The 119545-nt window shown below is 44.9% G+C and overlaps 1 protein-coding gene across 2 annotated transcripts; it reads left to right on the forward strand.

Annotated features, from left to right (window-relative positions):
* Positions 1-68920: 68920 nt before the first annotated feature.
* Positions 68921-116686, forward strand: LOC127584953 (adhesion G protein-coupled receptor E5-like). 2 transcript variants are annotated; one of them, XM_052042002.1, is made up of 15 exons: positions 68921-69016; positions 74131-74190; positions 77847-77963; positions 79384-79442; positions 83987-84112; positions 85316-85487; positions 92001-92120; positions 96204-96391; positions 99106-99276; positions 102144-102335; positions 105348-105568; positions 107864-107930; positions 109494-109585; positions 113481-113649; positions 114886-116686. In XM_052042002.1, exons 1-15 carry the CDS (start codon positions 68992-68994, stop codon positions 115015-115017), a joined length of 1911 nt encoding a protein of 636 aa, XP_051897962.1. In that variant the 5' UTR covers positions 68921-68991; the 3' UTR covers positions 115018-116686. The 2 variants fall into 2 exon arrangements, with proteins under 2 accessions (XP_051897962.1, XP_051897963.1); XM_052042003.1 differs by lacking the exons at positions 68921-69016; positions 74131-74190 and adding an exon at positions 80909-81057 and having other exon boundaries at positions 77898-77963.
* The last annotated feature ends 2859 nt before the right edge of the window (positions 116687-119545 follow it).

Here is a 119545-nt window from a genome sequence, read left to right on the forward strand (position 1 = left end):
ATGGACTGATTAGGGACAGCCAGCATGGCTTTGTGAAGGGAAGATCTTGCCTCACAAGCCTGATAGAGTTCTTTGAGGAGGTGACCAGGAAGATTGATGAGGGCAGTGTGGTGGATGTGGTTTACATGGATTTTAGTAAGGCGTTTGATAAGGTTCCTCATGGTAGGCTTCTTCAGAATGTCAGAGGCCGAGGGATCCAAGGAAGCTTGGCTGTGTGGATTAGGAATTGGCTTGCATGTAGAAAGCAGAGGGTTGTGGTGGAGGGAGTGCCCTCGGATTGGAAGGCAGTGACTAGTGGTGTCCTGCAGGGATCGGTTCTGGGACCTCTACTTTTTGTGATATTTATAGATGACTTAGATGAGGGGGTGGAGGGGCTGGGTTAGTAAGTTTGCAGACGACACTAAGATAGCGGTGTTGTGGATAGTGTGGAGGGCCGTCGGAGCTTACAGAGGGATATTGATAGGATGCAGAGCTGGGCTGACAAGTGGCAGATGGAGTTCAATCCGGAGAAGTGTGAGGTGGTACACTTTGGAAGGACAAACTCCAGGGCAGATACCGGTAAACGGCAAGGTACTTGGCAGTGTGGAGGAGCAGAGGGATTCTGGGGGTTCATATTCACAGTTCGTTGAAAGTTGCCTCACAGGTGAAAGAGCAGTTAAGAAGGCCAATGGGATTGTTGGCTTTCATAAGTCGCGGGAATTGAGTTTAAGAGCCGCGAGGTTATGATGCGGCTTTACAAAACTCTAGTTAGGCCACACTTAGAGTACTGTGTTCAGTTCTGGTCGCCTCATTATAGGAAGGATGTGGAGGCGTTGGAGAGAGTGCAGAGGAGATTTACCAGGATGCTGCCTGGAGTGGAGAGTATTGAATATGAGGAGAGGCTTAAGGTGCTAGGGCTTTATTCACTGGAAAGGAGGAGGATGAGAGGAGACATGATAGAGGTATATAAAATATTGAGAGGAATAGATAGAGTAGACAGTCAGCGCCTCCTTCCCAGGGCACCAATGCTCAAGACGAGAGGTCATGGCTTTGAGGTTATGGGTGGGAGGTTCAGGGGAGATGTCAGAGGGAGGTTTTTCACCCAAGAGTGGTTGGTGCATGGAATGCACTGCCTGGGGTGGTGGTGGAGGCAGATACATTGAACAGGTTCAAGAGCTTGTTGGATAGGCATATGGAGGAACGTGAGATAGAGGGATATGCGGGAGGAAGGGGTTAGGTAGTGTGAGGGTGGTCTGATGGATGGCACGACACGGTGGGCCGAAGGGCCTGTTTTGTGCTGTATGGTTCTATGGTTCTATGGTTCCTTTGGTCTTTTCTCCCTTGTATGTCCAACTAATTTCCTTTAAATACATCTGTGCTATGTGTGTGGATTGAGCACCTTGTTCTCACCACTCACTGGGTGGAGTTACTTCTCCGGAATTTAATTGTGAATTTATTAGTGACCTTCTTAAATGGTCTTCACATGGGAACATTCTAACAGGGTATGGTCAAGGAGAACGGGAATGCCCTCACTTGAGGCTAGAACCTTTACTAACAGACATTCAACCTGTAAAACAGAATACAATATTACCAGAGGAGTTCTCGCCTTTAATGGCATCCCACTTTAGCTCAGTCTTCGTGGTTTCTGTTGATATTTTTGCTGTTGTATTTGGTAAATTGTCAATGCTTACTGCTTGAATAACGATTTCTAAAAATTAAAATCAAATAGAGTTAGTGGACTTTTGGTCAGAAACACACGGTGAGACAGCTGGGCTGCAAAACCCGTTCTATCAACAACATCAATTGCCCTTTCTCAGTCTATCCCCAAATACACTCACTAAATTAGTGTTCATAAATTCCATCTGTCTCTGTACTGAGTACACTTGTCGACTGAGCATTTTCTGGGATACAGAAGTGTACAAAATTTATTCCTCTTGGTGAAATATCCTTCATATTCCTATATTCTTGGGGCCTAGAATCCCAAAGCCCAACTATGAAGCAGGTGATGTGGCACCAACCATTCTTTCATTTACTGTCTGGCGGAAATAGTCTTCATTATATTTATCTGGTCTGTTACCATATTTCTTCAAATCATTTTCTTTAACCTACTTCGCTAATCTAATCCTGATTGTTAACATGGTTTATGTCTCAACCACTTATTCTGGAAGTCCATTCTACCAGTGCATATGGTGTCCCAGTTCTGCAGGGTCTGGAAGTAGGTGTAGATAGGCAAGGGCAGGATCCTTGAAGCTGAAAATAACTCTAAGGAGGACTCGAGCCTTGAAAATAACTTGAGAAAGCTGATGCTGCAGGACACTACAGTGCTAGGGTCAGGAAACATGTAATCCTCTGGCAAGATATGAATGCTAAAGACACAGTAGAAATCATGATGAAATGCCTGGAATGTGATCTTGTCATAACCAATGTTCTTTTTTGCCAGAGGTAGGCACATAATCTCATTGCAATACAACATGTCGTGGCACTGGCACCTGGTAAATTATGTCATTGTGTGTGCAAGAGACAGCTCAAGTCCCTGCATCACCCACACCAGGATAGGCCTGTTCGACAAACCTCCAACTAATCTGCTCTGTGATCAGTTTGGCTCCAAAGCATCAGGGTCAACTGAAACATTGCAGCAAGAAGATCACAGTCAAAAGACCCAACCTAATGACTCTAACCATCAGGATCCACAGTGACAGGGCTGTCCTGAAGTCCACCTGTGGAGATACTCTTGGCATGTCCGCCAGAAAACACCACAACTGGTTTGATGAGAATGACCAGGGACCCAGGGAGATTATTAAGCATATGCGCAAAGAGTTGCTGGATCAGAGACTCCATCTCATGGGAAAAGAAGCAGCCATACAACTGTCTGAAGTCAGATCCAAAAGAAAGCATGTGACCTAAAGAACAAACAGCAGGTGGAAAGAGAAACTCATTGATAACTAAAACACATATTAATTCTTCAGTCCCGTCAAGGTCATTTCCAGTCCGAACACCCAAGGGCCTATCCCACCAACAACCAAGAATGGAGGACAGAGGGTTAGTCTGGAAGGAACACTTTCAAGCATCCTAAACTGTGACCTTGTCCTTGATCTGTCTACATCTCACAGCAACCTATTGAGTGAAGCTTCATGGCCACTCGTCATTGACAAGACATTAAAAGAGGCCATACTCCAAACAAAAGTGACAAAGCCTTGGGAGCAGATAGATTCCCAGATGAAGTTCTAAAATCTGGCAGAAAGAAACTCCAGTCACTAATTCACAAACTCAGCTTGCACATCTGGCAAGAAGAGAATACAAAAATAGAAACATAGAAAACCTAGAGCACAATTCAGGCCCTTCAGCCCACAAAGCTGTGTCAAGCGTGTCCCTACCTTAGAAATTACTAGGCTTACCTATAGCCCTCTATTTTCCTAAGCTTCATGTACCTATCCAAAAGTCTCTTAGAAGACCATATCGTATCCGCCTCCACCACCATTGCCGGCAGCACATTCCACGCACTCACCACTCTCTGAGTAAAAAACTTACCCCTAACATCTCCTCAATACCTACTCCCCAACACCCTAAACTTGTGTCCTCTTGTGGCAACCATTTCAGCCCTGGAAAAAAGCCTCTGACTATCCACACGATCAATGCCTCTCATCATCTTATACGCCTCTATCAGGTCACCCCTCATCCTCCATCGCTCCAAGGAGAAAAGGCAGAGTTCACTCAACCTGTTCTCATAAAGCATGCTCCCCAAACCAGGCAACATCCTTATAAATCTCCTCTGCACCCTTTCTATGGCTTCCACATCTTTCTTATAGTGAGGTGACCAGAACTGAGCACAGTACTCCAAGTGGGGTCTGACCAGGGTCCTATACAGATGCAACATTACCTCTTGGCTCCTAAATTCAAATCCACAATTGATGAAGGACAATGCACCGTATGCCTTCTTAACCACAGAGTCAACTTGTGCAGCTGCTTTGAGTGTCCTATGGACTCGGACCCCAAAATCCCTGTGATCCTCCACACTGCCAAGAGTCTTACCATTAATACTATACTCTGCCATTATATTTGACCTACCAAAATGAATCACTTCACACTTATCTGGGTTGAACTGCATCTGCCACTTCTCAGACCTGGTTTTGCATCCTATCTATGTCCCGCTGTAACCTCTGACAGCCCTCCACACTATCCACAACACCACCAACCCTTGTGACATCCGCAAACTTACTAACCCATCCCTCCACTTCCTCATCCAGGTCATTAGTAAAGATCACAAAGAGTAAGGGTCCCAGAACAGATCCCTGAGGTACACTAATGGTCACCGACCTCTATGCAGAATATGATCCGTCAACAACTACACTTTGCCTTCTGTGGGCCAGCCAGTTCTGGATCCACACTGTAATGTCCCCTTGGATCCCATGCCTCCTTACTTTCTCAATAAGCCTTTCATGGGGTACCTTATCAAATGCCTTGCTGAAATCCATATACACTACGTCTACTGCTCTTCCTTCAATGTGTTTAGTCACATCCTCAAAAAAATTCAATCAGGCTCGTAAGGCAGGACCTGCCCTTGACCAAGCCATGCTGACTATTCCTAATCATATTACACTGTACCTCTCCAACTGTTCATAAATCCTGCCTCTCAGGATCTTCTCCATCAGTGTACCAACCACTGAAGTAAGACTCACTGGTCTATACTTTCCTGGGCTATCTCTACTCCCTTTCTTGAATAAGGGAACAACATCTGCAACCTTCCAATCCTCCAGAACCTCTCCCGTCCCCATTGATGATGCAAAGATCATCACCAGAGGCTCCGCAATCTCTTCCCTCACCTGCCATAATAGCCTGGGGTACACCTCATCTGGTCCCGGCAACTTATCCAACTTAATGCTTTCCAAAAGCTCCAGCACATCCTCTTCCTTAATATCTACATGCTCAAGATTTTCAACCTGCTGCAAGTCTTCACTACAATCACCAAGATCTTTTTGCATCTTAATGCAAAGTATTCATTAAGTACCTCCGCTATTTCTTCTGGATCCATACACACTTTCCCACTGTTACACTTGATAGATCCTATTCTTTCGCATCTTATCCTCTTGCTCTTCACATACTTGTAGAATGCCTGGGGTTTTCCTTAATCCTGCCCACCAAGGCCTTCTCATGTCCCATTCTGGCTCTCCTAATTTCCTTCCTAAGCTCCTTCCTGTTAGGCTTATACTCTTCCAGATCTCTAACATTACCTAGCTCCCTGAACCTTTTGTGAACTTTTCTTTTTTTTTTGACTAGATTTATTACAGCCTTTGTACACCACGGTTCCTGTATCCTATCGTAACATCCCTGTTTCATTGGAACATACCTATGCAGAACTCCACACAAATATCCCCTGAACATTTGCCACATTTCTTCTGTACTTTTCCCTGAGAACATCTGTTCCCAATTTAACCCTCCAATTTCCTGCCTGAGAGCCTCATAATTCTCCTTACTCCAATTAAGTGCCTTTCTAATCAGTCTGTCCCTATCCCTCTCCAATGATATAGTAAAGGAAATAGAATTATGATCATTATCTCCAAAATGCTCTCCACTGAGGGATCTGACACCTGACCAGGTTCATTTCCCAATACCAAATCAGCACAGTCTCTCCTCTGTAGGCTTATCTACATATTGTGTCAAGAAACCTTCCTGAACACACTTAAACTCCACCCCATCTAAACCCCTTGCTGTATGGAGATGCCAATTGATATTTGGGAAATTAAAATCTCCCATCATGACTATTCTGTTATTATTACACCCTTCCAGGATCTGTTTCCTTACTTGCTCCTCGATATCCCTATTGCTATTGGGGGGGGGCTATAAAAAACACCCAGTAAAGTTATTGACCCCTTTCTGTTCCTAACCTCCACCCACAGAGACTCCGTAGATAATCCCTCCATGCCGTTCACCTTTTCTGCAGCCATGACACTATCTCTGATCTACAGTGCCACTCCCCCACCTCTTTTGCTTCCCTCCATGTCGTCCACCTTTTCTGCAGCCGTGACCCTAGCTCTGATCAACAGTGCCACTCCCCCATCTCTTTTGCATCCCTCCCTGTCCTTTCTGAAACATCTAAAACCCGGCACTTGAAGTAACCATTCCAGTCCCTGAGCCATCCAAGTCTCTGTAACGGCTACCACATATTAGCTCCAAGTATTGATCCAAGCTCTAAGCTCATCTGCCTTGTTCACAATACTCCTTGTGTTAAAATAGACACATTTCAACCCGTCGGTCTGAGCACGCCCCTTCTCTATCACCTGCCTGTCCTCCCTCTTGCACTGTCTACAAGCTTTCTCTATCTGAGAGCCAACCGCCTCTTCCCCAGTCTCTGCAGTTCGGTTCCCATCCTCCAACAATTCTAGTTTAAACTATCTCCAGTAGCCTATAGGATCTGCAAGGAACCTCAGAGACTGTAACCAACTTCAAGAAAGGAGACAAATCTGAATGCAGTAACTACAGAGGGGTCTCACTGCTGTCTCTCACAAGGAGAGTCGTCACCTGTGTTCTCCTCAAATCGCTTTGTCCCAGTGGCCGAAGATGTGAACCCTGAATAACGACGTGGACGCCATTCATCCAAAGACACAATGGACATGATCTCTGCATGTCAACTCCAAGAGAAATGCAGGGAGCAGCTTCAACCACTATAGGTGACCTTCAGAGTCATAGATAGAATCATAGAGATATACAGCACAGAACAGGCCTGATGGCCCAACTCATCCATCCTGACCAAGTTGCCTACTTGAGCTAGTCCCTCTTATCAACTACACTAGAGCCTTTCCCTCCATCAGTCAAGAGCGACTGTGGAGAAATGTACTCAAATTTGGCTCCTTGCAAAAAATCTGTCTCCATCTTACATTTGTTTCATGATGGAAAGTAAGCCATGATCCTAACTACTGGATCTTAATCTCAGTTCTACTGAAATCTTTGACCTGAAAAATAACTCAGTCTCTGTTTCCACAGATGCTGCCTGACCTGCTGAGTGCTTCTGCATTTTCTGTTTTATTTTAGATTTCAGCATCTACATTTTTGTAGAATTTCCAATCTCAAAGCAGACCAGTGCCAAACAAAACTTCATTACCCTGACATTTCTCTCAATCTTTGTCACCAAAATGCTGTACCTCACCCCCAACAAGGCTCCTAAAGGACAAATGGGAATCTTTTCAAACTATATTATCTCTACTCCAGAACTGAGTTCATTTGAAATTCAGTCATTAGGTTACAGTATGCAGATGATGCTGTGTGTCCACATGTTTGGAAGCCAAGCTCCAGGATATCTTCAACTCATTCACTGAAGTATTCGAGGGAATGGACATTACAGTTAACATCCACAAGGTAGGTGTCTTCTACCAACATGCTGCTAATGGACAACACAGTCCTTGACAAAAACCTGCACGATGAGACCCTGGAAACCTGAATTAATTCCCATATTCCATCTCTCCATGAAGGAAGACATAATGACGAAATTCACCATCACCTTTGATGCCAGCAAAGCCTAAGGCTGTTGAAGGAAAATAGTGTTTGTTGATCAAGACCTGTATTCCGAGCACTTAAGAAGTATCTAGACATGCACTTAAATTGTCAAGGCATGGAAGGCTTTGGGCCAAGTGCTGTAAGAGGGGGTTTATATGGATGGGTGCCCACTGGCCACAGATATGGTGGGATGAATGGCCTGTTTCTATGCTGTATGACTCTGTGATATGGACAACCTACGCAGGCACCTAAAAGCACGGATCCTCAAAATTCACTGACAGAAGAGGCAAACTAACGTCAGCATCCTCTCCCTGGCCAACACCCCCAGCACTGAGGCTCTTATTACACTCAGTCAGGTCTACTGCATGGACCACATTGTTTGCATGTGCTACACCAGACTCCTGAAATGCACACTTGATTCCAAGGTTTACAGAACAGACAGAGGAAATATTACCAGTATCTTCTTAAAGCCTCTTTGACAGAGTGTAACATCCCCAGCTGCTCATGGAACCCCAGCCCAAGACTGTTCAAAATTGAGAAGGAGAATTTGGGATGGGGTTGAGTCTGGATTCCATTCACTGAAAACACAGAAAAGCCCAGTGTAGATGGCACCGGCTCACAAACCACTCACCCATCTGCCTGGTCAGGCACCTCCCAGGCCACCTGTGGCAGAGTCTGGAGCAACAGACAACCTGCTGGAGTAACTCAACGGGTTGAGCAGCATCTTGGGGGGGTGGGGGGAAGGAGTTGTTGACATTTCGGGTTGAAACCCTACATCAGCCACCTCAGAACCCACATAGCTGCAGTGGAAGCAAGTCATCCTCAACCCAGATGCCCTGCTTGAGAAAGATACCTTACATGAATCTCGTTCTCCACCACATACTTCATCTCAACCTCTTAGCCTAGTTTGCTAGCCTCTCCTCTCATATTCTTTTCTAATCATTTTTTTGAAGCATTCAGTTGCCTTAATAATTATCTATGGCATCACATTCCATATGCTTTCTGTTCTTTTTTTAAATATTCACTCAAGGGATGTGGGCTTTGCAGGTTACCCAGCATTTAATTGCCCATCCCTATTTGCCCTTGAGAAGGTGGTGGCAAGCTGCCTTATTGAATTGCTGCAGTTCTTGAGGTGTGGGTACACCCACAATACTGTCAGGGAGGGAGTTCCAGGATTTGATCCAGTAACGGTGAAGGAACGGTGATATATTTCTAAGTCAGGATGGTGTGTGGCTTGGAGGGCAACTTCCAGGTGACAGTGTTCCCCGTGCTTTTGCTGCCCTGGTTCTTCTAGCTGGGAGAGGTGGTGGGTTTGGAAGGTGCTGCCTGAGGAGCCTTGGTGAGTTGCTGCAGTGCATCCTGTAGATGTACAAACTGCTGTTACTGTGCATCAGTGGTGGCATGAGTGAGTGGTTGTGGATGGGGTGCCCGTCAAGGGGTCTGCTATGACCTGTGTGGTGTTGAGCTCCTTGAGTGTTGTTGAAGCTGTGCTCACCCAGGCAAGTGGAGAGTGTTCTGTCACGCTCCTGACTTGAGCCGTGTAGATGGTGGACGGGCTCTGGGGAGTTAGGAGGTGTGTTACTCACCACAGGATTCCTAGCCTTTGACTGCACATTGTGTACATGGCTGCTCCAGTTCAGTTTCTAGTCAATGGTAACCGCCCAGGAAATTGATAATGAGGGATTCTGTGATGGTAATGGTAATGTGATATCTGGATTTTCTCATGTTGGGTGTTATCAATCCCTGGCACTTGTGTGGCATGAATGTTACTTGTCACCTATCACCCCCAGCCTGGATATGTCCAGGTGTTGCTGTGTTTGGATGCGGACTGCTTCATTATCTGAGGAGTTGCAAATGGTGCTGAACGTCACGTAATCATCAGCGAACATCCATACTTCTGACCGTATGACAAGCAAGGTCATTGATGAAGCAGCTAAAGATGGTTGTACCTGTGGCACTACCCTGAGGAACTCCTGCAGAGATGTCCTGTGGCTGAGATGATTGACCTCCAACCACAACTATCTTCGTTTGTGCTAGGTCTGATTCCAACCAACAGAGGGTTTTCCCCCAATTCCCACTGACCCCAGTTTAGCCAGGGCTCCTGATGCCAGACTCAATCAAATGCTGCCTTAACATCAAGAGCAGTTACTTTCACTTCACCTATGGAGTTCAGCTCTTTTGTCCATTCCTGGACTATGGCTGTAATGAAGTCAAGGCAATACATACACCTTCAGGAGGTTCACCTTATTTGTCTAATAGATCTATTAGAAAATGCCTTATATTTGTGGGTCCGACTTCAATCTCAGGCTCCCACTATCAACCCAGTACTGAAGAAAAGCAAGGTAACGTGCCTCAATGACTATCAACCAGTGGCTCTGACATCCACCATCATGAAGTGCTTTGAGAGGTTGGTCAGAGTTTGCATCAACTCCAGCCTACCAGACAATCTCGACCCACTGCAATTCGTCTATCACCGAAACAGGTCCACAGTGGACGCCACCTCACTGGCCCTACACTCAGCCAGCTCTGGAGCATCTGGACAGTAAAGGCACCTACATTAGACTATTGCTTATTGACTACAGCTCTGCCTTCAATACTATAACACCAAACAGACATGTCACCAAACTCCGAGACCTAGCACTCAATACCTCCCTCTGTAACTGGATCCTTGACTTTCTAATCAACAGACCACAATCAGTGAGGATAGGCAGCAATACCTCTGGCACGATTATTCTCAACACTGGTGCCCCACAAGGCTGCGTCCTCAGCCCTCTACTCTACTCCCTATACACTCATGACTGTATGGCCAGATTCTGCTCTAACTCCACCTACAAGTTTGCAGATGATACCACCATTGTAGGCCGTATCTCAAATAGCGATGAGTCGGAGCACGGGAAGGAGATAGAGAGCTTAGTGGCATGGTGACATGACAACAACCTTTCCCTCAATGTCAACAAAACAAAAGTCATTGACTTCAGAACAGGGGGTGGTGTACATGCACCTGTCTACATCAACAGTGCTGAGGTTGAGAGGATTGAGAGCTTCAAGTTCCTGAGAGTGAACTTCACCAATAGCCTGTCCTGGTCAAATTACATAGATGCCACGGCCAAGAAAGCTCACCAGCACTTCTACTTCCTCAGGAGGCTATTCGGTGTGTCCCCATTGACCCTAACCAACTTTTATTGATGCACCATAGAAAGCATCCTATCTGGATGCATCACGGCTTGGTATGGCAACTGCTCTGCTTAGGACTGCAAGAAACTTCAGAGAGTTGTGGACACAGCCCAGCGCGTCACGGAAACCAGCCTCCCCTCCTTGGACTCTGTCTTTACCTCCCGATGCCTTGGCAAAGCAGCCAGCATAATCAAAGACCCCACCCACCCAGGTCATTCTCTCTTCTCTCCTCTTCCATCAGGTGGAAGATACAGGAGCCTGAGGGCATGTACCACCAGACTTAAGGACAGCTTCTACCCCATTGTGATAAGACTATTGAACAGTTCCCTTATACAATGAGATGGACTCTGACCTCACGATCTACCTTGTTGTGACCTTGCACCTTATTGCACTGCACTTTCTCTGTAGTTGTGACACTTTACTCTGTACTGTTATTGTTTTTACCTGTACTACATCAATACACTCTGTACTAAGTCAATGTAACTGCATTATGTAATGAATTGACCTGTACGATCAGTATGCAAGGCAAGTTTTTCACTGTACCTCATTTACAAGTGACAATAATAAGCCAATACTTTTGAATTTCCCACGTGCTGCCTGCCCAGGACTCACACTGCAATTGGTTGGTAGAGGCAGAAACTCTGACTGTAGTTAGTAATTCTTTAATAGGACTTTAAAGAACCGTAGCAAACAAGGCTTCACAGATATTAGGCTTTTTATGGCTATCTGGGCATGATGGGCCAATGGCCTCCTTCTGTGCCATAAATTCTCACAGTTCTCCATAGTTTCTTAATGGTGTCTGTCATTCATGACATTTAGAAATATTTAAAAGCAACTAAATGAAACTGCTCAAAGTTTTAGGAATTAAAAATATTTTTTAAAATATTTTAAAAAACAGGGTCAGCTAAAAATACATAAAAACTTTGAAAATAATTATGTTCTGATGGGTCTGTCACCAATGCATTTTAATGTATTCTTCTTTCCACCCTGCTGCAAGATCTCTATTCAAACCTACATCCAATCCAATAGCCATCAGACCATTCAGCAGTGTGAATGCCGGGGAGTTCCACAAGCTCCTGCATCACTATCAGACTCAATATTGGCCAAGTGATAGAGCGCAGCCAGGAAACCACTGACAGAGCCTGACCACTGAGCTGAGACTTCCTATTTGTGCAGGAGAACCAGATTTGCTGGGACTGATGAGGTGCTGAGTGGGTGCACGATGGAGCAAGAATGTCCTGTGCTTCCACAACTGACAATCTGTCTTTGCCGTCACCATTGCCTAAGTTATAAAATACCTTCATTGGTTTTGAAGTGCTTTGGGAGAACTGTGGGTATAAAAAGCAACATAAGAATAAAAGACTTCTTTATGGCTTTCCTCATAACCTTTAACAATTTAAAGCCAACCCTGGCACAATCTGTCAAGATTACCTAGTGAGCCAGACGTTAACTTTACTTCTCCATGCTTAGCAACATCAGCTGCCGTCTTCTGTATGTCGTCTTCAATTTTCTTCAATTTACTCTGTTGTGCATCATTGTTTGTTTTATGAAATGCTTTCATAGTTTCAGCAACTTTCTGTGAAAAGAAGAGATTTTGCAGTGAAACGCACAAGTTTGTTTCTTGTGTTGGATCTATCGGACCCATCCATTAAGAGGCTGACGCTCCTCACCACCCACTCTCATATCCCACAGGTCGCTGTTTACAGAAGGCTTCGAGAATGAATATCCACCTTGCAGGGTGTGTCAGCTATTCTGTGGGCTATTGGCTCATCTCTGGCTGAAACTCTCCTTTATGCTTTGGCACATTTTTCAATAAGAAATTAATAAGCTGAAAATAAACAAAAACTGCAGACGCTGGACATCCGAAATAAAAGCAGAAAATGCTGAAAACATTCAGCAGGTCAGGCAATAAGGTGTTTCAGCTCTTGTGCTCAAATGTTGCTTTCCTGATTGACAATAGAACATCCTAAACCTGAACCATTTACTGTTTCTCTTCCCACAGAAGCTGCCTCACCTGCTGAGTTTTTCTGGAATTTTCTGTTAATTAATAATTTTGTAGTTAAGGAGCCTTCAGGGAAGAGTGGCCATTATATTACCAAATTTAATACAAAGATTGGAAGTGATTTCCAACAATGGAAAACCAGGGTCTTAAACCTAAACAAAGCAAACTATGAAAGCATTATCCTCGCTGCTTCACACTAAATGAGCCCCATTCTCAGTGTGTTCTTCATTGTGTGTGGCTTTTCATCAGTTTCCAAATCTCTGTCAGAACTACAGTGAAACAATGACCCAACTGAAATCTGAGAGATCTTTCATCAGGATTGGGAAAAGTTCGAAATAAAACCAATTTCAATTGAAAAGAAAGATAGGAGGGAGGAGAAAACAAACCAGAATATCCCTGATAGGGTAGAGACTGGATGAGATCACAGCTCCAGCTCTGAGCCGTGAATTGATTATGGGGTCAGTATTAAAGTTAAAACCCAACAGGAAAAGTGGTCCAACTGCAGCTAACAAGAGAAGCAAAAGTTAAGGTAAGATCACAGTATGATGGTGCGACAGTTAGTGCTGCCGATGCAGTCATGAGCCACAAGCATGGCTGAAGTAATTTCTTGGTTAGATATGCATAAAGTGACATTGTTGCTTGGGAACCTTCTTTTTGGCACAGTGGAACAGTGCACCACCTTCCGAACTACCCCACCCACCTGTCCATTGGGCACCTCCTGCCCCATCTGTGAAAGAGTCTAGGGTTGGTCCCACTGGTCACTTCAGAACCTATAGAACTGAAGCAAGTCATCCTCAATCCTCAAGGGATTGACTGAGAAGAATAAAGATTGTCATTTATTTAAATACCAGAGAACATCTGTTAATTTAAACCAATAAGTGCTTAATGACATGTAAACATAAAGGCCACCTGGCACTATGAACCTGTTCCATCATTCATCAAGATCTAATCTTCTACCGTTTTCCTCAGTGACTGAGTTCCACAGCTCTCCACAGTAAAGAACTCCAACGATCTGTGAGAAAAAATTTCCATTCCTCACTCCTAACTGGTCTACCTCTTATTCTGAGACTGTATCTGCTTAGTTCTAGTCTCCTAGGCCAGGAGGAATATCTTCCTAGCATCCAGCTTGTCAAGCCTTAAGAATTTTGTAAGTTTCAGTGAAATCACTTTTCATTTTCTAAACTCCAGGGCATACAGTCCCGTTCTACTCAATTTCTTTTTGTGTGGCAAACCTGCCATCTCTGGAACCAGTCTGCTGAACCTTTGCTGCACTCTATCAACAGCAAGTACATCCCTTTTCATTTAAGGAGAGCAAAAGTGTACTCAAATCCTCTTGTAGTACAGGCCAATGTAATATTGGCCTTGCTAATTCCTTGCACTACCTGACAGGCTTCACTGAGCTGTGTATAACTACATCTAGATCCCCTTTAAACATCAATGTAACCCAATCTCTCATCATTTAAAAACATTCTACTTTTCTGTTTTGTGTACGAAAGTGGATGACCTCACATTTTTTTCACATTATATTCCACCTGCCATGTTGTCACCTACACTAGGAATCCATATCATTCTTTCTGTTGGTTGTTCTGTGGTTACATCATTCATTATAGATTCTAGTACGTTCCCTACCACTAAACTTAAGCTAACAATTTGTTAAGTTCCTGCGTCCCTCTCCCTCTTTTCTTAAGTAATTCGATTGCATGTGTTATTCTCCAATTCACATGAATCATTCCAGAACCTTTAGAATTTTGAAAGTTGACACCAATACGTCCATTATCTCTACAACTGTCTAAACTCTGGGATGTAGATTATGAAGGCATGGCATGTTGGTGATACCTCTCCAGTCAAAAGTTTGCAGCAGGTTATCTCTTTTTCAGCTGGTGTGTAATATGTCTGCATCTGTCACAGTTCTGCTTAGGTGTGCTACAAGCTGACCTCCTGCTGGTTTGCTGTTCCAAGACTGCTTTCTGAGACATTGCATCTGACATCAGTACCTTCTTATCATCAAAATAAATCACAACACAGGCTCCCCTGTCACTGTCTCCTTAACTGGATTGGCTGCTAAGCATAAACCTGATATCGTTCCTCATCCTTGGTGACTTGCACATCTCACTCTGTAGAGCAGGAAATTGCCCAGGTAATTGTTGAATCTCAGAAAGCATTGCTACTTCTGGAGCATCCACCAGGATTGGCATCTCCTTCACTGCCTTGCCTTTTGCTGGATCTGGCATCTCCATGGTCAAATAACCCATGGAGGAGGCTTCCTTCAGTTTGAACATCAATGTTTGTTCTTCAGGGTTCTCAGCTTCCAGCCACAGTCTAACATTGGTCTTGCCCCATTTTTCCTTCTCCAATCACAATATAGCAGATGTCATCTTTACCCCACAGAGATCTTTAAGTGCAGGATTCATTGATGAGATTCCTCTGGCATTGTGGCGATTCTAATTGGTTTTCTTCTTCAACAGTTTCTACTGAATGATGTGCTAAAACGGGTTAAATATGGGCTCTCTCCATCAAGCTCTACATGCTAGAGCCTATTTTTTGCATACAGCAGACTGAAAATTTTCAAGCCTGGCTAAACATCTTGTTGTTTTCATGGAGTAGTGGATCCCCTTCAGAGATCTATTAACGTGCCTTTGCCCAGACAAATTCTGCACTTGCTGCTTGACTTCTCCATACACACCAAGGAGGGTGGGTGCCGACTGCCTCTGGCTCAGGTATTTTCTCCAACTAACTATGTTCTCCTTGAGAGCCACTGGAACACACTTGGTGCTGTACAACTCTATGACTATAGTGCCCAAAATACTGGCTACTTCCTCTGATTCAGGACTAGATGGTGTTTGCCTTCTGGTGGCCCTGACCCATGAAAACTGTAGGAATTTGTACATACAAGTTATGTAGCTGATGTGATCACTTGCATTGAAGCCATTTCCATGATGTTCCTTAAGGAGTATTGTGGGTATACCCACACCTGAAGGACTGCAGCAGTTCAAAAAGGCAGCTCACCACCACCTTCTGAAGGGCAATTAAAGATGGGCAATTAAATGCTTGCTCAGCCTGTGAAGTCCACATTCCTTGAATGAATTTTTAAAAAAATCAGTCCTAAATGATATCTTTCTGATCTATGATAAAATCCCCATCATAGCTCTCGATTCCTAGAAGTCACCACCACCAGAGAGCATCCAGCTATCTTCAGTGTAATGTTATTATACATATAGCTTATTGATTTCAACTGTACAGTGCTGAGACTGATGGCTTGCTTCCAGAAGGCATTATACATTCTCTCTGACTGGAATTGAAATGCCTCTGGTTGTTGAGATGTCCGAGGTGAAGTTATTCACCTTATTTGGCACCAGATACATTGTTTTCAACTGGTATCACGAATCTGACCCTGCACAACTCATTTCATTGCTCCATGGACTTACGATGTCCTGTTCCTCATACCCCATATGTAGAAACAATTTTCTAATCCACAGCAGGCGTGTATTTTCCTGGATTAAGGCATTTCTTTCTCAGCCACTCAAGTTTCCTATCCACCAGTAAATTCATAGATTCATAGAGTTATACAGCATGAAAACAGGCCATTCAGCCTAACCTATCCATGCTGACCAAAATGGCTATCTGTACTGATCTTATCTGTCTGGCCCACTACTATCCCTGTACCTGTCCAAATGTCTTTAAAGTGTTGGAATTGTACCCATCTCTACCACTTCCTCTGGCTGCTCATTCCATTAAGCCACCACCCTCTGTGTGAAAAACTTGCCCGTTAGGTCCCCTTTTAATATTTCCCCTCTCATCTTAAACCTGTGCCCTCTAGCTTTAGACCCCCCCCCCCCACTACCCTGGGAAAAAGACTGTGACCATCCACCTTATCTGTCCCCCTCATGACTTTATAAACCTCTATAATGTCACCCCTCAGCTTCCTTCGCTCCTGAGAAAACAGTCCCAGCCTGTCCAGTCTCTCCTTATAACTCAAGCCCTCCAGTCCCAGCAACATTCCTGTGAGTCTTTCCTGCATCCTCTCCAGTGCAACCATATCCTTCCTGTAGTGCGGTGACCAGAACAGCACACAGTTCTCCAAGTGCGACCTAACCAACAATTTGTTCCATGCTGTTGGCCATCAGTATTTATCGGCTGCCCTGTGATAGCTCCATAGATTTGCACATCTGCATACACTTTTTTAGTTAACAGGCTCCAGATGTTCCCTCATGCTGGAGTCCTGAATTCCACAAGTATTCCAGTCTCTGACAAGTGGGTCATGCAAATTGTTGAAACTGCAATTATCTGCTAACAGCCTTGGCTCCATTAAACAAGCATCAAAGTTCCAAATAATGAATGGTTAATGGCCAGCTCTTTCACATCCATTTGAGCTGCAATCTACATGTAATGCATCTAACTCTTCCTCTGGGATTTCATTTGAGGGCAATACAACTGGAACAATTATCTCACCTATGAATGCAATAAAATCATGGCTTTCATCTGTCTGATTTACCTGCTGCAGCCAGCTCAACACAAAGTGTAAAATCTGCACTCTCTTGTTCTTTAGTCAGATTACTTGCCTGGAAATCTCCTGCCTTGGACAGCTTTATCTGCTCCATGGTGTGCCTTGCTGTCTCTCAGCACATTCCTTTAGGTAGGAATTCAGATCATGCCTGGGAGCTGACAACGCAAGTCAGACATGGTATTCAAATTTCCTAGTTTCATTAACCAGCAAATTTGACACCAGGTCAGAGTACTTCCTGTTATTAATTCTCTAAGGTACTCAAGCCCACAAAACTTTTTTATGCTTCAAAGAGACCACCTAGACAGTATAGGCCCAAGTCTACTAATCCCTTCTCAAACAAACCACCATCCCAGGAACCAATGTGGTGAACCTGGTGCATTTCTATTCCTTAGGTAGAGAGACCAGACTGGACACAGTATCCCTGGTGCAGTCCTACCAGGGTCCTATGTAATTGCAATGAGACACCTTTACCCATGCACTCAAATCCTCATACAATAAAGAATACATACAACTTGCTTTCCTAATTAGTTGCTTTACATGCATGCAGGTTCCAATGATCACCAATACCTTTCAACCTCTCACAATTAAAAAAATTCTCCACTTTTCTGATTTTTTTCTACCAAAGTTATATTCCACATTATATTCCACATTATATTCCACCTCTCATGTCTATATCCTCCTAAAGCCTCTACATCTTCCCACAATTCGCACTACCATTCAGCTTTTCAGGATTGCATCATCAGCAAAGAATTGGTTAAATATTTGAAAAGGTAAGAAAATGTTGCAGATGAATGGGATAAGAATGAGGGAGTGGGGTTAATTATATGAACATAGGTGTACTAAAGCTCCTTCATTCATTTCTAATTTGAAAAACAGATTACATTCCAGTGTCATGAATAAACTCTGGCACTCAATCACAAGTGAAATTGACAGTACCTCAACTGAATGGATTCTCTGCAGTACAATGAATGTGGACAATTGATTGTAGCGGCAGCTAATGGATCTGTTTTCGACGGAATGCACAGAACTGTTATTTGATGACCACACAGCAGTACAATTTTCTATGACCAAGTGGGCACAAACAACATCTTCTTTCTTCAGTTCCTGTCCAAAATAGAAATAGTTGTAAAATAAGAAAATGCTTTTGTTGACTACTTTTGATGTGAGAATTGCAGGCAAAGGCACCGGACAGTAAAACAAGACATTTAGGTGAAGTTTACTTCTGCCAAATGGAGGATAATGTGGGGAGATGTGAAATTGTGTTCATTATGGCAGGAAAAATAAAATACACATATAATCTAAATGGTGAAAGATGGATCAGATGGATCAGGTGTTCTTGTGAATAATTCATAAAAGGCTAGCATGCAAGATAGCAGGTCATAATGAAAACCAAAATAATATTATTATTGATTGCCAAGACAATTGAATACAGAAGTATACATTAAGAGAGTTTCAGAAAAAAGTTCACTAAACGAGCACTTGGGGTAGGGTTGGCTTATGATGAAAGGGTAGATTGATTGGGCTTCTATTTACTGGAATTTAGAAGAGTGATAGGTGACATGATTAAAACATACAAGATTCTGAGAGTCTTCACAGGGTGGATGTTGAGAGAATGTTCCTCTTGAGGGAGAATCTAGAACCAGAGCTTACTGTTTAAAATAAGGGCATTTATGATGGAGATAAGATAATTATTTTTTCCTCAGCGAGGGTCCCAAGCCTTTGGATCTCTCTTCTTGAGAAAACAGTAGAAGCAGAATCATACAGTCACACAGCACAAGAAAGGCCCTTCGGCCCAACTGGTTCATGCCGACCAAGATGCCCATGCAAATTAGTCCTATTTGCACGTGTTTGGCCCAAAACCTTCCAAACCTTTCTTATCCACATCCCTGTCCAACTGTCTTTTTAAAGTCCTAGAGGGACACAGCTCAGAAATAGGCCCATCTGCTGATTGTCTGCACCAGCCATCAACCACATATTTTAGACCAATCCTACATGAATCACATTTTTTAAAATTCTCCCCATATTCTGGTCAACACCTCCCCCCCACCACCACCACCAGATTATACCCCTCACCAACACACTAGGGACAACTTACAGCTGCCAATTAACTTACTGACCTGCATGTCTTTGGGATGTGGGAGGAAACTGGAGCACCTAGGGGATACCCACAAGGTCACAGAGAAATGTGTAAACTCCACACAGGCAGCGCCCGAGGTCAGGCTTGAACCTGGATTTCTGGTGCTGAGAGTCAGCAGATCTATTTGCCACACCGTTGTCCACCTGAGTATTTTGAAGGCAGCGGTAGATGGTAAGCGAGTGGTGAAAGGCCACCATGAGTAGTTGGGAATAATGAGTTCGGCTACAAAAAGATCAGCTGGGACCTTATAAAGTGGGAACAGGCTGGAGGGGCCGAGTGGCCTACCCCTGCTCTTAATTCATATGTTTTTGTACATCCCATAACAGCCCCTGGCCTCTCCCCTGTTCTGGTTAGAACAGGCAGATGAAGAGTGGTTGACCCTGGAAGTCTTGGCCCTCATGCCCCTGCCAGCTGTGGATTTGCACAGCTGCTCAGTTTGAGGGCACTTGGCAATCTTACATTGTGTGCACCAAGGGGATCTCGGTCACGGGCAGAGTAATGGAGAGAGGTCACAGATGACTTTGCTGAATGCCGCAAATCATTTTCTAGACTTATTTATTCATTTTTCAGGATGTGAGTGTCGCTGACAAGGCCAACATTTATTGCACCTCCCTAACTGCCTTGCACTGAAACAACCTGTGGCTTCTCATGATCAACCAGTAACATTTCCTTTGTATTCAACAAAAAAAGTTCACCAACCTTGTTGCTTTTGAAAGTTATGTTGATTGGTTGAGTAACAATATTTCCCAATTCACCGGTGTTTATGACCGATACCACATTAGTGGCCATTGGGAGGGTGTAGGCGCTTCCATTAGTGCTGAAGAGTATGTGACTTTTGTTCTTCCATTCACCCCAGTCGAAGAAAATAACACTAGCATTCCCTGCACAGAAGGGGTTTGCAAATATCATTAACAGGCACTTGTTCTTCCAGCACACTTTAATGGATGGACTTGTATCATGCTTTGGGTCACTGAGGGAAAGTGCTATACACATCTTCAGGATGGTTAAGTATCCAATGGCTACTTATAGCCATCTCTTGAAATGTAACATCACAAGAATAACTAACATCTAGCCCCAAGGATGATCGAAACTGAAGGAGCTGTCAAGGGTCCTGACATTAACTGTATACTTTCCCCTTACACTTCACCTTACAAAGCGCAACACCTCACACATGCCCGGATTAAACTCCGTCTGCCATTTAACCACCCATAACTGTAACTGATCTGTATCCTGCTGTATCCTTTGACGACTTTCTTTGTCATCACAAATCTACTAATTTTTCTGTCATCTGCAAACTTGCTAACCCGCCCACCTACATTTTCATCCAAGTCATTTATATCTATCACAAACAACAGAGGTCCCAGCACTGATCCCTGCAGAACACCACTGGTTATGGACTTCCAGCCGGAATAACACCCTTCCACCACTATCCCCTCTCTTCTATGGGCATGCCAACTTTGAATCCAAATTATCAAGTCACCGTGGATCCCAAGCATCTTATTCTTTCAGATCAACTTACCATGAGGGACCTTGTCAAGTGTCTTAATAAAGTACATGTAGACCACATCCATTGCCCTACCCTCGTCAGTCACCTTTGTCACTTCCCCAAATAACTCAACCAAGTTTGTAAGACATGACCTGCCCTGCACAAAGTCACATTGACTGTTCTTCCAAATGCAAGTAAATCCTATCCTTAAGAATCCCCTCCAATAGCTTCCCTACCACTGATGTAAGGCTCACCGGCCAATAATTTCCTGCATTATTTCGATTTCTCTTCTTAAACAAAGGGACAACATTGTCTACTCTCCAATCAACCGGGACATCAGCTGTGGCTACAGAGGATACAAACACCTTCATCAAGGCCCCAGCAATCCCCTCTCTTGCCTTTCTCAATTAACTGGGATAGATCCCATCAGGCATTGGGGATTTATCCACCTTCATACCCAACACCATCTCCTTCTTGATGTCAAAATGGCCCAGCATACTAGAGTACCCCACATCTCAATGTCCTTCTCCACAGTGAATAGAACATAGAAGATTACAGCACAATACAGGCCCTTCGGCCCACAATGTTGTGCTGACATTTTATCCTGCTCTAATATCTAGCTATCCCTTCCCTCCCACATAGCCTTCCATTTCTCTATCATTCATGTGTCTAAGACTCTCTTAAATGTCCCTAATGGATCTGCCCCTACCACCTCTGCCAGCACCCACCAGTCTCTGTGTAAAAAAACTTAACCCTGATATTCCCCTTATATCTTCCTCCAATCACCTTAAAATTATGTCCCCTTGTGTTAGCCATTGTCGCCCTGGGAAAAAGTCTCTAACTGTCCACTCGATCTATGCCTCTTATCATCTTGTACACCTCTATCAAGTCACCTCCATCTATCCAGGTGATTAGGAAACTAAAGGTAAAGGAGCCATTAGGAAGTAGTGATCATAATATGATTGAGTTCAGTTTCAAATTTGGAAAGGAGAAGCTGATATCAGATGTATCAATATTTCAGTGGAACAAATTACAGTGGCATGAGAGAAGAACTAGCTCAAACTGATTGGAAAAGAAAGCTAGTGGAGGGATGGCAGAGCAGAAATGGATGAAATTTCTACAAGAAATAAGTGCAGGATAGATACATTTCAAGAAAGAAGAAGGTTATGAATGGAAACGGTGCAAATGTGGCTAACGAGAGACATTAAGGCTAAGATAAAAGCAAAATGGAGGGCGTACAAGGAAGCAAAAATTAGTGGGAAAGCAGAAGACTGGGAAACTTTTTAAAACTTACAGAAAGAAACTAAGAAGGTTATTAGGAAAGAAAAGATGAAATATGAAAGGAAGTTGGCAGATAATATACAAAAGGATACTAACAGTTTTTTTAAATATATGAAGAGTAAAAGAGAGACACGGGTAGATATAGGACCAATTGAAAACAGTGCAGGAGAGATTATAATGGATAACAAAGAGATGGTAGAGGAACTAAATGAGTACTTTGCATCAATCTTCACTGTGGAAGACATCAGCAATACTGTATGCCTGATAGTCAGGGGCCTCAGGGGATAGAACTGAGTTCAGTCAAGATTACTAGAGAGAAGGTGCTCAGAAAGCTAAATGGACTAAGGACAGATAAGTCTCCTGGACCGGATGAAGTGCACCCTCGGGTTCTAGAGATTGTGGAGGCATTGGAGATAATTTTCCAGGCATCAATAGACTCTGGCATGGTTAGGGAGGACTGGAAGATCAGAAATGTAGTTCTGTTGCATAAAAAAGGTGGGAGGTAGCATAAGGGAAATTACAGACCTATTAGTCTGACATCGATGGCTGGAAAGTTTTTGGAGTCGATCCTCAAGGATGAGGTTATGGAATACCTAGAGGTGCATGATGAGGTATGTCCAAACCTGCATGGTTTCATGAAGGGAAGATCCTGCCTGACCAACCTATTGGAGTTTTTTGAGGAAATCTCAGGTAGGATGGATAAGGGAGAGGCTGTGGATGTTGTGTATTTAGATTTTCAAAAGGCCTTCGACAAGGTGCCGCACAAGAGGCTGCTTAATAAGATGAGAGCCCATGGAATTACAGGAAGGATATCAGAATGGGTGGAGCATTGGCTGATAGGCAGAAAGCAAAGGGTGGGAATAAAAGGATCCTGTTCTGGTTGGCTCCGGTTACCACTGGTGTTCTGCAAGGGTTGGTGTTAGGGCTGCTTCTTTTAACACTGTATATCGATGATTTGGATTATGGAATAAATGGTTTTGTGGCTAAGTTTTCAGATGACACCAAGATAGGGGGAGGAGTAGGAAGTATTGAAGAAACAGGAAGGTTGCAGTTTAGACAGTTTAGGAGCATGAGCAAAGAAATGGCAGATGAGATTCAATGTTGAGAAATGTGCGGTTGTACACTATGGAAGAAGAAATAAATGGGCAGATTATTATCTAGAAGGAGAGAAAGTTCAAAATACAGAAGTGCAAAGGGACTTGGGGGTCCTCGTGCAAGATACCCTAAAGGTTAACCATCAGGTTGGATCAGTGGTAAGAAAAACGAATACTATGTTGGCATTTATTTTGAGAAGTATAACATATAAAAGTAAGGATGTGTTGATGAGGCTCTATGGGGCACTGATGAGACCTCATTTGGAATACTATGTGCAGTTTTGGGCCTCTTATCTTAGGAAGGATGTACTGATGTTGGAGAGGGTTCAGAGAAGAATTACGAGGATGATACCCGGCATGATAGGGCTTACATACTATGAGCGATTATCAGCTCTTGGACTGTATTCATTGGAGTACAGAAGAATGAGAGGGGACCTCATAGAAACATTTCGAATGTTGAAAGGACTAGACAGGGTAGATGTGGCCAAGTTGTTTTCCTTGGTGGGTGAGTCTAGGACTAGAGGGCAGAGTCTTAGAATTAGAGGGTACCCATTTAGAACAGAAATGAGGAGAAATTTCTTTAGCCAGAGGGTCATGGATTTATGGAATTCATTGCCACATACAACTGTGGAGGCCCAATCATTGGGGGTGTTTAAGGAGGAGATTGATCGGTATCTAATTAGTCAAGATATCAAGGGATATGGAAAAAAGGCCGGGAATTGGGGCTAGATGGGAGAATAGTTTAGCCAATGGTGAGGCAGCAGAGCAGACTCGATGGGCTGAGTGGGCTACTTCTGCTCCTTTGTCTTGTGATCTTGTGACCTCACATCCTCCTTCTCTCCAAAGAGAAAAGCCCTATCTCACTCAACCTATCCTCATAAGACATGGTCTCCAATCCAGGCAACATCCTGGCAAATCTCCTCTGCACCCTCTCGAAAGCTTCCACATCCTTCCTATCATGAGGCAACCAGAACTGAACCCAATACTCCAAGTGCGGTCTAACCAGAGTTCTATAGAGCTGCAACACTACCTCGCAGCTCTTGAACTCAATACCTTGACTAATGAAGGCCAACACACCATACACCTTCTTAACAACCCTATTGACCTGCGCAGCAACCTTGAGGGATCTATGGATGTAGACCCCAAGATCCCTGTTCCTCCACACTGCTAAGAGTCCTGCCATTAACCTTATATTCTGCCTTCAAATTTGGTCTCCCGAAGTGTAACACTTCACACTTATCCAGGTTGAACTCTATCTGCCACTTCTCAGCCCAGCTCTGCACTCTATCAATATCCTGTTGCAACCTACAGCAACCTTCAATACTATCCACAACACCACCAACCTTTGTATCATCAGCAAACTTACTAACCCCCCCCTTCCACATCCTCACCCAAGTCATTTATAAAAATCACAAAGAGCAGGGGTCCCAGAACAGATCCCTGCGGAATACCACTGGTCGCCGACCTCCAGGCAGAATATGTTCCATCTACCACCACCTTCTGTCTTCTGTGAGCGAGCCAATTCTGAATCCACACAGCCAAGTTTCCCTGTATCCCATGCCTTCTGACTTTATGAATGAACCTTCTATGAGGAACCTTATCAAACGCCTTACTGAAATCCACATACACCACATCCACTGCTTGACCTTCATCAATGTGCTTTGTCACATCCTCAAAGAATTCAATCAGGCTCTTGAGGCACGACCTACCCCTCACAAAGCCATGCTGACTGTCCCTAATTAGCCTATGCTTCTCCAAATGCCCATAAATCCTGTCTAAGAATCTTTTCCAGTAATTTGCTCACCACTGAAGGAAGACGCACTGGTCTGTAATTCCTAGGGCTATTCCTACTCCCTTTCTTAAACAAAGGAACAACATTTGTCATTCTCCATTTATCTGGCACTACTCCTGTGGCCAGTAAAGACACAAAGTTCATCACCAAAGGCACAGCAATCTCTTCCCTCACTTCCCATAATGAGCTTGAATATATCCTGTCCAGCCATGGTGACTGATTGATCCTAATGTTTTTCAAAAGTTCCAGCACTTCCACTTTCCTCACGTCGACATGCCCTACCGTATCAGCCTGTCGTACGCCATCCTCACAAATGGCAAGGTCTCTCTCTCTCTGGTGAATACCAAAGTAAAGTATTCATTAAGGACCTCCCCTACTTCTTCTGACTCCAGGCACGTTTCTTCTTTTATCCCTGATCGGTCCTACCCTCACTCTAGTCATCCTCCTATTCTTCACATACTTGTAAAATGCCTTGGGGTTTTCCTTGATCCTACTTGCCAAGGACTTCTCATGCCCCCTTCTAGTTCTCCAAAGTCCATTCTTAAGATCCCTCCTGGCTACCTTGTAACTGTCCAGAGCCCTGTCTGATCAATGCTTTCTAAACCTCAGGTAAGCTTCTTTCATTCTCTTGACAAGATATTCTACATCTCATGTCGACCACGGTTCCTTCACTCTACCATCCTTACCCTGCCTCAATGGGATAAACATCCAGAAACCCATGCAAGTGTTCCTTAAACAACCTCCACATTTCCGCTGTGCACTTCCCCAAGAACATCTGTTCCCAATTTATGCTCTCAATTTCCTGCCTAATAGCATCATAATTCCCCCTCCTCCAGTTAAATACTTTCCCATATCATCTGCTCCCATCCCTCTCCAAGGCTATGGTGAAGGTCAAGGAGTTATGATCACTATCTCCAAAATGCTCTCCCACCAAGAGATCTGATGCCTGATCAGGCCCATTGCCAAGTACCAGGTCCAGAATGGCCTCTCCTCAAGTTGGCCTGTCCACATACCATCAGGAGTCCTGCGTGTACACACTGAACAAACTCCGCCCCATCTATCCCCTTTACACTAAGGAGGTGCCAATCAATATTAAGGAAGTTGAAATCACCCATGACAACATTCCTGTTATTTTTGAACCTCCCCAAAATCTGCCTCCCAATCTGCTTCTCAGTGTCTCTGCTGCTGTTGGGGGGGTCTGTAGAATACTCCCAATAGAGTGATCACTCCCTTCCTGTTTCTGACTTCCACCCACACTGACTCAGTAGACGATCCCTCCAGGACATCCTCCCTTTCTACAGCTGTTTCACTGTCCCTGATCAGCAAAGCCACTCCCCCACCTCTTACCTCTGCCCCTGTCCCTTTTGAAACATCTAAACTCTGGAATATCCAGCAGCCATTCCTGCCCTTGTGACAGCCAAGTCTCTGTAATGGCCACCACATCATAGTTCCACATACTTACCCAAGCTCTAAGTTCATCACCCCTGTTCCTGATACTTCTCACATTGAAGTAGACACACTTCAGCCCATCCAACTGACCGCAATTTTGCCCTTTCAACTGCCTATCCTTCCTCACAGTCTTTCTACACTCTGCATCTACTTGTACACTAAATGCACCAACCTCTGACCTATCAGTCTGGTTCCCATCCCCCTGCCAAACTAGTTTAAACCCTCCCCAACAGTTCTAACAAACCTTCCCGCAAGAACATTGGTCCCCCTCCAGTTCAGGTGTAACCCATCTCTTTTGTACAGGTTGTACCTTCCCCAGAAGAGATCCCAATGATCAAGAAATCTGAAACCCTGCCCCCGCACCAGTTCCTCAGCCATGCATTCATCTGCCAAATCATCCTATTCTTACCCTCACTGGCACATGGCACAGGCAGCAATCCAGAGATTACTACCCTTGAGGTCCTGCTTTTCAGCTTCCTACCTAGCTCCCAATATTCCCTCTTCAGGACCTCATCTCTTTTCCTACTCATGTCATTGGTACCAATATGTACCACAACCTGTCTGTTCACCCTCCCCCTTCAGAATGCTGTGGACCCAATCCAAGACGTCCCAGATTCTGGCACCCAGGAGGCAACATACCATCTGGGAGTCTCTTTCATGTCCACAGAGTCTCCTGTCTGCTCCCATTACTATGGAATCTCCTATCACTACCGCCCTCCTCTTCTCCCCACTTCCCTTCTGCACCAGATAATCAGGCTCAGTGCCAGAGACCTGGTCACTGCAGCTTTCCTCTAGTAGGTCCCTCCCCCGCCCCCCCCAACAGTATCCAAAGCAGTATACCTGTTATTGAGGGGAACAGCCACAGGTGTACTCTGCACTACCTGCCTATTCTCCATCCTTCTTATGACAGTCACCCAGTTACCTGCCTCCTGCAGCTTAGGAGTGACTACCTCCCTGTAGCTCTTATCTATGTACTCCTCATTATCCCCAAGGAGCCGAAGGTCATCTAACTGCAGCTCCAGTTCCCTAACACGGTCTGTAAGGAGCTGCAGCTGGATGCACCTCATGCAGATGTAGTTATCAGGGAGACTGAATGTCTCCCAGAACTCCCACATCTCACAACTCCCACACAGCACTGACCCTGGAGCCACTCTCACTACTCTGGCCTGGTACTAAAGGAAACACCAAAGCAAAGAAAGAAAGGAATTTACCAGAGACTTACCTTTGCCTCTTCTCACCAAAGCCTCAGATCCCCACTCTAACGCTGACCACTCACACAATGGCCACTCTGCTTATACCTGCCTTCCCTTTATTTGCTGCTGTTAATAAGCCAAACAACTGGTAACAATTTGCAAATGTGCCTTGTTTAGACTCTTGCAAGGTGAAACTCACAAGCACAGGCACAGAGACTCACCTCTTTTCAAAGGTCCCGCTCCAAATCTCGCTCCAACTCCCGACTCTACAAGGTTAAACTCACAAGCACAGGCCATCATGAATACCATTGCAAAGTACTTGTTTGGCACTTTACTGATATCCTCTGACTCTGTGCATAAATTCCCTCCTTTATCCTTGAGTGGTCCTACCCTCTCCCTATTTACCCTCTCATTTTTAATGTACATAAAAAATGCCTCAGCAAGTAGGATTAAAGAGAATGCTAAGTATATTTCATGTCCCCTTTTGGCTCTCCCAATTCTTTGCTTGAGTTCTTCCCGGCTTTCTTTATATTCCTTAAACGCTCTGTCTGACTTCAGCTTCCTAAACCTGATAAATGCTTCCTTTTTCTTTCTGATTAAATTTGCAACCTCTGTCGTCATCCAAGGTTCCCTTCCCTTACCATCTTTGTCCTTCCTCCTCACAGGAACATGCCAGTCCTGAACTCTGGTCAGCTGGTCTTTAAATGACTCCCATGTCAGCTGTGGGCTAACCTAATAACAGCTGCTCCCAAATTACACTCCAAAGCTCCTGCTTAATAATGCTGTAACTTGCCCTGCTCCAACTTAATACTCTCCCCCTAGGTCCAGATTTATCATAGAACACAGAACAGGAACAGGCCCTCCAGCTCACAATGTCATGCCTAAACTAAACCCTTCTGCTTAAACAATGTCTATATCCCTCCACGTGCTGCACATCCATGTGCCTATCTGAGAGCCTCTTGAACGCCTCTATCGTATCTGCCTCCACCACCACCCCAGGCAGCACATTCCTGGCACCCACCACTCTCTGTGTAAAAAGATTTGCCCGCAAATCTGCTTTGAACTTGCCCCCTTTCACCTTAAGTGTGTGCCCTCTGATATTAGACATCTCAACCCTGGGAAAAAGATACCAGCTGTCCACTCTATCTACGCCTCTCATAGTCTTATAAACCTCTATCAGGTCTTCCTTCAGCCTCTGCCACTCCAGAGAAAACAACCCAAGTTTGTCCAACTTATAGCACATGCCCTCTAATCCAGAGAAATTTCTGGTAAACCTCTTTGCACCCTCTCCAAAGCCTCCACATCCTTCCTACAATGGGGTGACCAGAACTGTATGCAATACTCCAGATGTGGGCTACCTAGAGTTTTATAAAGCTGAAACTTATTCATAGCTATCTTTGAGCTTAAGGAGTATAATCATGGTTTCCAATATGCTCTCCCACTGAAATATCAGTCACCAGGTCAGGCTCATTTCCCAACACAAGGTCCAGTGTGGCCCCTCCTCTAATTGGACTATTCACATACTGATTTCAGGAAACCCTCTTGGATGCACCTAACAAATTCTGCACAATCGAAGCCTCTTGTACTAAGAGAGTCCCAGTCAAAGTCAAAGTCTATCCCTGCCCCTCATGATGTTACATACCTCTATCAGGTTGCCCGTCAGCCTCCTACACTCCAGGGAAAACAGTCCAGCTTATCCCCATAACTCAAACCCTCCAGTCCCAGGAACATCCTTTGGAATTTTTTCTGCACCCTTTCCACCATTGTGCAATGCCAGGTTATGGGTGCACTCATAAACTAAATCCTTCAGAAGCGTCTGATCAAGGTCAGCATGTTCTGCCTGATGCAGGAACTTGACCTGAAACATTGACCATCCTTTGTCTCCACAGATGCTGCTTGACCAGTGAGTTTCTCTAGCAGTTTCTTTTTTGTTCAAGATCCAACTACAACTTGTACATCAGTAACATAACTACCAATCCTTCTACTCTGGTCTCCAAGATGGAAAAGCTAACAGTCCATCAGCTACTGCTGCAGAAGCTAAATACAGGAACAATTTTGGATTACAGCATTTCCCCAGAGATGGTTGCATCTCTCCACATGGGTTTCCTTGCCTATACAAACACGATCAACGACCTGTACTGGAGTACAAACATGTCCTCCTGTCTTCAGCATCTGGAACTGAAGACAGGACACACCAGCTTATACCCACCTGCATGTTGAGAAGTTAAACCAGACCAGGACATACACAGTGAATGGTCGGGCCCTGGGGATTGATGTTGAACAGCGAGACCTTGGAGTACATGTACCTAGTTCCCTGAAATTGGCAACACTGAGAGAATGAGAAGGCGGCATGTGGTATGTTTGTCTTCTTCAGCCAAGGAATTGTCTATGGGAGTTGGGACGTCATGTTACCACTGTACAAATCATTGGTTAGACCACACTTGGAGTATTGTGTGCAGTTCTGCTCATCATACTATAGGAAGAATAAGAATTAACTAGAGAGTGTGCAGAAAAGATTCACAGGACTGTTGTCTGGACTGGAGGGCTTGAGTTAGAAGGAGAGACTGGATAAACTGGAACTATTCTTGCTGGAGTGAAGAAGGCTGAGGAATGATCTTATAGAGGTTTATAAACTTATGAGGGGTGTAGTGGTAAATCGGTTTATTATTGTCACGTGTACCGAGGTCCAGTGAAAAACTTTGTATTGCCTGCCATCCGTACAGTGTATTGAGGTAATACAATGGCAAACAATATCAGAATGCAGAATAAAGGGTCACAGCTACAGAGAAAGTGTAGTGTAGGCAGATAATGAGGTGCAAGGTCATAACAAGGTAGATTGTGAGGTCAAGGGTCCACCTCATTTACTAGGGGACCATTCAATAGTCTTATAACAGTAGGACAAAAGTTGTCCTCGAGCCTGGTGGTACGTGCTTTCAGGCTTTTGTATCTTCTGCCAATAGGAGGGGGGAGAAGAGGGAATGTCTGGGGTGGGTGGGGTCTTTGATTATGTTGGCTGCTTTATCGAGGCAGCGAGAAGTGTGGACAGAGTCCATGGAGGGGAGGATGGTTTCCATGATGTGCTGAGCCGTGTCCATGACTGTTTCTTGCGGTCCCGGGCAGAGCGGTTGCCATACCAAGCTGTCATGCATCCGGATAGGATGGTTTCTATGGTGCACCGATAAAAAATGCTGAGGGTCAAAGGGGACGTGCCGAATTTCTTTAACCTCCTGACGCACTGGTGCGTTTTCTTAAGCATAGCGTCTACATGCTTGGACCAGGACAGGTTATTGGTGATGTTCGCTCCTGGGAACTTGAAGCTTTGAACCCTCTCAACCTCAGCACCATTGATGTAATCAGGAGCATGTGCACCATACCCCACCCCCCACACTTCCTGAAGTCAATGACCAGCTCTTTTGTTTTGCTGACATTGAGGGAAAGGTTGTTGTCACAACACCATGTCACTACGGTCTCTATCAATATGCTCTCTAGGAGCGGATTGTGTGTAGTTCTGGTCACCCCATTGTTTGGAGGATGTGGAGGTTTAGGAAAGGATGCAGAAGAGGTTCAGCAGTATTCTGCCTGGGTTAGAGGGTATGAGCTATAAGGAGAGGTTGGACAAACTTGGATTGTTTTTTCTGGAGCATTGGAGGCTGAGGGGGGACCTGATAGAGTTTTATAAAATTAAGAGAAGCATAGATAGGGTAGACAGTCAGAATTTTTTTCCCAGGGTAGAAATGTCAAATACTAGAAGACATGCATTCAAGGTGAGAGGGGGAAAGTTTAAAGGAGATGTGTGGGGCAGTTTTTTTTTACAGAGAGTGGTGGGTACCTGGAATAAGCTGCCAGGAGTGGTGGTGGAAACGAATATGATAGTGGCATTTAAGAGGCTGTTAGACAGACTCATGAATATGTAGGGAATGGATCACGTACAGGCAGAAGAGATTTAGTTTAATTCAGCATCGAACTCGGCACAGACATCATGGGCTGAAGGGCCTGTTTCTATGTTGTACCAGTCTTTGTTCTATGTTCATAGATAAGATCATGGAATTAAACAACACAGAAACCGGCCCTTCGGCCCAGCTCGTCCATGCTGACAATGAATGGGATGGAACAATAACATGGAAGACAAATCTAGAAGCAGGAGCAAAAAAATATTTAACTATTTCTTAACAAGAGAAAACTCCATGGCGGTATGTCCTATTCCTGCTTATCATATTCCAGCACTTGCTATAGAGCATGATGTGAAGGCAGAACACAGGAAGCTCTGCTCCACTCAACATGATGCCTGAAAGGGAGACATCCCAAATTTGCTGCGTAATAAGAATCAGTCATCCCAATGTGGCTCAAGTTTCCCTTCAGAACATCCAGGCCTGGAACTAATTTGCTCTTGAAATTCTGGCCATACCTCAATATTTTATGCACTACTCAATCTAATTTTATTGGAAATCCAATCACATTCATGACGTATGTGTACAGCTTGCTCTAAGAATGTTTGTGTGGTCCCACACACACATGATAAGTATACATTGCAAAGCATCGATCTACATAATATGACCGGCATCATGCACCATCTTTACTTTAGATATGCAACTTGTGTATAGCATGGACCATCAACACTGCAGCACGTCTTGAGTTTCTTAAAGGGCCTGACCACAGCTGGGGGAGTAGGGTATTCTCACAGGAAAGTTAGCTTTAAGTTCTTATTTTCCATTCTCATTCTGATTGTCCTGCAACATCCTCTTCTGTGTTCCACACCCTCCTCCACTGATTTCCTAGCCTTCCCCAAAATTATTCCTCCATTCACATCATCTTTTCCCCACTCCTCTGATCAAATCATAATCATCTGTTGTGAAAACAAAGAATTTCTAGTGCAAAACAATTGAAAATGTCAATGAAGAAGTTTAGTGCCATGTGTATAAAGCACTCTTACCGTTATTAGATTGATTGAGATTCAGCCTCATTTCCAAGGTGCTACTGTTCAGCGACAGCTTCACTGTTCTATTTGCTCTGACAGTTATGTCAGTGAAATTGAAAGAATGAACTGAAATACAATTGTCACCATATGATCATTACATGAGGCCATTAGTAATATGCATACATACATACACCACAGATATAAACCACCCCTTACAGATACACAAATCCCCCAAAGATTACACTTACACACACACACACACACACACACACACACACACACACACACACACACACACAAAATAGGTATACATATATAGACACACACCACAGACACATCACACACACCCTCTCTTTCTTTACTCCAGTGAATACAGACTCGCTCGGCTCTGTCTTGCTTTCCCCATAAAACAGCCTTTCATACCAGCAGCCAATGTCACATCTGATTAAACCCCAGTGTTTTTCAGACAGAGAAGTATCAAGATCAGGAGTTAACTGCTAAGTGTTAAATGTAACCATGGCTACTAGTACATAATAACAAATAAAATAAGATTACAATGGACATATAGCCAGAATCAGACCATCTCGATCCTGTTGATGTTTATGTTCCTCTTGCCTCCTCCAATCTTTCCTATCTAAGCCCTACCAACAAGACCATCTACTCCTCCTTTTTAACACGTTTGTCCAGCTTCCTCTTAAATGCATCAATGTTATTCTCTTCCATCTCTCCACACTTGTGTCACTTTTTGCTAAAGAAGTTTCTTAATTCCCTGTTTGATTTCTTGGTTAGTGGATGATCTTTAGTCATGTTCTTCCCAACAAGTAGGAACTTTACTTTCCTACCCTTATTTCACAAACCTTTCATGATGTTAAAAACCTTTATTCATTCACTCCTCAGTTTTCCTTTCTCAAATGAGAAGTGATGCAGTCCGTTCCAGATATACGGACCTGCACATTTCTGATCTCCTCCGTCACTGCACCCTTTATAAGATCTAGGCGAAAATTAGGCTATTCGACCCATGGAATCTACTCCGCCACTAACTCATGGCTGAATGTTTCCAACCCTATTTTCCTGTCCTCTCTCCATAACCTTTGACCCCCTTATCAATCAAGAATCTGTCAATCTCTGACTTAAAAACATCCAATGACTTTGTCTCCACAGAATTCCACAGATTTGCCACCCTCTGGCTGAAGAAATGCCTCCTCATCTCAGTCTTAAAGGGATGTCCCTTTATTCTGAGACCATGCCCTTGGATTCCAGACTCCTACTGATGGAAACATCCTCTCCATGTCCACTCTATGCAGGCCTTTCAGTATTTGGTAGGTTTCACTGAGATTCCCCCCTCATCCTTCTGACCTCCATTGAATACAGGCCCAGAGACATCAAATACTCCTCATACGTTAAGCCTTTCATTCCTGGGATCATTCTTGTGAACCTCCTCTGGACCATCTCCAATGCTAGCACATCCTTCCACAGATATGGAGCCCAAAATTGCTCGCAATATTCCAAACGCAGTCTGACCAACACCTTATAAAGCTTCAGCAGTACATCCTTGCTTTTAACTTGGGAATTTGTCCTGTGAAGCCATATGGGTAGAATTTAGAAACAAGGGGAGGGTTACTCTATCGGGGGTGTATTATAAACCCACAATAGTCAGGGGAACTTGAGGAGCAGGTGTACAGAGAAACTGCTCATAGTTGTAAGAATTGAAAGATCGAAAGAGGCTGCAGAGAGTTGTAAACTCAGCCAGCTCCATCATGGGCACAACGCTCCCCGCCATCAAGGACATCTTCAATAGGCGGTACCTCAAAAAAGCAGCATCCATCATTAATGACCCTCACCACCCTGGACGTCCCCTGGTCAAATTACTACCAGAAGGGAGGAGGTCCAGGAGCCTGATGACCCAAACTCAACATTTCAGGAACAGCTTCTTCCCCTCTGCCATCAGATTTCTGAACGGTCCATGAACTCATGAACACTACCTCGTTATACCTCTTTTGCACTATTTATTTACTTTTGTAACTTATAGTAATTTTTATGTCTTTACGTCTTGCACTGTACTGAACATAGAACTTAACAGCACAGTACAGGCCCTTCAGCCTACGATATTGTGCTGACATTTTATCCTGTTCTAAGATCTATCTGACCCTTCCCTCCCACATAGCCCTCCATTTCTGTATCATTCATGTGACTATCTGTACTGCTGTACTACAAACTGTACTGCACTATACCACTGCTGCAAAACAACAAATTTCATGACATATGTCAGTGATAATAAACCTGATTCTGATTCGGAATAATAGGTATTGACTGGGTCACCCAGGACCTGGACGGGGTGGAATTTGTGAAATGTGTCCAAGAAAGTTTCTTGAGTCAATATTTTGAGGGCCCTACTCGGCAGGGTGCAATACTGGACCTCCTCTTAGAGAATGAGGAAGGGCAGGTAGCTGAAGTGGCAGTCAGGGACCACTTTGGCTCTCATGACCATAACTCTATGACTGATGGAAAGGAATAGGACAGGTCCACAGGTTAGGGTCCTAAACAGGAACAGGACTAATTTTGGGGGAAGTAGGCAGGATCTAGCAGAGGTCGATTGGGAGAGCCCATTTGAAGGGAAAGGAAAGAATAGCAAGTGGGAGGCTTTTAAGAGTGTGAACTCAGGAGTCCAGGGGACAATGTTCCTGTTGGGGTTAAGGGTAAACCTAGCAAGTTTAAGGAACCTTGGCTGACGAGAAACATTGAGGCTCTGGTCAAGAAAAAGAAGGAAGCATACATTGGGTTTAGGAGGTAAGGGTCAAGCAACTCCCTTGATGACTATAAATAGATTAAGAATACCCTTAAGGGGGAAATCAAGAGAGCAAAGAGAGGGTACGAGATGGATCTGGCAGGTAAGGTTAAGGAAAGTCCCAGGAGGTTCTATAGATATATTAAGATTAAAAGTGTGAGAGAGAGTAGGTCCCCTTAGAGATCAGCAAATAATTACTTCTCATCTGTATCTACCATGGAAAAGGTCACGGAAGCTATGGAATTCAAGAAAGACAACAGTGATGTCCTGAAACATAATGACATCATGAAAAAAAACGGAGCTCATGGTCTTAAGCAATACACAAAAAATGCTGGTCAGGCAGCATCTACTGAGGGAGATAAACAGTCAATGTTTCAGGCTAAGACCCTTCATCAGGACTGGAAAGAAAGAGGGCAGGAGCCAGAATAAAAGGGTGGGGAGAGGGGGAGAAGCACGAACTGGCAGGTGATAGGTGAGTCCAGATGAGGGGAGAAGATAGGTTGATGGGGGGGGGGGGGGGGGCGCCGGGAGTGAGAATGATAGGTAGAAGAGGAAAAGGCTGAAGAAGATATAATCTGATAGGAGAGGACAGTGGACCATGGAATAAAGGGAAGGAGGTGGGGAACCAGAGAGAGGGAAGGTGTGGGTGATGGGCAGGTTGTGAGGGCAGGGAAGGGGAAAGAGAAGGGGTAATGGGGCCCTCACGGCCTCCACCTTCCTCCCTCTGGTTCCCCACCTCATTCCTTTTATTCCATGGTCCACTGTCCTCTCCTGTCAGATGCTGTATGTCTATAACATCAGAAGAATTGTACTTCATTGAACTAGATATTGAGTTATTGATTTGATCTTCAATCAAATATACATTTATGTAGAAGATTATGGGTAGAGGTTTTTTCATTGCAGGGCTTAAATGAAAGGGTTTGCATTGGTCATGCATTATATTCAATCTACTGAAACAAATGAATTGAATGTTGAGAAGATGTGATCATATGGTTATCACTGATAGGCACCAGATGCATTTCTGTTTATTAGATAAGTGTCAACAGTACACCATTGGTAATAAGGATTTGTGAAGTTTTACCTGAATTGTTGGCAGAAGTTGTAAATAACATAACCTGCTAAGACAAAAATACATCAATTAAACTAGATTTGAAAGCAATCTGTAGGTTCAGTTAAAAGCTGCCAGCTATTCTCACACTCTTATTCTTTGTATTGGTGCTCATGATGGCACACACACAGACTGCTTGACACATTAGTGACAGCACACACACAGACTACCTGACATATTAGTGACAGCACATACACAGACTATAAAGGATATAGATAAGTGGGTGATCTGGGAAATGGAATGTATTGCAGGAAAACATGGAAATCCATTTTGGCAGAAAAACATGAAAAGGCAACATATTATTTAAGTAATGAGAGGTTGTCGAATTCTGAGGTGCAGTGTGATGTGGGTGACCTAGTGCATGCAGGTATTGCAAATAATCGGAAAGATGAACAGAATATTGTCTGGGGAACTGAATACAAAAGTAGGGAGGTTTTGCTCCAGTTATAATGGATTTGGTCAACCACAACTGGAGTACTGTGCACAGTACTGGGCTCCTGGTGTCATTGAGACTTTGACTGCATTCTTGAATCATTTCCCCCGTTGACCAGTAATCTACTTTCCCTCTTTGGAATAAAATGTCTACTTCAGGTGTCCGGTACCATGCACATGAATGACGTGGCCTATCCATTGGAGCTGACTGATGACAATTTGACCCTCAGCACTGGGTATGTTGGCCTGGAAGAAGATACTGATGTTGATTCTCTTATTCCTCCGATGGGTTTGCAGCATATTGCAGAGATACCTTTGACAGCATCTCTCCGTTGCCTTGTGATGTCTACCTAGGAGGGCAGGGATCACTGATGTCCAGTAGATCATGAGTTTTATGCCAGGTTTGAGGTTTGGATCTTCAAACATTCTTTTCCTGTGTTGGCCAGAGTTTGTGCCGGTGCATTGAAGATGATGGTAAACGTCAGCAATGCCTGCCTTTGCACAGAAGTGACTCCTGAGACAAGAGATGAGGTTCACATTTTCTAGGATCTCATCACAGGCCATTTTTGTCAGATGGTGAAGATGCACAGTGATGCATTGAGCTGCAAGATGCAGATGACGCTAATGTTTACACACTTTCAGAAGCCAATCTCCAAGTTAGGTGATTCACTCACTGAAACATGCCATAGAATGGGCCTCACACTTCATGTCTGCAAAACAAAGATCATCTATCAACCTGCACTGAAGGTCCAAGCCACCCTCTGACACTTTACCTACCATTTGTAAGAAATGACCCTGGTGCCAACCAGAAAATGTTCATCCACTGCACAAGCCAGCAGTGTGTTCCAGAACAGCAGTGTGTTCTAGCACTCTGTCACCCGATGGAAAAGAATCACTCTCTGTCTCTACAGCAAAAAACAAATTGCTGGAGGAACACAGGGGTTAAGCAGTATCTGTGGAAGCAAAAGAATACTCCATGTCTCAGATCGAGAATCAGGACTCTCTGTATTGAACCTAGATCCATTCTTACAGGGCAAAATTATGGGTTCAGGCTAATTCTTGCCAACTGAGTTCCAACAGGGAAGGGATATTGGGAGCTCCTCTGTGGTTCTGGATTCCAAACTTGGGACCTGTGGCTAATAGGAGATTTGAGCTAAGGAGGCATCTTCAGGTGTAGGGTCACCTCTAGGCCAGACTGGGTAAGAGCAGACTTGCTTCAGAGGCCTTCAGTAAACGAAAAGCACACAACTGATTATTCCTACCTCAATTCATGTGTGAGAAAGAACTACCGGGGGGTAGGGTGGGGTGGGTATCAAGGTTTCCTGCTGAATTCCTAGAACGACGTGATTTGGGGCTTGCTGCCTGTATCTGAATGGTGACCAATATTTTACTGGAGATCCTGAAGCTGAGCCTCTGCTGTAGTTATACTGCATCTTTAACACAGTAAAACCTCCCTGAGGCTTCACAGAAGTGTTACAAGACAAAAGTGGACCCTGATCAAAATAAGATTATCAGCAGTTTGATTCCACTCAACAGATGCTTGGGAGAAGGTGGGGGTGATGGCACAGAATGTGGATTCCACCTTCCCAATACTTAATGGCCTATCTGCCACGTGGCACTAGTGTTGGTGAAGGACCCTCAGGCAGGTATTGGATCCTCTATTTTGCTCCTGCAACAGGGTTGCTGGCAAAACCATCTTCCATACAAACAGGGAGCAGGTCAAAATCTGGGCTGGAAAAGCAGCCAAAAGGAGAACGATTACAGTCAACCACAATAAGTGGGATGGGTAGAGACACAGGCCAGGCCTGCTACTTTTACTTACAGTTGATTTGTAAATTCTTCTCAACTGTTCCTCAGCTTGAAGGGAAATAAAATTGAGATCAGATCATCAGTTACAGCGTCCACTGACCACCCACCCCACAACTCACTGACCACAGCCTCCACTGACCTCTCCCCCAACTCACTGACCACAGCACCCACTGACCACCCACCCCCAACTCACTGACCACAGGATCCACTGACCACCCACACCACAACTCACTGACCACAGCCTCCACTGACCTCTCCCCCAACTCACTGACCACAGGATCCACTGATCACCCACCCCCAACTCACTGACCACAGCACCCACTGACCACCCACCCCCAACTCACTGACCACAGCACCCACTGACCACCCACCCCCAACTCACTGACCACAGGATCCACAGACCTCTCCCCCTCACTGACCACAGCCTCAACTAACCTCTCCTGCAACTCACAGACCACAGCCTCCACTGACCTCTCCCCAACTCACTGACCACAGTCTCCACTGACCTCTCCCACAACTCACTAACCACAGCACTTACTGACCACCCACCCAACTCACTGACCACAGCACCCACTGACCTCTCACCCCACTCACTGACCACAGCACCTACAGACCACCTACCCCTCAACTCACTGACCACAGCCTCAACTAAACTCTCCCACAGCTCACTGACCACAGCCTCTACAGTCCTCTTCCCCCAACTCAGTGACCACGGTCTCCACTGATCTCCCCCCTACTCAATGACCACAGCACCCACTGGCCTCTCCCACAGCTCACTGACCACAACACCCACTACCACCCACCGCCAGCTCACTGACAAGAGCACCCACTGACCTCTTGCCAACTCACTGACGACAGCCACTGCTGACCTCTCCCCCAACTCACTGACCACAACACCCACTGACCACCCACCCCCAACTCACTGACCACAACACCCACTGACCACCCAGCCCCAACTCACTGACCACAGCCTCCACTGACCTCCCCAACTCACTGACCACAGCCTCCATTGACCTCTCCCCAACTCACTGACCACAGCACCCACTGACCACCCACTCCCCATCTCACTGACCACAGCACCCACTGACCTCTCCCTGTTGCTGACCACAGCACCCACTGACCCTTCCCCAACTCACTGACCACAGCACCCACTGACCCCTCCCCCAACTCACTGACCATAGCCTCCACTGACCTCTCCCCAACTCACTGACCACAGCACCCACTGACCTCTCGCCGTCTCACTGACCACAGCCTCCACTGACCATTCACCATTCGCATCCTTCCCTAATCTCCCAAACTCACCAATCACAGACTCCAACATTTGTGTCTCAATCAGCTGACCAGCAAATAGAACCTCCTCACCCTCACCAGACTGGGCCTCTGTCCCTTTGAAGCTCTAGGCCTGCCCTAAAGTGAATGGATTCCCTGTGAGTGCTCTGTCCTGACAGGTCTGTGCCCTGCTGTCTGCCCTGTACCCCAGCCCAGAATAGCCCACCTTAACCTGACATGGTCTGCCACAGCACAGCTGTCCCTGGCCCAGAGCCCCCAGCAGATCTGATAGCCTCTGTGGAGAGATGTTCTGTCTTCTTCCTGTTTCTCACCTTACAGAAACCTCTTTATCCACAAAGGATTTTCCAGCATGTTCTGTGTTTAAGTTCAGATTTCCAGCACATTTAGAATCATTATTTCATAGGGTTGTTGGAGCACAGAAGACCATTTGGCTCATTGAGTCGGTCCTGGCACCTTGGAGAGTGATGTATTCAGCTTATTGCTACACTGTTGTCTGGTAACTCTGTTAATTAGTTTCTCCCTGGCACCCATGTTATTCCCCTATGAAGGGTCTGCTTGGCTGATCCAGCACCCCACACAGGTTCCAGACCCAAACTACACTCTGCTAAAGGACATTATTCCTCAATTCTCCTTTGTAAAGAGTTAATTCTGTCTCCCTGACCCTCAAAACACATGCTGGTGCCAACAGCTTCACTCTGTTTTCCTTTACTGAATCTGTCCTTTGGGTCCACTTCAATCAAATCTCAACCTTTGCTCCAAGAACGTTCTCCAGTCTAACCCCAGGGCTAAAATCCCTCACCCCTAGGACTGTTCCAGTAAAATTCAATTTCTATTGGAAGGATGTTATTTAACTGGAAAAAGTGCAGAAAAGGTTTACAAGGATGTTGTCAGAACTTGAAGGAGTTACTGGGAGAGGTTGGACAGGCTGGGACTTTTTTCCTTGGAGCATAGGAGACGGAGGAGTGATCTTTATAAAGGTGTATAAAATCATGAGGGGCATAGATAGGGTGAAAGCACACATCCTTTTCTCCAAGGATTGGGGAACCAAGAACTAGAGGGCAGAGGTTTGAGGTGATAGGGGAGAAGTTTAATAAGAACTTGAGTGTCAACTTTTTTAATTTTACACAGAGGGTGGTGCATGTATGGAACAGGCTCCTGGGGAAGGTGGTTGGGGCGGGTATAATGGCAACTTTTAAAAGACACCCAGACAGGTATATAGATAGGAAAAGTTATTAGAGGGATATAGACCAAACATGGGCAAATGGGATTAGCTTAGATGGGCATCTTGGTTGGCATGGACCAGTTGGGCCGAAGGGTCTGTTTCCATGCTGTATGATTCTATAATTTGCATACAAATAAATAGAGCCTCTATTACAAATTGTGGCTTACCTCTGTTTGTTGCATTTGGATTGAAAATGCTGCAACAAATTAGACCTGAAACAAAAGCAATGCAGAGTTAGCTCACAAAGCAAACCTGTGCACATGTCATCAGTGTGGAAATAAGATTCACTAACTCAGGAGAAAGCATAATCTAAATGGCATGAAATAGAAACTAACATCATCATGTGAGATTTTAAAGTTTCCCATACATTGGAGAGGGGTAATATTCCAAGCACAAAGAGAGGGAATTCTTTAGTAATAAGACTGCAAGAGAAAAGACATCGTAAAGCAGGCACACAGTGTGTCAACAGGATGCACACAATGAGGATTAGCTACAACATAATGGAGTGCAAAACTTTAATATCATCTCTGTTTTCCAGCTCCACCTTCGAGCTTCTGAAGTAGGGCTGGTGAAGGTTGAACAATTTCTCACTAATCCCGCAGTTTTGTTCATCTCCAGCAGGAGACTTGTTGGAGGGGCAATTCAACATTGCTGTGAGAAAGACAGGAAAAAGCATTGGGATGATGACACAATCTTAGTTGGTTTCAGTCTGTGCTGAGATTGGGTCTGCTGAGGACCATTGGTTAGAATCACAGCTTGTATCCCTTCATGAAGCAAACAAAGGCCCTCTACCAACCTTCACCTGACATACAACACTTCTGTCCAACAATAAGGATCCATGGCAAGACACAAGAAGATATAGACCACTTTCCATGTCTTGGGAACATCCTCTCAACAAAAACTTATCAGTGATGCAATTCGCCAATGCCTTTGGCTATCTGAGGAAAATAGCCTGGCACAGAATTTATTTTCAACTGCACAGTGGTGATCCTTGGTTACCAGTAAAAACCAGACAGTATGAATAAATGGGTCCTTTTCCGGGTGGCAGGCATGGGCCCTAGCTACTCACAATACATATTATTGATTTGATATGATAAGATATCTTTATTAGTCACATGTACATTGAAACACACAGTGAAATGCATCTTTTGCACAGGAGCATTTTGCAAGTGTTGCCGCACTTCCGGCACTAACACAGCATGGATTATTATCGGAATAGATTTGGAAAATAGAAGGCGCTTGAGACTGCGTGTTCACCAGTGACTGGAAACAGGTGTTGATGCAGCAAACAGTTAGAAAAGTATTGTAGAATTAGAAAGGCATAGAATAGAAAGGAATATTACAGAATTATATAGTTAGAAAGGCATAATATAGAAATGCTCGACCCACTGAGTTCCTCCAGCAGATTGTAAACTCTGGAACTCACCTTTCATCCTACTTGCCTCCACATCCAGCACATCATTCTTCGACACTTCTGCCAGCTGCAACCTGATCCTACCACCAGTCACATATTCCCCTTACCACCCCTTCCACAAGGACCACTCCCTCTGTGACATCCCTCCCCACCCACCTCTCCCTGACACCTGGCACTTTCCCTAACAACTACAGGAGGTACAACATCTGCCCCCACACGCCCCCCCTCACCACCATCCGGGTGAGGCAAAGATTCACCTGTACCTCCTCCAACCTCATCTACTGCATTCAGTGCTCCTGCTGTGACCTCCTCTACATCAGTGAGACTATAAGTGCAGAAAAGGCAACCACTTTGCCAAGCACCTGCTCTCTGTTATGGCCATCCCAAGTTCCCAGTTGCACATCATTTCAATTCCTTTTCCCACTCCCACACCAACCTGTCCATTCTTGGCCTCCTCCACTGCCAGGGTGAGGCTGAATGCAAACGAGAGGAACAAAACCTCATGTTCCTCTGGGGTGGTCAAAAATCCAATGGTATGAACATTGAATTTTCCAATTTCAGGTAACACTTACCTCTGGTCTGTTCACCCTCCCCCTCTCTCTCCTTATGACCCTCCTCTGGTCCCCCTATTTTTGTCCCCTTTCCCATACCTCCTCCAGCCCCCATCGCCCATTTTTGTTCCCGTTCGCCTCCTGGTTCCATCTAGCCACTACATACATGTTTCACCCACCGGCTGTCTCCTCCCCCCCCACCACATTTAGTTCTGTTGCCATTTGCCCTTCACCTCCCCCAATCGTTCCCATTATCACCTTCCTTACTTATCAGAGTCCAGCACTAATAACCTTTGTGTTCCTGCTTATCTCCCTCCAACCTTCATCCTTTCCTCTCCCGCCTGTCTTCATCTATCATCCACCTACCCCTGTGTCCCAACTCCACCCCTCCCTTCTGTCTATCTGGTGTGATCTGTCTGTCACCCTTCACCACCCTCCCGCCAGTCCACCAATCACCTCTGGTCTCACCCTCTCTCTCTCCTCTTTGTACTGGCGATCTGTACTACAGGTACAATAACAACATTTAAAAGACAGTTGGACAGGTACATGGATTGGAAAGGTTTAGAAGGTTATGGGCCAAATGCTGGCAAAAGGGTCTAGCTTGCATGGGGCATCTTGGTCAGCATGGACTAGTCGGGCTGAAGGGCCTGTTTCTGTGCTGTATAACTCTTTATGAATTCTGTGATCTCTCCTCTCCACCCCTAGTCCTGATGCAGGGTTTTAATCTGAAATGTCGACAATTCCTTTCCCCCAACAGATGCTGCTCGCCCCACCGAGTTCCTCCAGCAGATTGTTTGTTGCTGCGGTTAGAAAGGTATGTTGGCCTTCTTTGCAAGGATGTCTTACTGCAGTTGTACAAAGCCTTGGCATGACCCTGTCTGGAGATTTTCATGCAGAAGCAGGCCCTTTGGCTCATGATATCTGTGCCGACCATGATACCAATTTAAACTAATCCCGTCTGCCTACACATGGACCGTATCCCTCCACTCCCTGTCTGTTTGTGTGTCTGTCTCAATGCACTTAAACATTGTTATTATATCTTCTTTCACCACCTTCACTTGTGGTGTGGTCCAGGCACCCACTACTTTCTGTGTAAAAAAATTTGCCTCGCAAATCTCCTTTAACTTTCCCCATTTCATTTTAAACCTTTGCCCCCCCAAGTATTTACCATTTCCACCATGGGAAATTTACTAAACTAATTCCTGGATGGAAATACTGATATATGAGGAAAGATTTCATTGATTAGTCCAATATCCACTAGAATTTAGAAAAATGAAAGATAATCTCATATTAACCTGTAACAGGACTAGATACATTGAATCCAGGGGGATATTCCTGATGCTTGGAATGTTCAGAACCAGTGGTCACAGCCATAGGTCCTGGGGTGGGCAGTATAGAACCCCAGCAGAAATGTCTTCAACAGAGGGTGGTAAACCATGGAACTCCCTACTACAGAAGGAAGTGGAAGTCATCAAATGTACTCAGTAAGGAAGTAGATATATTTCTGAATACTAATGGGGTTGAGCTGGATCAGGGTCCTGAAGTGGATGACAATCTGTGATCATATGGAACGGTGGATGGAACCCCAAGCAGCAAATGGCCTACTCCTGCTCATATTTTCTCTGTTTCTTGTCCTCTTGTATGCTTCTGAAACACGGCCTACCTACAGTGGGTGGCTCAAGGCAATGGAAAGGTACCAGTGCACAGACAGGATAAGAAACAGGAGCCTGAACTACAGGAGCACATGGAAGGCAACCAGCTGAATGGCACACAACTTCCCAAAAATCCCACTCACCCCCCTGTCAAACTCCACACCCCACTTGAGGCAGAGTTTGTGGATCCCACCTCAGAACTGAAGAGGAAGCAAGTCATCACAGATCCACGAGTTATACAGCAATAGAAACAGGACCTTCAGCCCAATTCGTCCATGCCAACCGTAATGCCTGTCTAAGCCAGTCTCATTTGCTTGCATTTGACTTGTATCTCTCTAAAACCTTACAATCCTCGTATCGGTCCAAATGCCATTTAAATGTTGTACCTATCTCTATCATTTCCTCTGGCAGCTCATTCCAGATACCCACTACCCTGTATTAAAAACTCAGATCCCTTTAAAATCTTTCCCTCTCATCTTAAAACTATGCCCTCCCATTTTAGACTCCCCTACCGTGGGAAAAAAACAGTGACCATTTACACTATCTATGCCTCTCATGATTTTATAAACCTCTACAACTTCACCCCTTTGCCTCCTATGCTACAGGGAAACAGTTCCAGCCTATCCAGTCTCTTCCTTATAAGCCCTTCAGTCCAGCCAACATTCCTGTGAATCTTTTCTGCACCTTCTCTAGATTAATCACATCCTTCCCATAGCATGGTGACCAGAACTGCACACAATGCTCCAAATATGGTCTAACCGACACTGTACAACTGCAACACAATGTCCCAACTCAATGCCCTGATCAATGAAGGCAAGCATGTCATATGCCTTCTTCACCTCCTTGTCTACATGTGTTACCACTTTCAGAGAGCTATGTACTTGTACCCCAGGTCTCGCTGTTCAACAACAGGGCCCCGCCTTTCACTGTGTCTGTGCTGCCTTGGTTTCACTTCTCAGCACTTCCTCACCCTTGACCATGACGTACTGCCAAAGAGGTTTCTAAACTTGTAATAGGATTGCAAAAGATACAGCAATATCCTGCAATATTTCCACAGAAGATTGACATTAGATAATTTATCATTTGTAATTTAATAATGGTACTAGTAGTACCATTGAATATAACAAAATCTTATACTGTTAAAGTTGGTGACTTTGAATGTAGTGCAGAAACTGAGAATTCTTCAGGAGAATTGGAATATTTGCCATTAGACTGGGAAAATGCCTGCAGAATCTCAACATTGTTTTTTGTTCATTCTGAGTGAATAAACATCGTAAAAGTTCTACAGGGTTCAATAATTTTAAAACTGTATAAATTGCCAGACCTGAATAACATAGGATGTTAAATGAAGGAAGGGAGGATGTTGAAGAGACTCTAGCTACAACTTTTCAATCCTCCACAGCTACAGAGCTGAAAGAGGATTGCTTAAATACAGAGGTGGTATTAACCAAATAATTATGGGTCAGTTACTTTAACCAGTGGTGGACAAATCATTGGAGTTCAATCTAACAGACTGTATAAACCTTCACTTAGCAGGGCACAGATCAATCAGGGACAGCCGGCATGGATCTGTTAAGGGAAAGTTGTGTCTAACAAACTGAATGGTAAATGGATCAAAGGATATGGAGAAAAGTTGCTAACAGGATTGAATTGAATTCTTTGAGGAGGTAATGAGGAGGATTAGTAAGGTAAGTATTTGATGTAATTTACCTGGATTTTAGCAAAGCTTTTGACGAAGTCCCACATCAAGTCAAGACAAATATATTGTCAAGTGTACAAGTACGGTGAGGTACAGGTATGATGGAAACATTGCTTGCAGCAGCATCACAGACATGTAGATACTGACAACACACAGAATATAAATTATACAGGACAGTGAAAAGAGAGAGAGAGAGAGAGAGAGAGAGAGAGAGAGCAAAAAAAAAGACACAATCAGAGACAAGTCTATGGTAGTGCAAGAGGTGGTCCATTGCTGAGGTAGAGTTAGGGTTGTGCAGGTCAGTTCAAGAACCTGATGGTTGCAGGTTGATCACAAGAATGAAAGCTCATGGCTTTCAAAGCAAAGCTGCAAATGACTTAGCAGGAAGAAGCAGAGCATTTGTTGTGAGTGGAAGGCTGTTTCCATTCAGATTCTGCAGGGCTCAGAACTCAATCCTTTGCATTTTATAATATATTAGGTCTGAACAGAGGAAGCTCAGTAAAAAGGTTGGAAGAAGTTTGTGTGGTTGACACTGAGGATGACAGCTTTAGACTTAAGAAAGATAAATGATGGTCTGGACAATTGGGAGAAGAGTAGAATTGGATCCAGAGAAGTGTGGGGAGGTGCAACAAGAGAAGGGAAAAAGATTCCGCAGAGAAGGTCCCGCTCGGGGGGGGGGGGGGGGGGGGGGGGCGGGGTTGCAATACTGGACCTCCTCTTAAGGAACGAGGCAGGCAAATAACTGAGGTGGCAGTCAGGGAGCACTTTGGCTCTAGTGACCATAATTCTATTAGTTTTAAGATATTGATGGGAAAGGATTGGACAGGTCCACACATTATTGTCCTAAACTGGAGCAGGGCTAATTTTGGGGGAATTAGACAAGATCTAGCAGGTCAATTGGGTGTCTTTTTGAAGGGAAAGGAATGAATGGCAAGTGGCAGGCTGTTAAGAATGTGATATCAGGTGTCCAGGAGCAGCATGTTCCTGTTAGGGTGAAGGGTAAATCTGGCAAGTTTAGGGAACCCTGGCTGATGAGAGATATTGAGGCTCTGGCCAAAAAAAAGAAGAAAGCATACAATGGGTTTCAGAGGTCGGGGACAAGTGAATCCCTTGATGATGATAAAAAGATTAAGAATACACTTATGAGGGAAATTAGGAGGGCAAAGGGAGGGTATGAGATGGATCTGGCAGGTAAGGTTAAGGAAAATCCCAAGAGGTTCTATAGATATATTAAGAATAAAAGGGTGGCCAGGGAGAGAGCAGGTCCCCTATATCTTGAGGCACAGAAGATGAGTGGGATTTTTAAATGAATATTTCTCCTTGGTGTTTACTAAGGAAAAAAATCATGCTTGTTCAAGAGATGAGGGAAACAAGTGGAGATGCTTTGGATAACATTCATATTACCAAGGAGCCTTACAGTGCAATAAGGTGGATAAATCCCCAGGACCTGTTTGAGAACATCCTCGGACTTTGTGGGAGGCTAGAGAAGAACTTGCAGTGGCCCTTGCGGAGATGTTTGCTTCATCGTTAGTCACTGGTAAAGTTCCCGAAGACTGGAAAGTGGCCAAAGTTGTTCTGTTGTTTAAGAAGGGTAGCAGGGACAAGCCAGGGAACTACAGGCCGGTCAGCCTGATCTCAGTAGTGGGGAAGTTACTGGAGGGAATTCTGAGAGACAGGATCTACCAGCATTTGGATAGACAGAATCTGGTTAGGAGGAGTCAGCATGGCTTTGTGCATGGGAAGTTCTGCTTGACGAAGCTTTTAGAGTTTTTTGTAGAGGTAACCATGAAGATAGATGAGGGTAGTGTAGTGGATGTTTTCTATTTGTACTTTAGCAAGGCCTTCAACAAGGTCCCACATGGCAGGCTGGTCTGGAAGGTTAGATCCCATGGAATCCTGGGAGAGCTAGTTAGGTGGATTCAAAACTGGCTCAGAGGTAGGAAGCAGAGGGTGGTGGTTGAAGGTTGTTTCTCAGAATTGAGGCCAGTGACTAGTGGTGTGCCACAGGGGTCAGTGTTGGGACCCTTGTTATTTGTTATTTATATAAATAATTTAGATGCAAATGCACAAGGCTTGATCGGTAAGTCTGCGGATGACACAAAATAAGGAGACTTTGTTGATAGTGAAGAAGGTTATCGTAGATTACAGGGGGATCTTGATCAGTTAGGGAAGTGGGCAGAGGAGTGGCAAATGGATTTCAATACAAATGAGTCTGAGGAAGTCCATTTTGGAAAGTCAAACCAGCGTAGGACATACTATGAATGGCAGGGCACTATGGAGTGTAATGGAACAGAGGGCCCAAGGAGTACAAGCGCATAGTTTGCTGAAAATGGCATCACAGGTGGACAGGGTGGTGAAAAAGGCATTTAGCACGCTGGCCTTCATCAGTCAGGGCAATGAGTATTGGAGTTGGCACATTGTGCTGCAGTTGTATAAGTCGATGGTGAGGCTGCACTTGGAGTACTGTGTACAGTTTTGGTCATCCTGTTATAGGGAAGCTGTGATTAAAGAGTGCAGAAAATATTTACGAGGATGTTGCCAGGACTCGAGGGCCTGAGTTATAGGAAGAGGTTGGCCAAGCTAGGTCTTCATTCCTTGGAACATAGGAGAATGAGGGGCCACCTTATAGAAGTGCTTAAAATTATGAGGGGCATAGATAAGGTGGATGGTAACAGTCTTTTCCTCAGGGTAGGGGAGTCCAAACCATTGGCCTGGGGTGAGAGGGGAAAGATTTAAAAGGGACCTGAGTGGCAACTTTTTCATGCAGAGGGTGATGATTATATGGAATGAGCTGCCAGAGGAAGTGGTTGAGGCAGGTCCAATACTATTATTTAAGAAGCACTTGGGTAGCTACATGGAGGGGCAGGGCTTGGAACACAGGAAACTGAGAAGAGCTAGGTGGACAATGTGGTCAGCATGGACTGGTTGGGCCGAAGGGCCTGTATCCATGCTGTATTGCTCTATGACTCAATGAGTCAATGGATCCAGGGTTGGGATACTGTGGAGCAAATCAGAAAAATAAACCACTGGATGGCAAATAGATCTTGCAAATTCATATATTTGGGGAAACAGTGTGTGCCATTATTAACCTCAACACGTTAACCTCAGGACAGTGTATTCATTCAAACAGCTGAAATAAGGAACTAATTCAAACTCTGGATGTAAAGCAGTCGCTATCAGCCAGGTGATCAGGCATCTGTGATTAGCAATGCAAAGAAGATCGGTCTCCACATAATAAGCATTGTATCATAAGCAAATCTCTGGCGTGACAGGGCAATAAGCCAGGTGCACTTCCATCCACCTTTTATCATTACTTTTCACACAAATTGTGGGCAATCTTCTCAAATTCAGCACCTGAATGGGCTCCATACCTGGGACAGCAGAGGATGGAAGGCAGATCCTGGGGATTAGCCAGGGGATGTCACAGGTTCCCAGAGGGGAGGGCAGGGGAAGAGAGTGGGAGGGGTTTCCGTGGTTTCCCAGTGAGTTGGCAGAGAGTTCAGCCAGGTTGGTTCAGTCAGGCTGCCTGGAGCAGGACCAAAGGCAGAGAGAGGGACAGACGTGTGTCAGGAGTTTGAAAGCATTAACGCCACTGTTGAAAGGAGCATTGTCCTTCCACACTGCTTCCCAGAGCAGAGCATTGCCCTTTGAAGTGTAGCCACTGTTATGATGCAATAAACTCATCAGCTCCCAGCTTTTACAGACCATCATACAAACAATCACAAAGCAACAACGAGGTAATCTGTCCTAAGAATGTTTGTTGACAGAACATAGCACAGTACACCACAGAAACAGGCCCTTTGGCCCACAAACTACTTAAGCTAATGACACCTAATTAAACTAATCCCTTGTGCCTACACAATGTCCATATCCCCCCATTCTCTGCACATTCATGTACCTGCTAAGAGTCTCTTGAATGCCTCTATCGTATCTGCCTCCACCACCGCCCCTGGCAGCGCATTCCAGGCATCCACAACTCTCTGTGTAAAAAAACTTGCCCCACACATCTCCTTTGAACTTCCCCCGCCCACCCACCCACTCCACCTTAAATGCATGGCCTTTAGAAGTTGACATTCCTTCCCTGGGAAAAAGATTCTGACTCTCTGCCCTCTTTATGTCTCTCATTATTTTATAAACTTTTATCAGGTCTCCCCTCAGCCTCCACTACACAAGAGAAAACAACTCAAGTTTATCCAGACTCTCCTTAAAGCATAAGCTCTCTAATCCAGGCAGCATCCTGGTAAACCTCTTCTGCACCCTCTCCAGAGCCTCCACATCCTTCCTATACTGGGGTGATCAGAATTGAATGCAATACTCCAGATGTCGCCTAACCAGGGTTTTATAAATCTGCAGCAAACCTTCCTGACCCTTGGGCTCAATGCCTTGACTAATGAAGGAAATATAATGTGAATAATTATTGCTAAAGTACACCAGGGAAATCTACTGTGTTCTCTTGTTATTTTTATGGGAACTGTTAACTTGAGAAGGAAAATGGAAATTCAGTTAATTATGAAGAGGCAGCCTCTGACAGACTGCACTCCAGCCTGTGCTATACTCACTGGATAACTTGTTCAAGGCAAGAACTCAAGCCCACATGCTCCTGAATCAAATGTGAGAATGTTCCCAACTGAGTCAAAGTACTATAAAAGAACACATCTCAGAAACTCAGGAAAAATACAACAGAAAGGAATCTGGAAATATTTCTGAATAAACCAAAGTTCATGTTTCAGTTGGTACAGAAGCCTGAAGTCCCACGCCACCTGGTTCAAAACAGCTACTTCCCTTCAACTATTTGGTTCTTGAACCAGCCAGCACAACCTTAATCACTAGAGTTTAGCAACACTATGATCACATGTCCTTGTGCATATGACAATAAATTTGACATTGACTTTGACTTCAGATACTTAAAGTGCCAATACTTTACCTTGTATCTGTCCACAGCAGCTTCCTGACCCGCTAAATGCTTTGTGACTGGATTTTTCAAGGAATATGTTCCAGCTATTCCAAAGTATTTCTACTGCCTCACCATACCTCAAATATCTGTATCAATCCAGAACCATTCCCACTGCCCTTCTGCACACCAAGTATTCACCCCTTTCTCCCTAATCCCCCCATCACCAAACCATTGAAGAAAAGTCAGTGAAGACAAAAGTGGACAGAGATATAAAATGGCAGTTGTTGGCTAGCTCCAATTTTTATACAACTGTACAAAACCAAGACCAATTATACAGAGCAACAGACATCTTCCCAAATACTTTGCTCAGTCTAGGATCCTTCAGTGTTCATTTTATTTCGATTCTTCATTACTCACCATCTGTGCAAGGAGTTTTCCTGATTAGTTCAATTATAACCTACCATTAGAAATAACCCTGCCACCTTCCCTTCTACTTATTCATAGGACATGAACATTGCACGCAATGTCAACACTCATTCTTCATCTCCAGTTGCCCCTGAACTGGAGGCAGTTCAGAGTCAACCACATTGGTGTGTCTGGAGACACATAAAGACCAGCTATGGGAAGACTTCCGTTGCTACCAGATGGACGTTTTCTTCAATAATCCAGTAATGCTAAAGAGATCATTGCTGTGTCCAACCTCTTTACTCAATTCCAGATTTATTTAATCATTTGAATTTAAATTCCCGTCATCATGGGGAGATTTGAACACAGAACCTCGAACGGTACAGCACAGGAACAGACCTTTCAGCCCACCGTGTCTGTGCCGACCTTGATGCCAATTTAAATTAATCCCATCTGCCTGCACATGGTCTATATCCCTCCAACCCCTGCCTGTGCATCTGCTTGTCTAAATGCCTCTTAAATGTTGCAAAGTGAACCACTACAGAAAGCATTTCCTCCTCACTAAACTAGTCAAAATGATTGAAGTATTTCAAGACCTTTCTCAGTTTTCTATCTTGTTTCTCTATGGTTTTAGATTTTTGTTCATTCATCAAACTAACAACAGAACATGTGAACAGTCAAACTTACCCAGAGTGAAGTAAACAGGGTGATATGTCATGGTTTCTTTCTGCTGCTCTGTACGACACTTCCAGCAATGACAAAGTTCCTCTTTAAACACAGCTAAATCTTTCCCAGGTACAATAGCTGAAGGAAGAGGAATACAAATATGTAGGTTTGAGATTCTTCTGATAGATTGTGATTATAATCAACAGGTGGATCAGGTGACACTGCTCTATTGTTGCACACAATATTAGTTCAGAATTATATCAACCAGCAAAGGGGATAGAGGGTTGTCAGTATCACAGGGTTTATAAAGTTACATGCAAAATGTTTTGTGGTAAATTTTGCCTCCTCCTGAACTGCTGTGCAGGGCTGAGCATCACCCTTACTCACTTAGATTCAGAGCATCAGGTAAACAATCTTTCTTTGTAGTAAGCTGCTTATTTCAGAGAACTGCTCAGAGTTAACCATGTTGTTGCTGGTTTGGAGTCACGTTGACACCATCCTGGGTAAGGATGGCAGATTTCTCCACTGAGGTGCATTGCTGAACCAAACCAGTTTTTGTGACAATCATTGTCATCCATACTAAAACTAGAACATAGAACAGTACAGCACAGGAACAGGCCCTTCGGCCCACCATGTCTGCACCGAACATGACGCCAAATTAAACTAAATTTCTTCTGCCTGTACATGATAAATCTCCCTCCATTCCCTGCACATTCATGTGTCCATCTCTCTTAAATACCACTATCGTATCTGCCTCCACCACCACTCTTGGCAGCCAGTTCCAGGCACCCACCACTCTCTGTGTAAAAAAAAACCTGCCCTGCACATCTCCTTTAAACTTGCTCCCTCTCACCATAAATGCATGTCCTCTAGTACTTGACATTTCTACCTTGGGAAAAAGATTCTGTCTACCCTATCCATGCCTCTCGTAATTTTATTAACTTCTATCGGGCCTCCCATCAGCCTCCAATGCTCCAGAGAAAACAAACCAAGTTTGTCCAACCTCTCCTCTAATGCCCTCTAATCCAGGCAGCATCCTGGTGAACCTCTTCTGCACCTTTTCCAAAGCCTTGCTGCAATGGGGCGACCAGAACTGCACACAATGCTCCAAGTGCAGTCTAGCCAAAGTTTGACACAGCAGCAACATGACTTCTTGACTCTTATACTCAATGCCCTGACCGATGAAGGCAAGCATGCCATATGCCTTCTGCACCATCCTATCCACTTTCAGGGAGCTATGGACTTGGAGCCCAGGATCCCTCTGCACATCAAGGCTGTTAATGATCCTACCATCAACTGTATATTTTCCCCTTACATTTGACCTCCCAAAGTGCAACACCTCATACTTGCTCACATTAAACTCCATCTGCCATTTCTCCGCCCATATCTATAATTGATCTATATCCCACTGTATCCTTTGGCAATCTTGTACACTGTCCACAATGCCACTAATCTTTGTATCGTCTGCAAATGTACCAATCCACCCATCTACATTTTCATCCAGGTCATTACATGCTGTATATCACAAACAGCAGAGGTCTCAGCGCTGATACCTGTGTAACACCACTAATCACAGACCTCCAGCCAGAATAACACCCTTAAATAAACACTATATTTTTAAATTTAGATTTTTAACTAAATCCAAGTTCCACAACTATCAGGATGGATACCTCTGGATTTTTAGTCCAGATCTAAACTTAACAAGTGTGGTAATTTAACCATTACACCTCCATTGTATTGTGTAAATGACTTAGATGAAAAGATGAAATATATTGTAACCAGATTTTTTGACAGTACAAAGATAGGTGGGAAAGTCTGGAAAGAGATGGAAAGGTTAATGCATTGGAAGGAAGGAGGCAGGTGGAGTGTAATATGGACCATGTAAAGTTTTCTACATTGGTACGTAGAACAGTACAGCACAGGAACAGGCCCTTCAGCCCACCATGTTGTGCCAAACTAATTAAACTAATAATGAAATGCCTAACTAAATAATCCCTTCTGCCTACACAGTGTCCATATCCCTCCATTCTCTGCACATTCATGTGCTTATCTATGAGCCTTTTAAATGCCTCTATCGTATCTGCCTCCACCACCACCCCTGACAGCACATTCCAGGCACCCACCTCTCCGCGTGTAAAAAAAAACTTGCCCCACACATCTCCTTTGAACTTACTCCATTTCGCCTTAAGTGCATAAAACATCTGTAAATTGCATCTAAGATATCTTTATTAGTCACATGTAAATCAAAACACACAGTTAAATGCAACTTCTGCATAGAGTGTTCTGGGGGCAACCCTCAAGTGTCGCCACACTTCCGGCACCAACATAACATGCCCCCAACTTCCTAACCCGTACATCTTTGGAATGTGGGAGGAAACTGGAGCACCTGGAAGAAACCCACGAAGACAGGGAGAACGTACAAGCTTCTTACAGACAGCAGCAGGAATCAAACACGGGTTGCTGACGCTGTAATAGCATTACGCTAACTGCTACACTGTCGCGCCTGCCCTCTAGTACTAGACATTTCAACCATGGGAAAAAGATAAGGGCTGTCAACTCTATCCATGCCTCTCATAATCTTATAAACTTCTGTCAGATCTCCACCCCACCTCCGCTGCTCCAGAGAAAACAACCCAAGTTTGTCCAACCTCTCCATATAGTACATGCCCTCTAATCCAGGTAGCATCCTGATGAAGCCCTTCTGCACCCTCTCCAAAGCCTCCACAGCCTTTCTATAAAAGGAGTGACCAGAACAGAATTGAATACAATACTCCAGATTCGGCCTAACCAGAGTTCTATAAAGCTGCAACATAACTTCCCAATTCTTGAACTCAGTGCCTCGACTAATAAAGGCAACCATACCATATACCTTCCTTACCACCCTATCAACCTGTAGAAGGAAGAGAATGCAGAATATAATGTAAACATATAAGTTCAAAAAATGCAGGTGCTGGGAGTGTCCTGCACAAGAGAGATCCTTCTGGTGAAAGGTCATTGCCCTGAAAAATTAACTGTTTCTCCTCCACAGATGCTGCCTGATCTGTAGAATATTTTCAACATTATCTGTTCTCATCTCAAACTTCCAACACCTATAGTTTTCTGCTTTTTCAAAGAAATTTAGAATTCAGGCAAAGTAAGTAATTAGAAATGCAAATGGAATATTGGCCTTTTTTGGCAGGAGGGATGGAGGTCAAATCTTACACCAGCTGCCTAGGGTTTGATGAAAGCAAAGCTGCAGGACAGCATGCTGCTTTGGTTTCCATCAGTAAGGAAGGATATACTTGCCTTGGAGGAAGTGCAGAGAACATACACTAGACTGATTCCTGGAAGAAGAGGTTGTTTTAGAAGAACATAGAAAATAGGAGCAGGAGCAGGACACTAAGCCCCACCATTCAATATAATCATGACTGATTTGCTTTAGGCCTCATTTCTTCTCTGCCAGTTCTCCATAGGCCTCAAATTCCCTGATCTTTCAAAAAAATTATCTATTTTGTCTTTAAAGACCCCAAATGATCCAGCTTCCACAACCCACTGGAGTAGACAATTCACCACCCTCTGCAAGAAGTTGTTCCTACACACTTCAGTTTTAAATGACCACCCCCTAATCTTGTAACTGTGTCCCCTCATTCGGGTTTCTCACCTACCATGCCGCCAAAGGATCTTACAGTTTTCAATAAGATCACCACTTATCCTTTAAGATCCAATGAATATATAATTTCGTTAGGCAACCGTGGTTGACGGGGGAAGTCAAAGACAACATAAAAGCAAAAGAGAGGGCATACAATATTGCAAAAATTAGCGGGTAGCTAGAGGATTGGGAAGCTTTTAAAAACCAGCAGAAGGCAACTAAAAAAGCAATAAGGGGTGAAAAGATGAAATATGAAGGTAAGCTAGCCAATAATATAAACAAGGATACCAAAAGTTTTTTCAGATATATAAAGAGTAAAAGAGAGGCAAGAGTGGACATCGGACCGCTGGAAAATGACACCGGAGAGGTAGTAATGGGGAACAAGGAAATGGCAGATGAACTGAATAAGTATTTTGCTTCAGTCTTCACTGTGGAAGACACCAGCAACATGCCAGAAATTCGAGAGAGTCAGGGGGCAGAAGTGAGTGCAGTCACTACTACTAAGGAGAAGGTGCTTGGGAAGCTGAAAGGTCTCCCCAGGGTTCTGAAAGGGGTAGCTGAAGAAACTGTGGAGGCATTAGTAGTGATCTTTCAAGAATCACTAGAGTCAGGAATGGTCCCAGAGGACTGGAAAATTGCAAATGTCACCCCACTCTTTAAGAAGGGAGGGAGGCAAAAGACAGGAAATAATAGGCCAGTCAGCCTGACTTCAGTGGTTGGTAAGATGTTAGAGTCCATTATTAAGGATGAAGTTTCGGGGTACTTGGAAGCACATGATAAAGTAGGCCAAAGTCAGCATGGTTTCCTTAAGGGGAGATCTTGCCCGACAAATCTGTTGGAATTCTTTGAGGAAGTAACAGGCAGGATGGACAAAGGAGAGTCAGTGGATGTTGTTTGTTTGGATTTTCAGAAGACCTTTGACAAGGTGCCACACATGAGGCTGCTAAACAAGATAGGAGCTTATGGTATTACAGGAAAGGTACCAGCATGGATAAAAGATTGGCTGACTGGCAGAAGGCAAAGAGTGGAAATAAAGGGGGCCTTTTCTGGTTGGCTGCTGGTGACTAGTGATGTTCTGCAGGGGTAGATGTTGGGTCCGCTACTTTTCATTTTATATGTTAATGATCTGGATGATGGAATTGTTAGCTTTGTGGCCAAGTTTGAGGATGATACAAAGATAGGTGGAGGGACAGGTAGTGTTGAAGAAGCAGATAGCCTGCAGAAGGACTTAGACAGGTTGGGAGAATGGCAAAGAAGTGGCAGATAGAATACAACGCAGGGAAGTGTACAGTCATGCACTTTGGTAGAAGGAATAAAGGCATAGACTATTTTCTAAATGGGGAGTAAATTCAGAAACCAGAGGTGCAAAGGGACTTTGAAGTCCTAGTGCAGGATTCCCTAAAGGTTAACTTGCAGGTTAAGTTGGTAGTAAGGAAGGCAAGTGCAATGTTAGCATTCATTTCAAGAGGACTAGAATAAAAAAAACAAGGATGTAATGCTGAAGCTTTATAAGGTACTTGTCAGACCACATTTGGAGTATTGTGAGTTTTGGGTCCCATATCTAAGGAAGGATGTGCTGGCGTTGGAGGGGGTCCAGAGGAGGTTTACAAGAATGCTCCAGGGAATGAAAGGGTTAACATATGAGGAGAGTTTGATGGCTCTGGGCCTGTACTTGCTGGATAGAGTGGACGTGGAGAGATGTTTCCAGTAGTGGGAGACTCTAGGACCAGAGGGCAGAGTCAGAATAGAAGGACGTCCCTTTAGAACAGGGATCAGGAGGAATTTCTTTAGCCAGAGTGTGGTGAATCAGTGGAATTCATTGCCACAGACAGCTGCGGAGGCCAAGTCATTAGGTATATTTAAAGCAGAGGTTCATAGGTTCTTGATTAATAAGGGCATCAAAGGTTACAGGGAGAAGGCAGGAGAGTGGGGTTGAGAGGGAAAAGTAAATCAGCCATGATCGAATGGTGGAGCAGACTCGATGGCCCAATAGTCCTATGTCTTGTGGTCTTATAGTCACTTATGATATGTCAATCTTCATATCCCAAGAATTAGTCTCATGAATCTCTTTTGGACCTCTTCCAATGCCAGTGTATCCTTTCATAAATTAGGGGACAGTACTCCATGTGTGGCCTTGTACCCTGGACAATTGTAACAACACTTCTCCATTTCTAAACTCCAACTCTCTTATAATAAAGATCAATATGCCATTTCCCCAATACTATGAGTTCTTATCTTTTGCATCACCCTTGTTTCATCAAAATAGTTTGAGTAGATTGGGTTCATACTCTCAGCAGATTAAAAAAACTGAAAGGTAATCTTACTGAAGCACATAATCTTGCCAAGGACAAAGTGCATTGTATTAGGTTCTTTTCCCCCAAGAGGCAAATCTAAACTGGACATAGGATCACCTGTTTAAGTGTGAGAAGAAGAATAAGAGTCATAGAGTTACACAGCATGGAAACAGGCCCTTCAGCCTGACTCATCCATACTAACCAAGATGTCCATCCAAGCTAGTCCCATTTGCCTGCGTTTGGCCCAGATCTCTTTCCTATCCATGTACCTGTCCAAATGTCCTTTAAGTATTGTAATTGTTTCTGCCTCTACCACTTCCTCTGGTGGCTTGTTCCATATAGAAGGTGGTGAAACTGTGGAATTCTCTACCCCTGAGACCATGGACACTTGAGTCATTGAAAATATTCAAGTTCATGATATATTAATGTTTGAACTTTAGGCAACTAAGGAGTGGTGGGGATTGTGCAGGACAGTAGATGTGAAGACAATGATTAGGTCAGCCATATGAATTGTTTGGAGAGTATGTGGTTCAAGCTGCTTTCAGAGAACCAATAGGTTGAGCTGAGATCTAACAGTTATGCAAAATATCCTGGAATAAAACACAAAGGTTCCTAAGATACAAAAGAGACTGCAAATGCTGGAAATCTAGAGCAATGAATACAAAATGCTGGAGGGACTTAGCAGGTCAGGCAGCATTTATGGAGGAAAATGAACAGTTGATGTGGATTTCCCTCCATAGATGCTGCCTGACCTGCTGAGTTCCTCCAGCATTTTGTGTTCATTGTTTCACTGTCCCAAGATGTGATTAAACAGTAGTGGACTGGAAAAAGATATCTGAGGCTAAATCAGCGCAAGGGCAGTGAAGGTCTTCACAGAGGAAACTCCTGGGGTTCAGCCATTATACCTGTCTCCATGATATCCACCACTGCTTGCACCTCTGTATTCTTTGCCATCCTCTCCTGTTCTGGCATTTGTGCACCAGACCTTTCTTCACTCTTCCACTGACAGTCATGCCTTCAACTTGAGCTCTGGAATTCTTGGCCTAAGTCTCCAGCTGCTACTTTAATTCAATCCTATTTGTCATTGATTCTAGCTTCACTTTCCGTGACTTGGTATGAAATGTTAAGTAAGGTTGCTTTGGACGGTTTAATATGTAGAGAGGTACAATATAAATGCAACTTGTTGATGTTGTTTTGACACCCTGGGAAAATAATGAGCTATTGTTTGGAGAGTATGTGGTTCAAGTTGCTTTCAGAGAACCAATAGGTTGAGCTGAGATCTAACAGTTATGCAAAATATCCTGGAATAAAACACAAAGGTTCCTAAGATACAAGAGAGACTGCAAATGCTGGAAATCTAGAGCAATGAATACAAAATGCTGGAGGGACTTAGCCTGGTCAGGCAGCATTTATGGAGGAAAATGAACAGTTGATGTGGATTTCCCTCCATAGATGCTGCCTGACCTGCTGAGTTCCTCCAGCATTTTGTGTTCATTGTTTCACTGTCCCAAGATGTGATTAAACAGTAGTGGACTGGAAAAAGATATCTGAGGCTAAATCAGTGCAAGGGCAGTGAAGGTCTTCACAGAGGAAACTCCTGGGGTTCAGCCATTATACCTGTCTCCATGATATCCACCACTGCTTGCACCTCTGTATTCTTTGCCATCCTCTCCTGTTCTGGCATTTGTGCACCAGACCTTTCTTCACTCTTCCACTGACAGTCATGCCTTCAACTTGAGCTCTGGAATTCTTGGCCTAAGTCTCCAGCTGCTACTTTAATTCAATCCTATTTGTCATTGATTCTAGCTTCACTTTCTGTGACTTGGTATGAAATGTTAAGTAAGGTTGCTTTGGACGGTTTAATATGTAGAGAGGTACAATATAAATGCAACTTGTTGATGTTGTTTTGATACCCTGGGAAAATAATGAGCTATTGTTCAGAGAGTATGTGGTTCAAGCTGCTTTCAGAGAACCAATAGGTTGAGCTGAGATCTGACAGTTATGCAAAATATCCTGGAATAAAACACAAAGGTTCAAAATATATCCAGCTTCCTGCTAAACATAGCACAGGGAGCCAATTCACAAGAAATCTGCTTTGTATTTGCAACGTTAATGGCACACGAAACTCTGGGTACTGCCAGGTTAATTCAGCATAGAGTCCAGAGGGTGAGATCACATGGCATTCAGGGTGAGCAAGTCAATTGGATACAAAATTGGTGGTGGAAGTGGAGCGATGTTTTTCAGATTGGAGATCTGTGACCATTGGTACGCCACAGGGATCGGTGCTTGGTCCCCTGTTGTCTGTGTTATATATAATAACTTGGGTAAGAATATAGGTGGCATGATTCTTATTTTGAGGATGTCACCAAACTTGGTGGTGTAGTGGACAGTGACAAAGGTTGTCTAAGGTTACTACAGGATCTAGATCAACTGGGAAAATGGGCCAAGGAATGGCACATGGAATTTAACATGGACAAGTGTGAATTGATGCATTTTGGGAAGTTAAACCAGGTCAGGACATACACAGTGAATGACAGGGCCCTGGGGAGTGCTGTAGAACAAAGAGACCTAGGAGTATAGGTACATAGTTTTCTGAAAGAACACTAGCTTGGATGGGCATCTTGGTTGGCATGGACTGGTTGGGCCGAAGGGCCTGTTTTTGTGCCGTACTACTATACGGCTACATAACTCTATGAAACTAGGTACACAGGTAGACAAAGTGGTGAAGAAGGTTTATGGCACGGTTGCTTTCATGGGTCAGGCCATTAAGTAATAGGGTTAGGATGTCACTTGACAGCTGGACAAGACATTGGTGAGACCGCACCTGAAGCATTCTGTGCAGTTCTAGTCACCATATACTAGGAAGGACGTGATTACCGTAGAGGAGGATGCATGAAAGATTCACAAAGAAGTTGTTGGGACAGAAGGGCAGACTGGAAAGTCTGGGGCTTTTTTTCCTGATGGATAGGAGGCTGAGGGGTGAACTTAGAGGTTTATAACATCATGAGGATCATTGATAGGGTGGGTGGTCACAGCCTTTTACCCAGATTAGATTGTAGATAACATAGGTTTAAGGTGAGAGGGGAAAGGTTTAAAGGGAACTGGAGGGGTAAGGTTTTCCATAGCAGTTGGTGGGTGTGTGGACCGAGGTGCCAGAGGAAGTGGTAGAGGTGGGTACAGTCACAAAGTTTTGTACAGCTATAAGATGACATCCCAACCCTTGTACTCAATGGCAAGGCCAATGAAGTCAAGCACGTCATATGCCTTCTTCACCAACCTGTCTACCTGTGCTGCCCTGTCTTCCAGCTGATCTATTTCCCACTGTATCCTTAGATAAACCTTCTTCACCATTTTTTGTGTCATCAGCAAACTTACTGATCAGACCACCTATCTCATCCAAGTCATTTATATATATTACAAACAAAGGTCCCAGCACCAATCCATGCGGTGCACACTTGCTACAGAATTCTAATCAGAGAAACACTATCCCTCCACCACCATGTGCCTCTAATCAACAAGCCAATTTTGGATCCAGTTTTCCAACATGCCTTGATCCCATGTGCTTTAACCTTCTGGACCAGTCTACAATGTGGGTCCTTGTCCCAAGCCTTGCTATACTCCAAGTAATTGAATTTGGGAGCTGACAGGTAATGTTGCAGCTATATACGACCCTGGTCAGACCCCACTTGGAGTACTGTGCTCAGTTCTGGTCGCCTCACTACAGGAAGGATGTGGAAGCCATAGAAGGGGTGCAGAGGAGATTTACAAGGATGTTTCCTGGATTGGGGAGCATGCCTTATGAAAGCAGGTTGAGTGAACTCTGCCTTTTCTCCTTGGAGCGACAAAGGATGAGGGGTGACCAGATAGAGGTGTATAAGATGATGAGAGGCATTGATCACATGGATAGTCAGAGGCTTTTTCCCAGGGCTGAAATGGTTGCCACAAGAGGACACAGGTTTAAGGTGCTGGGGAGTAGGTATAGAGGAGATGTCGGGGGTAAGTTTTTTACTCAGAGAGTGGTGAGTGCGTGGAATGGGCTGCCGGCAACGGTGGTGGAGGCGGATACAATAGGGTCTTTTAAGAGAATTTTGGATAGGTACATGGAGATGAGAAAAATAGAGGGCTATGGGTAAGCCTAATAATTTCTAAGGTAGGGACATGTTTGGCACAGCTTTGTGGGCTTTCTCTGCTACCCTTGTCCTAGTAGAGGTCATGGATTTGAGAGATGCTGTTGGAGTATCTGGATCTAATATCATCTGATTCAATGTCAATTTATTTCAATGGGTGCTATTATGGAGGGTTTGAACTACATTGGCAGGGGGGTGGCATCCAAATCAGAAGGGAGGCAGGTGGGAGACTGGAAGTTGAGACAGAATTCAATGACAGTAAGGTCAGTAGATGAGACAGGCTGCAGCATGGCAGAGAGCGAGGAAAGACTGTTGGATTAAATTGCATTTATTTCAGTGCAAGAGGCCTGCCAGACAATGCAGATGAACTCAAAGTGTGGATAGCTATGTGGTACTGGGACATTATAGTCATTACAGAAACATGGCTGAGGGAGGGACAGGACTGGCAGCTAAATGTTCCAGGGGACAGGTGCTACAGATGGCATAGAGGTGGAGGAAAGGGAGGAGGAGGAGGACTTGTGTTTCTGATTAAAGAGAACATCATAGCACTAGTCCGAGATGAAATTACTGAGGGCTTGCCCTGTGAGGCTTTATGGGTGGAGCTGAGAAATAAGAAGGGGATAGTCACCTTGTTGGGATTGTACTGTAGGCCCCCTAACAGTCAATGGGATTTAGAGGAACAAATATGCAGGGAGGTTGCAGAAAGTTGCAAGAATAATAGGGTTGTCACAGTAGGGGATTTTACGCTTCCTTATATAGACTGGTGCTAAGGGCTTAGATGGGCGGACTTTGTTAAGTTTTCAAGAAATTTTCCTCATGCAATATATATAAGGCCCTACTCAGGAGAGGGCAAAGCTTGACTTACTGTTGGGAAATGGGGCAGGACAAATGACTGAGTTGGCAGTGGGGGAGCACTTTGGGACCAGTGACCATAGATTAGTTATGGAAAGGGGAGATCTGGTCCACAAGTTAAAGTTCTAAACTGGGGCAAGGCAAATTTTGATGGTATTAGACAGGAACTTGCAAAAGTTGATTGGAGTAGCTTATGTGTAGGCAAAGGGACGTCTGGCAAGTGGGAAGCTTTTAAAAGTGAGATATCGAGAATTCAAGATCTGCAGGTTCCTCTTAGAGTGAAAGGCAAAGCTGGCAGGAGTAGGGAACCCTGGATGATGAGGGATAGTGATGCTCTGGTCAGGTAGAGGCAGCTGGGCTCAAGTGAATCCTGGAAGAAGTATAAGGGATGTAGGAGTGTACTCAAGAAGGAAATCAGAAGGGCAAAAAGGGAGCATGAGATAGCTTTGGCAGAGAAGATTAAGAAGAATCAAAAGCATATTAAGGGAAAAACTAAAGAGAGAGAAAAGGGCTCCTCAAGTACCAAAGTGGACAAATATTTCTCCTCTGTTTTTACTGTGGAGAAGGACATGAAGACTTCAGAACTTGAGATGGTTAATGGGGATGTCTTAGGGATAGTCCACATTACAGCAGAGGAGGAACTGGGTTTCTTAAAGCCTATGAAGGTAGATAAATCTCCAGGCCCTGACCAGGTATATCCAAGAACACTGTGGGAAGCTGGAGAAGAAATTGTGGGAGCCCTGGCTGAGATATATGCGAGATATATGCAAAATATATGCATCATCGTTAGCGACGGGTGAAGTGCCAGAAGACTGGAGGGTGGCTAATGTTGTGCCTTTATTTCATAAGGGCTGCAAAGAAAAATCTGGAAACTACGGACCAGTAAACCTAACATCTGTGTTAGGTAAGTTACTAGAGGGAATTTTGAGGGATAAGATATACAAGCATTTGGAAAGACAGGGGTTGATTAGGGGTAGTCAGCATGGCTTTGTCATGACTTTGATTGAGTTTTTTGAAGAAGTAACCAAGAAGGTCCATCAGGGCAGGGTGATAACGTAGTCTATATGGACTTGAGTAAGGCCTTTGATAAGGTTCCGTGTGGTATGCTGTTATGGAAAGTAGATGGCATGGGATCCAGGGAGAGCTAGCTAATTGGATACACAATTGGCTTGATGGTGGGTGAAGCTGGAGGGTTGTTTATTGGACTGGAGGCCCTTGACTAGTGGTGTTCCCCAGGGGTTGTTTCTGGGCCATTACTACTTGTCATCTATATCAATGATTTGGATGAGAATGTACAAGGCGTGGTTATTAAGTTTGCAGATGACACTAAAATAGGTAATGTTGACAGTGAAAATGTTTACCAAGATTTACAGAGGGATCTTGATCAACTGGGTAAGTGGGCTGAGGAATGGCAAATGGAGTTTAATTCAGACAAGTACAAGGTGTTGCATTTTGGGAAGACAAATGACTGTAGGATATTCACAGTGAACAGTAGGGCCCTGGGGAGTGCTGTAGAACAGGGTACAAGCACATGGTTCCCTAAAAGTGATGTCACAGGTAGGCAAGGTGGTGAAGAAGGCTTTTGGCACGCTGGCCTTCATCGGTCAGGGCATTGAGTATAGAAGTTGGGATGTTACATTGAAGTTGTACAAGATGTTGGTGAGGCCGCATTTGGAATATTGCATTCAGTTTTGGTTGCCCTGCTATAGGAAAGATGTCGTTAAGCTGGAAAGAGTGCAGGACTCAAGGGACTGAGTTACGGAGAGAGACTGAGCAGGCTAGAAATTTTTTCATGGAGCATAGGAGAATGAAGGGTGATCTTATAGAGATGTATAAAATCATGATGGGTATAGATAGGGTGAATGTACACAGTTTTTTTCCCCAGGGTTGGGGAATCAAGAGGGCATAGATTTAAGGTGAGAGGTGAGAGATTTAATAGGAACCTGAGAGGCAAAGTTTTTCTCCCAGAGGGTGGTCAATATATGCATTGGGCTGCCAGAGGAAGTTGTTGAGGCAGGTACATTAACAACATATAAAAGCCACTGGACAGGTACATGGATAGGAAAGGTTTAGAGGGAGATGGGCCAAATGTGGGCAAATAGGATTAACTTAAATGGGAATGTTGATTGGCAATATGGTCGGAAACATGGGCTATAATGTTCAGGTTCTGTTCCATTAGACCATAAGATATAGGAGCAGAATTAGGCCATTCGACCCATCAACTCTGCACCGCCATTCAATCATGGCTGACTTCTCAACCCCATTCTCCCACCTCCTCCCCGTAACCCTTGACCCCCTTACCAATCAAGAACCAATCAATCTCTGCCTTAAATACACCCAATGATTTGGCCTCCAGAGCCATCTGTGGCAATGAATTCCATAGATTCACCACCCTCTGGCTGAAGAAATTCCACTTCATCTCAGTTCTAAAAGGGACATCCTTTTATTCTGAGGCTGTGCTTTCAGATCCTAGACTCTCCTACTAACGGAAACATTGTCTCCATGTCTACTCTATCCAGGCCTTTCAGTATTCCATACGTTTCAATGAGGTTCCCCCCCCAAGCCCACCTCATCCTTCTGAACTCCATTGAGTACAGGCCCAGAGCCATCAAATACCCCTCATACGTTAAGCCGTTCATTCCCAGTATCATTCTTGTGAACCTCCTCTGGTCCCTTTCCAGGGTCAGCAACTGTTTCCTGTTACAGGGTCAAAAGTTTCTCATCAACGCCTTATAAAGCCTCAGCAGTACATCCTTGTTTTTATATTTCAGTTCTCTTGAATGAATGCTAACATTGCACTTGCCATGCCTTTGCCATTCCCTTACCCTCAGCTCACCAATCAGTGGAAGTAGTTCGCTCTTTCTCAGTGAGCTGAAGGGTTCACTTCCCTGCTATGTGACTCTATCAACTCCCCAGCAAACTGTCCCAAAATCTAAATTCTAATTCAAAGTTAATTGAACCTGCACAGGTTCCATACACAGCACTGACAAGACATTGCCTCCTTCATTGGTTTCTTAGATGTCAACAGGTAAGTGCTGTACTTTTCCAGTGATGCCTGATTAATCATCTACTGCTCTTCTAACAGCATCTCAACATACAGGGAAGTTGCCAAGGGGTTTCCCAAAATGAAATGGTGGTGAGTGGATGGTAATACCATGGTAAATAGCATAAAGACAGATGGTGAATAATTTGCAAAGCAAACAAAATACAATCCACCACTGATGGCATGTGCTATCAGGAGAGGCTGGACAAACTTGGGCTCTTTTCTCTGGAGCGGCAGAGGCTGAGCGGTGATCTGTTGGAAGTGTATAAAATTATGAGGGGCATAGATAGGGTGGACAAGCAATATCTTTTTCCCATTATTGGGTGATCCAATACCAGAGGGCATGCAGTTAAGGTGAGGGGGGTAGGTTCAGAACAGACGTGAGGGGTAAGTTTTTTACTGAGAGAGTGGTGGATGCCTGGAATGCATTGCCTGATAGGGTGGTGGAGGCAAGCTCACTGGGGCTTTCAAGAGGGGCTTGGATGGGCACATGAATGAGAGGAAAATAGAGGGATATGGGCATTCTGTAGTTAGGAGTGAGTAGTTATGTCAGCACAACATTGTGGGCCGAAGGACCTGTTCTGTGTTGTACTGTTCTATGTTCTATGCTCTAAATGTGTTTTTGCTGGGTACTTTAATTGCTGTTGTGGCAGTAGTGACTGCATCACCAGATATGTCACCCAAAGTCTAGAGTAACAATCCAGAACTGAGATCAAATCCCAACATGGCAACAGTGGAATTTAAAATGTTAAAAATACTGTGGACTTCTTCCTCCCCACCCCCAAGAGAAACTGGTCTTAACAATGGTGTTGCATGCTTTGTGTTCTTCATGTCCTGGACAACTAGATACTCGGCAAACGTTCAGTTGGTGGAGCTGAAGATGTGGGTGTCAGATCTTGATCAGCATCCAAATGGCACCATAAGGCTGAGAATCTCGCAGATAGCATGCTTCAGGAGCTGTCGTTAACTCAATGTAATACCCATCCCCTGACCTGCTCCTGTATCCACTGGTATAAACGTTGTTGGTCATCTGGTGCAGCCACATAAATTCTGTGGCCATAACTTTCTGGTCAATGGTGAACTCCCAGGGTATTGCTAGTGGGGACTCAGCAATGGTTGCACTGTGCATAATTTACAAATGCACTGCAGTTTACCCACGTATGCTGCACTGACAGCACCTTCCAAACATGCAATGCCTATCACCAAGAAAGAAGATACGTATTCTTCCACCTGCAATTTCCCCAACAAAGTGCACATCATGCCAGTTTGGAAATATGTCACCATTCCATCATGTCATTGGGTCTAAGCTCTGGAACTTCATATTCAACAGCAATGTGGCAGAAACATCACCAAAGAGACTAGGTGATGGCTCATTAGGGCAATTAGTGTTGGGTCCTACCAATGATGTCTAGATCCTGAAAAATGAGTAAAATAAGCTGCCTCTCAATGGAACATAAAGTGAGGTGTGGTGTAGTCACAAAACCACAACTTGACCCAAAGTGGCAAACAGTAGTTAGACTTCCTTGTTCTCAGCTCTGTGGTCAGAAGGGGAAGGAGTTACAGGTCATTCTCAATTGCTGCTGCAACGATCATAGAGGACATTTCTTCACCCAATCTTTCACAATCACTGAGTTTGCAGAAGAAATTATATCTGAGGAAGTCCTGTTACCCCATCACTGACAACCTACAATGGATCCCGGCTGGAAAAGGTTTCAATTTTAAAATTATCAACTGCCTCTATTGGCTTCCACCCTTCTTACTCTAAAAGCTCTCCCAGGCCTACAGTTCTCTTTCCCCACTGCACCACTCCAGCCCCTTGATCTTCTTTGTTTCCCATGGGCAGCCATGGCTCAATTCATCATGTTTAGTTCCTAGACTATTCAGTTCCGAGCCTTGGCTGCCTTGCAGTCATCTTTCTACTGGCTGAAGCCATTCCCTTTTATTTATATGGGCCAGTGTTGAACTCTGTGGATTGAACTACTTTAGTGATATTGTCACATGGCAGGGGGTCCAGAAGAAAATTTACCTTTGCAAAAACAAATACTTCAGGATTTCCCTTCCAGCCTGCAGCCTGTTTGAAAAGTTCATCACTAACATTGAATTCCTCACAATAACTGAATTGCAGACAAGTTTTGGTCACTTTTTGGTTCACCATGAGCTGTGTGTTCCTACTGAAGACATTTAACTGCAGTAAGGAGAACAAAATTGTACCCAGTACTCCAGACTTGGACTCACCAGGGCCCTATATATTGTTGCAAGAGGGAGTCGTGAAGTCATACATCACGGAAATAGCCCAACCATCAATGACCCATCTACACTGGTCCGTAGACTTCCATTTTGGCAATTCGTGGATATCTCTGTACTTCTCAAATGTTGTGTTCATCTCCACCACCTCTCCAGGCAGCATTTTCCAGAAATTACTCATCTTTACTCTCATGTTCAAATCTTCTTGCTATGGAGATTAACGTACTATCTGCCTTCCTCTTTGCTCATGTTGGGTGTCACCAGTCTTCCGCTGTGGTGAGGGAGTTGTTGACACCACGATCTCCGGTTCCTTCCTGTGCTGTGATAACACTCAAACACTGAAGGATTTGTGTAGTTGGATGTGGACACCTGCAGAGCTGATATGAAGACAGTACTACTCTTGCTGGGTAAGTCTATCTTGTTCAAGTTATTTGATGACCTGTTAATTGTAAGCAGTGGAGGAATTGAGGGCCAGGGAATGGGGTAAGATCTGCACTGTGAACTGAGAATCTCCCTGCACAATTTTTACAAAGTTTGAAAGACAATTGGGAGAAGCACAACGTTTCTGGGTTGAAAGGTTAGTGGAAGGGGTTTCTGAAGCAATCAATAAGCAAACATAGGGAAGATAAAAGATATTAGACAAAATACTTCAGAATAGGACAGAATTTTAAGGTTGGAGGTGAAAAGTTTAATAAGAACCTTTTTTTAAATAAACACAGCAGGTGGTAGATACCTGGAACTAGCTGCCAGAGAAAGTGGGTGAGGCAGGTAGTATGTGGACAGGTAAATGGATAACAGAAGGAGATGGGCTAAGTGCTGAGAAATGGGATTAGCTTAAATATACATCATAGTTAGCATGGACACGTATGGGCCAAAGGGCCTTTTTCCATGCTGTACAAATCTATGACTGTAATAGTAAGATTATGTGTTAAGTGTGTTGCTCAACCAGGATTGAATGTAGGGTGCAAAGCGATGTTGGATGAATGAGTTTCAATGGGTGTTAGAAAAGGGGCAGCAGAGAGTACAAAGAGATCTAGTTTATGTAGGAAGGTGGTCTGGAGAGAGGTAGCTAGGTCAGGTAAGAAGAACAAGGAGCAGAGTGTTTTAGTAGCAGGCAGATCATATTGCAGTGTGCACTCAGCTTAGATTGAGTGATCTCACAACCAACTGATCAGATCAATGCTCTGCAGTCCTGCCACATCTAGTTGCAGATGGACAAGTAAACAGCCAGCAGGAGCAAGAAGGTCCAAGAACATCCCCACCTTCAGTGATGACAGGACCCAGCATGTGAGAGTAAATGACAGGGTTGAAGTATTTGCAACTTTGTTCAGATGAATAGATTAATAAGCCCTGCTCTTTCCTGAGATCCTTTCCACCCCATTTGATTCACTTCTTAGAACATAGAACACAGCACAGGAACATGCCCTGCAGCCCACGATGTCATGCCGAACTAATTAAACTAGTAATTAAATGCCTAACTAAACTAATCCCTTCCGCCTACACAATGTCCATATCCCTCCATTCTCTGCACATTCATGTGCCTATCTAAGAGCCTCTTAAAAGCCTCTTATCATATTTGCCTCCACTATCAGCTCTGGCAGGGCATTCCAGGCACCCACCACTCTGTGTAAAAAAAAACTTGCCCCACACATCTCCTTTGAACTTACCCCTTCCCACTTTAAATGCATGTCCTCTGCTGTTAGACATTTGAACCCTGGGGAAAAGATACCAGCTGTCTATCTATGCCTCTTATAAACTTCTATCAGGTCTCCCCGCAGCCTCCACCCCTCCAGAAAAAACAACCCAAGTCTGTCCAACCTCTCCTTATAGCTCATGCCCTCTATTCCAGGCAGCATCCTGGTGAACCTCTCCTGCACCCTCTCCAAAGCCTCCACATCTTTCCTATAATGGGGCAATCGGAATTGAATGCAATACTCCAGATGCAGCCTAACCAGAGTTTTATAAAGCTGCAACATAACTTACTGACTCTTGAACCTGCCTCAACTAATAAAGGCAAGTATGCCATAAGGCTTCTTTACCACCCTATCAATCTGTGTAGCCACTTTCAGGAAGTTATGGACTTGGCCCTCTGTACATCAACACTGTTGAGGGGCTTGCCATTAACTGTGTACTATCTCTTTACATTTGATCTCCGAACTGCAACACCTCACATTTGGCTGGGTTAAACTCCATCTGCCATTTCTCCGCCCATATCTGCAAGTGATTTATATCCCGCTGTATCCTTTGGCAAACTTCTACACTATCCGCAATGTCACCACTCTTCATATCTTCTGCAAACTTACTAAGACCATCTACTAGAGAAACAAAGGGCTCATGGCCTAGTGTATCCCTTATTCTGTCATTACTATCAAGATAGGGAAACCACTCTGATTCAATCAGAAGTGTAGACAGGCATGCTGGGATCTTACCTGAAGGTTAATGCCAACTGACAAAGTCGACTCTCATCAGCCAAATGACGGAAACCACTGTCGACAGCACTATCAAGTGGAATTCATTCATGATAGCCTGCTCACTGACGCCCAGACCAATCAGATTCAGACCTCATCAGAACCTTTGTCCAAATACAGATCAAACGCCTGAACCCCAGGTGAGGTGAGAGACGCTGCCCTTTGGACAGCATTTGACTGAGTTTGGCATAAGGGCACCTTGGTAAAACTGAAGTCTCTTCAAATCTCTTAAGTTCACTTTACTTTAGTGCCAACCCCAGATGTTTTGAGTTGAGCCTTGAGCTATCAGATCTGTTCTCCCATTTGGCTCAATTGTGGTGCTACAAGAGACGATGGAGAGTGTCCTTAGCATGAAGACAGCTCGTTGGCTGTAAGGTATGATTCTGTGAGGATGACGGCATCACACTGCTGACTTATGGGACATCTCTCGCACTCTAGACACATCCCCAGATGTTTGTGAGAAGCATCTTGCAAGGCCAACTCTGCCACATCTAGTTGTAGTACCTGAGTCAATGACCAATGGTCAATCCCATTTTAAGCCTTCTCTGTTTTAACACAGACGTAGTTTGCTGAGGCAACCACAAAGGTGGGTCTGGAGTCAGATATCAGCCAGATCAAACACAAGTAGCATATTTACTTCCTGATAAGCATTTATGAACAGATGACAATGAAGTAGTTTAGTGATCATCATTACTAATTTCTTTGGCTTATGTTCCAAATGATTTAGTGCACTTAAATTCAATAGAATCATAGAACAGTGCAGCACAATACAGACCCTTCAGCCCACAATGTTGTGGTTGCCCTGCTATAGAAAGGATGTCGTTAGTCTGGAGAGGATGCAAAAAAGATTTATAGAACCATAGAACACTACAGCACAGAAAACAGGCCATTCGGCCCTTCTAGTCTGTGCTGAAACTTTATTCTGCTAGTCCCATTGACCTGCACCCAGTCCATAACCCTCAGACCTCTCCCATCCAAGTATGAGGATGTTTACTGGGACTGGAAGGTTTGGGTTAAGGAGAGGCTGGATACATAGAACAGTACAGCACAATACAGCACAACACAAAAAATGCAGCCCACAATGTTGTGTCGACCTTTAAACCTTGCCTAAGACCATCTAACCCCTTCCTCCCACATATTCCTCTATTTTAAATTCCTCCATTTGCTTATCTAGTAATCTCTTGAATTCAACCAATGTACCTGCCTCCACCACCACCCCCCCAGGCAGCGCATTCCATGCCACAACCACTCTCTGGGTAAAAAACCTTCCTCTGATATCTCCCTTGAACTTCCCACCCATTACTTTAAAGCTATGCCCTCTTGTATTGAGTATTGGTGCCCTGGGATAGAGGCGCTGGCTGTCCACTCTATCTATTCCTCTTAATATTTTGTAGACCTCTATCACGTCTCCTCTCATCCTCCTTCTCTCCAAAGAGTAAAGCCCTAGCTCCCTTCGTCTCTTCTCATAATGCATACTCTCTAATCCAGGCAGCATCCTGGTAAGTCTCCTCTGCACCCTTTCCAACGCTTCCACATCCTTCCTATAATGAGGCGACCAGAACTGGACACAGTACTTCAAGTGTGGTCTAACCAGAGTTTTATAGAGCTGCATCATTACCTCGCTGCTCTTATATTTGATCCCATGACTTATGAAAGCTAACATCCCATAAGCTTTCTTAACTACCCCATCCACCTGTGAGGCAACTTTCAGTGATCTGTAGATATGAACCCCCAGATCCCTCTGCTCCTCCACACTACCCAGTATCCTGCCATTAAGTTTGTACTCTGCCTTGGAGTTTGTCCTTCCAAAGTGTACCACCTCACACTTCTCCGGATTGAACTCCATCTGCCACTTCCCAGCTCAGCTCTGTATCTTACCTATTTCCCTCTGCAATCTTCAACAATCCTCCACACTATTCACAATACCACCAACCTTTGCGTCATCTGCAAACTTGCCAACCCACCCTTCTACCCCCTCATCCAAGTCATGAATAGAAATCACGAAAAGCAGAGGTCCCAGAACAAATCCTTGTGAGACACTGCTAGTCACAGCCCTCCAATCTGAATGCACTCCCTCCACCACAACCCTCTGCTTTCTTCAGGCAAGCCAATTCTGAATCCACACGGCCAAGCTTCCCAGGATCCCATGCCCTCTGACCTTCTGAAGAAGCCTACCATATGGAACCTTGTCAAATGCCTTACTAAAATCCATGCAGACCACATCTACTGCACTACCCTCATCAATCTGCCTGGTCACCTCCTCAAAGAACACTATCAGGCTTGTGAGACATGATCTGCCCTTCACAAAGCCATGCTGGCTGTCCTTGATCAGACCATGATTCTCTAAATGCCCATAGATCCTATCTCGAAGAATCCTTTCCAACAGCTTGCCCACCACAGACGTAAGGCTCACTGGACTATCTATAATTCCCTGGACTATCCTTACTACCTTTTATGAATAAGGGGACACCATTTGCCACCTTCCAATCCTCCAGTACCATTCCCGTGGACAATGAGGACTCAAAGATCCTAGCCAACGGTTCAGCAATCTCCTCCCTCGCCTCACCCAGCAGCCTGGGGAATATTCCATCAGGCCCCGGGGACTTATCTGTCCTAATATTTTCTAACAGCTTCAACACAGATAAGATATCCTTCCCATGATAAACTGACTGAGCCAGCCTGTACAAAACAACTGGGGTTGGTGCTAAAGTGAACCTCCCCTGGCAAAATTTGGTTAGAAATGTTGGAAGCTAATCATCATGATGATTAGAATTTACTATAACTCCAACTAATACCTGTTCTTCATTTGCCAAAGGCACATCTCTGCTAAAACTCTTCCTTTGATGCCAAAGCACAAGGATGGGGCCCCTAGGCAGATGGTCACTCAAGGACATGAGTGGTCACTTGATGAAACAGGAAGAGAATCTCAAAAGAAAACTACTTTCATTAATTGCTTCTTAATATAACATCAATGTTCACCTGCTTGTGTGTGTATTGGGTCCATGGGAGTTGTTGCAGTGAGTGTGCCTAACGTGGAATTTTCTCTCTGCCAGTTTTATATACCTGTACCACTTGGAGCAAAAAAGGGACTTCTCAGAAATCTACAAATGGACGTAAGTAACAAGCACTAACAGTGTTACATCAAGATGATGTTTCTATAAGATAGAATATATCAAAATTTACACTTTTCAATATATATCGGTAAATTCTAAATGCAGGCCTAAGGTATCCAATTTAAGGTCATCACCCCCTCCTCATCTGATTTCACCTATCCCCTGAGAGCTCCTGCCTCACCCCTCCCCTCACCTCTTTATACTGGCCATCTCCCCTCTACATTCTCCATCCTGAGGCAGGGTTGCAACCTGAAATGTCGACTATTCCTCTGCTTCCACAGATGCTGGCTGACTCACTGAGTTGCTCCAGAAGCTTGTTTGTTGCTCCAGATTGAAGCACCTGCAGTCTCGTGTCTCTCCTTTCTGTTAGCACATTTTGAATCCTGCTGGGTCAAAACCTCACTCACCTTCCCAATACCTACAGCATTACTGACTATCCAAAACTTGAGTGACCAATGGTACATCAGGTAATGGTGCTCATAGTAAAAGGCCTGAGAGACATGTGGCTCACTGAGAAACTTCTTAAACAAACGGACAGCACAAAAGCTATTTGATGATTGTTGCTCTGTAGTAAAAACATAGGAACTAAATAAGACTGTGGTGCATCAAACCAGGGTTTCCACCAACCTGTCAGTCTTGTGTAGATCCTTGGATCACTCAGAAAAGAGGAGCTGCCTCCAGAAGCCACCTAGCTCCTCCATTCTCTACAAAGACTGTACAAACAGCACCACATCCCAAGCCCAATGAGTATATGCTGCCCATCTGATGCAGAGTTGTGGGCACTACCTTGGGCTCACCAGTCACCTCTGAACCAACAGAATTGGAGTCAAAACAAGTCATCCTTAATCCCATGGGATTGTCTCAGAGAAACAGGAGCAGGGAAAAGTCATTCAGCTCCTGAAACTCGATTTCCATAAAATTATGGCCAATTCTCAATGTCAATGACTCCCACACCACCCCCATATTCAGTAAAATTCCCATAATCCAGCACACTGAGGACTTTGGTGGTGCCAGAGCTGTAGATTTTCCAGACTATATTGGATGTTAATTTCTGTTAATACCTCAACACACGTTTCATTGGTTTTCATGTTACAGAGAATGATAAATTAGATCACATTGGATCCAGGGTGAGCTAGCCATTTGGGTACAAAATTGGCTTGACGGTAGGAATCAGAGGGCTATGGTGGAGGGTTGTTGTTCATACTGGAGGCCTGTGACCAGTGGTGCGCCACAGGGATCGGTGTTGGATCTGCTGGAGTTCATCATCTATTCGGGTGAGAACGTAGGTGGCATGGTAAGTAAGTTTGCAGATGTCATTAAAATTGGTGATATAGTGGACAGGTAAGGAAGTTGTCTAAGGTCCTGATCAATTGACTAGTGGCAGTGGGCCGAGGAATGGCAGATGGTGTTTACTTCAGATAAATGCAAGGTGTTGCATTTTGGTAAGACAAACTCCAGCAGGAGTTGCACAGTCAATGGGAGTGTTGTCTAACAGAGAGACCTGGGTTGCAGGTACATAGTTCCATGAAAGTGGCAACGCTGGCAGACAAGGTTAGTGAAGGAGGTGTTTGGCACACTTGCCGTTATTGTTCAGAATATTGAGCAGAGCAGTTAGGATGTCGTATTGCTGCTGTACGAGACATTGATAAGGCCAAATTTGGAGAACTGTGCACAGTTCTGGTTGCCCTGCTATAGGAAGGATGTCGTTAGTCTGGAGAGGATGCAAAAAAGATTTATAGAACCATAGAACACTACAGCACAGAAAACAGGCCATTCGGCCCTTCTAGTCTGTGCTGAAACTTTATTCTGCTAGTCCCATTGACCTGCACCCAGTCCATAACCCTCAGACCTCTCCCATCCAAGTATGAGGATGTTTACTGGGACTGGAAGGTTTGGGTTAAGGAGAGGCTGGATACATAGAACAGTACAGCACAATACAGCACAACACAAAACAGTACAGCCCACAATGTTGTGTCGACCTTTAAATCTTGCCTAAGACCATCTAACCCCTTCCTCCCACATATTCCTCTATTTTAAATTCCTCCATTTGCTTATCTAGTAATCTCTTGAATTCAACCAATGTACCTGCCTCCACCACCACCCCAGGCAGCACATTCCATGCCCCAACCACTCTCTGGGTAAAAAACCTTCCTCTGATATCTCCCTTGAACTTCCCACCATTACTTTAAAGCTATGCCCTCTTGTACTGAGCATTGGTGCCCTGGGAAAGAGGTGCTGGCTGTCCACTCTATCTATTCCTCTTAATATTTTGTACACCTCTATCATGTCTCCTCTCATTCTCCTCCTCTCTAAAGAGTAAAGCCCTAGCTCCCTTAGTCTCTCCTCATAATCCATACTCTAAACCAGGCAGCATCCTGGTAAATCTCCTCAGCACCCTTTCCAACACTTCCACATCCTTCCTATAATGAGGCGACCAGAAATGGACACAGTACTCGAAATGTGATCCAACCAGAGTTTTGTAGAGCTGCATCATTACCTCACTGTTCTTAAACTCGATCCCTCGACTTATGAATGCTAACACCCCATAAGCTTTCTTAACTACCCTATCCACCTGTGAGGCAACTTTCAGTGATCTGTGGATATGAACCCCCAGATCCCTCTGCTCCTCCACACTACCCAGAATCCTGCCATTAACTTTGTACTCTGCTTTGGAGTTTGTCCTTCCAAAGTGTACGACCTCACACTTCTCTGGATTGAACTCCATCTGCCACTTCCCAGCCCAGCTCTGCATGCTATCGATATCCTTCTGCAATCTTCAACAATCCTCCACACTATCCACAACACCATCAACTTTGGTTGGGCTTTGGTTGGATAGGCTAAGACCTTTTTCCCCTGGAGTGTAGGAGACTGAGGTGATCTCATTGAGGTTTATAATATGATGAGGGGAAAAGATGTGGTGCCTAGCTCAGTTAGGCATCTTGGTTAGCATGGATGAGTTGGGCCAGAGGACCTGTTTCTGTGCTGCATAGCTCTATGACTCCATCATACTAGGTTTTCCAGTGAATCGTGTAAGCAGAGAGAAAGAGCAGGAGCTGTGGATTCTGTGTGTGAGACGGAGTGAGGGAAACATCACTTGGTGAGCCAGATTTCCAGCATTTCCAAATAGTTGGATAGTGGACTATGAATTTCACTGCAAGTTAAATCCCTGAGTGTCCAAAAATCTGTTGGGCTTTGAACATAGTGAAAAAATACCCAAGATCTTCAAGGTTGGGGGAAATACCCATCTCTAGGCATTTCCCCAAGATGATTTACCTCAGCATTTACAATGGCAATACACTTCGGAATCCTACAATTTTATTGCAATCCTGAATAATGGAACACTTGGCAAATAAGAACATTGAAAGCGGGGATTCATTGAGCTCTGAGGCCTGCTCCACCATTCAATGAGATCAAGGTTGATTTCCTCCATTAACCACATTCCTTGATTCATTTAATAAGCAAAAATCTCCAATCTATATTAAAGATATGTCTGAACCTCCAAATCCTGGCAATCTATCAATACCTTGGTCAACAACAGACCCCCAGTGATGGAAACACCTCGGAAGACAGAGTCATCTCTTCCTGTTTAGCACCCAAATTAATCATGTGTGACACATTTGGGAATATATGCCAGCCATTTTTTCTCTTTTGCACAGGTGTAAATTATTGTGAGGAAAAAAGAATATGTGGTAACGCTCGATGCCACCTTCAAGATAACGGTTACCTCTGCATCTGCACTAAAGAAAAGAAGGCTTCGGACAAACCCTGCATAGGTAACAAATTGTAGCAAAGTGCTCATCCACGTCTGATCAGGAGTAAGCAGCAGAATGAAGGTGCCGGTGGCAAGCTAGAGTGCTGCCTTTGCCTTTGTTGGACTAGTTTCCCCCAAACCATCTCCCACCCATGAAATGAACTGCCCCAATGCTGCACAGATGTCCACACACTACCAAAAATTAATGTTGCAAAAGTTGGATAAAGCATACCATTAGAGTACTACTCATCCTCTGTGGCTGAGCAGTTTACTAACACTCATCCTCAAGGCATAAATGGGGAAAAGGTCACGTATGTGGTACGGGGTAAAAACTGTCACCTGTACTTACATTCACAATGCCAAGGAGGCTTGTTAACCCAGTGGGCCTTAGAAAGCCAGTTAGTCTGACTCCCCACTTCCCCATTCCCACTCCTCCCCCCACTCCTTCAACCTCCCTACAACTCTCCTCCTCCCCAGTCCCACCCACTTACCCCCTCCACACCCCCACACTCACCCCACTCTCAACCCCCTTCTCACTACCCTCCACTCTCACCCCCTCCCCACTGTCCCCCACCCTCCCCCAATCCCACTCCCGTTCCCCTAGCCCTCCCCACAAGTCCCCACTGCCCCCCACCCCACTTACTCCCCACAACCCCCTACTCCCCCTCCAATTCCCCCCTCCCCACAACCTCCCCTACTACTCCCCTCCACTCCTCCTACTCCTTCCTAGTTCCCTTCCCCCTCCAAATCCTCCCCACTCCAAATATTCACAAATTGCCCTAACGTCTCCCACCTCACCCCCAAATCCCCCCTAACCCCTCCCACACCCCCAAATCCCCCCACTCCAAATCCCCACTCACACCTCCCCCAATCCCCACCTCCCCTTCCAATTCCCCTCCTCCCCTTCCCCCTTCCCCTCCCCCTCCAAATACCCCCGTCCCAAAACCTCCTCCTTCAACTAGGCTGTCAAACAATCCTGCATTCCCTCCAGAAACATTCATTGGGGCCAACTGCCCAGCAGAGGTGATGGCTTATGGAACACTTAGTGCCGAAACAAGGATATCCAGGTGATGTTGCTTTGTTGTAGAGGAGGGCATCAGTGACGATGCCAGCCTTTATTGTCCATCCCCAGCCACCCTTCTGCTGGGTCACCCTTCTGTAGGTCAGCCACATCAGAGTAGTACATCATCCCCTCAGAGGCCATTTTTGACAAGATTGTAATTTAACAAATCCCTTCACTGATGCCAGCTTGTATTTTGAGAACCAATGATTTTAAAATTTCTCAGCTATCTCAGGTGGGATTTGTAATTGTGCCATAACATTATTCAACCAGGCCATGGGAACTTTCACAGCTGGTTTCAGTTGCCTTCACTGCTTGAAGGAGTGGGCATTTAGGAGGACAACCCCAACTGATTTATTGTTGGATTCTATTTACTTTGCAGAGATAAACTGCCCTTTAGACAAGGATACCACAACCACAAAGGAACTCTCTCAGAGTCTGGTAGGTAACCACTGTATCTCTCATCAGTCAGCTTCTTTCAAACAAAGGTACGAATCAAAAAGAGGAGATAACCTGGCCCCTCAAGCCTGCTTTGCTCTTCAATAAGGGGGCTGATCAGTTTGTAACCCCAGCTCCACGTTCCTGTCACACTCCCCTGCTTTCAAAATATTCAGACACTGCTGCTATTAACTTGAGGAGAATGACCATGTCACAACCACCTGAGAGAACTCAGCATAGTCTTAAATTTTTATTTAAATATTTGAGCCCTATTTCTAGATTCCTTCACAAGTAACTTCCTCCCTCTCCTTGTCAAGAGTCCCAAGCATCCATACTCCACGCTTCTAAACTCCAGACCTAACCTTTCCTCATAAAACAACCCACCTAATTCAGGTATTATTTTAGTGGACCTTCTCTGAAGAACTTCCAATACATTAACCTTGAATAAGGAGACCAATACAGTACTCTAGATGTGGTCTCACCAGTGAAGTATAACCTCCTGCTTTTGTATTTGAATCCCCTACAATAAACAATAACATTTTGTTTGCTTTTCCAATTAGTTCCTGAAAATGCTAAATTAATCCTGTTACCTCATCTCTGATCAATGATTTTTCAGCTGTGGTAACTTCACAACCAGTCCCTCATTCTCATTCATTAATTAATTAAGAAAACAAACATTCTCAAACAATTAAACTGCTGCCAGTAGCAGATAGTTCAGCTTTAATGTTCCTTACCTTTCTATGCTCAAAACACTGCCCGCATGCTCTAAAGAACACTGAAAGTTAAGCATCAGTGCCTTTGACCAGCTGTTTCTGCCTTTCAGCTGTACAGCTGTTTTCCATTACTGACCATGACTCTCACCACTCAATAGCTGTTTTCCATCACTCCCATTACTGACTCCTAGAAGTTTAAGCACAGAGCAGGCCTCTCATCTCACTGACATTGTTGTAGCTGATTTTTTTCCAATGCTTTTCTCGCTGAGACTCTACTCCCTGGAATTCTCTCCTTCCTTTTTTGCCTCAACTTTTTCTTCAGTCCCTTTGACTGTTTTGGTCCTTCCCTGATATTCCCTTATGTTGCTAAGTGACAAATTCTATTCAATTATAGGCCTGTGATTGTGTCAATGTGGCCAAACACCCAAGGCCTAATAAGCCTCTGCCTGAAAGAACAAAAAGCTTGCCTTTATATAGCACTTTTTACAGCCTTGGGGCTTCTGTCGCTGTATGTTGTGCACTGTATGGTAAATGAGCAAATAAAGTGTTCTTAGGTAAGGCATAAACATTGTTCAGGATACTTCAAAGCACTCCCTTGTCTGTCATCCAAATAGAATGTGGTGTTTTTACATTAAATGGCCCTGTGTCCATTCTGGACACAGTGTAATCTCTCAGATTTTATACTCTATGTCTTAGTTGATGAAACAGCTTGCATGACTTTTTAGCTGTTTTACTGACCTATCCTGTTACCTCTAGAGGGACTCCAAGGCATCACTGTGGCACAGCTGATAGACCCACTGCCTCCCAGCTCCAGAGACCCTGGTTTGATACTGAACTCTGGTGCTGCCTTTGTGGAGTTTGCACGTTCTCCATGTGGGTTTCTCCCACATCACAAAGATGTGCAGGTTGGTAGGTTAAACAGTGACTATAAATTGCCTCTAGTGTGTAGGTAGAATCTGGGGACAGTTGATGGGAATGTGGGGAGATTAAAAAGTGGGATTAGTGTAGGATTAATGTAAATGGATGTTTGATGCCAGTGAAGACTTGGTGTGCCAAAGGCCCTGTTTCCAAATCATCTGTATGTGCTACAAAAAGCAATGGTCCAATACAGAACTCTGAGGAGCCTCGCTGGCTCCAATCACAAAAGCACCAGCTAGCCTCTCCTTCCTGCCACTGAGACGACTTTGGATCCAATTTGTCCTCCTCCAGGGGATTGCTGTCTGTCCTGCCTACGTTTCAAACAGACTGGTTATTGATTTGCTGCTGGCTATGCAGAGATCTCACTAGTAAATTATAAAGAAGCAAAATGAAAATCAAAAGAAATATGGATGATGGAAAACTGAATTAAAAATGGAAAACTCTGGAAACACTCAGCAGGACAGGCAGTGAGAAACAGAGTTAATGTTTGTGGTCAGAGACTCTTTGTCAGAACACATCTCTGAGCTGAAGGTTGACTGTTCCTCTTTCCACAAGTGCTGTCTAATGCTAAGTATTTGCACTCTTAAGGGTTAGGGTTCTGATGTGAGATGCCTTGACCTGAGGCTGAGAGATTACTGTGATATTAATGCAACACCTGACCCCAGGGTGCCCTTGCCTTTCTCCTCACATGCCCACTGCCATCCTGGGTCAGGCTGCCTACGATCCAAAGAGACAGACTTCCAGTTACTGACCAGGCCAGCTCACTGTGACTGTAGTGTCATCACTGCTGACAGTTCTTCCTTTAAGGTAAAACTCCTCGAGCCACAATGATAGAAACTGCAATTTTCCCTTTGATCTAAAACTAAATTGTGCACCGCCCCTGCCCCTGCTGGTCTGATCAAACAGCTCTCCTCCCCTCGCCTGTCTGCTATCTGTGTCAGCTGCTGAATGAAGTCTTCAATGCTTCAAAGCCAGATGATTAAACACAATTTCAGTAGAGTCAGGGAATCACAGGCACAGGCCCTTCGGCCCACCCTGTCCATGCTGACCATTGTGCTTATCTGTACCAGCACATTCACCCACATTTGGACCATTTCCCTCTGTGCTTCAACAATTCATCTCGATGTTTCTTACATTGTGAGGCTCCCCCTCCATTTCTCAGGCAGCGCATTCCAGATTCTAACCACCGTCTGCCTGAGGAGAGGGAAAGTTCCCCCTCAGGTTCATCTACTGCTCATCTTAGATTAATGCCTTCTTGTTTCAGACACCCCACCAAGGGAAAAAGGTTTTTACTATCTATCCCCATCATAATTTTGTATGACTATATCAAGTCAGCACTCAGCTTCCTCTGCTCCAGGGTAAACAAAGACATCCTATATAACTGTCTCTCCTTATAACTGAAATGTTCCAACCCAGGTAACCTCCTGGTGAATCTGCTCTGCACCCTCGTTAGTGTTTCCATATGGTTTCTATAAGTGTAGCAATCAGAAGTGCCCATGGTGCTCCAATGCTTTATGAAGTTGTATCACGACGTCCCTACTTTTGTATTCTATGCCACAGCTGATGAAGGAAGGCACTCCATATGCCTTCTTTACCACCCTATCTTCCTGTGCTGCCACTTTCAGCAACCTATAGACTTGTACATCAAGGTTCCTCTGTTCATTAGCACTCTGTAGCGGTTAGCATAATGCTTGACAGCGTCAGCGACCCAGGTTCAATTCCTGCCGCTGTCTGTAAGGAGTTTGTACGTTCTCCCCATGACTGCGTGGGTTTCCTCCAGGTTCTCCGGTTTCCTCTCACATTCCAAAGATGTACGGGTTAGGAAGTTGTGGGCATGCTATGTTGGCGCTGGAAGCGTGGCGACACTTGCAGACTGCCCCCAGAACACTCTACACAAAGATGCATTTCACTGTGTGTTTTGATGGACATGTGACGAATAAAGATATCTTACTATTTACTGTGTACATCCTACCCTTATTTGGCCTTCCAAAAAGCATCAATTTGTACCATTCAGTTTAAATTCCATCTGCCATTGGCCCACACAACTTTCCAGCTGATCAATATCACACTGTAGCCTAAGCCAATCCACTTCACTACCTTCCACACCATTAATTCTTGTGTCATAGAGTCATTGAGTAATACAGCACGGAAACAGGCCCTTCAGCCCAACTCAGCTTAAAAGTAGAGAATTAACCTAACAGCTTGTGCGTCTTTGGGATGTGGGAGGGAACCAAAACACTCGGAGGGAAACTCTCATGGTCACTTGTACATGCACAATGCCTTAGTTTTATGTTGGCGCCGGAAGCGTGGTGACGCTTGCGGGCTGCCCCCAGAACACTCTACGCAAAAGATGCATTTCACTGTGTGTTTCAATGTACATGTGACTAATAAAGATATCTTGTCTTATCTTAGATGCAATTTACAGTGGCCAATTAACCTGGTCGGCATGGCCAGGATGGGCCAAAGGGCTTGTTTTGTTTTGTCTGACTCCATGAATATACCATACCAACCCTCTGGGAGGAAATGGAAACCCAGGGCAAGCCAGCTGGGCTCAACGGCTCATTTTGTGTACCTCTGGAATGAGGTGTTTGCTAAATTAGCCCTTTCTTAGCACTCACAACCCCAACCCAATACTGACTAGCCTCCTGTCTACATGGAACATTTACCACAGGAAGATGCATCTGGCCTAACTGGTCGATCCCAGGGTTCAAACGCAACATGTCACCACTTCATCTCAACCTATTCTTGTCTCCCGTAAGTGTTTACCCAGCTTCTCCTGGAATGACTTTCTGAAGGAGTGAATGAGGTGACGCTGAGTCCTCTCGGTGGGCATCTAATCCACAGCAACCTCAGCAGTGCCTTGACCTATAACCTTTCTAATTTTATGTCTAATCTCTTTTCCCATTTCTGTTACAGACTAAGAAAGGAATAAATAAGAAAAGAGATGATGAGTTCCTTAGTTCTATCCATAATTTGACCTCCAAAATCAATGAAAATTGCAACAAATATAAGAAGAATGATTCCAGTGAAATGTTACTGCCGGTGAGTTAGATGAAGGTCTGTCCTTGGCTGTTCTGGTTCATCAACCCCCTGCTCACACTGCCGCTTCTTTCAGTTGCCACCCTCCACTCAGGCTCTTTCCCAGGACCTAGCAGGAGCACAGAGCTGGGCACTGCACAGGAAGAAGAAGAAGCTATTCTGTTCCATCTTCCAACAACATCATGGCTGATCTATGACTAATGCCTTTATCGCATGTGCCTTAATACTTACAGTTAACAAAATTCCATCAGTCTCAGATTTAAAATTAACTCCTGACCCAGCATCTATTGTCACTGTGGAGAAGATTCTGAACACGACCACTACGTGTGTGTAGAGGTGTTTCACTTCTTCACCACTGACAGTATTGGGGCCATGTTTGTAGATGTGTCCCTGTCCCTGATTCCCCAAGAGTAGGAATAGTTCCCCAATATCTGTTCCATTAGTTCCACCTAGCATCTTAGTAGCTTGTATCAGATCATGCCTAGTCCATCAAAACTCCATGAATGCAACCCCATTGTGTAATTGTAATTTAACCTTTTATCCAGATTTTATATGGTAAAACCATACTGCACATCTCCAGGACCATAGTAGCTTTCCTAATACGTGGTGTCCAAGGTAGAAGACTCACTGTCAGTTATAACGAGGGCCTTGCCCTTCCCTGATCACTGGGCTACTGTGCCCAGCACAAGCTGGTGTGGTCCTGACACATTGACACACACAAGTTGGCACATCTTGAGTTTATGGAATTGTCAAAAAGCAATAGCACCTGATCAGAATATATTGACAGTACTAGCCAATGAACTCCAGGGCCAACATACTGGCTGCAGCATGTTGTCACAGACCGCATCGCACTCCATTCCTGGTACCTCCAATGACTGGACTCTGGCATAACCTGCAATCCCTGGATTGAGCACAGTCAGCCTGGGTGTGGACCTCCATTACTCCAGCTGTCTTTAGATAGGTGGTGCCAAACTTGGGACAGTGTTGCTGCTGTCCTGAACTTCAATCTCTGCCTGGGAACTGGGTGCAGAGGCAACTTGACCCATCCGGTTCCTAAATTAGATCTGTGAGGCTGTGTGATTGCACAGAGGGAGCTCAACATTTACTGAGGACCTGTTGTGCTGCAGTTTCTGCTGCCATTCAGTGTCCTCCAACCTAAGGCTGCAACCAGCTTCAGCTCATGTCCAGCTTCTTCTTTCTTCACAGAACGTGTTTGTTGAAATCAACCATATCACAAACAACAGCCAGTGGGAGGAAATAGAGGAGGATTCACGCAGGAAAGCTGCCTACCTTCTGATGGATTCTCTGGAGAGTGCCATAGAGGTGGCTGTGGTAAACATGGACACGGAGAGATACAACTTAGCAATGGATAGTCTAGGTAGGGTCTCGCCAGATCTATAATCCATTGAGCCAATTTGGTAACTTGCAGATCATCGAAGATTCTGGGCTACATTCCTTCTGGGTCTGGGGGGCAAAAGTGCATGGTCTAAACATTTGGTTCAGTAAAGAGCAGATATTCAAATAGGAATGTCGCTCCTTGCTAAAGAGGACTGCCATTTAAACAGAATTTTTCATAGCACCAACAAAGCATAAAGATCTATGTTAATAAAACATTCCTAAAATGTGGTCAATTTTGCAATAGAAAAATACCACCAACAAATCTCTGCATAGCATGATCCCACAAGCAGCAGTCTGACAATGGGGAGTTAATCTATGATTAGTGATGTTGGTAAAAGGATAAGTTTTGGTCAGGGCATCATGAGGTCCAACCTCCATCCCAGGCTACTGTTCATGATCAAAGCATGGAAGCTGTGAAGCCCAACTGCTAATAGGACATCCTACCCCCCAAACCACATCCGAGAGAAAGTGGTGCACTGTTTTAGAATGTCAGTTAGACTTTGTGTTCCTTTCTTTGGTTTGGTAGTTGAACCATGACCTTCTAACACAGGGGCAAGAGGACAAGCAATGAGCCTTGGCTAACTGTTACTATGTAAGATGAGGGAATTGTCCAGTGCAGGTAACTGGCCCCGACATTGAATAGCCAACTGAAAGACACAATTCAGTCTTGCAAATAAATAATGGCCACATGATTAAGGCATCACTGAGTAGCTAATGACCCAGTCTGTACCCTATCCAAAGACTCTCAGAAAGTTTCAATCTCAATGATTCCTGTTTATTGGGAAAGGTACATATCTGGTGTACTCCTATTAGGACAGCTGAGGTCTTCTGAACTTGACACCTGAAGGACCTTGTACTCTGTAATAGCAAATACCATGGACACCTGTTTGATCCCTGAGTTCTTACAGCTCACTTATCAGTGGTAATCCATTCATTGGTAACCTCAGCAACCGAGTCATGTGCAGATGGGTCAAAGTCCTCATTTGAAATTCTCCCACTTAGGCACTCCAGCACAATGGGCATCTCAAAGATTTTCCTTCATTGCAGGAAGAGAGACAATGGCTTCACCATATCAGAAAACACCATTGGCTTCAGCCTTGTGGTGAGGAGCTGGTAATCACCTGGTAAAATCTATTAGCCTGAGGCTTCAAGGGTCCAGACAAGGAGCAGGCTTTGATCTCTATCGCATGCTTGCCAGATAGAAGGTCAGATTTCTTCCATTCCCTCACCAAGCTAACCAACCCATCAATAGCAGTCAAATTAACAGCCCTAGAAACCTCTTGGCACACTGATGACCTTGCTTGGGTATAATGGGAGTTCCACCACAAACATTCTGCCATGGAAAGAAGCAGTGATGAGTTGAGCCCAGTGTAACGAGGCCTTGGCATAATTCCCTGACCTAATGCAGTGCAGTGCAGGCAGACAATCAGGTGCAAAGCCATAAAGAGGTAGATTGTGAAGTTAAGAGTTCATTTTACCATACTAGGGGACCATTCAGTAATCCTAACAGTGGGATAGAAGTTGTCCTTCAGTCTGGTGGTACATGCTTTCAGACCTTTGTATCTTCTGCCCAATGAGAGGGGGAAGAAGAGAGAATATCTTGGGTGGGAGGGATCCTTGATTATGTTGGCTGCTTTACTGAGGCAGCAAGAAGTGTAGGGAGAGGGCAAAGCTTGACCTACTCTTGGGAAACAGGGCAGGACAAGTGACTGAGGTGTCAGTGCGGGAGCATTTCGGGACCAGGGACCATAGTTCTATTAGTTTTAAATTAGTTATGGAGAAGGACAGATCTGGTCCATAGGTTCAAGTTCTAAATTGGGGCAAGGTGAATTTTGATGGCATTGGACAGGAACTTGCAAAAGTTGATTGGAGTCGGTTATTTGCAGGCAAAAGGACGTCTGGCAAGTGGGAAGCTTTTAAAAGTGAGACATTGAGAATTCAAGATCTGCATGTTCCTGTTAGAGTGAAGGACAAGGCTGGCAGGAGTAGGGAACCCTGGATGATGAGGTTATTGAGGCTCTGATCAGGAAAAAGAAGGAGGCATGGGTCAGGTACAGGCAGCTGGGATCAAGTGAATACCAGGAGGAGTAAAGGGGATGCAAGAAGGAAAGATGCAACAAGGCAAATACTCAAGAAGGAAACCAGAAGAACAAAATGGGGGCATGAGACAGCTTTGGCAGAGAACTTTAACAAGAACCCAAAGAGATTTTATAAGTTTATTAAGGGTAAAAGAGTAACTGGAGAGAGAATAAGGCCCATCAAAGACCAAAGTGGACATCCTTGTGTGGAGCCACAGAAGATGGGTGTCCTTAATGAATATTTCTCCTCTGCTTTTACTGTGAAGAACCTGACATGGTGAATCGGGATGTCTTGGGATAGTCCACGTTACAGCAGAGGAGGAACTGGATGTCTTAAAGCTTGTGAAGGTAGATAAATCTCCAGAGCCTGACCAGGTATATCCAAGAACACTGTGGGAAGCTAGAGAAGAAATTGCGGGAACCCTGGCTGACATATATGCATCGTCGATAGCAACGAGTGAGGAGCTGGTAGACTGGAGGGTGGTGAATGTTGTGCCTTTATTTAAGAAGACCTGCACAGAAAAACTTGGGAACCACAGACCAGTAAACCTAATATCTGTGGTAGGTAAGTTACTAGAGGGGATTCTGAGGGATAAGATATACATACATTTGGAAAGACGGGTTGATTATGGATAGTCAGCACAGCTTTGTGTGTTGGAGATAATGTCTCACGAACTTAATTAAGTTTTTTGAAGAAGTAACCAAGCAGGTCAATTAGGGCAGGGTGGTAGACATAGTCTTTACGTACTTCAGTAAGGCCTTTGATAAGGTTTGGCATGGTAGGCAACTATGGAAAGTTAGATGGCATCGGATCCAGGGAGAACTGCCTAACTGGATACACAATTAGCTTGATGGTAGAAAGCAGAGGGTGATGGTGGAAGGTTGTTTATCGAACTGGAGGCTTGCGACTAGTGGTGTTCCCCAGGGGTCAGTGCTGGGCCTATTGCTATTTGTCATCTTTATCAACGATTTGGATAAAAATGTACAAAGCATGATTAGTAAGTTTGCAGATGACACTAAAGTAGGTGGTGTCGTAGACAGTGAAAATGGTTATCAGGAATAGCGGAGGAATTTTGATCAGCTGGGTAAGTGGGCCGAGGAATGGCAAATGGAGTTTAATTCATATGTGTGAATTCTGTGTTCTTTGGGAATCTTCGTCAGCATGGACCAGTTGGGCCGAAGGGTCTGTTTCTGTGCTGTATAACTCTACACTCTGTGTTGTATTTCCTCAAGGAGGCTTTGAGCCATTTTCTCTGTTCCCCTGGTAATCTTTTCCTGTACAGAACACAGAATATAAGTTTGGGAAGACAAATCAGGGTAGGACTTTCACAGTAGGGCCCTGGGGAGTGTTGTAGAACAGTGGGACCTAGGAGTACAAGTACATGGTTCCCTGAAAATGGCATCACAGGTAGACAGGGTGGTGAAGAAGGCTTTTGGCATGCTGGCTTTTATCAGTTAGGACAATGAGTATAGAAGTTGGGAGGTTATATTGCAATTGTACAAGACATTGGTGAGACCACATTTTGAATACTGTGTTCAGTTTTGGCTACCCTTCTATAGGAGAGATGTCACTAAGCTGGAAAGAGTGCAGAGGAGATTTATGAGGAGTTTGCCAGGACTCGAGGGACCAAGTTATGGAGAGAGGTTGAGCAGGTTGGGATTTTATTCCATTGGCGCCTAGGAGAATAAGAGGTGATCTTATAGAGATGCATAAAATCCTGTGGGGCATAGATAGGGTGAATGCACTCAGTCATTTTCCCATGGTTGGGGAATCAAGGATATACTGTAGGTTTAGGGTGAGAGGGGAGAGATTTAATAGGAACCTGAGGGGCAACTTTTTCACCCAGAAGTTGGCCCATATATGGAACAAGCTGCCAGAGGAAGTGGTTGAGGCAGGTACATTAACAATATTTAAAAGGTGCTTGAACAGGTACACAGATAGGAAAGGTTTAGAAGGATATGGGCCAAACATAGGCAAATGAGACTAGCTTAGGTATGAATCTTGGTCAGCATGGACCAGTTGGGCTGAAGGGTCTTTTTCTGTGCTGTATAAGTCTATGACTCTATGTTGTATTTCCTCAAGGAGGCTTTGAGCCGTTTTCTCTATTCCCCTGGTAATCTCTTCCTGTACAGAACACAGAATAGTGCAGAGGTCTTTAGTTCTGGGAAATGTAGCTCAGGGAAGGTACACTGTAGGGAAAAACAAACCAGGATGATAACCTAAAGGCTAAATTGATTCAATACCAGAACTACTTGCATAGACCATGTTTATATTCATTTGAGTAAGAATGAGGATTATCCCAATGTTGACTTTCAGACTTCAGAAGGAATTGGGAATCTTTTGTTCAACTCCCTCTTGATAAGTGTGAGGCAGTGCATTTCAGAAGATGGGACAAGGCAAGGGAATATACAATAAGTGGGAGGTTATTGGGAAGTTTGGAGTAACAGAAGGACCTTGGATGGTATGTCCACAATCTCGAAAGATAGCAGGACAATAAAATGATTAAATAGACATGGAGGTTAATCTCCTTCATTAGCTGAGGCATAGAATTTAAGGGCAGGAAGATTGTGCTAGAACTGTATACAATACTTGCTTGACCACAGCATGACTACTGCATTCATTTCTGGTCACTGTATGGCATGAAAGATGAGATTCCATTGATAGGATCCAGAGAATAATTGGATAAACTAGGAGAAAAACAAAAGAGGTGGCAAATACTGGAATCTGAAACAACAAGCGGAACGCTGGGTTGGGCAGAATCTGTAGAGACAAAAGGTGTAAGTTGAAGTTTTAGATCAAGAGCTGCATCAGGACTGAGAGGGAACAGGGAATTGCCAGTGGATAGCAGTACAAGGTGTGGGGGTGGTGGTGGTGGCGTGCAGGTGATGGGGGGGTCCAGATAGGGAGGGGACGATGGGCAGGTGGAACCAGGTGGGGGGAGGGTGGTGGGGAAGTGAACAAAGGGAGAAGGAAACCAGGTGGACAGGTGAGTGTGTGGGAGGAAAGCACCTGGGGGCATGGGTTACCTGAAATGGGGAAATGCAACGTTCATGCCGTTGGGTTGTAGACTACCCAAGCAGAAAATGAGATGTTCTTCCAATTTGCGTTTAGCCTCTCCATAGCAATGGAGAAGGCCAAGGACAGACAGGTCGGTGTGGAAATGGGAAGGGGACACAATATGACATGCAGCCAGAAGCTTGGGATGGCTGTTGCAGAAGTACAGGTACTCCGCAAAACAGTTCCCTAGTTTCACCAGTTTAGAGGAGGCCACATCATGAGCACCAAATGCAGTTAACCAGGTGAATTGCAGGTGAAGCTCTGCCTTACCTGGAAGGGCTGTTTGTCCAGGAATGGAGGTGAGGGAGGCAGAGAAGGGACAGGTGTTATACCTCCCACGATTGCAGGACAAAGTGCCAGGGGATGGGGAGGGATGGGTGGGGGGGGGGTAGTCATGAAGAGAGTGGTCCCTGTGGAAATCAGAAGGGTGGAGGAGAGGGGAAGATGTGACTGGTTGTGATTCCATCTCTGTCTCCTGGCTGTTTCCATCTGCCCATCATCACCTCCTCATCTGGTCCCACCTGTCACCTACCATCCTATCCCCACCCCCTGAACCCTCCCTGGACTGTTATATACTGCTATACACTGGCAAGCTTTTCTCTACCCTCTCAGTCCTGATGCAGGGTCACGACTTCACATATGCTGCTGACGCATTGAGCAGTTACAGTGTTCTGCTTTTTTTGGATAAGGAAGGGTTGTTTTGCCTGGAGCAGAGGAGGCCAAGGGGAGACTTTGTTGAGGTGTACAAGATTATGCTGGGCCTAGACAGAGTAAATAGAAACTGATGGGTTGAAAACCAGGGAGCAGTGATTTAAAGTAACCAGTAGGATTAGAGGGCAGGGGTGGAAACTTATTCTCATCCAGAGGATGGTGGGGACCTGAAACCCACTGTCTGAAAGGCAGAGCCACTCATCACATTTAAACACTTGGATGTGTGCTTGAGCTGTGACCTGCAGGGCCACAAACCAGCAACTAGGAGGTAGGATTAAGCTGGGAAATTCTTTCTCAGTCAGCACAGACACGATGGGCTGAATGGCCTCCTGTGTTGTAAAGTTTTTATGGGATATGGTGTCAAATGTTGTTTGATATCAGTTCTGTGAAACGACTTAGGATGTTTATGAATGTTGATAGTGCTATATAAATACAAGTCACCGTTATCAACCTCCAGTCAATGAACTATATCTCTGCGCTGAGTTACGGTGGAGAAGGCTTGAACAAACTATAAATGTCAGCACAAACTGGCATAGCCAAATGGTGTTAACCCTGGGAAATGCTACAGAACATCTGAAAGGTTAAACAGAACTAAAACATCCACAAGCCACACAAAATGTTTACCGTTATTTACATTCTTTTTCAGATCTTCAAGTCCAAGTTCTTGAAAAGAAAGGTGTCAGTGTCAATGGAACAGTGACATTATTGGCTAAACAAAATCAGATGGAGTTCCACTGGGAAACAAAAAAGTCAAAATATCATTCTGGTGAGATCCTTTCTCTCTGTGAGAAGTGAATTCTAAAGTTACAATTCATACACACTCTATGTATTCCATAGAGGACAGACCAAATACATGGTGGCTCAGACAGTGGGCTTACAATGGACTTTTAACCGAGACTATTTCACAACAACAGGATTTAACTCACTTTTTTCTGGAAGTTTTCCTCTGCATTGTTCTCAACTCAGATGTAAAAGTAGAGACTAGTCTATTTCCTGGAACAGTGCTCCCTTTGTCCATCCATGCCATCTTTTGGAGAGGGTCTGACAAGGGTACAATGTAAATCTAGAGCAAGCTGATCAAACTATCCTAGTACACCTTTACTCCATCACTACAGTTGGTGGTGCTATTACCAACTCTAGCCTCCAGTTTTAGAGTCATAGACTCATACAGCACAGAAACATGCCCTTTGGTCCAACTCATCCATGCCGACCAAGGTGCCTTCTTGAGCTAGGCCCATTTGCTTGCATTTGGCTTGTATTCCTCTAAACCTTTCCTATCCATGAACCTGTCCAAATGTTTTTTAAAGGTTGTAATTGTACCCACTTCTACCACTTCCTCTGGCAGCTTGTTCCATGTACCCACCACCCCCTGTGTGAAAAACTTGCCTCTCAGGTCCTCTTTAAAACTTTCTGCTCTCACCTTAAATCTGTACCCTCTATTTTTAGACTCCCCGACCCTGGAAAAAAGACTGTGACCATCCACTTTATCTGTGCCCCTCATGATTTTATAAACCTCTGTAAGTTCGCCCCTCAGCTTCCTTCACTCCAGGGAAAACAGTCCCAGTCGGTCCAGCCCCTCTTCATAACTCAAGCCCTCCAGTCCCGGTAACATCCTTGTGAACCTTTTCTGCTCCTCTCTAGCTTAGAGTCGTAGAGTAATACGGCATGGAAACAGGCCCTTCGGCCCAATTTGTCCATGCTGACCAAGGTGCCCACCAAGCTGGTCCTGCATTTCACCCGTATCCCTCTAAATCCCTCCTATCCGTATACATCCAAAGATCTTTTGAATATTGTTACTGTACCTGCCTCAACTACTTTCGCTGGTGGCTTGTTCCATGTACTAACCATGCTCTGCATGAAGAGGTTGCCCCTTAAGTCCCTCTTAAATCTTTCACCACTCACAAACCGATGCCCTCTAGTTCCCCTTCCCTGGGAAAAAAAATGTGTTCACCCTATCAATGCCCCTCATAATTTTACTCACCTCTATTATGTCACCCCCCCTCCCCCATCTCATACACTCCAAGGAATAAAGTCCCAGTTTGCCCAACCTCTCCCTGTAACTCAGGTCCTCGAGTCCTGGCAGCATCCTTGTAAATCTTCCTCTAAAGCTTAATAACATCCTTTCTGTAGTATGTCAACCAGAACTGCACACAACGTTCCAAGTGTAGTCTCACCAACGTCTTGTACAGCTGTAACATGACGTTCCAACTCTTGTGCCCAATTCCCCATCTGATGAAGGCAAGCGTGCCATATACTTTCTTCACCACCCTGGCTACCCGTGTCACCACTTTCAGGGAACTATGTACTTGTACCCTAAGGTCCCTGTATTCCACAACACTCCCCAGGGCCCTGTCATTCGTGTGCAGGTCCTGCCCTTGTTTAACATCTCAAAACAATTCCATTTGCCATTCCTTTGCCCACTTCCCCAGTTGATCTAGATCCCATTACAAACATCACTGTCCACTACACCACATACTTTGTTGTCATCTGCAAACTTACTAATCATGCCACTTACATTTTCATCCAAATTGTTGATATATAACACAAACAACAGTGGACTCAGCACTGACCCCTGTGGCACACCACTGGTCACAAGCCTCCAGTCTGAAAACAACCCTCCACCACCACCCTCTGAGTTCTTCCTTCAAGCAAATTTGGTATCCAATTGTCTAGCTCACCCTGGATCACCCATGATGCCACCTTCCACACCAGTCTACCATGCAGGATCTTGTCAAAGGCCTTGCTAAAGTCTACGTAGACAACGTCCACCTTTCTGCCTTTGTCAATCTTCTTCATAAAACTCAGACAAATTGGTGAGGTATGATTTTCAGCACACAAGGCCATGCTGACTATCCCTAATCAGTCAATGCCTTTCCAAATGCAGATAGACCCTGTTCTTCAGAATCCCTTGCAGTAACTTCACCTACCACTGACATTAGGCTCACTGGTCTGTAGTTCCCTGACTTGTTCTTGGCACATTAGCCAGCCTCAAGTCTTCTGGTACCTCACCCATGGCTAAGGAAGTTATAAGAATCCCTGCCAAGGCCCCAGAAATTTATTCCTTTGCTTCCCACAACATCTGGGGGTATACTTGGTCAGGCCCTGGGGAGTTATCCACCTTTATGTGCCTTAAGGCTACCAACATCTTCTCTTTTGTAATATCAATATGTTTTAGGAAATGACTATTCTCTTCCCTAAATTCCCTACTCCCATGAGCTTCTCCACATTAAATACAGATGAGAAGTATTCATTTAAACCCTCACCCCCCTCCTGTGGCTCCACACACAGGTGATCACACTGATCCTTAAGGGGAACTATTCTTTCCCTAGTTGTCCTTTGCTCTTAATATACTTACAGAATTACTTAGAAATCCCCTTTACCTTATCTGCTAGGGATACCTCATGACTCTTTTTGCCCTCCTGATTTCCCTCTTATGTGTACTCCGACATCCGTTCTACTCCTCAAGGGATTTGCTTGATCCCAGTTGCTTATACCTGAAATATACTTCCTTTCTTTTCCTGACCAGAGTCTCAATATCCCTTGTTAGCCAGGGTTCCCTAATCCTGTCACTGACACATCAGTTACTTGCCCTGCCTCATTTCCCAGCAGGAAGTCCAGTGTTACCCCTCCTCTCTAGTCAGGCCAGCTACATGTTGCTTGAGAAAACTTTCCTGGACACACTTAACAAATTTTGCCCCATCTGATCTGTTTGCAACATGACAATTCCAGTCAATATTATGGAAATTAATATCACCGACTATTACAACCCTCTTATTCCTATAGCTATCTGCTCCTCTAGTTCCCACTGACTACTGGGGACCCTATTGTAAAATCCCATCAAAGTGATCACCCGCTTCTTTTTATACCTACCAGTCCTGCCCATCCCTTAACCATGTTTCTGTAATAATTATAATGGCTTAGATCTGTGGTCAAAGGGGATGGTGAGGATGCGGCCATGTTGTTTTATTCTAGATTTCCGGCATCTTCACAACTTTGTTTTTGAATAATGCTTATATGTGCTGTGTGTTCATATGTGCTGTGTTTATATGTAGTATATGTTTATATGTGCTGTGTGTTTATATGTGCTATGTGTTTATATGTGCTGTGTTTATATGTGGTATGTGTTTATATGTGCTGTGTGTTCATATGGGCTGTTTACTGTATATGTGCTATGTGTTCATATGTGCTATGTGTTCATATGTGCTGTGTGTTTACTGTATATGTGCTGTGTGTTTATATGTGCTATGAGTTTATATGTGCTGTGTGTTTATATGTGCTATGTGTTTACATGTGCCACTCTCAGAACAATGCCATTCCCCACTTACTTCCCTGTAACCTACTCTCTCACAATCCCATCAACTCGCTCCGTGTTTCCTGACACCCATGTGGCAGTAACTTACAGCGGCCGATTAACCTACCAATGGGTACATCTTTGGGATGTGGGAGAAGACCGGAGCACCCGGAGAAATCCATATAATCACAGGGAAAACATGCAGACTCTACCTAGACAGCAGCTGAGATCAGGATCGAAACAGAGTTGCTGGAATTGTGAGACAACAGCATCACCTGCCGAGCCACTATCTGCCCAATGGGGCCACTTGTCCCTCAGTCGTCAGTGAGTAGAATCTAAGAGCAGTGCAGTGATGTTCAGAACTGAAAATGCTCAGAAGGTCAGGCAGCATCTGCAGAAAGGGGAGAAGATTGGGATGTGGGAGAAGGTGGAATAACTCTTCTCCAACCAGCAGATATCGTAAGGGCAATGGCCTCTTTCAAAGTCATCCGTTTATCCTTTCTCTTTAAGTACAAAGTTTCAGCACTTCATGTAATGCCACTGATCTTGGCTCAACAGATTTTGCAGCTATTTCCTTCATCGCCTGCACAAACATGGGAAAACTTCTGGATGTGAAAGAGCTGGAAATGGAGAATAAGAAGTTTGGGAAGGAGCATTTGGAGCTGAATTCAAACCTGCTGATGGCCATAATGACCAGATCCAAGCAGGATCTTCAAAACGTCACATTTACCATCAAAAACAAAGAGGTTTAAAAATCAGGGAAATCCAAGCTACTATCATTGGCTCTCAGAAGGAACTGTGAACTGAAGTTACAGTGAGGGGTGCGGGGTGTATCAGTGTCACAGTGAGAGGTGTGGGGTGTGTCAGTGTTACAGTGAGGGGTATGGGGTGTAGGGTGTATCAGTGTTACAGTGAGGGATGTGGGGTGTCAACGTTACAGTGAGGGGTGTGGGGTGTATCAGTGTTACATTGAGAAGTGTGGGTTTTATCAGTATTACAATAAGTGTGGGGTGTATCAGTGTTACAGTGAGGGGTGTGGGGTGTATCAGAGTGTTACTGTGAGGAGTGTGGGATGTATCAGAGTCTTACAGAGAGGGGTGTGAAATATCAGAGTCTATCAGTGAAGGGTGAGGGTATATGAGTTCATCACACCACAGGGTTAGGAAGAGAGGAAATGGGTGACCATCAGGAAGGGCAGTTGGGGCAGGAGTACCTGTGGTCATTTTCTTCTCAAAAAAGTGTACAGCGTTGGAGTGGGAAGTGGCAGACCGGCCCAGCTTGTGGCACTGTGAAGGTCTTTGCTGTACACAAGGGGAGGAATTATACTGGGAGAGCAACAGTGTTTGAGGACTATCATTACTCTGTATAATTCAATGTGATTATGGAAAGAGATAAGAATAGACCTGGAGAGAAGGTCTTAAACTGGGGGAAGGCCAATTTCATTAAAATAAGACAGGACCCGGTAAATGCAGACTGGGAGCATCTACTTACAGGTAAGTCTACACCTGCACAGTGGGAAGAACTCAAAGGAGAAATAACAAGAGCTCAGGGTCAACATATTGTTGTAAGGATGAAAGCCAGGGTAACAAGTACATGGGACCCTGGATGCCAAGAGATAACAAGGGTTGGATAAAGAGGGAGAAGGAAGCATATGGCGGGAATAGAGAATTAAAGATAGGAGAGGGCCGTCAAGGGTAGGAAGTAGCTTAAAAAGGAAATTAGGAAGGCAAAGTGGGGTCACAAAACATCACTGGCAGACAGGATTACGGTAGGTCCAAAGGCATTTTATAAGGATGAAAGAATAACCAGGGAAAGGGTAGGGTGCATTACAGGGACAATCTATGGGTGGAGCCAGAAGGTGTAGGTGAGGTCCCAAATGAATACTTTTCATTGGTATTCATAAAGGAAACAGACCGTAGTTGGAGAATTCAGTGAGGGGGAAGGTGAAGTTCTGGCGCAGTTCTCCATAAGTAAGGGGGAGATACTCGATTCTTCAGACGGCTTAAAGGTGGATAAATCCCCAAGACCAGATGGGACTTATCCCAGACTGCTACAGGATGCAAGCGAAGAGATTGCTGGGGCTCTAGCTGAGACTTTTAAATCTTTGCTGGACACAAGTGAGGTACACGATGACTGGAGGACATCAGATGTGGTTCCCCTTTACAAGAAGGGCAGCAGGGAAAAACCAAGTGATTACAGATCAGTGATAGGGAAGACAATGGAAAAGATTCTGAGGGACAGGATTGATGATCTCCTGAAAAGGCAGGGACTATTTGAAGACAGCCAGCATGGCTTTGTCAAGGGCAGAACTTGTCTGACCAATCTGATTGAATTTTTTGATGAAGTAACAAAATGTATTGATGAGGACAGCGCGGTAAATGTGGTTTATGTAGACTTCAGTCAGACTTTCAACAAGGTCCCACATGTGAGACTGGTTCAAAAGGTTAGGACCCATGGAATTCAGGGCGAGTTGCAAAATTGAATCCAAACTTGTCTTGGAGATGGGAGCCAGATGGTGGTGGTAGAGTGTTGCTGTTGTGATTAGATGCCTGTGACTAGTGGTCGTCCACAGGGATTGGTATTGGTGCCCTTGCTGTTTGTAATATATGTTAATGATTTGGATGGAGATGTAGGAGGCACGATCAGTAAGCTTGCAGACGTCACTAAGACTGATGGAGTTGTTGACAGTGTGGAGGGTACTCAGGCTGCAGAGAGAGATTGATGTGTTGGTGAAATGGGCTGAGAAATGGCACATGGTGTTCAATTCAGATGTGTGCAATTTGCAGCACTAATGAGGCAAAGACATACACCATGAACAGTAAGGTCCTTGGGACTATTGAGGAACAGAAGATGTGCAAATCCAAAGATCCTTGATGATGGCAGGGCAGGTAGGCTATGTGGTTAGGAAGCCTTATGGGATACTGGCCTTCATTGTCGGGCACTGAGATCAGAAAGTTATGCTTCAACTTGAAACATTGGTCAGACCACAGCTGGAGTGCTGCTTGTAGTTCTGGCCACCACACAAATAAAGGATGTGACAGCACTGGAGAGGATTCAGGGGAGATCACCAGGATGGTGCCAGGGATGGAGCATTTCAGTTATGAAGAGAGACTGGAGAGGCTGGGTAGGTTTCACTGGAGCAGAGGAGGTTATGAAGGGACAGGACTGCAGTGGGGTGTGGGGTATATCAGACAGTTGGGTTGTGGGGTATATCAGACACAGTGGGGTGTGGAGTATATCAGACACAGTGAGGGTGAAGGGCATATCCAACACTGTTTCAGTGAGGGTTTGTGTTTTATACAGTTGTCCAGAGTAAGGTCTGGGTAATGGGAGTTCTGCTGTAAGGTACTGACGGTTTATCTGTCTCAGTGCTAATCATTAAATTATCTTGTGCTGTTAAGAGAACAACACAGAAGTTAATGTCTGGCTGATTCCCACTCTATTGACTTTCTTGCTGCAGGAAGATGATGTTGATGATTACTCAGTCTGTGTCTTCTTGCGTGAAACAAGGGAGAGGATTTTCTGGTCCACCACTGGATGTAGAAAGGTGTTCTTCAATCTTTCCCACACCATCTGTAACTGCAGACACCTGAGTAACTTTGCAGTGCTGGTGGCCCTGTACAAGGTGGAGGTGAGAGGTCATGGGTGTCTGTGTGAGGAGAGTGCAAGGACCAGTGTTTGTGCTTCAGGCAATGATGAGCTACCTTCCTGAACCCAGCAGCCCTCGAGCTGATGTGTTGGTCCAGCTGGGTTCTGCCCTCCTCTCTACTGGTCCAGCTCGATACCTCTCTCTGCTGGAGTTTCTGGGTAGTGCAACCTTTTGGGCCACATTGGTGTTATTCCTTGCTGCATCTGCTGTGCATTGTATTCTACAGGATGATGATGGCTGCAGTACCTACTGGAGTGGCTGCGATCTTCTCGCTACTGGATCATGGATCTATGGGTTCTGCTCTATACCAGACCTGCTGGACGCCTCTCCCTGCTGGACTTAATGGACTTCCTGCAAGTTCCCCCTCACAACTGAACAAGACCACTACTGCTCCCTACCTGATCTGCTGGGAACTACTCCTTGCTGGACAAACAATCTGTTGGAGGAAATCAGTGGGTCGAGCATCATCTGCGGAAGAAAAGGAATTGTCAGATCAAAACCCTGAACCAGGACTCCCATTTTCAGGAACCTGTAACAGGAACTACAATTCCTTTCCTCCCACTGATGCTGCTCGACCTGCTGAGTTCCTCCAGCAGATTGTTTGTTGCTCTAGATTTGAGCATCTGCAGTCTCTGTGTGTCCCTTACTGAACCAGCTGGGTTCTGCCTCCTGTTGGACCTGTTGGGGTGTTGAGGGCTGACCCTAGTGAGCTCCTTGGGGCTTGTTCCCTACGGGACTTTCTGAGAGCTCCCCCCCCCCCCCCCCCCCCCCCCCACTGGCCATGATGGACAGTGCATCCCATTGGACTTACTCGGGACTGCTGAGTCCTGCTTGCTGCTGGTCTAGCTAGGTTCTATTCCCTACTGGACCTGCTGGGTTCTGCTCCCTACTGACTTCATTCTAATCCCTTTGGGCTTTCTGTAAGTTGCTGCACAATCTGACCGTATCCAGACATTCCCTTTGTTCTACCTACCCCTTCCCCACCCTCTCTGCCACCTAAGGTTAACATTTCCTCTTTTTCCCAGTTCTGATAAAGAGTCCTAGAAACATTACTTGTTTCTCTCCACAGACACTGCCTGACAGCTGAGTGTTTCCAGCATTGTCTGTTTTTTTTATTTCAGATTTCCACCATCTACAGTTTTTTGATTTTCTTTTATGTGCTGCTCCCTGCTGGAACTTCTGGGTTCTGTCCTCTACTGGAACTTTGAATTCTGTCCCCACTGGACTTACTGGGTGTTTCTCCTCCCTTTCCATTGCTTCACTGAAGTTGAGAAGAATGAGAGGGGATCTCAAGAAATGGCTGAGACAGAATGGATGTAAGAAGGATGTTGCCAATAGCAGGTGACTCACAACCAGGGGTCCCAGCTGCAGGATATGGGGTATGACATTTAGAACCAAGAGCAGGAGAAAGTTCTTCACCGGAAGATAGACCTGTGGAATCCTCTCCCACTGAAAGCAGTGCAGGCCAAGTCAGTATATATACAAAAAGGAGGTGGATGAGGATGCAGGGATATAGGGAGAGGGCAGGTGACTGAAGGGGATAGTGGGGCAGACATGTACAACCTACTCCTGCTTGTATTTTCTGTTTCCAACTGCCCGGGTCTGACAGCAGTGGGAAGGGCTGATGATCAGAAATAGTTGAATTCAGTATTGAACCTGAGAGTTGTAATGTGTCTCACAGGAAGATGAGGTGCCGTTCCTTGACTGACATTGGAATACTGTAAGCAGCCAAAGACAGTATGTGAGTGGACATGGGAATTAAAATGACTGGAAGGTAATGGAAGCTGAGGGTCAGCCTTGTGGACAGAAGCAGCCACATTTCTCCCATCTCCTTCAACTTAAAACTTGTCCTAGTTCTGATGAAAGCTCCTCAAACTGATACATCATCTGCCTTGTCAAATCTTGTAGGAAGTTTGAACATTTCAATGAGCTCACCATCTTCTAGACTAGATATAGGCCCCAGTAGGACACAACATGGTCTCCCTGACACCGGAGAAACCAAATGCAGACTAGGCAACCACTTTACAGAACATCTCCATTTTGTCTGCAAGGGTGACCCTCAGCTTTAATCCTCCATCCCTCTCCCATACTGACCTCCCTACCTCTTGGTCTCTTGCACTAATCCAGAGAAGCCCAGTGCAAGCTTGTATAGCACTCAAATCTCAACACTGAATTCAGTGATTTTAGAAAGGCAACCATTTTCAATTTGAATCAGAAATGGCCAATTCTGATGGAAAGTATCAACATGTGATGTTAACTGTTCCTCTCTCCACAGATGCTGCCTGACCAGCCGTAAATTTCCAGTATTTTCTTTTACTTCACACTTCCAGCATCTGCAGAGTTTGGCATTCCATGCATTGCTTCCTGCAGGACTAGCTGTGTGCTAATTCATTGTATGACATCTCTGTTCTGCCCCTCTTGGCATGGCTGGGTGCTCTATCGGTTTCATGCTATACTGACAGTGGGTGATTCTGCATCTGAAATTGAACTGAGATGTTCTAAGCTACAGTCACCTGATACATAGATATGTTCCAGATGGGGCAAAACATTCTGCTTTCAGCATCCCAGTAACTACCTTAGCCCTAGTGATTAACTAGTTAGTTCTAGAGTATCTAGACACAAAAGACATCAAGGGGAATGTGGAGAGAGCAGGAACATGGCAATCAGATAGATGATCAGCTCTGATTGTATTGAATGATGGAACAGGTTCGAAGGGCCAAGTGGCCCAGACCTCCTCATAGTTTCCAGGTTTCTATGCAACCCTTTGATATAATTACCACACCATTAACTACTGCAGTGAGTTCTGCCACCTTTCTGCTTTGGAATGATCACTTCTTCTTTCTCTGTAGAGTCCTGCTCTAACCATCATTACTTACGTTGGTGTCAGTATCTCACTGGTGGCATTGCTGGCTGCCATCATCACATTCATCATGTGCCGGACCATCCAGAGCCCACGGACCAGTATCCACACCCACCTGTGTCTCTGTCTGTTCCTGGCAGAACTGCTCTTCCTCATCGGGATATCCAAACCCGAAAGCAAGGTAACAACCAGAGCACTGGCTCCTCAGTGAATAACAAACTCCTCAGGCACAGTGCACACTGTCTACTCCAAATCCTACTGCAAGGGGGCTCACAATGTAGCACGCAGACACCTCCAACCAGCTCAGGGTTGCATGGAACAGAGAACATAGAACAGTACAGCACAGGAACAGGCCTTTCAGCCCACAATGTTGTGCCGAACCAATTACATTAGGAATAAAATGCCCAACTAAACTAATCCATTCTGCGTACGCAATGTCCATATCCTGCCATTTCCCTCACATTCATGTGATTCATGTGATTTCCCTCACATTCACATTCAAGAGCTTCTTGAACGACCCTATCGTATTTGCCTCCACCACCACCCCGACAGCACATTCCAGACACCCACCACCCTCTATGTAAAAAACTTGCCCCACACATCTCCTTTGAACTTACCCTCTCTCACCTTAAATGCATGCCCTCTGGTATTAGACATTTCAACCCTGGGGAAAAGATACCGGCTGTCTACCCTATCTATGCCTCTAATATTATAAACCTCTATCAGATCTTCTCTTGATGTATCTATAGAATGCCTTGGGATTCTCTTTAATCCTACTTGCCAAGGACTTTCCATGGCCTCTCCTGGCTTTCCTAATTCCCTTCTTGGGTTCTTTTCTGGCTTCCTTATAATCCTCAAATGCTCTGTTTGATCCTAGCTTCCTAAGCTTTACATGCACTTCCTTTTACTTCTTGACTAAATTCACCACCTCTCTCGACATCCAAGGTTCCCTTACCCTGTCATCCTTGTCCTTCCTTCTCACTGGAACATACCTGTCCTGTACTCTGTGCAGTTGGTCTTTAAACACCCTTCACGTGTCAGATGTGGACTTGCCCAAAAACAACTGTTCCCGATTAATTCTCCCTAGTTCCTGCCTAATGCTCCTGTAATTTACCCTGCTCCAATTTAATACTTTCCTGCAAGGCCCTTACTTATCCTTATCTATAGCTATCCTAAAACTTAAGAAGTTGTGGTCACTATTCCCTTACTGTTCTCCCACTGAAAGGTCAGTCACCTGGCCAGGCTGTCGTCAGTGGAATATAGGCTGGTTTGTGGAATGGAATATTTTCAACACTAGGACTTTTGGTCTATAATGGAGCCAAAAGTTATGTGGATCAGACGGGAAAGTGGATCTGAGACTGAGACTAGATTAACTTGTGGATCTGGATGGCAGATTTCTGCTCCCAGTTTTTATGTTCTTCCACGTTGAAATTCTGGCTGCATTGCACCTGAATCCCATTTCCCCACCTATGCTGTGTAACTTGCAGAACTTCCTCCAACAAAGCCCAGTTGTCACTGAACCAAAGGATCAAACAGCACAGAAATGGACTATGTCCATGCTGGCCATCGAGGGACAGTTTTACTAATTCCATTTACTGTTGCTGGGTCATAACTTTCTTTGTCTCGATAATTCAAATACTTGTCTGGATACTTCTTAATCGTGTTCCAGATTCTAACCACCAAACTCTACTCTGGGTGAATCTTCCTCAGATTCCCTCTGAACAGCTCACCCCTCCCCCAGGTTTGAGCATTCTAGGGATTTAACATTCTAAGCCTCTCATCGTTCAGCTACTTGTGAATGCAGGTATGATAGTGTCGTGGATAAATTACTGGAACTACATCCCAAAAACTGTATTCCTGATTTGTTGATGCCAATTCGATGAATTCAACAGTTCATCAATAAAGGAATCCGGACTGAAAAGCTGGTGTCAGCCACACAGTTTGTGAAGCCACCAGGTTTTCATCTAAACCTACCTAGTTCATCTATCACTGGAGATCTGCTGCCCTTACCCAGCTGGCTTCTATGAGACTCCTGACCTACCAGAGAGGTTGGTTCTCTAGCAGTCCCAGCAAGCTCAAGAACAATAAATGCTGGCCTTGCCAGTGATGGCCCGTCACCAGGTAAGAACAAGAAGAGGCATCCCTTTAACACCGAGGCAGGGTCAAATTTCTTCACTCAGAAGGTTGCAAGTACTTAGGGCTCCTCACCAATTAGTTGGATCCAAATTCCCCAGCCCCATGGCAGAATATGAACTCAGAGCCCAGAGCAATAATGACCAATTACAACCCTTAGCATTATGCCCTACAACATCTCCTTTGAGCCTGGCTATGTATTCCAACTTCCTGTTTCCCCATTGAAGGGAAACGACAAGCTAGCACGTCTAATCTCCTTAGCCATAGGCAGGGTATGGAGACATATGGATCAGGTGCAGGCAGAAGAGATTTAGTTTAATTTGGCATTATGTTCAACGCAGATATGGTGGGCCAAAGGGCATGTTCCTGTGCTGTACTGTTCTGTGTCTTCGTTCTAACCTCCCAGTGCAGTACTGAGGGAAAGCTGCATTATCGGAGGTTCTCTGTTTCAGATAATCGTTGGGGATGGGGTGGTGATTGAAGTGGAATGTCGTGGAGGGAAGGGTGTAACTGTTGCACTGTGTTAGTTATTCTCCCATTCAATGCTGATGCCCCTCTGTATTCAGACCTTGTCCCCTTCCACCATCACAGGGCACCTCCACCACCATTACAGGGCACCACCCCCTTCAGCATTACAGGGCACTTCCACCACCATTACAACGCACCTCCCTCGTCACCATTACAAAACACCAACAGAGATGTGTCAGAATTTTAGGTTGAAATGTAAGTTGCAGGTTGCAAGGGTCTTGATTTCTTTGGGAGGCCTCCTTACTCTGGACCTCTTTGGTCCCATGGGACTGATGTTGAATTGACCAGCTTGAGTCTAAAATGGCTCCTTTTGTGCTGGGCCCTGACTCCCAGATTAAAATTATCCCTTGAGCCCAAAACAGGCAAATGCTCTGGTCCCTGGCCTCTTCTCTGTCTGGTACCAACAGCAGCACTGGTTGAACTGGTGAGGGTAGTTCACATCAGGTGGAAACAAAATAAAATGGCTGGCAATGTGCATGACAATGGACCCTGCAAGTGTTTCGGTGTCACTGAGTAGACTCTCTATCCTTAGGCAGTGTGTGGTGCCATCGCAGGGGTCCTTCATTACCTCTTCCTGGCGTGTTTCATGTGGATGCTTCTGGAAGGATTTCAGCTTTACCTGATGGTGGTGAAGGTGTTTCAGGCCCAGAGTCTTCGAGGGAAATACACCTACCCCTTTGCCTATGGCATTCCAGCTCTAATCGTCATCGTGTCCACAGCAGTGTACCCAGAGGGCTACGGCACCAGAGAACAGTGAGTGAGCCTCGAACCTTACTTTCTGAGCCTGACCCCGGAGGCTGTCAGACCAGTGGACATCAGCCGCTCCAGGCAGCAGCTTTGTACTTAGGTGTCTCAGATAGTTGGCAGTGCACCCCCATGGCCCCCTCCTCCAGCTGAAGGATCCCGAGTCAGAGAAGAACTAATGGAAAGCTCTTGACTGGGAGAATAGGAGAGGGAAATGAGGAACTTATTTACAATGATGATAAATGAAATATCACTGCACAATATTCCAACGACCTTTCTAGCCTGTGCAGTATTCTCTGCATATGGGTCACCTTTTCGATGTGGTTGGTACAGTAGCCATTCCATCCAATGGACAGGCTGGGCTTCAGCACCAACCTTCCCACCTGACATGCCTTTCCTTGTACCATACCCTCTTCCTCAAGTTAGACCCCATTCAGTTGATCAGCAATGATCAACTGAATGGGGTCTAACTTTACAAGGCAAGCATCAGATTGACAATCCACGAACCATCAGTGCAATTCAAGTAAAATCCCTTCCTCAGCCCCAGATGCTTGTGACCACAAACAGAATGTGGTGAGCTACAATCTGACAGTGGTGTCATGGGAGATTGGCTGTTTTACACAAAGGGACCATTTGGCCCTTGCTTCTATCCTGGCTGACAAACCAACTATGTCATTAACCTTCCAAAACTAAGTCATCAGTGTCATGGTCAGCATTAATTTTCCATCCCTAATTCCCTTTGAAGTAATGGTGATGAGCCACCTTCTTGTACCACTCCAATGAAGGTGCTCCCACAGTGCTGTTGGGGAGGTTATTCCATGATTTAGACCCAGTGGTGATGAAGGCCCTCTAGTATATTTTCCAGCAAGTATGGTGTATGACTTGAAGGGGAAGCTGCAGGTAGAGGTGGTACCATGCATCTGAAGCCCTTGTCCTTCTTCTTGGTGAAGCTGTGGTTTGGGAGTAGCAGACTGAGTAACTGCAGTGTATTTTGTGAATAGACAATAGACAATAGACAATAGGAGCAGAAGTAGACCATTCGGCCCTTCGAGTCAGTGATGGACACTGCAGCCACCATGCACCAGTGCTGGGGGAAATGAATGTCTGGAGTGGTGCACAAGATGCCAATCGAGTGGCTGCTTTGTTCTGGATGATGTTGAGTTTCATGAGAGTTGTTAGAGCTTCACTCATCCAGGTAGGTGGAAAATGTTCCGTCACAATCTTGATGTGGTTTGCAGATGATATAAAGACTTTGGAGAGTCAGAAAGTGAGTTCTACTCTGCAGGATATCCAGCCTCTGATCTGTTTTTGTAGCCAGTGTAGTTATTATCTGGCTTGTCGAGTTGAGTTTCTGGTCAAAGGTGACTGCCAGGATGTTGGTGGTGGGGGACTTGGTGAAGATGATTCCATTAAGTGTCACGAGTAGGTGGTTAGACTCTCACTTGTCGGAGATGGTCATTGCACTTTTGTGGTGCTAATGTTACTTGCTACTTATCAGCCCATGCCTGAATGTTGTCTATGCCTTGCTGCTTCCAGGCATGAGTTGCTTCATTTGCTTTGGAGATACAGGTGGAATTGAACATCATGCTGTCATCAGTGAACACAACATTTTCAGATCATATGATGAAAGGAAGGTTGTTAATGAAGCAACTGTAAATGGTTGGGTCTAGAGCACTGATGTGGCAAATTTTGCCATGATGTCCTAGGGCTGGGATGATTGACCTCCAACAACCATAACCACTGTTTTTTTTTTGAGGTAGTACTCTCATTGTTGGAGAGTTTTGCCTTTGATGCCCATTGACTTCGGTTTCCCATGATACCTTGATGCCACTGTCAGTCAAATGCTGCCTTGATGTTAAGGGCAGTCATCTCACCAGTGGAATTCGGCTCTTTAGTCCATGTTTGGACCAAGACTGTGATGAAGTCTGAGTCAAGCGGTCATGGCAAAACCCAAACCATCAAAGAGTAAGATATTAGTGAGTGCGGGCTGTTTCATGGTGCTGTTGACACCTTCCATCTCTTTGCTGATGATTCAGAGTAGATTCATTGGACAGAATGGATTTGTCCAGCTGTTAAACTCTTTGTCTGGGCCCTTATAGTTAGGGAACACCAGGGCTCATCTCGGCACATTTTAAATGTGGAGCCCCCCTCCCCCCCACTCTCCACAACCCACCATCACCCTAAGCCTACCCCTCACCATAATCCGAGCTGCAGGTCTGGGCCTGGTTGGAAGGAAGTGAGGAGAGAGGCAGAAGCTGAATTGTTTTTTCTTTATGAACCAATTGTGTTCACTTTCCCTCCCAGCTGCTGGCTGACAATGGAGAAGGGGTTTCGCTGGAGTTTTGTGGCTCCTGTGTGTATCATCTGCCTGGTAAGTGTTGTTAAATCCACCTTCATTGTGAAGGCTGTGACTCTGTAGCAAGAGCTCCTGACAACCTGAAGGTCAACAACTTGCAGATAAATCAGCTGGAGACTGAGCACAGTTTGGGTCCCCTTATCTAAGAAAAGATATCCTGACACTGGACGCAGTCCCGAAGGGATTCACTCGGCTAATCCCTGGGATTAGAGGGTTGTCCTCTCCCAAGTGGCTGAAGAAATTAGATCTATATTCTTTGCTCAGAAGATTGAGGGGTGATCTCATTGAAACATGTAAGATCTTTGATGGCACAAGAGGAGGGGATGTAGAGATGTTTCCAGTAGTGGAATAAGTTTGAATGAGGGGCCATAGTTATAAGGGGCTGGTCATTTAAAACTGCACCTTCTCTCAGAGGGTAATGGATCTCTGGAATTTTCTACCCAGAGGGATAGGAAGGCTGGATCACTGAGAGTATTTGAAGAGGAGGTAGACAAACGTTTGAAAAACCATGGAATTCAGGGCTATGGGGAACTGGCAAGAAGAGGAGGCCTGGGGTAGATCAGTCACAATCATACTGAACGGCAGGGCAGGCTTAAGGGCCGAGTGGCCTCCTCCTGCTTTTCTTGTGTTCTTATTTTTACACCAAGTCACTTAATGAAATGATCATGGAAAATGGGACTATCTGGCTGGGCACTGTGGTCAGCATGGGCTGTTTGGGCCAAAGGGCATATATCCCTGTTGTATTGCTCTAGATTCTATGACCAAACATACTGTGGAAGGGAGGTTTAATGATAACCATGAGGAAGGAGAGAGGGGTGGAGGTGTGCAGGGAGGGAATTCCAGAGTTTGGAGCTCAGACAGCTGATGCCATGGTCATTTATGGTGGAGTTTGGAAAGTGGGCAATGATCGATAGGCCAGAATTGAGATCTTGGAGAATGGTGGTGTTGGAGGAGACTACAGACATAGTGATAGGGCAAGTCAGTGAGGGTTAGGACTGTAGGTGACTTTGACAACACTGAAGAGTCTGTGCTTGTCATGGCTGTCAGCAAATTGCTGGACCTCTGACACTCTTTCTGCCCACTATGGGTTTTCTGTTATATGTCACCCTCTGGGGAGAAGTTACGTGGAGATCTGGTCAATGTTTATCCTCTGCTCAAATCACTAAAGCAGATTATCTGCCCATTACAAACGTGCTGTTTGTGGGAGCTTGCTGTGCATGAATTGCCTGCCATGCTTCTGATGTTACATCAGTGACGATAATCCAAAGGTAATTCATTGGTTGTCAATGGTTTTGGAACATATGGAAAGGGACATGAAAGTCATAACATAAATGCAACTCCTTTTAAAATTTGTTTACAGATGTTTGATACATGTCCATCCAATGTATAACCTATCAACTTCTGCACTCAGTCTTCCAAGCACACATCCACTCAGCTCCACCCTCACATATTCAGACAGACAATATATCCATGCACACACCCCCACACATATGGGTGCACACACAGAGATGCACCGAAACACAGTTACTATTGTATATACATAACTCACCACTGTTGTTTATTCTCAATGCTTCCTAGGTAAATCTTGTTTTCCTTGTTGTGACGATATGGAAACTGATTCAGAAGTTCAACTCCATCAGTCCAGATCTAACATACTTACAGAAAATCAGGTACTGAAATCAATCAATATTGCTATACTATCCTTCAAACAACAAATACTTTGGGATTTCTGCAGTGCTAGGTTTAAATTAAAATTTAAACTAATGGATTCCTGCCACATTCAGCCAAAAACAGGAAACACCCAGACCACATGAACAGGGGCTCTTGCAACCCACGACACTAAGAACATAAGAAACAGAACCAGGAGGAGGCCATCTGGCCCGTCGAGCCTGCTCCGCCATTCAATAAGGTCATGGCTACTCTGGCTGTGGACTCAGATCCACCTATCTGCCTTTTCCCCATAACCCCTAATTCCCCGACTATTCAAAAATCTATCCAACTGTGCCTTAACATATATTTAATGAGGTAGCCTCTACTGCTTCCCTAGGTAGAGAATTCCACAGATTCACTACCCCGGAAAAAGCAGTTCCTCCTCACCTCCATCCTAAATCTATTCCCCTGAATCTTGAGGCCATGTCCCCTAGTTCTAGTCTCACCTACCAGTGGAAACAACCTTCCTGCCTCTATCTTATCTCTCCCTTTCATAATTTTGTATGTTTCCATAAGATCCCCTCTCATTCTTCTGGATTCCATCGAGTATAGTCCCAGGTGACTCAATCTCTCCTCATAGGCTAACCCCCGATCTCCGGAATCAACCTAGTGAACCTACTCTTCACCGCCTCCAAAGCCAGTATATCTTTCCTCAAGTAAGGAGACCAGAACTGCACGCAGTACTCCAGGTGCGGCCTCACCACTACCCTGTACAGTTGCAGCATAACCTCCTTTCTCTTACATTCAATCCCTCTAGCAATGAAGACCATCATTCCATTTGTCTTCTTGATAACCTGTTGCACCTGCAAACCAACCTTTTGTGATTCATGCACAAGCACTCCCAAGTCCCTCTGCACAACAGCATGATGCAATCTTTCACCATTTAAATAATAATCTGATCTTCTATTTTTCCTTCCAAAGTGGATGATCTCGCATTTACCAACATAGTACTCCATCTGCCAGACCCTTGCCCACTCACTTAACCTATCTATATCTCTCTGCAGGCTCTCCATATCCTCTGCACAATATGCTTTTCCACTCAGTCAGACTTAGATAAGCTACACTCAGTTCCCTCTTCCAAATCGTCAATGTATATCGTGAACAGCTGCGGGCCCAGCACTGACCCCTGCGGCACCCCACTCACCACTGATTGCCAACCAGAGAAACACCCATTTATCCCAACTCTCTGCCTTCTATTGGTTAACCAATCCTCTATCCATGCTAATACATTACCCCCCACTCCATGCATTCTTATCTTATGGATAAGCCTTCTATGTGGCACCTTATCGAACGCCTTCTGGAAACTTGTTCCCCTCTATCCACTGTGCTCATTATATCCGCCATTTCTTTCAGTACTCTGGGATGCATCCTATCAGGACCAGGGGACTTGTATACCTTTAGGCCCACTAGTTTGCTCATCACTACCTCTTTAGTGACAGCGATTGTATCGAGGTCCTCACCCCCTATCACATCCATAACATCTCTCTTTGGCACGTTAGACTTGTCCTCCACTGTGAAGACCGACACAAAATAGTCATTCCAGGCCTCGGCCATTTCCACACTACCAATACTAATTCCCCCTTCTCATCTTCCAAGGGACCTATGTTCACTTTAGCCACCCTTGTCTGCTTTATATAATTATGAAAACTTTTCCTATCTGTTTTTATATTTTGTGCTAGTTTACTTTCATACTCTATCTTCCCTTTCCTTATTGCTTGCTTAGTGGTTCTTTGTTGCTTTTTAAAGTTTTCCCAATCTTCCAGCTTCCCACACCTCTTGGCGACTAGTTACTTGTTGATGTTTTACTGACTGTTAGTTGAGAATCTAATCCATTGTCCATAGTTACTGTCGTGTGATGACGTTGAAGATCGGATCTGTTCCCCACTAAGTGAACTAACTTGATACAAGATCCCCTGCAGTGACAGATGACTGAGACCTGTAGACCCACTGAGATAGAGCTCATCAATCCCTCCATCCTGATACAGATTCTGGAGAGACTCTGCTCTGTTCCATGCCTCAAACCTCAGATGTGAAAGGGAACTTTACAGATCACCGAGTTAAACCTGGTCCCTCTTCCTGCTTGTGGTATGGGAGGGGGTGACTCAGGCAGAGAGTGGGGGAGAGGGTAAGGCACAGTGTGAGGATGAGGGGTGGGTAGGACATGTGTTGGTGTAGGGGTAGGGTACAGTGTGGGTGGGGTGGGGCACGACGTGTGTGTGGGTGGGTTGTGTTGGGGTGGGTGGGGCACGGTGTGTGTGGGTGGGTGGGGGTGGGATGGGGCACGGTGTGTGGGTGTGTGGGTGGAGGGTGGAGTGGGGCATAGTGCGTGTGTGGGTGGGGTGTGTGTGGGGTGGGGTGGGGTGGGGTGGGGTGGGGCACGGTGTGTGGGTGGGTGGGGGTGGGAAGTGTGGAGTGAACATTAAAGTTCCGCACTGTTCACAACTTTTCAAAAATCCCAATGAGGTCCCATCTTCCCAGCTGCATATCCCAGTGTCCCACACACTCCCCCACCCACCCTACTCCTCATACACTCCCCCCAACCCTTCAGTCACTCCCCTCACCCCCACCCACCCCTCACATTCTCCCCAACCCACCCCTCACACATTCCCCCCACCCACTCACCTGATTTGCATTGATTTGAAATCTGTTGCAAATCAGTTTATTAAGAAATGCCAAATTATTACTCCCCCACTCCACCCCTCATACCCCCACCCCACCCCTCACACACTCCCCCACCCCTCACATACTCCCCCCACTCCACCCCTCACACAATCCCTCCACCCAACCCACCCCTCACACATTTCCCCACCTCTCAAACTCTCCCCCACCCATCCCACCCCTTACACCCCCCACCAACCCCTCAGACACTCTCCCACCCATCCCACCCCTTACATACTCCCCCCACCCCTCACTCACTCACCCCCTCCCCACCTCTCACACACTCCCCCATCCACCCCTCACACACTCCCCTCATCCACCCCACCCCTCACACATTCCTCCCACCCCACCCCTCAAACTCTCCCCCACCCATCCCACCCCTCACACACTCCCCACCCCACACTCCCCCACCCCTCAAACTCTCCCCCACCCACCCCACCCGTCACTCCCTCCCCCACCCACCCCTCACTCACTCCCTCCACCCACCCCACCCTTCAAACTCTCCCCCACCCACCCCACCCCTCACACATTCTCCTACCCCTCAAACTCTCCCCCACCCATCCCACCCCTCACACACTCCCCCCACCCACCCCACCACCTAAACCTGCACCCTGCTGACCCAATCTCACACCCCAACCCATTTGCATCCTCTTACTGACTCCCTCCAACTCTACCCACTCAGGCGACGCTCCACCCAACCACTTCTTCAAACTCTGCCCTGCCCCCACACACTGTCTTACAGCCCCTCCGTCACACTGTCTCACTCTGCCCCCCCACACACTCTTACAGCCCCTCCGTCACACTGTCTCACTCTGCCCCCCCACACACTGTCTTACAGCCCCTCCGTCACACTGTCTCACTCTGCCCCCCCACACACTGTCTCACAGCCCCTCCCTCTCTCACAGTCTCACCCTGCCCCACCTCCATCACTGAAGCACTCGACTGGACACCAACACTATCCCATTCCTCAATGACCGTTATTGGGCCCAAATATTACTCCACACCCAAAATTGTTATTGAATCCTTGAAACAACACCTCCAACCCCAAAAGATCATGTTCAGTCTGAAAACACCATACCCAGGCCCAAAAAACATCACAACTCTTAAAAATTTCCCATCCCAAAACTCTGGAGTACCTCAGTGCTCACATTTGGTTGGTGGCTATTCTTGAGACTATTTTCTATTTTCCCTGTGTAGATTGTTCATCATAACTGCGATTGCTCAATTGACTGTGCTGGGTTGTTCGTGGATATTTGGAGTATTCCATTTCCAGAGAAGAACCATTGCACTGGCTTATATATTCACTATCCTCATTAGCTTCCAGGGAACGTTCATCTTCATCCTGCACTGTGTTAACAACAAGCAGGTGAGGGTCAAAGCACCACAAAGCATTGAATGGTAAAGCAGGCTCAGAAAGTCAAATGGGCAACTCCTACTTCGTGCTCTCGTTGTATCCCTATCAATGTCCCCGCACTGAATGTGTGTGTAACAGGGAGTTTATGTGTAACAGGGACTGTGTCCCAGCCCTGACTGGGTGTGTAACAGGGACTGTGTGTGCAACAGGGAATGCGTGTGTAACACAGACTGTGTGTGTAACAGGGAATGTGTGTGTAACAGGGACTGTGTGTGTAACAGGGACTGTGTTCCAGCCCTGACTGGGTGTGTAACAGGGACTGTGTGTGTAACAGGGAATGCGTGTGTAACACAGACTGTGTGTGTAACAGGGACTGCGTCCCAGCACTGACTGTGTGTATAACAGGGAGTGTATGTGTAACAGGGACTGTGTCCCAGCCCTGACTAGAGAAACAAAGGACTGCAGATGCTGGAATCTAGATGAAAAACATGATGATGCTGGAGGAACTCAGCAGGCCAGGCAGCATCCATGGAGAAAAGCAGGTGGTCGACATTTCAGGTCAGGACCCTCCTTCAGGACTGAAGATAAGAAAAGGCGAAGCCCAATATAGAGGAGGGAAAAGCAGAGCAGTGATAGGTTGACAGAAGAGGGGAGGCAGGGTGGGCACAAGGTGATGATAGGTAGATGCAGATAAGAGACAGTGATGGGCAGGTGCGGGGGAGGAGGGGAGAGCAGATCCACTGGGGGATGGGTCAAAGGTGAGGAGATAAAGGGAAAAAAGGGGCTGGGAAAGGGAAGAAAAGAAGAAGCATGGGTTGGGCGGGAAGGGGGGGGGGGGTCACTTACAGTGGGAGAATTCAATGTTCAGGCCGTCAGGCTGCGAGGTTCCAAGATGGAAAATGAGCTGCTGTTCCTCCAGTTTGCACTTGGAATTCTCCCGGCAGTGGAGGAGGCCGAGGACCGACATATCAGTGATAGTGTGGGAGGGGGAGTTGAAGTGACTGGCAACGGGGAGATGCAGATCGCGGTGCGGACAGACACTATCACGATGTGTGTGTAAGAGGGACTGTGTCCCCGCACTGAATGTGTGTGTAACAGGCACTGTGTGTGTAACAGGGACTGTGTGTGTAACAGGGACTGAGGGTCCCAACACTGAATGAGTCTATAAGATACCTGTAGTACTAAATGGTTTGTGTTACGATGACAATATGTTTTGCTAACTCATCTGTCTTGGTCTGGTTGCGGCAGGTGAGAAACGAATACCGCCAGTGGATCGCAAACTTCTGCAACTTCCTGAAGATATCAAAATACTCAGTCTTCAGTGAATCGACCCGCCCTTCCTCTTCCTCCCAAGTTGGCAACTCTGCCACCTCTATGTGACACATTTATCACTGTACTGATCTTTGTGCACTTGTGGGAGTCAGTCACTGATGAAATATATCCTCAAGCTCCTTCAAGTGAATTTGTTACATTATACCCCAGTAGTTTATAGTAAAAAATAATTAGGTAAAATCTATTTTGTAATGACATCAGCTTGGACTGCTACATTCATTCACTATTCATTGACCAGACAGGAAATTTGTTTTAATCCATTGCTACATCCAGGTTTCCATTATCAACAGCTTTTGGTTTGTGATTTCTCAGGAATGAACTGGCAAAGACTTAAACACCTTGCTGCTTCTTCATCTGTAACCTGTGGACTCAGCACCCTGTTTGCCATCTGTCTGCTTGCCTGCACCCCAAACCCTTCACCCTGCTGTTTGCCTGACACCCACACACAACAAAAACTAAGCAATATTAGTCTTAGGAGCTCCAATAACCTTGGGATCTGCAGCCTTCTGGGGAAGAGAACTGTAGGTATCCCCTGTCCCGTCCTCTGAGAAGTTCTTTTGATTTCAGTCTGAAGTGGCCGAGAAATAATTTTAAGAATCTCTTGCCTTATTATAGGTCCCATCCTCTAGAACTCTAAACATGGGATTTGTTTCTGCCCAAGTCATCTTGAGCTCTTAAATTAGATCAGCTCTTCATATTCTGTAATCAAGGAAAAAAGCCTTGGTGATTGATGAGGTAACACTGCGCTCTGCCTCTTCAAGGTCAATGTACCCATCCCGGGTGGTGGTGCCCACAAATAAACATTTCCAGTCTCTTAGAATTGTTACCGAAGAGAAGGAGGTCAAAGGGACCATCAAATCTGTAGTTGCAATCTTGTCAGTCTCATCCGCCTGTTCTTTCCATTTAGCTCTGAAAATTATTCTCTGTCAAAACAGGACTTTTAATTTGGTGGAATTTGAGACTAGCTCTAACAACGGATCTCCGCACCTGTTACATTCCTCACCCTGTTACAGAGACAGGCATCCAGCAGTGTAGGGACCAACTTACTGAAATAGCAGCCAGAGTTCTGGACCATTGATCCAGAGACAGGAGCTCGATTCCCACCACTGCCACAGCAATGAGCGAATTTAAGATCAAATGATTCAATAATTATGGGATTAGGATCATGATCTCAGTAATGATAATGATAGACCTGCCAGACTATTACAAAAACCCATCTGATTCACTAATGTCCTATATTCTGGTCAACGCACATATGACTCCGTGTCCACCGATGTGTGTGTGTAACTGCTCTTCAATTACAGAGTAATAAATGCTGGTATTGCCGGTGACGTCTGCATTGTGAATAGGTAAAAGTCTTGAAGGAGTGCCACTGGCTTGAGCATTAACTGTTTCTCTCTCCATGGATACTGCCTGAACAGCTCAGCATTCACAAGCCTTTCTGCTTCCTTTTCAGACCCCAGCGTTTTCAGAACTTTGCTTTTGCCTCTTCCCTTTCAATTCCCTAGATATCATGCTGCTACCTCTCTGTAACTAGTTCCTCCTGTTTTCACGCAAACTTGTCAGTGATAAATCTCCGTAGCATCAGTTGTTTAGATCGCTGTAATTTTTCAATGTTGCCATCAATTTGATCAGTCTTACTTCAGTGCTTTTGATATTACCAGCAAAATGTATCCAATTAAATAAATTGCCTTTCACATCTTATAAAAACATTGTAAATACAATGAATATAATAGTTACTCACTGAATCTAAGATTCCTCACACTGTATCCCAGTTCCTTGCATTCTCCTTTTCTCCCTACATTTCTCCAATCCTCCAAATTTCCTTTTCCCATCCACGGGTGTCTTTGCCAAAAGCTGCTGTCTGGAACCTCTCTGCCTCCACAACTTTCATTCCTGCTTTGTGGCCTAACCTGCAGCAAGAACACACTTAACTATCAACATTAAAAGGGCCCAAACGCTATAAGGTAAAGGCAGTTTTATGGCTTTCAGGCATAAAAACTGATTCACAGAGTTGTACAGCATGGAAGCAGGCCCTTCAGTGCAAATCGTCCATACTGACAAAGTGCCTTCCCAAGCTAGGCCCATTTGCCCGCGTTTGGCCCATGTCCCTCTTAACCTTTCCTATCCATGTACCTGTCCAAATGTCTGTCAAACGTTGTAATTGCACCCCCTCTACCACCTCCTCCAGCAGCCCGTTCCACTTACCCACCACCCACTTTGTGAAAAGGTGCCAGTCAGGACCCCTTTAAATCTTTCCCCTCTCACCTTAAACCTGTGTCCTCTAGTTCTAGACTCCCCTACCCTGGGGAAAAGATTGTGACCATCCACCTTATCTACGCCCCTCATGATTTTATAAACCTCTATAAGGTCACCCCTCATCCTCCTCCACTCCAGGAAAAACAGTCCCGTCCTGTCCAGTCTGTCCTTGTAACTCAAGCCCTCCAGTCCCAGCAACAACTTTGCAAAACTTCTCTGCATCCTCTCTAGCTTAATCACATCCTTCCTAGAGCATGGTGACCAGAACTGCACACAACATTCCAGGTGGGGTCACACCAATGTCTTGTACAGCTGTAATATGACATCCCAACTTTTGTACTCAATGCCCCTTATGATGAAGACATGTGTCATACACCTTCTTTGCTACCTTGTCTGCCTGTGTCACCACTTTCAGCGAACTATGTACTTGTTCTCCTAGGTGTCTCTGTTCTGCAACATTCCCTAGGGTCCTGTCATTCACTGCGTATTTGTGTATGAACTACGGTTTAACTTCCCAAATGCATCACTTTGCTCTTGTCTGAGTTAATCACACTTCATACCCCGGAATACCCTGTGGAGCCTGGGGACTCTCTAATGAACCTTTGAAGAGAGAGAGAGAGAGAGAGAGAGAGAGAGAGAGAACCATAGTGTCAGCCATTATATTAGATTGTCATAATCTCTCAATTCAGTTAAATGTAGATCTCCACAGAAACCACAGAATAAAAAATTCTGCCCTCTTGTCATTAAAGTCCCTGGCTTGGACTCTTATCCAGCCAGTGGCAGTTCAATCCCTGGTCATTGGTCACCTGTCCTGGGTGGATTGGTATCAGATTTTGGTCACTTACATTCTCGGAAAGCACCTTTGGATGTTTTATCGAATTAGAGTGCCGTGTACTAGTCATTGTTAAATAGGCACAACACCATCCGACTCAGCCAGAAACAGATGGCCAGCACTTACAGTAGGACATATTTGTACTTCAACAGCATCTTTCAGGCTCTCTTGATGTTGTAAAGTGCTGGTAACCAATGAGCTGTTTTTTGAAGTGTACTCACAGTTGACACATCCAAAGCGTGACAAACCGTTCATGTATTGCAAATTTTGCCAAAGATCACTGTGATTATGAGAAGACACTCTAGGTTTTGTTTAGTAATGCTGATGAGGGATAAATTTTATCCGAGATCTAGTAAGAACTCTCATGTTGTTGTTCAAACACATGTTGTGGAATACTTTCTGCCCACATTAAGCAGGCTCTATCCAGTGCCTCCTGCCAGCACCTCAACCAGAGCACCCAAGCTTATTGCAAAGTAACTGTACACATCATTTTGTGATTTACCACCTCAACTTCTGCCCACACTTCATATTACTCTTATCCTTATTCAAAACCTCAAAGAGCTAAAATTAGCAGATGTTCTATTTTGCATCTGAACACAGAAGCTCTGTGGCATGCTTTCATTGCAGAATCATCTGTAGAGTCATAGAGTTATACAGCATGGAAACAGGCCCTTCGGCCCAACAGGTCTATGCCGACCAAGGTGTCCCATCCAAGCTAGCCCCATTTGCCAGCATTTGGTCTACATCCTTCTAAACCTTTCCAATCCATGTACCTGTCTTTTTAAAGTTGTCTTTTAAAAGTTGTTATTGTACCTGCCTCAACCCCTTCCTCTGGCAGCTTGTTCCACACAGATACCATACTTTGGGATAAAAAGTTGCCTCTCAAGTTCCAATTAAATCTTTCCCCTCTCACCTTAAACCTATGCCCTCTAGTTCTTGACTCCCCAACTCTGGGAAAAAGATTGAGTGCATTCACCTTATCTATGCCCCTCATGATCTTATACATCTCTATAAGATCACCTCTCAGTCTCCTACACTCTAAGAAGTAAAGTCCTAGCCTGTCTAATCTCTTCCCATAACTCAGTTCAAGTCCTGGCAACATCCTTGTAAATCTTTTCTGCACTCTTTCTAGTTTAATAACATCTTTCCTATAGCAGTGTGACCAAAACTGAATGCAATGCTCCAAGTCCGGCCTCACCAGCATCCTGTACAAATGCACCACGACCTCCCAACTTCTATACTCAGTGCCCTAACTTATGAAGGCCAGTGTAGCAAAAGCCTTCTTCACCACCCTGTCTACCTGTGACTCCACTTTCAGTGAACTATGTACTTGTACTCCAAGGTCCCTCTGTTCTGCAACACTCCCCAGGGCCCTGCTGTTCACTGTGAAAGTCCTACCCGGATTTGACTTTCCAAAATGCAACACCTTGCACTTATCCAAATTAAACTCCATTTGCCAGTCCTCGGCCCACTTACTCAGCTGAT

This window comes from Pristis pectinata, chromosome 31 (genome assembly GCF_009764475.1).
Source record: "Pristis pectinata isolate sPriPec2 chromosome 31, sPriPec2.1.pri, whole genome shotgun sequence".
In the NCBI taxonomy this organism is placed as follows: Eukaryota; Metazoa; Chordata; class Chondrichthyes; order Rhinopristiformes; family Pristidae; genus Pristis; species Pristis pectinata.

What these genes read in the sequence shown, in the direction of transcription:
- LOC127584953 (XM_052042002.1), top strand. Translation starts at nt 68,992, where the DNA reads ATGAAGACAGTACTACTCTTGCTGG. An exon ending in CCAGTGAAATGTTACTGCCG is followed by an intron (nt 84,113 to 85,315) that starts GTGAGTTAGATG and finishes CTTTCTTCACAG; the next exon opens with AACGTGTTTGTTGAAATCAA. An exon ending in TGGCCCTGTACAAGGTGGAG is followed by an intron (nt 99,277 to 102,143) that starts GTGAGAGGTCAT and finishes CTTTCTCTGTAG; the next exon opens with AGTCCTGCTCTAACCATCAT.